Source organism: Mytilus galloprovincialis, chromosome 11 (assembly GCF_965363235.1).
Source record: "Mytilus galloprovincialis chromosome 11, xbMytGall1.hap1.1, whole genome shotgun sequence".
Lineage (NCBI taxonomy): Eukaryota > Metazoa > Mollusca > Bivalvia > Mytilida > Mytilidae > Mytilus > Mytilus galloprovincialis.
This window is the reverse complement of record NC_134848.1, coordinates 50,769,161-50,913,339: the sequence shown is the minus strand read 5'-3', so window position 1 is coordinate 50,913,339 and position 144,179 is coordinate 50,769,161.

Sequence of the window (144,179 nt, the reverse complement as noted above, 5' to 3'; positions counted from 1 at the left end):
ATTTCTATTCTCTGTGGTAGGACATTCTGGTACTCGGGCAAATAACAGCAAGTAGGTTTCTTCCTATTTTATAGAATTTGACATAACATAATCAGATGATTAATTGTTGAACATGTTACATGTAGCATCTGTATGTCCTCGGGTAAATTTTAGTTATTAATAATCTATTCTGACTACCTGCTACAACGTACGAATTTGCTTATAGCATAAACACGCAAGTGTCATATATATCAATAAAAGAATGATTTTAGCATCTTATCTTATTTCGTGTGTGACCTTGAAGGAATCGATATATATGACGAATGAAGTCATCAATTTAAAGAAACTATTTGCACTGGTGTATACGAAATCAAGTGTAAAAAATAACAACTCGGTATCTAAGAACTACTTCTTATTGTATATGTATAACAAACCACGCTCACTGACCGTGTAATAAATATACCCGGTTTCCACGTGGTACAAAACCAAATGAAAACATGAATAACAATAAATAACTACTACTCACTGGTCATAATTTAAAATAAATCACGCACACTATCCGTATATTAAATATATATAGTATCCACGTGTGTGTTTTAACACATGATATTAATAGGATTAGAAGGAGGTTAGATATTGCAGAATACTGATATTCATTTTAATTAACATCAGTCTAAAGATTTTGCACATCTCGTAAAACAAATTTGTGTATCTTCTTGCATTTCTATGATTTTTATTTTAAATGATTGGAATATTCTGAAGGGACAAGGAAGTTGCATTTAGATCAGGAGTCTATCTATCCAAATTTAAGTGAAAATGTCCAGAGTACGAATTGAATTGTATGTCTTCTTATCATTAATTGGACTAAAATATGATAACTATTTGTCATCGTGCGGCCTTCACAATGAACAAAGCCCATACCGCATAGTCAGCTATTAAAGGCCCCGAAATGAAAAACGAGAAAATTAAAGGCCTAATTTATGTACAAACAAATGAACGAAAAAAAATATGTAACACATCAACAAACGTCAACCACTGAACTACAGGCTCCTGACTTGGGACAGGCACATACATCCAGAATATGGCGGGGTCAAACATGTTGACGGGATCCCAACCATTTCCTAACCTGGGACAGTGGTGTAACAGTACTACATAAGAACGAACTATAAAAATCAATTGAAAAAGGCTTAACACCAGATGGATACAAATAGAAATACATCTAACAAAAACACAAAGTGGACGTGGCCGGGTACTTGTATATCCAAACAACAACAAAACACTAGTTACAGATCTGAGAGTACTCGCAGTTACTGACAGCTAGTTCAAAGCCACTAACAATTCATAAAAATGATCATTCATCTAAGACTAAACCTGGGTTTATAGGAACTTTGGGATAATAGGAATTTTGAGGTGACATAATTTTGAGATATCTGGAGTATATTTAATAATCCGAAGCTATCAATTTCGACAGGCGTACTGGTAGAGAAAAAACATCAATTTTGAGATAACTAGATTTAATGTAAGCCTTTTTAAATCACAAAGAAGAGACGCGAACACATATCATTCACCTTATTATTATATATCGTTTTCCTCCAATAATTCCGATAAATTTACTTGCTTTATTTTTATAATTATAGCTTGTTATTATTATAGTTGTAGATTTTCCTTATTTTATGCATTTTATGTTTGTTTATTAAAGATCAGAGTATTTTTTTAAATAGCTTTTGTTATATTGTTTTACAAAGTGGAGTCCGATGTTACAAGTTGCAGGCACATCCATACTGTATATTTACCAACCTTCGCCTTACAAAGTAACAAACAGTTGTACATCTTAAGTCTGTAGGTAATCGTATGAAATGTCTATTCAAGACGTTCACATGGTTACATGTAGAAATTAAACAATGTTAAATTTGTTTGGTAAAATATAAAACAATGTGATATATATATATTGTGAGCTCAATTGATAAAAACTCATTAAATATATCAGTCTTAAACTTGTATACGCATGACGCGCTTTTTGTCTGCACAAGAATCATCAGTTAAGTTCGAAAAAAAAAACTGTTTTAAGGGTTAAGCAAGTTTACAGTGGAATGAAATAAAAACCAAAATTCCAAAAAGATTTGCCAAATTCTGCTTAAAGAGAGGAGAAAATACCAAATGCAAAATAGCAAAACTTATTTGTCCAAAACGAACTAACAACGAATGGCATTGGAAGAAATGAATGCAACCAAAAGACAAACAACAGTCAACAAAACATAACACAGAAAAGTATGAGCAAAATGAACCCAGGTAGTCTATGTCGGAGCCCAGTAGTCAACATGAATATCAATAATGTGGTCATTTTTATAAATTTCCTGTTACAAAACTTTGAATTATTCGAAAAACTAAGGATTTTCTTATCCCAGGCATAGATAACCTTAGCCGTATTTGGCACAACTTTTTGGAATTTTGGATCCTCATTGCTCTTCAACTTTGTATTTGTTTGGCTTTATGAATATTTTGATATGAGCGTCACTGATGAGTCTTATGTAGACGAAACGCGCGTCTGGCGTACTAAATTATAATCCTGGTACCTTTGATAACTATTTGAGCCTCCTCATGGGGTTTTTGATTGTGTGATTACTTGGCCGTTTTTATAGTGATTATTTGATTACCAGACCAAACATTTCATGCTTGTTTGATTATTTGATAATCTAAGACTGTATTTTTGATTATTTTATTATCTTGTTTAAAAAAATTAATAAGTGATTATGTGATTATATTGGCCAAAAAATATCTATATATGATTACTTGGACACCCCAATGAGAAAATTTGTTTGTATCTTCAATGCATCTTTCTACTATATACAAATATAGGTGTTTAGATAACTCGAAGCGATACACGTACAGTATACGTTCATAATCTCCATATATCTTACTTCTTATGCGAGCGAATGTTTATGTGAAAATAAACTGTTCAATTTGTGACTTCATCCGCCTTTAGCTATATTATCTATATGTAAGTCATGTTGATTTAAGTCAAACAAATTTAACGGTCGGGAAGTAAATTAATTATACGTTTTACCTGAATGTGAAATTTCAGGATAAGAAGAATATTCGCACAGCGTTCATGGTGTAGGAAACTAGTAAATGTGTTTGTTCTGGCTATGAGTTTTTATTTCTTCAGTATTTCTCAACCTGGTGCAAATAAATTGACGGAATTTCAGGTAACTAGCACTGATTCTTCAATTATAGGTATAGTTATTAATCTGGAATAAAAATAAACAAAAACAAATGGTGGTTGAGGAGGGGTTGCTATCGAAAAGCTGTTCCTTGAAAACTCATACATTTTTCTAAACATATTTTCTTTCTGCTATAATAAATCTGAATAATAACTAAAAATGTACAAACAAGACCTGGAGGATTAAGTAGGATCATGGAAGCTCTGTCGAACAAGACCTAGTTAGCTAGGATCAGGGAAACGGCTGTCAAATTTGTCTTTAAGGATGTTCGCTTCTCTTGTTTTTGCATTTTTATCAGATATTTAGAATCCTCGGATTTTATCTGTGTAGTGCCATTGAAAAAAATTGCCCGCTAACCTCTACTTTTCTTTTCATAATTTTATTCCACAAAGTTTTAAATGCCTTATTTGAAAACCTTATAAAACCCTCGTTATTTTTTCATAGTTTTTGACGGAAAAAGTGTTAAGGATAAATGTATGATAATTTTAGAGAGAATCATTTCCCGCCAAATATTCATTGGCTTATATCTCGTCAACAAGAACACGGACCCTTAATTTGTTTCTGCTATTTAAGTTCCACTTTTAAAATACTATCAATTTAAACAGTCTTCTAATAATCTTGTTATTTTGAAACAGAGAAGGGAACTTTCTTCAGTTGATTTTTACAAAATTTTTTTTTAAATCGGGCTCTTGAGAAAGTTTGGATGACAACTTTGGTTCTTTGGATACCCCAACTTTTAAGGAGCAGATTGTCTTTGCCTGATTAAATTGATGTTGGATGAAAATTGAGTATCTAATTATGGATTGTAACACATTTATATAGATAAAAAATTACTAATTATAAGATTAGTCTATGACTACTAAAATTGAGATCCATGCTAACGACAAAATGCAATTTAACTCAACGAACATTTCTTGTCCATTTTTGAGTCATTATACATGTGCTTTACCTCTTGTTAATGCCAATTATAAAAATGACTCCATATATATAAATGATACAATTGCATTGGGAATGAAATGTGACACTTTATTCTGAATCTTTTCTCACTTCCCTGTACAATTACTATATTAATGAGACACGTAATTAACACAAATAAATAAATGTGTGACGTTGTTTAGCAGTTTGGATTAACAATAATCCTAATCACAGACCATATAAATATGTATACCAATTAACCGGCAGAAAATATCCATGAACCAATTTCTGTCAATATGGTAATAGCTCTCCCTTGGTTTGTAAACAAACTGTACAAACTTTGTTCAGAGAAATGTTAAATATATTAACATTTGATACGAAATACAGTGATACAATGATAACGAACGACACATAACGGGTCTGTCTTTACGTTTTACCATCCTCTAGAGGTAGAAATAGTGGTGATCGTGAATGTTCGTTAAGTCCGATTACAACTGTATTACTTGCACTTACTCAATTGGTATACAAATCAATGTTTTAATGATGATAGTTTTCTTATTTACCGCAAAAATCTGATGAAATCAACGATAAGAAATTGCACTAGAATTCAAACTAGTAAAAATGGCATTCGCCTTTATATTACAGTTTGTATTGTTAGTATTTTGTGAAACTTGCTGAATGTACCATTGACAGTTGTAATATTCTATCTTTTTTTCCCTCTCGTCACTCACATCACTAATTTAACCTATCCTTTATTCTTATAGAACACAAAAGGCCATTCTTCAGGAAAGTAAACAGTTACTTAACCGTTATTTTGAATACAGTACAGTTTAATGCATTATATATATAAAATTATGATTGTCATTGAGACAAATCTTCACAAGAGACAAAATGACAAAGAAATCAACAACTATAGGTCACCGTCTGTACAGCCATACAGTTAAATAAATTAGACTATCTGAGTTTTCTCTCATAAATGCAACGATTAGAAGATCTACTACACATAATAAAAGTGTGCATATCTATAAGATTAGATTTAACAAATATTCTCAAAATACCAGACATTTGGATTAAGTACTTTATTTTGTACTCAGAATAAAAAGAAAAGATAGATAATCATATACATTGTGTTAAATTCCTTTACGTGTCTTACAGACAACGCCACATTAAGATTTGTACTTCAAATTCAGTATTTGTCATATCTAAAGTACGTGGAACTATACTCATGCAAATGCCATAACAACATGGGCATCATTAATAACAAGTTCGTGTTATTGTTGTTTTTTTGTTGTTATTGCATATAAACACATGTATGATAAAATTACTGATGAATTTGTACTTAAAAAATGTGCAGAATTTATCTTTGTTTAAAATAAAAAAATATTTGGCATGAGTAAAGTGTTATCCTTTGCAGTACTACATACAAAAACTCACATAATATTTCATTTCATATAAGATAATAACCAACACTGGAAGTCAACCAATCAAATTGTCGACCCTTTTATCCTGTTTATAATATTTAGTAATCATGTGACATCAAGTTTCCAAAATACTTCATAGAAACACCAAATAAAACAAGATGTAGACTTATGACTCAGAATGTTTTTACTGCAATGAAATGTAGGACAAATTTCCTACAACTGTCAAATTTTAGGGAATTTTTTTTCGAATCTTTCTCCTCCTATCCAACCGGATGTGACGTAATATTATTTGGTGGTATGAAACCTACATCATGTACATATAAATGATGCAATTGCATTGAGAAAATAATGTGGCACATTTTTGTGAATCTTTTGTCACTCCCCTGTACAATTTCTATAATGAGAAACGTGTTTAACACAAATGAATTAATCGTGATGTTGTAGGCAGTTTGGATTAACAATTATTCTAATCACAGACCATATAAATATGTTATCTCACATCAACAGACAGTATTCAATGACAATGTTGAACATCACACAAAACGGGTCTGTCTTTACGTTTTCCGCAGAGAATAATAATTATGTAATTCTGACTGGATTATCATATGTCCTTGGTGCAGTGTTTATTCTCACAAACGTTCCATCTGTAATAATTTTCTTATTTTCATTTTGCAGAAGGAATGATTTGAAAAATATGCATGTACTTTTTAGTTTAAGCATAACTGATATGATGTTCGAATTTCTCTGGTTTGTAGTAATTGATACAAACGTATTAAAACCTTTTTTAGTGGGGTTTGAGTTGGTCATTCCAAAACTCCCTTTGTAATGTTATGTCCAAGTCAATAATTGACAAAGAAAAGCCAAATAATGAAAAACACAATAAACATGTGAACAAAATCTTTCAGTTTTCTATTTTTTGAAGTTGCGTCATATATTCTCTGTATATTTTTTCATAATGAAGTTATAAGAACAGATTTCACTCTAACATTGATTCTTTTTTGGTGGTATGTGTATCATTCATTAAAATCTCCTCTGATTCTTTCACCTGTTCACCTGAAGCAAATGAACAATTTTGCTTCGTTAGTGGAAATAAACTTAATAGACTGTATACATATATTGTTTGCATACATTTAAACTACACATTCTTATGTTAACATTTCATGTTCTTTTAATTATATACATCATATACATGTTATATGAGGAATTCTCTCAGCAACAGTAAGGCAATAGTTTTAGAGAAACAAAATATTATCACGATGGAACAATATCCGATAATTTCATTGTTTTTTGAAGTTCGGATTTAATTTTTTATCATGAATTTTCTTTAAACATTTGAATAGAACAAACGATTTTCCGCTGCTTTTGTGTATCACTTGAATATCTAATTTAATTTTGTTTGATGTAATGGATAAATTTAATGGACCTACATGTATTGATTTAGTTGGCAGTTTTGACACAATATTATCAAACAAAATGTTTCCTATGTAATAAGATGGTCGCTTTATTAATTCGGTTTCAATTTTTGTTTTCTGCATGTATCTCTTATTAAGAATTGTTTTCAAATGAGACAGGTATATATTCTAGATATACTTAATCAGATATGAAGAGAAGATTAAAACACTCAATTCTCTCCATGTACTTTCTGACAATGATGTTTATCGACAGACTGTAAGTATTCCAATGGACGCTGATTGTGCCCCCTTAAGAGCAGACTTGTTCATTAAAGAAGTAGGACGTCCGGTACGGGCCGATTTTGGTCTTAAATTTCAGGTTCATGTGCCGAAAGTTTTGGACGCCTTTTAAACACTTAAATGTCTATTTCAATTGATTCAATTACTTTAAGTGACAGATTTTATCTGATTTAGTCATTAAAAATGCCCCGATTCCGGCTTAAATATGAAAAATCTATCAAATATGCCAAAAAATAAACTTTTCAGATGTTTTTTGTCAAAAATTAAAGTGGCCGCATCCGTGTTTATCCTCAACCTTTATATATGTTATGTATTATCAGAAAATACAACTAGCATTTCAATATTAAGAAAGAATACAAATGCGGCCATTTTCATTTAAGACGGAAACCGTCTAAAATTTAACTTGAATGCTAAAATGGTGAAGATTTCATTAATTTAGCATGACTTAATAGTGGTAGTACCCGATATATGTGCATTGTATTGTCAAAAACAGCTCATATTTATGTAGCAGAAGCATTGTACTTTCCAATAAATAACCAAATGCATTGGAACCAAAATTTTGTATGCTTAAAAGAAAACTACACGATAGATTTCAAAGAAACAATAGGGGAAAATGGCTTTAAAAATATCATAATGAAGCCGTTTTATTACTATTTTGACATAAAACAACATTTGGTAGGTTTTACGCTAATTTTTAATTTGAAGTAAAAAACTATGTAGTTTTTCAGATATATTTGTAAAAGAGGGACGGAAGATACCAGAGGGGCAGTCAAACTCATCAATCGAAAATAAACTGAAATCGCCATGGCAAAAAGTAAGTGTATAGATAATTATTGTATGCATTGAACCATATTTCATTTGAACTTAGTATCATCCGCGTTGGTTCTTTGAAAGAATGCCATGTCGTTCTGAAAGAAAATAACTTCATATAGATATATCAAAGTGCTTTATTTTCTACAGCAGTACAATAACTGTGTACTTTCCTGAAGTAATGCTTTAAATTTTCGTGTTCTATAAGTATATAGGATTGGATTAATAATTGCGGTTAGTGTTGGAAAAAAAATAGAATTTCGAATAAATCTAGACGGCCATTCCACCATTGTTCCGTAGAATATAACAAGTGTCCATGGTACATTAAGCATAGTACACACAATACTAACAATACAAACTGTTATACAAAGGCGAATGTCACTTTTGCTTGTTCCACTTCTCACCATTGACTTCATCCGATACTGATGGCGTACAAGGAAAACTGTCATAATCGAAATATTTGTCAATATGCCAATTTGAATAAGTGCAAGTAATGTACCTGCATACGGAAATCCCGAATTAAGGACTCGACTTAACGAACATTCGTGTTCGTCACTGTCCCGTCCATTTATAACCTGAATCAAACCCAAGGAGCCGGCGGCAAATACCCAGGAACCAATTACTGTCAGTATGGTAACCGTAGGTCGGTGGTTCATAAACAATTTAGAATTCAAACAAACTGTGCACACTCTGTCAAGAGATATGTTAAAAATATGTACATTTGACACGAAGTAAGATATTGAGGTAATGTAAAAACGAACGACACATTCCATGTACGGAATATAAGCTGTTGTTACGTTCGTATTAATTATAAGAAACCAGAGAAATCCGAACATCATATCAGTAATGCTTAAACTTAGAAGTACATGAACATTTTTTATTTCACTTTTTTTACAAAATGAAACAAAGACAATTATCACAGATGGAACGTTGATCATAATGATCACTGTACCAAGAACATATAAAAATCCAATGAGAACTACAGAATAGTTATTGTCATTAGGAAAAGTCACCGAAGACCCGTTTGTTGTGATGTTCAACATGTTGTCCTTGAATACCTATTCTGATGTGATATGTATACTTATATGATATATTGTCGGCTTGTGTGTCAGGAATATTGGTAATTTGTAGCGTTCAAAATGTTTTCTTTCCATACCGATTGTTGATTTGATATTTTAGAGTTATATGGTCTTTTGTCAGCTGCTTGTATGAGGATTAATGGCAAAAAAATTAATCATGTCTCATTAGTGATTGTCCAGGAAAGTGATAAAAGATGAATAAAAAGGGTGCAAACTACCTCAATGATTTATTGTAACATATAACACGACATCTTGGCAAAATTGGATGTTCTGTTGTGTTTATTTTCTCAAATTAGCCTTGATAAGTGGTAAAGTACATGTACAACAATTATTAAATAAAAGAGAACACTAATTTTGTTCGTCAAGTTGATTACATGTTTTCAGTTCGTAGAGACTCAATTGCATTAGTCAAGAGCAATTTTGTTGTCAACGTGTTCAACGACATAGTTAAAAAATTAGTTTTGTACGTGCCGACGGTCGTACACATGGACGGGATACTTGATGGTACAATGTATACTGAGTTAGAGTACGAAATATGACATAATACTGAAACTGGCACAAAGTTTCTACTATACATGGTGTTCAAGCCTACTTTGACCTATTTTGGTTTCCTTTTACAATTTTTGGCCTGGATGGATAGTTGTCTTATTGGCACCCATGCCACATCTCTTAATATCTATATACAACAGGATTGTGCAGTATATCTTGCAATTTAAATACTTGCATGACTGGCAGATTATATTTGGTAGGACACAAACTTTCTACTTAACCAATAAATTGGGGAAACCATTTGATAAAGTAACGGTATTGGTTGCTTGATTGTTAGTCTACCTCAGAAAAACATACCTTAGCTGTATTAAGAAAAACACTTTTATGATTTATTTTGTCCTCCATACACTTCAACTTCGTACTTCATTTGACATGTTTCACATATTTTTATTTGAGCGTCACTGATGAGTCTTTTGTACATCGAAATTTTGCATTAGAAATAATAGTTAGGACCTGAGAATATTTCTTCAAGGACCACCAGAAAAAATGGTTTTGAGAACTTTTTGAAAGCTTTGCTTTATACAAAAATAATCCAGTTCGGTTACTTTAAAAAATAAATAGATAAAATAAGATGTCCTTTTTGTAAATTGATCCGAGTCATATTCCAGACAAATATTAACGAATTCTTGTGCAGGATGAGATTATTCTTAAAAATCAAATAGTGGGGGATAAAGCCTGATTTGTTTAGCAAAATTGAATTGAAGAAAAGCATAATATTGTAACGAACAGAGCACAACTTTACAGTCATCTCTACTGGACGTATCTTAATTTTCTAAAAAAAAATCGTAAACTTAATTTAATTCATCCAACATCACAAGAACCTGCTGTATTCGACGGCAATTTAATTTTTTTTATTTTATTGATCTTCCGTAAAATATCTCCAGAAGAGGTCCAGATTCATTTTTTTTTAACTCTTCACCAGAAGACATTCTGGTGATTTACAGAAGAGACCAATAAAACACGCCCCTGGTTTAAAGCGCTAACCCTCTCACTTTGATGACAGTCTCGTCAAATTCCATGATATTTACATTGATGCGTGAACTAAACAGACACAATAAATAAAATAGTCAAAATATGGGTACATCAGTCATCATCGTATAACAATTTTAAAAGGAACAATTTAACAGAACACAAAAACATCTACCTACAAACACATTCATTGATTTGTGTGTCTGAGGTCAGAAAAATTTACACGTCACATAGATTTGTCGTTCAATGTGCATACTAACAATTTTCAAATTTACATAGGCAATGTTAGCATACAGGGTTGAAGAATCAAAAATATGTAAGAATAAATTTCAGAAATAGACCGAGATTTAAACTAGTCCAAACGTTGATGTATAGAATTTGTAAGAATAAAAAAAAATAGTGAATTCCACTACGCGATTGAATGATTTTGATGTTTGTGGTTGTATTTTGTAATTAATAATAGAAATATACCATAATGACATAAAATAGAACAATATCATACTGACGGGATCTTTTAAAGAACAGAGTCACGACATAAGAACCAGAGAAATACAGAAAGTCGCATGTACAGAACACACCACCAAAAAAATGAAAGATATTACAAACACATTGACGAGATGTATAAGTACCGAGCCACGTCAAACGGATATCACATAAATAAACTCATCATAGAAACCAGGACTAAATTTAGTATATACGCCAGACGCGCGTTTTGCTACTAAAGATTCATCAGTGACGCTCGAATCCAAAAAAGTTTAAAATGCCAAAAAAGGTACGAAGTTGAAGAGCATCGAGAACCATAATTCCAAAATGTTTTGCCAAATACAGCTAAGTTAATCTATGTCTGAGGTAGAAAAGCCTTAGTATTTTCAAAAATTTAAAACTTTTAAACAATAAATTTATAAATGTAACAATATCAATGACAATTCATGTCAGCACAAAAAGTGCTGACTACTGGGCTTGTGATACCCTCGGGGAAATAAATCTCAACCAGCAGTGGCATCGACCCAGTGGTTGTAAATAAACTCATCATAGATACCAGGACTAAATTAAGTATGTACGCCAGACGCGCGTTTCGTCTACTAAAGAATCATCAGTGACGCTCGAATCCAAAAAAGTTTAAAATGCCCAAAAAAGTACGAAGTTGAAGAGCATTGAGAACCAAAATTCCTTAAAGTTTTGCCAAATACAGTTAAGTTAGTCTATGCCTGAGGTAGAACCATTCAACAGTAAAAGTAATATTAATATAATTTCGTCAAATCTATAAACATGAGCAACCATAAAGAATATTGTAAGATATACATTTCGAAAGTGTTACAAGTTGCAGAAAAATTACCTGATCTTAGCCCTTTCATCGCTCAAACCAAATAGTTTACTGTAAGAAAACCACCAACATCAAGAAAGGTTGCTTTTGAAAGCTCTACAATTTTATTGAACTTTATCCCTAACGCATTCGTAATATAAAGATACAATGTGTTCATAGTGACATTTAATCCAAAATTAATTTATTATACTCTGACAGTTTTTATATAATGAATATCAAAGTTTGAGAATGTATGACATATTAATTATTAGGACCATTTTAAATGAAATGATTTTTTCCCTTCTCAGACAAACCTTTCTTAGTTTCAGGGGACACGAGTGTACTTTGCTTTTTCTCATTGTTGAAGGCAGTACAGGTGTCTTAATTGCTAACATGTATTTACTAAATTAGAACTCTAGTGGATAATTGTCTTATAGGCATGTTTTTTTTTGTAATTATAATTATCGCTATTTTGTGCATTTTTCCTTTGATCTTTTTTTGTGATAATTTTCATATCACGCTACTCGCTTGAGATGGAAAAATTATCGCTAGAAACTAAGCATGCACGTGGCGTTGCTAACGCAATTGACATGAAATTGACCACGTCGTCATATGTAAAATAGCGATAAAAAGATTATCATTGTTCATCTCAACTCGATTGCCTTTCTCGCTTTCGCCGTCCCGGCTAAAGCGAGAAAATCAATCTCGTTGAGATGATCACCGATAATCTATAAATACATGACATATAGACTATCATTATCAGGCAAAAACAAAAAAATAATACATGTGCTTCTACTAACTTCTTAAAATAAATAAGTAAGCATGGAATGTTAGTCTATAGATATTAAATATACTAGTGAAACAGTCTGATTTTACCAGTGTTTGTTTGGAAAGGGTATAGAAGTTTAAGGGTAGGACGGGGGGAGCAGATGCATTGCTTGTCAAAAAAGGGGGGTTCCAACCCCAAGGACCCCCCCCTTTGGATCTGCGTTGAGATATACATCTTTATAGATAATTTGTTGTCTGTTTGCAACCCCTATGTCTCAGACAAAATTATATATGTATTAAATGTACATACCTAAAACCTGTGTACCCTAAAAAAAGAACTTCTTTTGCTAAAGTTTCGTTAACAGTCTTTTCCTTTAAGATTTTTAATGATTCTCCTTCGTCACCAGTGTCCACCCAACCAACAAGTTGATTTTCACATCCTTTGGTGTTGTTGACCATGAACTAGACCACCACGGTAACCGGACATGGGTAATTTAATTTTTTTCGACTTGTTCAACATCCACCTGAATAATTCAATATTAACTCCAGAATTCTGAGGAACAAAATTTTTATACCTTTGAAGTAATCCTCCAGAAGGACGTATGAACATATTACTATCCTTGATGTCACAAAAGGTCTTTGTGCTTCTTGACCATAAACTTAGGCACACTTTTATAACTTTTTGGTCCCATCTTCTCCGTCTTGCAGCTGCAGCCTGTAATGCTTCTCTTTGACTTGTCAAAAACATTTTCATCTCTGGAGAAGCACCAGGAAATATATTATCAAATACTGTAGACAGATTTGTATCAATGTTTTCACCTAAGATAATAAGCTTGATCTGGTCTGTGTTTTTAAATGGATTCAATAGTTTTCTACAGTGAATGCAGGCAATCCCTGTGCATAACCATGATTTAACCCCGAAGCATGTACTGCAACGCATGAACCTGTTACTATTTTCTTCATTATTGTCTTGTATAACCGCCGATGTAATATGAAGAGGAATGTTTTTTTTTGTCATTAACGATAAGACCTTTACAAAGTCTTATAAGTTTTACGACATACAGGATATTTTTCCATGATTGGACGGTTAAATCAAAATTTCTGGAAAGTCCTAAAGTGTCCAAGTTTACAGTTATTCCTCGTACTTTTAAAGTCCATATTTTGGTGATGAAATTTAGTGTTATTTCCTTTATCACACGGTTCCCATTTGCAGTAAGGTTGGACAGCACATAAACTTTTGCATAAGCGTCTGAATTTGATAGCAATACAGATTCTGTGCGGATTTCAGAGAGTTACAAATGAGATGAAGGTATTGATGGAGTTGTTTTGTCTATAACGATATATACATGTTTCCTCTAACTGCCATTTCTAATCTGTGACTGCTTTGAATAAGGAAAATTTGAAGAACCACTCTAATGAACAAATTTTTGGCCAGAAACTGTATGTTTGCACATGCACAAGCTTGCTTGTAGTCTTCAAATAGTGCGTCTGCTTCAATCCTACCATTTAAAGTAGATGAAATGTTCGTTACCAACCTGTAAAACATTTGTTTTTCAGTGAGAACTATTATCTTATTTTGTGGCTTTTCCTTTGCTGTCTGAAACACTTCTTTTGTTTGATAAGTATTCCTCTCCAATTCTTTTGCTTTACTCATGAGTTGACATTTTTCTATCTCAAATATTTCAATTATATCAAGTATATCAAGACATTGAAACAGCAATACACAGGCTGGCCCAACTGTGCGCCACCATAGAAAAGAGTGTCAGAACGGACAATGAACCCCAGTTCTATAAAACCAAATGTAACGCAACAAAACTACAGCAAGGCAACACACTTCTTGATCTTGGAAACAATATAAGGAAGATATCGTATGGTGACTGAAGTTTGTCCCAATATATAATGGGATCTCTATTATGTCGTTGGAAGAGTGGTGTAAACCGGATGAAATTGTCTCCGCTGATTCATGTATTACTGTTTGTGGTGGATGGTTCAGCGCTCGACTTTTTCACAGAATCTTCCCAAAGTTTATTCTAGAATATAAGCTTCACATTAATTGCCTAGAGTTATTAGCAATTGTAACTTGTTTAAAACTCTGGGGTCAATTTTTCAAGGGCCGAAAAATATGAATATTGTGTAATAATCAAGTGTCAGTTACAGTGATAAACACAGGAAGATCCCGAAATGAGTACTTACAAATGTGTCCGAGAGAAATATGTTACTAATGTGCACTATCAGAATTCGAGGTACGAGCATGTCATGTGCCCGGAAGTGATAATAGAATCAGTAAGTATTTGTCTCGTTGGCATTCGTCTGATTTGCATTTCACTTTTAGCTAAGAAAAGAAAAATATGTATATCATAAGGGTATTTCGTGTATTTTCAGGTGCCACCGTTCTATTTGATGTTACTTTCATTATTAATAAAGTATGCTTTATCTTTCACTTAACAATATTTCTAGGAACATCTGAATAACATTTAAATGATAATTTGCAAATATTGGTTATGAGGATTTACACTAGGGAACCATACATTATTTTGGACATAATTGATGTAGATGACAGGGGAAATGGCAGTCCAGAATTACGTTCTCAGAGAGCGGTGCCTTCATGGTGCAGATGTACTTTTAGCAGAAAAATGACTCATGACATAGAACAAGTGTGCTGCAAGCAGACATCAGCCAACTGCAACTCCCAATTAAGGGTTAGTGTTTTCACCATTTCTAAATAAAATTTTTCATAATATTCTTATCCCCCCCCCATTTTACTTAAAGCTTGATATTGCTATTTTGTTTATGACTATATTTTGCTATTTTATTTTTAGAGCAAATACTTATCACGTTTCAGACATGTTGGTAGAGTCTTTGCTGAAAGATCTAGATGATGAGGACCAACAATTACATCAGATTTAAGAGACATCAACCTCTCCCGTCGATGTGGATAATGATGTAATGCTTCCACAATTTTATTCCACGTCTGTCCACTCAAATATATGAGCAATCAGAAATTCTTTAACCACTTTCAAGATATTTGTTTGAAGGCAGTGGACATCAGGCCTGCTAAAAATGTAACTGTTTGGCTGTTTCTTTTGAGAATTTGCAAAAAGGTTTTTGAAAACAACATCTACCAGCTACACTCACGGCTTCACCGGGTATGCATGCATTTAAATTACATTAAGAATGGTAGATAACAATTGTGCAATATTATTGTATATTTTTCTATGTCACAATGAGTTTAAATATATTTTTCTATGTCACAATGAGTTTAAATTGCATTTTGTTATTTTTCTCTTCGATTGGGGAGATGTTAACTCAACCCGAGAGAGAAAGAGAATATTTTTGTTTTGGAATCTGTTTTTTTTTCATAACAAGGGATACATGTTATATACATCTGTGTGAAAAAGTGGATAGGATTTGATTAAATGATTAAAAGTTTAGGCCAATTTAAAATATATTTTACAGATTGAAAAATATCAAAGAAGGACGAAAGATACCAGATTGACAGTCATACTCATAGATTGAAAAAAAAAACTGATAACGCCATAGCTAAAAATAAAAAAGACAAATACTAGTACAGAAGACATTACATAAAAAAACTGAAGACCAATGGCGACTTCACTTGAAACTCTCCGGTTATCTTGGTTGACGGGAAAAACTAACTATAAACTTTTTGTTAAATAACTGCGCACACAGATGTGAAAGTGAACGGAAAACCCTTGTATCGAGTCAAAACAAACCTGGTGGACAAGTTAGTGTTGGGTTACGAATTATTTGTTGATAAATACGAAGATAATACACATAAAACCCGGTTTGTAAAAAACAATAGCACGATTGAAATTCTGTTCCTGGAGATGCTGCGAAGAATAGGTCCAAACTACCCAGTATCCAAGGGTATACAGAGAAAGTCTTCCCAACATTTTTATCTGAAAACTACATAACTTATTTTCGAGTAAGCAAAGAATTGTTCGAACATGTATTAGAAAAAAATGAACCTATGTTATGTTTGTGCATCGAGGTGGACATGAACAGATATCACCTTATAAACAATTGTTGTTGTTGTGTTGCATGGCTAACATGGAAACGTTAATGGAGCTAGAGCATGACATGAACGGCATATATTTTGATAATGTTGTCTATATCTGGCCATTAATAATATAAATGTTGTTCGATGATTGATTGATTGTTTGTTGCTTAACGTCCAGTGGCAAATATTTCATGCATATTCAGGACGAGAACAAGTTCACAATAAATACAATAGGTAGGTTTGGTCATAATAGAGGTCATTCGGGATGATGGTCGGTGAATTTTGGACTGCCAGAAGAGATGAGGTTATGTTGGATAGGGACAGACAGAAATTTTGCCTTGCAACAGTCCACATACGGGCTCTCAAAGAGTTGTTGCAAAGGTTCTTAACGTGCAAAGAGCGTGGCACTCTCTTTACACGAGACATCGGATTTAATGTCCCCATTCTGACCGGACGTGACTGCGAATATAATACATCCTGCACAGCCAAACGGACGCCCCACTTCAGCAAGCGTTTTACTGTCGGTCGGGAGAAGACCAAGTGACCATATTTCTATTCCCCAGTCACCCTTGGGGAAAAATGTTGTTCGAAAACAACTATTAGAAACATAATAAAGTTATAGATTTTACTGTTACAAAGACAGAGGGATAATTTAGATTTATATTAATCAATATACCAACTATAATATATGTAGTAATTTCTAATAAAGGATGATCAAATACAAGCGATTCAATTTTTTATCAATCATTTTGTTGTACATACAAACTGCATTTCGGTGTGAAAATATTTTTGGAAAATTGAAATGTCTGTTTTGTACTGGAAAAAATAACTGCAAGCGCTTGGAATTTGTAGATAACTCCTTTAATAATATTCATATAGCGATTTGCCCGAAATGTTGGTCCAAATTGTATTAAATATAATACACCAGATCTTAACAACATACTAGATATACCTTTATAGTATATAAACATTCAATTGATTTAGTAAAAAGATGTCATAAAAAGTATAAGAGGAAAAACCTGTCCTTCTGCAATTGCAAGATACAGATATCGACAGATTGTAGAGGATGACATGAATGTGCACATTTATATAACAATGCCGTTAAGTTTGCTTTTTAATAACTGAGAACAAAATCAAAATTAACACGAATAAATACAATATTCAAAGATCTAATTAGTGTTCAATTTGTAATCTTTTATAATTTTATTTTAAGGATAGATAAGTTAAACCTGATTGTTTATAAATTTCAATGCTAGGTAAACAACATCTTGGTATTTTCGGTTATAAGAAGCTTTGTTCAAACACATTATGTAAAGCTCAAATACCATATGATGATAGGGACAACAGCATCCTGAATATTGGCAGCTTCATGTTTAAATGTTTCAGTTTTTGTATCCAAGGTATGATAGGAGTTATATAGTTGACACTAATAAGTGATGGTTTCGTAGCTTATGAAATATGACAATACAAACCATGATGATTAGACTGCCTGGTTACGCGTAAATCGTTTACAAGGATCAACGTCCATATTACACTACAACCAGATGCTCCACAGGGCGCAGCTGTTTACGACCGCAGAGGTTGAACCCTGAACGGTTGGTGCAAGTATGGACACAACATTCAAGCTGGATTCAGCTCTAAATTTGGATTGTGATTAAGATTAAGAAAAATGCCTATTTGGGCCCCTTTTTGGCCCTTATTCCTAAACTGTTCGGACCTTAACTCCCAAAATCAATCCCAACCTTTCTTATGTGGTCACAAACCTTATGTCAAAATTTCATAGATTTCTATTTACTTAAACTAAAGTTATATTGTGAAAACCAAGAATATGCTTATTTGGGCTCTTTTTAGCCCCTTTTTCCTAAAATGTTGGGACCAAAACTCCCAAAGCCAATCCCAACCTTCCTTTTGTGGCCATAAACCTTGTATTAAAGTTTCATAGATTTCTATTCAATTTTACTAAAGTTAGAGTGCGAAAACTATAAGTATTCGGACGCCACAGACGACGACGCAAGCGTGATAGCAATATACGACGAAAAATTTTCAATTTTTGTGGTCGTATAAAAACAGCCACTGATCAAATGCAAAGGCGAAGTCTAAAACCGAGGAAAAGAATGTCGGGCCCAAATGCAGATTCGAACTTAGAAATGGCTAAAGCATTTAAAGATACACCTAGTTCATATCCTCCAAATATAACTGTAATAACTATAAACTTCGACATGGATAGCTGGGACAACGACGAAAATATGATTGATTGATTGATTGGTTGGTGGCTGCGTAATGTCTAGTTGCAAATAATCCATGCATGTTCAGGACGAGAACAAGTTAACAATAAATACAATAGGTAGTTCTTGTAATAAGAGATGCCATCCGCGATGATGGTCGAGTAAATTCGGACTGCCACTGGAAAATGAGTGTATGTTAGAAACTGGTAGAAATGTTGCTTTGCAACAGGCCACCCACGGACCACTCACAAAAGTTGGTTCTCTCTTTACACGAGGCATCTAACTAAACGTCCCATCGCGGCCGGACGTGACTGCGAACTTGATACATCGCGCTGAGCCAAACAGACACCCCACTTCGGCAAGCGTTTTACTGCCGGAAGGGAGAAGATCTAATTAGTGTTCAATTTGTAATCTTTTATAATAATTTTATTTTGAGGAAAGATAAGTTAAACCTGATTGTTAAAAAATTTCAATGCTAGGTAAACAACATCTTGGTATTTTCGGTTATAACAAGCTTTGTTCCAGCACCTTATGTAAAGCTCAAATACCATATGATGATTGGGACAACTGCATCCTGAATATTGGCAGCTACTTGGTCCATTACGAAGTTTTTAGGGTCTTCATGTTTCAGTTTTTGTATCCAAGGTATGATAGTTGACATTAATAAGTGATGGTTTCGTATCTTATGAAATATGACAATACAAACCATGATGATTAGACCGCCTGGTTACGCGTAAATCGTTTACAAGGATCAACGTCCATATTACACTACAAAAACAGTCACTGAACAAATGCAAAGACGAAGTCTTAAACTAAGGAAAACAATATCGGGCCCAAATGCAGATTCGTACTTAGAAATCGCTAAAGCATTAAAAGATACATCTAGTACATATTTTCCAAATATAACTGTAATACCTATAAACTTCGGCATGGATAGCTGGGACAACGATAGATTGATTGATTGGTTGCTGTGTAATGTCTAGTTGCAAATATTCCATGCATGTTCAGGACGAGAACTATTAACAATAAATACAATAGGTAGTTCTTGTAATAAAAGATGCCATCCGGGATGATGGTCGAGGAAATTCGGACTGCTACTGGAAAATTAGTGTATGTTAGAAACGGGTAGAAATGTTGCTTTGAAACAGGCCACTCACGGACCACTCTTTACACGAGGCATAGGATTTAACGTCCCCGTCCTTACCGGACGTGACTGCGAACTTGATACATCGCACTGAGCCAAACTAACGCCCAACTTCGGCAAGCGTTTTACTGCCGGAAGGAGAAAGGGCAAGTGACCATATTGTGTGTCCCCAGTCACCCATGGGAGCAGACGATATGGGTTCAAAAAAGTCAAAGAGGCCAATTAAAGTACGAAGTTGAAGAGCATTAAAGACCAAAATTCCCAAAAAGTTTTGTACAGCTATGGTAATCTATGCTGAGGTAGAAAAGCCTTAGTATTTGAAAATTTCAAAATTTTGTAAACAGTTAATTAATAAATATATTATATTATATTTATAAATATTTTATACCGTTTCCTGAATTCAATATGAAATTATTACACTTGTTTAAACCAATCTTAGGAGTAGACAATTTGTAATGAGGGCATATTTTTTACACTCATAGTTTGTTCCCATGTGTATAATCATTTAAGGCATCAACCATTTGATTTTTCCTACCCCCCCCCCCCCCCCCGAATATCAAATGGTTGCTGCCTAAGCATTATTTCTATTGTGTTGGATTGACCGTTTATTGTTTTTATTCCGCATGGTGTTTCGGATATCAATTTAGGTCACACTCGGATCAAGGCCATTTATCCTCATCTCTGGCCAATATTAAAATTATTTATTTGCTCTATTTATATGCTGGTTTACTTCGGGTGCGATCATCTTAAAGAGCACGACACCTGGCGGATCTCTTAATCTTTATTTCATCTTGGCTTGTGTTTAGATTTATATTATTATACAAGTTTTATAATATATTTCAAACTTTCAAAATGTTAAAACCATAAATGATACCAGTTATCCATTCATTTAATTAGTTTGAGCTATACATTTGCCATTGGAATACAGACTTTCATAGGAATAGTATTTTTGTTATACTTGTATTTTTAAAAGTAAATGAAGAATAATTTTGTTATGAGTGGTGCGGAATATTTCATATCGTATGACAAACTTGAGGAAGATTAATGACCAAAGACTTATATTCGTGTACGGCTAGATTGAGTTATAAGTATTTAATTGAATCAAACAATGGATATTATATATATTAAGTGTAAATCTTCCTGTCATGATATTCTCACTTTATCCTTAAGAAATAATTCATGGAAGCCATAGATTTGTTGAAAATTTACACATGGCCTGGGCCGTGAAATTCGAATTTTATTCTGAGCGTTAAAAAATAATTCATGGAGTTAGCGAGGTATAAAATTAACGAATATCACGGCCCAGGCCATGTGTAAATTTACAACAAAGCTATGGCTTCCATGAATTATTTCGATTCTGATAGGACAAATAAGTTCATTCAAATACTGAAGCGAGGATGGGTATGCCGTGTGTGTAGCTGATCTTTTTTACTCCTTGTTAGATAGAGCTCAAATAATCACATAAATCTTTAGCTTGCATTGAATATTTCGTAAATTACCGCTAGCAAAAAATATGTTTAATTCTCGCACCCAATATTTGCGACTTTTAATTTACATGTGTTCTCGTAAGCTACCATCAAAACCAAAATTGACATGTCGTGGAGTCGCTGAAATCAGTTAATATGCGAATAATGCAATAGAATAGAAAATAAAACAACACCTACCCCAGAATTCCATTTTAATACAATAGTATACGAACTTCAATGGTTACAAAAAAAAATTGTATTGTTTTTATACTGCAACTCAAATAAGTATATTGATAGCTTTTGAAATCGTAACATAAATATCAAGATAATTTTCATCACTTAATGAACCCCTGATTTTATAAAGAAAGCGTTCCATGATGAAATTGACATTGCACAAAAGAAAGCTGTGTTACTATGTTTAGGAAATAAACACAACTAGTTGTAGTATATTATTTCTTTTTATTATGCATCCGAATAAGAATAAAAATTCTTTTGTCTTTTGTTTTATTTCAATTTTTATTACAATAAAATCGGCCATGCGTTTGCAAATAAGTTCAAATACATGTGGATTTACGTAGGAGGTATATTGTAAAATCCATTATTTTGAATATTTCTGAGTCTGCGCTAAGTACAGATATATCGAGAATTTTCACACGGTGTTGTTTACAAAGCGAAAGAAGCACGTCATATTAGAATTAGTCTTTAATATTAATTTCACTAGTTGTAGTTTAGTTCAAACATATTTATTTATAGTGGATTGGAAAACAAGTTTTGCAACTTATATTAATCCCTTTCCACTTTGCGGGTGCGAGTGCTGCCCTGTAGCGGCATTAGTCTACTCTTTTTCGAAATCTACAAGGGTGTCTTTAACGTGCAAGAGATATGGCTCTCTCTTAACACGGGTCAGACATTTATCGTCCACTTCCGACGGACTGTCATCGTTTCCTCAAGACCATACTCGCAAATGGTGTCAAGGGAGAGCCGTAAATTGAGTTCCTGAAATTTCCATCCCGAACGGAAATCGAACCAGGAACCTATGTGTTAGTAGTCCGATGCACTAACCACGACTCTCAGTTGTAGTTTAATTGAATACAGACTTCCAAAATCAATTTTGAAAGTTCTCAGCTGTCTGCTACGTATCTGTCTAATGTTGTCTGCCTGCAAATTTTATTTTGTTTCTGCAGATTGCCCTTCAGCAGAGAAGTACTACCGTTCTATATCGACGCATCAATACTTTTGTCGTTGCGAGTACGACGGAAAGCATATCAACTCAGTCATGAGAATATCATGAACTTGACATGCACCTCATTGATTTGTCGTTAAAGTTATAAAACAAACGGTTTTGTCAAATAATCCATGTTATAAACCATGACTATAAATTTTCAATAATGCTCTCGTACCATGAACGACAAAATTATTTCCTTTGTAAAAGATATTTCCGTTCTCATAATTTACTATTTTGTCGGTCTTACATTAATTATGATATAAAGTATTCGAATTAAGAATAGAAACACAGTTTACATACACTTTAAAAAGAATATATATATATAGAAAAAATGTGTCTACTTTTACAAAGCAGAAATAATAAAATTTATCTTTAAAAAGAATATTGAAACCCATTAACCGTAAACGGACTGAAAGTCACAGGACATAAAGTCACAAATAATTTGTTGACAATTATTTTAAAATATAAGAAAATATCTTGAAATATTTACTTTTTAATACGTTTATTCATATGAAAGTTTAGGAAATGTGTCATTATACTTGTAAAATGAAGATTTATTTAATTTTAACCGTTCAAAGGATATATTTCTTGGCACCATGAAGCCATTTAAGTGTCAAGTCACTTTGTTATTTTGTTTTTTTACAATTATTTGATCATCCTTGATATATTTTGTTAAAAAAGTTGGTTTATATACAATTATGTTCTTCTCATATATGTTATGATGGTATGATACTAAACCCCTAACGGGAAGGATTTTGCCTGATGTTCATATGATGAAATCATAATCTTTCAGTCAGTTTAATTGAAGTCTGGAGCTGGCATGTCAGTTAACTGCTAGTAGTCTGTTGTTATTTATGTATTATTGTCATTTTGTTTATTTTCTTTGGTTACATCTTCTGACATCAGACTCGGATTTCTCTTGAACTGAATTTTAATGTGCGTATTGTTATGCGTTTACTTTACTACATTGGTTAGAGGTATAGGGGGAGGGTTGAGATCTCACAAACATGTTCAACCCCGCCGCATTTTTGCGCCTGTCCCAAGTCAGGAGCCTCTGGCCTTTGTTAGTCTTGTATTATTTTAATTTTAGTTTCTTGTGTACAATTTGGAAATTAGTATGGCGTTCATTTTCGCTGGACTGGTGTATATTTGTTTGGGGCCAGCTGAGGGACGCCTCCGGGTGCGGGAATTTCTCGCTACATTGAAGACCTGTTGGTGACCCTCTGCTGTTGTTTTTTATTTGGTCGGGTTGTTGTCTCTTGGACACATTCCCCATTTCCATTCTCAATTTTATTTTTATGATAGTTCAAGAAAAATACAAAAATATGTTTTTAGAAATGAGCGTTTTTTATTCTAAGAAAATAATAAAAAAAAAATGAATTGTGACTTTCTGTCCTACATTCGAAGCAAACATGCTAATCTAAGGATAAACACAATCGACATTCTATCAATTAAAGAGTATGATAACAAGATCGTAGTCGTTTTTTAATAAAAAAAAAAGTAACTTTCAATAACCTCTAAATGCTTTATTTGTTATACTAAACCAGTGTATTGCTTTTGGTGCATTCTATAGTCCTGCACACAAGAAAATGATGCCATTGAAGACATAAATTGCACTGCACACTTGTTTCTTTGGTGTCTGCATCAAAATTGTGAAGAATGTACAAATTTCCGATGATTCGTGTTAATAGAGTGTCACGCTCTTTGCAAGTTAAGAACCCTTGCAACAACTCTTTGAGGGGTCCGTAGGCGGCATGTTGCAAGGCAAAATGTGTGTCCTTCAAATACCCTCTTTTTCCAGTGGCAGTCCAAATTTCCCCGACCATCATCCCAGATGGCCTTTATTGTAACAACCTACCTATTGTATTTATTGTGAACTTGTTCTCGTCCTGAATATGCATGAAATATTTGCCACTGGACGTTAAGCAACCAACAATCAATCAATCAATCCTGAATATGCATGAAATATTTGTCACTGGACGTTAAACAACCAACAATCAATCAATATATAACAAATTGATTGTATTAAGTTGATCAGATGTTGTGAGAAAATGTTAACGTGCATTACACTCTTCAAAATCAAAATTGGAGTTAAATGAACAATTTCAGTGATGAATGCTGTGCTACAACCATTGTCGTCTAATTAAATCTTGACTTTGGATTCAGATATACAACAACTACTGTGTTGGATTTGTTAAAGGAGAGACATAAATAGCTACTTTTCTTAACGATTTATTTACAGAATTCAATTCAAATGATAGCTTCAAGAAGATTTTTGAATATTATATATCATCTTCTCTGTTAACTAATTTTCAGCCTGTATTTGTTTTCTCTTCCTTCTTTTATTTATCACACCCCAAGGGTGACTGGGGTATAGAAATATGGTCACTTGGTCTTCTCCCGACCGGCAGTAAAACGCTTGCCGAAGTGGGGCGTCCGTTTGGCTGTGCGGGATGTATTAAGTTCGCAGTCACGTCCGTCAGAAGGGGACGTTAAATCCGATGCCTCGTGTAAAGAGAGTGCCACACTCTTTGCACGTTAAGAACCCTTGCAACAACTCTTTGGGGGGTCCGTAGGTGGCCTGTTGCAAGGCAAAATTTCTGTCCCTATCCAATATACCCTCATTTTCCAGTGGCAGTCCAAATTTCCCCGACCATCATCCTAGATGGCCTCTATTACAACAACCTACCTATTGTATTTATTGTGAACTTGTTCTCGTCCTGAATATGCATGAAATATTTGCCACTGGACGTTAAGCAACCAACAATCAATCAATTTATTTATCAATTGTGTTATTGGAGGGACAATGTCGTTACAGGAAAGAGACGAGGTTAATATTTTAACAATATTGTTGTTATTTAACTTTTTTTCAGTTTCAAAATATTTCAGGAATTAGTTTTAAAAATAAATTGTAGCTGTAACTTTACTTTTCAGTTGTTCCTAATTTGTTACAGAAAAAAAATATTTAAAAATAATATCCTACTCGTATTTATTGAGTTTTCCAAAACTTTATTTAAAGTTCTCTTATAAAAGTTCTGTAATTGTTTTCAATCATGAACAAATGAACTTTGAAAGTTTAATTGTGTTGGAATAACTGCCAAGATGGCATCATAATCGTACCAAAATTTATCTCTTATTAAATAACCTATTGTCGGTTAGGCCAATAAAACAATAGTATGGTTTCTTGCCTATCATATCCATACATTCAACATACAGATTATTTTCTGCACAGTTTTCTACATATCATTGGTATGCTATACCCTCGAATTTCACAACATGTTTTCCTACACGATCTACAGGATCTGGAATAATCTGCCATTCATTTTCATTTGCTAATATAATTCTTTATTCATTCATCTGTTCATTTTCCATGCAAACCATCACTTGCTCATCCCAAGATCCTCCATCCTTTCTGACCTGTGCCTCCATAGCAACTCCAGCCTCACTAGATACTCTTTCTATTCTACTATGTTCTTCCGGGGTTCTTTCACAACCTACACATTCCACGCTAGAATACCGTTGAATACTGCCCACAATACACAAAAACATTGAGAAAATGTTCCAAGAATGGTATGAATTTGTTGTGAGAACGTTGCATTTTAACATCCTGTGGATGCAAAAGTGTAGACTCCCTATGCAGTTCCAGCAATGTTGTGAGGGACATTCCTGGAACATTGAAATAATGTTCCCAGTATGTTGTCAAAATGTTTCAGCTTAACATTGTTTGAACGTTTAAAGATGGATATGGCTGGTATGTAATTAAAATGTTGTTGGGATGTTGTAAATAAGCAACAAAAACTCACTTTCACAAATATAAACATGTGCTTGATTATGGCATTTGGGCACCTTCTTCCGTGTGATGAAAAAGCACATATGGTTGTACATTCTCTAATCTATGAGGGAGACACATTAAAAAATGTATTTATTGTAAATGTGCATGCATATACACATGTTAAATGCATGTGACAACTTCACTCACTTGTGAACGTGCAAACCTTCACACATGTACAATGCATGTGGCAGCTTCACTCATTTGTGAATGTGCACGCCTGCACACATGTAAAATGCATGTGACAACTTCACTCACTTGTGAACATACACACCTTCACACCTGTAAAATGCATGTGGCAGCTTCACTCAATTGTGAATGTGCACACCTTTACATATGTAAAATACATGTGGCAGCTTCATTACTTGTTTAATATTTTAAAAAATGAATTGAGTAAAAAAGATGATAATAAATTACATGAAATTAAACCGAATATAGGTAAACCTTTTAATAATTTTATGTGCAGAAAAGATCAGTGTATAATTACTAGATGTCGTATTGGTCATACTAGAATAACACACGAGTATCTTTTAAAAAATGAAGATGAACCACAATATGTACCTTGCAACTGCAAGTATACTATTAAACATGTTTTAATTAATTGTATTGACTTTGCTGATATTCGTAAGAAGCATTTCAATGTCAATAATATGTATGATTTATTTAATAATGTTCCATTTACAAATATTGTTGCATTTTTAAAAGAAATTGGAATTTATTATAGAATATAAAAATGTTATTATATTTAAGTCGTTTTTAATTTTTATCACGTTATTTTACTCATATTCATTTTTATTTGTAAATAATCAATTTGCTTTAGTCTATAATTTTAGTATATTGAAGGACTTTTTGTCTTATTTTAAAAATATGCTTTAAATTGTAAAAATATTCGAATTAGCTCTAGCCGCGATATAGCCTTTTTGTGCTAATGTGGCGTAAAGCAACCAACAATCAATCAATCAAATCATTACTTGTTTAAATAGGCACACCACCATGCAACTAATAATATTAGGCCCTAAAATACTTTACAACTTTAGAAAATTAAAAGATTGGATAAAATGTTTTTCTTATGTTACAATAACAATCGGTTATAAATACAATAACAATCGGTTATAAATATAACAGTGAAGCTGCATTGTATGGTCTCGGTCAAATACATTATATAATTGATTATTGATCAAAGTTTCATTCGTCACTGACTTTACAAAGACAAAAAAAAGTTTAAAAATAAATCTTTACAACCAACTTTAATTAATTTTGAAGCATTCTGAGGGGAAACCATCATTACATTTTAAAATGTGCAGTCATAAGTTCGTCACAAGTGTAATTGTCCTATACTAAAATATTACTGATTGTCCGTGTAAATGTGACTAAAACTATCGTTTGGACTATACAGTTTTCACTTAATTACATAAACTTGTGTATAAATTTGGAAATTTTAAACTATTAAATTGAATAAAGATAGCGAAAAAAGGTGTTTGTAGTTTGGTATGTGAATTTTTAATACGATTTTATCAATTATTATGAACCTTGGATTTATTATCTTTGGACGACAGAAATTCAAGGTCAAAGTGATTGTTTGTGTATTGAATAATATAAATAGACCTTTATCAGAAAAGGTTCATTCTGGTATATATTTACACTTAATAACTGTTATATAAACACGTACCACTTTAAGAAAATCTTAAGATGTCGATTCTCAAAATAATATCACTCCATAAACGTAGATTAAAGTTGATCGAAAGATGATAAAAGAAATCAGTTTGTAAGAGAAAACAACATTTATTACTTGCTTTAAGTGACAGGTTTTTGAGTGAATATGAAAGCAATAAATAAATGATATACAATGATATACGCTAAATGTACCGATCGGAAATAGGTCTGAAATCAAAGTGTTAAATAATATAAATAAATAAAGCCCCATAAATCCAAAACTTAAAATTTGAAATTAAAAAAAACGAAAGGGAGCTTACGTCAATAGATATAAACAATTCACTTAAGTTTCATGGAAATTGGTGAAAGCGTTTTTGAGTTATTGTCCGAAGTGTGGACGACGGACGGACAGACGGACGGACAACGGTATACCATAATACGTCCCGTCTAAAGACGGCGGGCGTATAAAAAGTGTGTTTGACCACTGAATATTTCGGTTTCTGTAATCAACATAATAAGAAATCTACATAATATAATAATATGTTGACAGAAGATATTTTCAAAAGTACTGAATATAAAGACAAAAGTATATTGATTAAAGTGCTGAATATAATACCAGATCTGCACAATATAATGATTATTCTACTGATCATTATGATGTTATTGCTCAACATAATTGTTATACTACTGAACCATGTGAACATAATAAAAAGGGCACTCATAATCGAGAAAAAACGCTGAAAATAATTAAACTTTCACAGCATATACTAAATATGAACAACGAAAGACAGCTATCACAAATAGATTCTGGGTGTATCTGTGACTGGGAAATGTGTTGGTCTGGAACCACACACACACAATAAACAGTACGGACTCTGACTCTGGGACTAGCTCTTGTAACAAAAGACGACTCTGGTTAGCGCGATGTATAATTTAATAAGTTCAGCATGGAAGTAGAGTTGGGACTGCTCAGTGTAATACTAAATCCATTTTGCCACATCAAAATAACAACATAGTTTATATAACAAACCAAAACTACTTGTACTTGACAAATATTTCTCTAAATGAGTGAGAAAATTAAAATAAGGGATAACAGAAAAATTAACACATACATGTAGATAATAATTAACAATTATAGAACATACAGACTTATTTATGGGATTAAAGCCTTGGCTTGTCAAATACGAATAATCTGAGACTACTATAACACGTGTTATAGTAGTCTCAGGAATAATAGATCATTTTGAAGTAAAATGTCGCCATTTAAAAAAAACCAAATTAAAACATGAAATTATATTAGCTTAATCTTCTAAACTTGACCTAAATCTTGCACAATAAAAATATCAAAATCCCTAGTGAAATATTGCAAATATAACAAAATCACTGGTTTTACAAAATCTTTAACAAAATGTCCAAAAAGTATCAAAATAAATTGTTGTCCATTTTTCCACTGTGACACAGCTATGGCGTTCCATATTCCTTGTCTGTCCTATTATATTCATATATGGTATTTGAAATGAAAATAAGCACAAAACCAGTCATTTTAACAATTAAGATCCTATCAAGGAACCCTTTTAAGGTGACTATATCAGAGACAAAAACAAAATGTATACAATAGATATAAAAAAAGAAGATGTGGTATGATTGCCAAATAGACAACTCTCCACAAGAGACCAAAATGACAGAAATTACCAACAATAGGTCATCGCACGGCCGTCAACTATGAGCAAAGTCCATACCGCATAGTCAGCTATAAAACTTTAAAGGCCCCGAAATAACAATGTAAAACGAGAAAACTAACGGCTAACTCATGTACAAAAAATGAACGAAAAACAAATTGAACACATAAACAAACAACCACTGAATAAGTATACAAGACGAAAAGAAAAGGACAGTACAAAATATGTTAAGAATCTAATCTAAAATAAAAAATGAAATTATCCTCGTACAAAATAAATATTTATATATAAAAAAGGTGACTAGATGCTCTGCAAGGGTAATTAGCATATTTCGAATTTTACTTAATATGTTTTTGACCAGCAATTTAAAAATAAATAAATACATATTTGAACAATAAAATAATTTTTCATCATAGGATCGGGATATTGTAACTTGATAAAGGAATTCGAATGTGAAACGATGGTAGCTAACCACGGATCCAAGAAAAGACACGTATTATATGTCAATAAACACGATATTGAAATAAGAAGATGTGGTATAATTTCCAATGAGATTTCTGTTTACTACAAGCTATAACTACTGGAAGAAAAAGCTCAAGTAAAATTAAATGTTATCAAGGATTGGAGAGGCCTTGTTATCTGAAAGACAGAGAAAACAACATGATTTTTTTTATATCGGGAACTTTTCAATATTCCCAACTATAGAATCCGACAAATTAACGAAAAAGTTTTTTTTAGTGAGAACAACATTTTATCAAACCATAATTATTTATTTCTTCAATATAAAAAGAAGGAGATGTGATAGGATTTTCAAAGTTAAAAAAATAAATGGATTTAAGCAATTATAGTCGGCAATAACAGGTTCCGACATGAAAAATAAGAATTAATACACAAACTGACGGCCTAATTCATAATAAAACAATTTACGAAAAACATATATGACATACACGAAAAAACGACAAACACTGAACTACGGGCTTTTGACTTAAAACAGGTACATACAGAATTTGGCGGGGTTAAAAATGTCTGTGTGCGCTCAATTTCTAAAAAAAACAAACCCTATCACAACACAAGACCAAACTATAAAAAAAATCAGTTGAATGATCGGATCATCATTCAATACTATCAATGACGATATCAGATCAGGTGCGGGATCCAAACCACGGAACACCCTGAAATTCCACAAAATAAAAATAAAATCGAAAAACTTGAATGGGGTTTCAATCACCAACACTCCCTCTCCCCTCATGCCGGATCCGCTCAGTCAGACTCAACTTTTGAGTGTGTAATTTAGGTATAAAAAATTGATAACAATACAAAATAAATAACTGATATTAAATTGTAACAGAAAAAGGAGAGAAAATCATTCCAGACATGTGTTGCAGCATTGGATTACAGTAGTTTTAATAAATATTTATATGACAGAAGTATCATGGAAAACATGAACTAATCATGAGTGTGGCAGAAGAGATAGTACACGGTTTATGTTCTTCTCATTGATATTGTTCAGGAAGGCTCAGAGTGATTGTACAGTAAACTTGCAAGCGATTGTACAGTCAATAAAAATATCCGACATGGAGAAAATGAATATATTTGGATTTCTACTGAAACAATGACTTCAAAACTTTCAGACAGGTACGACTATATATCAGAAAAGGTACATGTGGAAATTCAGGTAGCAAACATTGATTTTTCGATGTTTTTTTAGACATTTTTCGTCGTTTTTTTTATACATTTTTGATCCCTGTTGTGTGGCAAATTTGATCGTTTCACACATCATGGAGCTCCATCATTCTAAGGAAAACGTTTGGATGCACATAGCTTTCTTATTATTTTATTGGTTCTTTATGAGAATATTTAAGCTACCAAGACCTGAAGCAGAAACGTTACATAGCTATATATAGTAACATAAGAGTTCATCCAATTTTCCTCAAGCAACTTGTTATTTTGCAAATGTCGGGGCCCCTTTTGACAGTCACAGAATCACGCTTTCACTACGATCTCGCTATAATGATACAGCGACCTTTGCGATCTTACCACGACCTTAGTGCGAACTCACTAATACCTGATTCCACCACGATTGCTTTGAACATGTTCAAAGTTGTATACGCTCATCACGAACTTGAAGACCTCGCCACGACCCTGATACGATCTCACTGTGATCTTCAAGATCGCGCTACGATCGTCAACATTTGCATTTTTTCACAGATCGTAGTGCGATCGTTGCCTAGTGTGACCGCAGTATTAAACTTTATTAGTTGAATAGAGCCACAAGAGCTTAACAAAAAAATATTACTTCCCTTAGCCCCATATGTTTACCATTTCCTGGTAACAGGACTCAATTTGGCAAACAAGAGGGAAAGTGCAGAGTTTATAAATTAGCCAAATTATGTTTAATAAAAAGAAATAATATAGATATTCAGACATTTAAAACTTTTTTCAGTTTAAAAAAACAAATAAAAATAGTGTTCAAAAGTAAACTTTCGTTAAAAAAATATGGATTATTTGAAGAAAAAAAAACAACAAATTGCACACATTTAAAGAACATTTTATTTATAAAACAGAATTTACAAATTATTTAACATAAAACAGATAATGTTTATCTGTTTATCTTTTAATACAAAAAAGTTATGTATTCCTGTCGACAGGAAAAATATGTCTACAAATCCGAATTTTGAGCGTCCGTCGTCGTTAACTTATAAACAATTTTTCTCCTCTGAAACTACTGGGCCAAATTTTACCAAACTTAGCCACAACCATCATTGGGGTATCTAGTTTAAAAATTGTGTCCGGTGACCCGCCAAACTAACCAAACTAACCAAGATGGCCTCCATGGCTAAAAATAGAACATAGGGGTTAAATGTATATTTTTGCTTATCACTCTGAAACCAAAGCATTGAACAAATCTGACAAGGGGTAAAATTGTTAACTAGGTCAAGATCTATCTGCCCTGAAATTTTCAGATGAATCGGACAATGGGTTGTTGGGTTACTGTCCCTGAATTGGTAATTTTAAGGAAATTTTGTCCGTTTTCTGTTATTATCTTGAAAATTATTATAGATAGAGATCAACTGTAAACAGCCATTATGTTCACCAAAGTAAGATCTACAAAAATATCAACATGATTGAAATGGAGTGTTGATCCCTTAAGGAGTTATTGCACTTAATAGTGATTTTTTTACCAATTTTTCGTAAATTTTTTACAAAAATCTTCTCCTCTGAAACTACTGGACCAAATTCAACCAAACTGAGCCAAACTCATTATAAAAGTATATTTTTATATATCTGCTCTAAAAAATTTCATATGAATTGTACAACTGGTTGGTTGGTTGCTGTCCCCCAATTGGTAATTTTTAAAGAAATTTAGCCGTTTTTGGTTATTTCCTTGAATGCTATTATATATAGAGATAAACTGCAAATAGCATTAATGTTCAGCAAATTAAGATCTACATATAATTCAACATGACCGAAATGGTCAATTGACCCCTTTAGGAGTTATTGCCCTTTATAGTCAATTTTTAACAATTTTCATTAATTTTGTAAATTTGGGTAAGTTTTTACAAAATGTGTTCCTCTGTAACTAAAGGGCCAAGTTCCTTACAGATAGAGAAAATTGTAAGTAGCAAGAATAATGAGTAAAGTATGATCCACGAACAGATCACAATCACCAAAAAACAATTTTGTCATGAATCCATCGTTTTCCTTTGTTTAATACATTCATAAACCAAGGTGCGCAACACAGGCTCTTAAGAGCCTCTAGTTATACTTCATTGAACTTTTGATGTCGTCCCTTAGGCCGTTAGTTTATTTCGTCTTAATTGTTTCACATTTTTTTTGTCGTGGCCTTTTATAACTGATATACAGTATGGGTATTTGTCATTTTTTGTCAAAGGCCGCACGGTTGGTTATAATTGATAATACTTCTTCATTGATCTCCAGTTGATAGTTACCAAATTGGCAGTCATACCACATCTCCTTACTTGTTATGATATTGTATACATTTTTCGTACATGACTTTAAATTTCGCGTCCTGTCTTAACTATATATGAAATATTAGTCGATTGACATTAAAAGCAAACGACTAACAATCAATCAATTTAAACTCGTGTTTAATAAGTAGAAAATCAATTATTTTTTGGAGTTAAAAGGGGGAGGTGCCAGGAGGTCTTTGAATGTAAATATGGTGGCCTGGTAAGAGCTGGAATCAATAGGCATGCTTAGCGACAAGTTAAGACTTTAAAAATAATTTAAAAAATCCGCAAAAAATCGTGCTGCCCCATTCCCATCCTTAGAATAACAAAAGGTCGTACCCTTACTGTTATTGTCCGTGTGTTTTATTATTTATCCAGCTAGTTGTCCATATAGTGTTCTTCTAAGGAGGCAACTGTTTAATATTCGGGGGGGGGGGGGGGTTGATAATCACAAAAATAAATGGTTTGTTCTGTGGTAGTTTCAAAATACATAACCTGACTTACAATGCATTGAAAATAAACTCTGCAGGTCTATTCGAAAGTATTAGATGGCAACAGATTCTTCATAAAATTCATTTTTTCTCCAAAAAAAGTCGTGAAACACTTCCGAAAAGTTCATATAATAAAATTATTAATATTATTTAAAATATACTTGAAATGTCTGAAAAAAAGGTTTCATTTAACTTGAGCTATATTGTGTCAGATACACATACCTCACTTTTATTACAGGGCAGTAACTACATTGAGGCAAATTTTATGCTTACGTTATAATTTTATATATACTCAAAATTGGAATAAAAAAGAAGTATCAATTTAGATATTTCTCATCAGACTCGTTATTTTTCCTTAAATCTTTTATTTTATTTATTTATTTATTTCAAAGTCTAATTTTCTGTCAACCAGTGTATTCGCTGATACTGTTTTTCTCTTTAGCCCTTTCTATCCTATTTTGCTGCAATATACTTGATACATAATTTTTTAAAGTTGTTACTTTACAATTTTTTATGCCTCAATTATGGGCATTATGTTTTCTGGTCTGTGCGTGCACTCCTCCATCTGTCTGTCCCACTTCAGGTAAACGTTTGTGGTCGAGGTAGTTTTTAATGAAGTTGAAGTCCAATCAACTTGAAACTTAGTAAACATGTTTTTTTGTCTTTGTCTGAGTTGTCATTATAGATGGTCCTAGCTGTCTTTTTTAGACGGTCCGAGTTGTCCCAGGACGGACATGTTCTGCAACTAACTAAAATGCCCCAAGTTTGATTTCGTGATCACCAAACTAACCAAATGAAATGTGAACTACATTGATATATTTCGTAACTTTTTACCTTAAAAAATCCTGGTCCTATGTAGATTTGGAAGTTGTCGTCAGCAAAAGATTAAAACACCGTTCATTGTGGGCTTCCGTTGTCGTTGATTTCTAAATTTTATGCAATGTCAATTTCATCATGCAATACTTTCTCCGCAATCAGGGGTTCATTAAGGGATACACACAGTTTGATATTCATGCTAATAATATATAACAGTTACGATTTAAAAATCAAATTGAATTTAGGTTGCAGTAAGAAAAAAACAATATTAGGTCAATGTCATAAAGATATAAACTTTTTAGTATTCTGAATAAAACTGGGGAAAGGAAGGGCGCATTTAAATCTTGCCCTATCCCAGTTTCGCATATTTTTTGTATGAGGCTAAGAATCTGGGGAAGGACGAGGTTATACCGAGCCCTTCCCCAGTTTTGCGCCAAGCACAAAAAAAGTTTATATTTTTCTGTCATTGACCTAATATTGCTTTTATACTGCAACATAAATTAATAAATTGATAGCTATTCAAATCGTAACACAAACGAAAGACTTATTTTCATCCCTTCATGGACCCCTGATTGTGGAGAAAGTGTGCCATGATTAAATTGACATCGTACACAATAGAGCTTTGTTACAGTATTTTATATAAAATAAACACAACTAGTTGCAGTATAAAAACATTTTATATTTTTCTGACATTGACCTTATATTGTATGTGTAGAAGTACTTAAAGATGACAAAAAAATTTAGTACTGAAAAATGACTGAAATTTTCAGTGCTGAAAAATGACTGAAATTTTCAGTACTAAAAAATGACTGAAATTTTTAGTACTGAAAAATGGCTGAAATTTTCAGTACTGAAAAATGGCTGAAATTTTCAGTACTGAAAAATGGCTGAAATTTTCAGTACTGATAAATGACTGAAATTTTCAGTACTGTAAACAACTTTTTCTCAACATTACTGAAAATGATATAAAAATTTATGTACTGAATAGTGATGTTTCCTAAAAGTACTGTTTATATAGCGGCATTTGATGTACTGTTTAGTAATGTTTCCTAAAAGTACTGTTTATATAGCGGCATTTAATGTACTCTTTAGTGATGTTTCCTAATAGTACTGTTTATATAGCGGCATTTAATGTACTGTTTAGTAATGTTTCCTAAAAGTACTGTTTATATAGCGGCATTTAATGTACTGATTAGTAATGTTTCCTAAAAGTACTGTTTTTATAGCGGCATTTAATGTACATGTAAACGCTAGTCAAATTGTTGGTAGTGTAGTAGAGATAATATTTATCAATGTTATATTGTTGAATTCATGGTATACTGGCGTGTTTGTTTTATCATCTATATGCTAATATACAAAAGTCTCCATGTTTAGCATTCGAAGAAGTTTTCGTTGGTACCCTGCCTTGTAGAAACATGGATGTATAAGAAACCGTCAGTTATCTCAGATACGTGATCTATTTAAATAAATCGGTAATTAAGAAAAAAATCAGATTTCTTTTTATTTTCTTTCATTACAATCGTTTTCTGCCATAGAAAATACAAAAATAAAGAAAGGCCCATTGAGTAGTTTTCAATTAATCACTAAGACGTAATCTCTAGCATATAATTATAATTAAAATAAAATTTTCATAAACTATAATAACGCATCACTAATTTTTCATCATGGTGATCATATACAATCTTTGCTAAACACACTAGGGGAACATTTTTTATATACAGTGGTCATTGACCATACATTTAATTGTATTGTCAAATGAGCTCTTCGATACAGTTTTATCACCGATATCATGCTTGATTGATGTTGTTACGTCTTAGACCAATAATTTGCATTTGTATTGTAATCAAAATATAACAAGTCGTAGAATAATGCTCAAATCAAAATATCAGCTGCAATTTATTAAAAAAAATGTTAACTGATACAACTCAAAATCTCCGATTGCGCATGTATCGTGGTAATTTATAGTTTCCCAGCAGTACAATGTAACCCATAAGAGTATGGAATACTTGTCTCCTAGTGATCATGTCGATATCTGCACATCTTGTCACCCTATATTGGGTGTTTCTTATTCTTAAGGTACAGACATTAACATATACATTATGTTAGAAATTGTTTTGATCCAGTGCGTAGTTTTACAATTCGTTTTGCATTTAACCTCTTTTTAAGTCCAAGATTATTTAAATAATTACTGATTATTTGTGAGATTATAGTACAGAGTCCTATCTTCTATCTCATAATTGTAAACGCCTACCTTTTTATCGCGATTTTCATATTCACGTACTCTTTTATATGGTGTTACTGTTATTCCAGAGAAAGACAAAAACTCTTTCAACATTGTTCAAAGCAACGGTAAGTTTGAAGACTTTTTGCATAATTACAAAGATAACTCCTTTCATTTATTTAAATCGTAGATGATTTAAAGGATATTATTGAAGTATGGTAACTGATTTTTGTAAGGATATGATGAATAAAAGCAGCAGCAGTTTGATATTGCTACAACTGTTGTCTCAGTTCTTCCTCGAAGTCCACAGGCCATAACAGTATTGGTATACTGAACTGAATACAAAGATTTAATTTTCCTTGAAAACACATAAACATTTGAGAGAAATGTCCGTCTCTACTGTAACTAGAAAAAAATCAAGACTTCTGATCTTACTTATGAATATAATCCTAGTCTTCAATACTTTATATCGAATATGCACATATATGTAGATAAGTGACATAAAATCTATGTTGCATGTACTGTACGCTTGTATTCGTATTATACACATAGTTTGTTCTTTAATAGCAATTACTGTTGAAAGAGCTTATCACGAGACAAACAGTTGTAGATATATAATAACAACTAAGGGAAAACAGGATAACAATTCTGAGACAATTTTAGAGTATCTCAGCTCTCTAAGTAAAGCTTGATTGTAATCTCTTATGTACTATCTTTAAAAGAACATAGTTCGTCAATACATGACATGTGACCTACAGGAAGTCACTTACTGTTAAGGTAAACATCTTTTCAGTTACAATCAAGCTCTACGAAGACCGCTGTGATAATTTTGATCCTGTTTTTCCTTAGTTGTTATTATATTTCTACAACTGTCTCTTGTTAAGCTCTCTCAGCAGTGATTTATTTGCTATTTGATAACCGACTATACAAACTAAAAATGCTTTACTTCTAATCTAAAGCATTTAGACCTAAATATACACAGAAAAAAGTCCCATAAAATCTAACGTGAGGTAAACTCAAATTTTGCATTTTTAACTTTTGATTGAAGTTGACATTGGAAAGGGAGATAACTCTGCAAAAATGAGTCATTATTAAGTCAGTTTTTAGTTATTTTAATTACAGTCATGATACTTTGATTGGGCTATTAGTTCGTATTTGACTTATTATAAAATCTTTTGTTCATGAAGTGTTATGGGAATTTTTATTCTGAACAATTTTCATTAAGGAATTGCACAATTTATGGCTTTGTGACTATATTGAAAAATAAATATGAATATGTGGTATTGTTTATATCTTCGAATTATATTTGTTCAGCATCTATGTTGTTTAAGGAAATAGAAGAATTTATGCTTAATTAGTTTTATTAAATATAAGATTCTTTACTTAAAGCTTAATTAGTTTTATTAAATATAAGATTATGATGAAAAATTTAATAAATGGTCAACTAATGAATTAGAAAATCTCCGCTGTCGCTTGATAAAAACACCTTTAAGAGTTGTAGTTTATACTATAAAGACAGAATAAATATCAAAAATCAATACAGTCTGTTGAAAAGAAACGTTCAAGTTATAATTTTGTATCAATTTTTATTGCAATTTCTGCCTTTGTTGCAGACTTATCTCCCATATCAATGCACATATCCAGAAAAAAATTAAAGATCATGATTTTTAAGTGTTTCCTCAAGTTGAATTTCACAGGACTTTATAATGTTTCTTATTATATTTGGGGTTTAATGCTAACATTAAAAATCTTTAAGGTTAGAGTCATAGTTATGCTAGTTTGACTGGACTACAAAGCAACATACAAATATTATGTTTTTTTCAAAGTAATAAACTATATATCTCTGTTTTTCTAACACAAGCGGAATTATTCCAGAAGATATGATCTGAAAATACATGCCAAAACTAACCTAGACTAATGCTAACATATAACCTGCAGTAGCACAAACATAGTGACATATTGTCAAAACAATCAATTAAGCGTCTGATCGTCCACCTACAGTGGCATTTTGTAGCATTCTGGGTGGAAACTATCATTATATCTTAAAACATGCAGTCATAAGTTCGTCACAAGTGCAATTGTCCCATATTCTTATATGACGTGCTTCTTAAGCTTTGTAAAGAAACCGTACTTTAGTATCCAATAAAATTAGTTTACACATGCGTATATTGACTACGGCAGAACATTGAATTTTATCAAATTGGTATACGCATTTAATGTATTTCATTGACTTTGGACACTTTCAAACACTAAAATATGATACACATTTTGTTACTAATACTTTTACAATGACAACAATGTGTTACAATTCGAAATTGACATATTTGATCTAGATACCGAAACGTTCATGTTGGCTGTTCTAACTTCAAAAACCCTCCCTCTGAAAAACATGTTACATTTATCCTGTTAAAAAGGCATGTATATAATAATTTCATTGAAACATCTGATCTGACGATAAAGTATAAAATAACCTATAGGTAAATTATAACTGTTGTACTGAAATGACAAAATTGTTTCATATTTGTGATAAAATGGATTGACCCAGCAGGGAATCGAACCCCATTCTCCATAAAAAAAAATATAGGCGTAATTACTAATATACCACCAAGGTTTCCAATCCATTTTACAAATGCAACAAGATTGTCACTCAGTATTAATTCTAATCATCATGTAGTGCAGCATTTGAAATCGTCAGATGCACAAAGGCGTGCCCTTTCATCAACTTTACTAGCTGCGGAACCGTAGCTCTTAGGACATAAGAGCTACGGTCCGCAAATAGTCAAAAAATAACATAAGGACCTAAGAGCTACGGTTCCGCAGCTACAACTTTACAGGGTGTAGCTACCCCAAGTATAATCAAAATAATTATGACGTCTGGCAATGCTATTTTTTTTTCTTTCTGGGACGCCGTTGTAGGAAGGCGTCCCAGAAAATAAATTAAAATAGCCTTGCCAGACGTCGTAATTATGTGGACTACCGCAAGTATAAATGAATCTCTGTCAAAGGGCCCCTCATGCCAAGTCTCGAAAGTCAGCACAACTTTATCAAGGAATCTTCTATCAGATATGAACATATTTAGCAATGCTACAATAACCGGCGGAACATTTACAATTAATTTAGTAAATAAAGATCGACCTACCCGATTCTCCTTGTGCGTCCACCGCCATTGACAACTGACTTGAAAATGTGCCTGTCAGAAATTGACCTAAAAGAAAAAGACGTTGAATTATAACGTTTCTGTTATTTTGTGACACAAATATTGTTTAAGTTTATAAATTTGTTAATTTCGGTTTCAATTTTAAATTTTAGAAATACAACTTTGCGAAATTAAACTGGTTTAAAAAACTAGTTGGATAAAAATCGGTTGATTGAAGAGCCTACACAAATACTGTACACTTATACACAACGAACATAGAAATTACCGTAATTGTCCTAATCAGAATCGAAATAATTGATGCCAGCTATACTTTATTTTAGTTTTAACATGGGTAGGCATTATATTCGTGTTATTTTAGCCCTCCCTATCGCTCTGGCAACAATAATCACGAATATAATGCGTACACATTTTAAAACTACAATAAAGTATAGCTGGCCTCAATTATTTCTTAACTAACATATTTTTGATTTTGAATGTAAATGTGACTAAAACCTGAACTAAATAACTTTTGATCTTTCAATTCTCATTAAAATTATTTGTGTCCGATGTAAGTTAGATTTCCGGTATCGATATGCTATGATATAGTGTTCATTTTATATCCTCATATTTCTCGTACGCATGGGCAATAATAGTTTCATGTTGGGCTTGGTTTTGATAAGAATTACAATTCATGACAAGTTTATAGCTTTGTTATGTAACTGTTTTCTTTAGGTGACATGTTTATGACCGAATTAACACCTTTGATGATCTTTAATATGTTGAATACTCTATCTCAGGTTAATTTGTGTGATCGCTTCGATTTACACGGGTCAAAGTTTACTTTGCAGTTTTCCTCAATCCAGACAACTTGTAACCTTCGTTTTTAATGTCTTCCATTTTTCATTTATTTTTTTAAGAAAAGAAAAATCCATGAATTTAAAAATCCACGAACATGTAAATGTTGCTCAAACCACGAAAATTGATACACACGAATTAAAATTCTTTCACAGTTGATAGATTTGTGTAAAAATTTGGAAATTTTAAACTATCAAATTTAATAAAGATAGCACAAAAAGGTATTTGTAGTTTGGTATGTGAATTTTTTCTTAAGATATCGATTATCAAAATAAAATCACACCAGATAGCAGGATTTTCTCATAAACGTAGATTCAAGTTGATCGAAAGATGGGAAAACATCAGTTTGTAAGAGAAAAAAAAACACTTATTGCTTACTTTAAGTCAGAGGTTTTTGATAGAATATGAAAGCAATAAATAAATGATATACGCTACATTTTAAATGCACCGAGCGGAAATAGGTATGAAATACAAGGCATCTAACGTAAAAAAGCATATTTTTAGAAAAAATATTTGTAACACCATGTTAATGTCATTTGTCCATTCAAACTCAGTTTGAATCTCAAACTTATTGCAACAGAAAATGGTTCAGTTCTAATCTATAGCATTAAGCCCCAAATATACACACAAAAAAGTCTCATAAAATCTAACTTGAGGAAAACTCAAATTTTGCATTTTTCTTTTCTTTTAGAAATTAGCATTGGAAAGGGAGATAGCCCTGCAATACTGAGTCTTTTATAGTCCATTTTTTGGTTTATTTTCTTAAAAGTCATTTAATATATGAAACTTTTATGGGGTTATTAGTTAGTACTTGACTATATTATATAATCTTCGGATCATGAAATGTACAAAACCGGAGTCTTACGGGTATTTATTATTTTTCTGCACATTTTACATTAAGGAAATTGCAAATTTATGGCTTTGTGACCATATGAAAAAAAATGTGAGAATTTGGTATTGTTTATATCTGTAAATAATATTTGTTCAGCATCTACCTTGTTTAAAGAAACTTTAAACCACAAATAGAAGAATTTACGCTTAATCAGTTTTATTGAATTTAAGATTTATTGAATTTAAAATTCTATACCTCGACATGCTGAAAAATGTAATAAATGGTCAACTAATGAATTATGAAATCTAGGTTGTAGCTTGTTTAAAGAAATAAAACACCTTAAGAGTTGTTTTTTATACTTTAAAGACGGAATAAATATAAAGAATCAATACATTCTGTTGCATAGAACCGTTCAAATAATTTTGCATCAATTTTTTTAAATAATTGTGCCTTTTAAGCTCAGATGGATGTGAGCTTTTCCCATCACTTTGCGTCCGTCGTCCGTCGTCGTCGTCCGGCGTCGTCTGTTAACTTTTACAAAAATCTTCTCCTCTGAAACTACTGGGCCAAATTAAAGCAAACTTGGCCACAATCATTATTCGGGTTTCAATTTAAAAAAATGTGTCCGGTGACCCGAATCTGACATGAGTAAAATTGTTTATCAGGTCAAGATCTATCTGCCCTGAAATTTTCAGATGAATCGGACAACACGTTGTTGGGTTGCTGCCCCTGAATTGGTAATTTTAAGGAAATTTTGATGTTTTTGTTTATTATCTTGAATATTATTATAGATAGAGATAAACTTTAAACTGCAATATTGTTCAGCAAAGTAAGATTTACAAACAAGTGTCAACATGACCGAAATGGTCAGTTGACCCCCTTAGGAGTTATTGCCCTTTAGAGTAAATTTTTAACCATTTTTCGCAAATCTTAGTAATCATTTACAAAAATCTTCTCCTCTAAAACTACAGGGCCAAATTAAACCAAACATGGCCACAATCATCTTTGGGTTATCATGTTAACAAAATGTGTCCTCCGACCCGGCCAACCAACCAAGATGGCCGTCATGGCTAAAAATAGAACATAGAGGTAAAATGCAGTTTTTGGCTCATAACTGAAAAACCAAAGCATTTAGAACAAATCTGACAAGAGGTAAAATTGTTTATTAGGTCCAGATCTATCTGCCCTGAAATTTTCAGATGAATCGGACAACACGTTGTTGGGTTGCTGCCCCTGAATTGGTAATTTTAAGGATATATTGCTGTTTTTGTTATTATCTTTGTTATTATCTTGAATATTTTTATAGATAGAGATAAACTGTAAACAGCAATAATGTACAGCAAAGTAAGACCTAACATTAAGTCAACATGACCAAAATGGTCAATTGACCCCTAAGGAGTTATTGTCCTTTATAGTAAATTTTAAACAATTTTAATAAAATTTGTAAATTTTTACTAACATTTTCCACTGAAACTACTGAGCCAAGTTTATTATAGATAGAGATAATTTGCCAGAGGGAGTTGAAACCTTAGTTTCATAAAAAAATTCAAAATTTATAAATAGACAGTTTTAGTAAAGTTTGTTAAATCATGTCAGTACCGAAGCACTGACTGCTCAGTTGATGATACCCTCGGGGACTGATAGTCCAACAGCAGAGGTATTCAACGTAGGATATTTTCCCAGATTTTTTGGAGATAACCATAAGTTGAATTGGTGGTGTAACCACTACACAGTAAGCTTTTACTTTATTCTTGTAGTATATTGATCATTTAGGAAGTCTAATGATATCTATAAATGTTTGTGAACGCGTAAAATTTTAATTTTTAGGATTAGAAAAAATGAAAGTTAACAGTAAATGCAAAATGAAAGCAACAGGGTCCAAAAACTTAAAGCTGCAATATGAAATGCTTCGTGAAAACAAATATGTACTGAGGAGATTTTGAAATGACTCTTGATATAATTTAGATCAAGACTTGAAGGTTTTCGGGGAGAATTGATAAGAAACAAATGGATTGAATGATGAAGTAATAAGCTTTTGGTATTAAGGTATTTGCTGATCTGCTTTACTTAACTATATGTCTGTGGTTTTCTTACACAAACGGACATCTTCTTGAAGAGATGATCTGAGTATACATGCTAAAACCAACCTAGGCTAATGCTAACATATAACCTGCAGAAGCACAATCATAGTGACATATTGTCAACACGTTTTATAAAAAGTCTGATCGGACGCCTACATGTACAGTGTCAATTTATAACACTCTGGAGGGAAACCATCATAATTACATTTTTAAATGTGCAGTCGTAAGTTCGTCACAAATGTAAATGTCCCATACAAACATATTACTGATTTTGTGTGTAAATGTGACTAAAACTATTGTTTGGACTATACAGTTTTGACTTAATTACATAAATTTGTGTAAACATTTGGAAGTTTTATACTATAACATTCAATAAAGATAGCGAAAAAAAGTACATGCAGGTTGATATATGAATTTTTATTAAGATTTTATCAATTATTATGAACCTTGGATTTATTATCTTTGGACGACACATATTCAAGGTCAAAGTGATTGTTTGTGTATTGAATAATATATGTAGACCTTTATCAGAAAAAGTTCATTCTGGTATATCTTTACACTTAATCACTGTTATATAAACACTTACCGCTTTAAGAAAATCTTCAGATATCGATTCTCAAAATAATATCACTTCAGATAGCAGAATTTCCTCCTTAAACGTAGATTAAAGTTGATCGAAAGATGGAAAACAACACTAATTGCTTACTTTAAGTCAGAGGTTTTCAAATGAATATGAAAGCAATAAATAAATGATAGACACTCAATATACCAACCGGTCTATATCAAAGTTTTATTATAAGGGTTAGATAATCGCTTGCAAGAACTCAAATTCACCTTGTTCATCTATAACAACAAGAAGATATAGAACAATTGTCAATCAAAAAACACTCCATCTGAGCTAAATGACATAGTAATTTATCTTTTTTACTGTTAGTTTGTTTTAATAAATATTTCTCATTTAAGGTGACATTGCAGGATCAATTAGACCAAAGTTTTAAAAGAAAATGACTTCTTTTTGGCCGTTAAAAAAAGTAGGCCTGAAAAAAATTGCAATAGTAACATGTTTCTGTCAGCACGTTCGCAACAGTGTTGTGAAAAAATGCAGAAAGTATCAGGACATGAACTTGGCAACTACCCCTAACACCTATCATATTCATATACAGAAAAACGAAGTCAAACGATCAGATATATATTTCGAGATACCCATAGTCCATCTTAAACGAACACAGAAGAATTTTTTCAGACCAACGGACACAATTATTGCTTAGCTTTGAAAGACTAATTTAAATAAAGATAAGTATTGGTAGGGGATTGATATTCTGGTTTGAGATCCATGTATCGATGGTCCTAGATTATAAGTAGTAACATTCCAGCAGCACCTGCATACGGGGTATATATCTCCCAATTGATACGATATTCCCGTGCTTGCATTTCCTATCATGATTTTCTTGATAGAGGTTTGCTGCTAACAAGGAAGCTATTAAACCAAGAGTTCCAAATGGTGAAGTTGAAATCATCCCTTTGTAAATTTTACGGACGCCATCACGAGTTGGTTGACCGTTATGGAATAACCGTTTCACAAATGATATCGGATATGTTCCTTACGTCGTAACTACAATCCCCTTCCCTTTCATGAATATGACCTACCGAATTAGACAATTTACCGGATTTGTAATCACATAAGCAACACGACGGGTGCCACATGTGGAGCAGGATCTGCTTACCCTTCCGGAGCACCTGAGATCACCCCTAGTTTTTGGTGGGGTTCGTGTTGTTTATTCTTTAGTTTTCTATGTTGTGTCGTGTGTACTATTGTTTTTCTGTTTGTCTTTTTCATTTTTAGCCATGGCGTTGTCAGTTTGTTTTGGATTTATGAGTTTGACTGTCCCTTTGGTATCTTTCGTCCCTCTTTTATAAGTATTGAATTATATGTTTTTTTCGTCTATCACTGATTTATCTGAATAGCCTGCGGTTTTTAGCCGGAAGCGTAATTGCAAATCAATCATAGCCACATTTAAAAATGACATAAAATGTTAATTTTCGTAGACAAGTTTATCAAACAAAAAAACAGATTTTTTTTAATTTTCTTTCATTACAAACGTGTTCTGCCATTGAAAATACAAAAATAAAGAAACGCCCCTTGAGTAGTTTTAAATTGATCACTTGGTCGTAATCTCTAGCATATAATTATAACTAAAATAAAATGTTCATACACTATAATAACGTATCACTAATAATGTATCATATATATAAAGTCTTTGGTAAACACCCTGGTGACAAAAATTTCATTTACAATAGTCATTGACAATATATTTAATTGTAATAGTAAATGAGCTCTTCGATACAGGTTTATCACCAATATCATGATTGATTAATGTTGTTACCTTTTATACCAATAATTTGTATTTGTATTGTACTAAAAACATAATAAGTCGTAAAATAATGCTCGCATTAAAATATCAGATGCGATTTATTAAAAAAAATGTTAATTAATAGAACTCAAAATCTCCGATTGCGCATGTATCTTTGTAATTCATAATTCCCTAGCAGTAACCCGTAAGAGTATGGAATACTTGGTTCCTAGTGTTCATATCTATATCTGCACCTCTTGTCACCTTATATTGGGTGTTTCTTATTCTTTAGGTACAGACATTGACATATACATTATGTTAGAAATTGTTTTGATCCAGTGCGGAGTTTTACAATTTTATTTGCATTTAACCTCTTTTTAAGTCCAAGATTATTTAAGTAATAACTGATTGTTTGTGAGATTATAGTACAGAGTCCATGTGCTATCTCATAAATGTAAACGCCTACGTTTTTATCCCAATTTTCATATTCACATACTCTTTTATATGGTGTTACTGTTATTGCAGAGAAAGGCAAAAACTCTTTCAGCATTGTTCCCAGTTTTTGGAAGAAACGTTAACCGCAACAAAGCAACGGTAAGTTTGAAGACTTTTTGCATAATTACAAAGATAACTCCTTTGCATTTATTTAGATCGTAGATGATTTAAAGGATATTATTGAAGTATGGTAACTAATTTGCGTAAGAATATGATGAATAAAAACAACAGCATTTTGATATTGCTACAACTGTTGTCTCAGTTCTTCCTCGAAGTCCATAGGTCATAACAGTATTGGGATACTGAGCTGAATACAAAGATTTAATTTTCCTTGAAAACACATAAACATTTGCGAGAAATGTTCTTTTCTACTGTAACTAGAAAAAAATCAAGACTTCTTATCTTACTAATGAATAGAATCCTAGTCTTCAATACTTTATGTCGAACATGCACATATAAGTAGTGTTATATGCGTTGTATGACCCCTAAACCACGGACGCGGACGCAAGCGCTATATTTGGACCTGCGTGCGGACGCGAACAGTATATATGGGCCTCAGCGCGGACGTCATAGTTGACTCTGAAATCTAAGGTATGACTCGTAGGTCGACGCCATATTTGGGCCTTCGCGTGGACTTTAGACGCTAACGCCATATTTGGGGCTACGCTCGGACGCTAGATGCTAACGCTATAGTTGGACCTATGCGCGGATGCGAAAACAAAATATTGGGCCTCATGCAGCGCGGACGTCAGAGTTGGACTTCACATGAGGATGCATACCTGAGGATATGACTAACACGAACACCGTATTTGGGTGCATAGGCTATAGTTGGGCTTAGGCGCGGACGATATACATTAATGTTGAATCAAGTTACCTTCCAAGGTGGACGTTACGTCACACCCTTAAAAGTGGACGGTATACCCTCGAAAACGGACGCGAATTTTTCTTTGCTAAACGCTTACCCAACCCCTAGATAATAAGCCTGCGATAATTCTGAGAAAAAAAATTCTACGTCTTAAATAAGTAACTGCTTATACATGCTTATAACAACTGTAAGAATTCCCCAAGATATACTATTTATATAAATCAGATAAACTGTCAATAAATCCAGTAGGCGGTACTATAAATATATGCACGTGTAAAGATAATTGGATCAACAATGTTTGATATCAATATATGAAATATTTATCTTTTTCTTTTTAGTTTTTGGATTTCTTATCTTATTAACATGACAATCGTGAAACATTCAGTAGTATTGCTTTCCGATTTCTTTCAACCACTTAATTAATATCATATAGTGCTGATTAAAATGACACCTCACATAATCAGATTTACAGATAAAGCACATCTGGTGATTAAAAATAAGTATCTTTATACACTTTCTTTCAATAACATCTTTACAGGTGTACACAGGTTTTTATCTGGTCCTAATTAAAGGACAGCAACTATAGAAATATCGTCTATGACATAAATTAATTTCACAAATTTTCTAATTTACTTAATACATCGTGTTGTTTGTTATCTGTAGGTGCTTCGTGTCTATCTGACCAGTAAAACATTTCCGACTGAATTCTACGGTTTTATTTTGTGTTATGCTGTTACACAGCTTTGCAAAGTATGTCCAAAGTAAGACACGATCTACAGTTGATTAAACTTTCTTCATATCGACTCCGTTGAATAGTTGTCTACATCGTGTTGTTTGTTATCTGTAGGTGCTTCGTGTCTATCTGACCAGTAAAACATTTCCGACTGAATTCTACGGTTTTATTTTGTGTTATGCTGTTACACAGCTTTGCAAAGTATGTCCAAAGTAAGACACGATCTACAGTTGATTAAACTTTCTTCATATCGACTACGTTGAATAGTTGTCTACTTGACAATCATACAAAATCTTCGTATTTCATATTGGCAACACGACGTCTTTTTTCGAATTTGACATCACAAAATTAGATTTACCACCGACGTTATTATTACTTCATTTGTTTAGGTCCTCAGAACGCATTAGATCACTCTTGTTTTTTCAATGAGATTCGTGATTTTCAGTTTTGAATGTTATTTTGGAAAATCCCCTTTGTTTGTTCCGTTTCTATTTTACAAAGCATTTATGTGTTCCAACAAATGTATCTATGACTCCGTCTTAGTCTAAATTAATAGATCATTCAAAATGTTATTAACATCACAATTGGAGTGTAAAATTTTCACTGATTTGGCTTTTAAAAGTGTTACGAAATCGAAACAGACAATTGGTTTCGACACATATTTACCAGGGAAATCGCAACAAGAAAGCATTAACAAAAAAGATATTACTCAAAAGTGATAACTGCAAACAAAATACTTCCTTGTTTTTTCTAGCATACACTTCAGTTTTGAACAGCCACATATTTTGTATCAATTACAAGAGGGACGAAAGATAACAAAGGGACAGCCAAACTCATAAATCTAAAACAAACTGACAACGCCATTTCAAATTAGTATGTTTGTCTCAATTCAAATCTTATTTAATGGGTTAAAAATATTTAAGGTCTTTAAAATCAATGATTGCAATTTATGAATCTTGTAATTGTATTAAACCTGAGATATAATACCTATAAGAAAAGATATAATTTGGACTGTTCGATGACGCCTGTTTAAAACTTTGAATGTTTTGAAAAACTAAGGATATTATTATCCCAGTCATAGATTACCTTAGCTGTATTTGGCACAACTTTTTGTAATGTTGGATCCTCAATGCTCTTCAACTTTGTACTAGTTTGGCTTTATAAATATTTTGATATGAGCGTCACTGATGAGTCTTATGTAGACGAAACGTGCGTCTGGCGTACTAAATTATAATCCTGGTACCTTTGACTATTAGCTAGGTAAACGAAAATCCCTTTTATTTTTTTTAATTGATATATACATAAAGAGAGAGAGAGAGAGAGAGAGATAAATCTCATTCAAATAAAATAGCAAAAACGTATGTATTATTTATTGAAAGGTACTGTATGACCGCATTCACAATGGCTTACAACAAATAAACATATGTATAAATCAACATCTTTTTTCAGGTCATACATAATCAAATATATTTTCAATGCCATGATGCCTCAATCTTCGAGGTTATTTCAGGAAAGTGTGATCAACCTGATTTTGAAGGATTGATATATGTATTACTCTTCAACATTGGTAAGAGGTATAGGGGGAGGGTTGAGATCTCACAAACATGTTTAACCCCGCCGCATTTTTGCGCTTGTCCCAAGTCAGGAGCCTCTGGCCTTTGTTAGTCTTGTATTATTTTAATTTTAGTTTCTTGTGTACAATTTGGAAATTAGTATGGCGTTCATTATCCCTGGACTAGTATATATTTGTTTAGGGGCCAGCTGAAGGACGCCTCCGGGTGCGGGAATTTCCCTCACATTGAAGACCTGTTGGTGACCCTCTGCTGTTGTTTTTTATTTGGTCGGGTTGTTGTCTCTTTGACACATTCCCCATTTCCATTCTCAATTTTATTTCCTGAATATTATCTGACAATATTTCATTAAAAAGTCATCATTTTTTTACTACTTACTGTAAATTCAGAAATTATTGCGAATAACACGACTGAGTGAGAATCGCAATAATAATAACTTGCATTTTAATATCTGGTACATCTTCTTGAAATCGCAATAGGTAGTCTTTCGTTTTAGTTCATTTTTCAAAACTCACAATAAAAAATGCACGCAATAATTTCTAATTTTACAGCGAAAATATCTATAATGTTTACTTAACTAAAAGATGGGCGAAAGATACCAACGGTCAGTCAATCTCATAAATCGAAAATAAACTGACAACTCCATGGCTAAAAATGAAAAAGACAAAACATACATATAATTGACATAACAAAACATTTAAAAGTAAAGAATAAGTAACACGAACCCCACCAAAAATGTGGTGATCTCAGAGCCTCTTGAAGGGTAAGCAGATCCTGCTCCACATGTGGCACTCGTCATGTTGCTCATGCTAGTACAAACTCAGTAAGTCTAATTAGGTAGGTCACATTCGTGAAAGGGAAACGGATATTGTAGTACGTAAGAACAGATCATATATCATCTGTGAAACGGTTATTCCATCACGGTCAACAAACTCGTGATGGTGTCCGTAACATTTACGAAGGGATGATTTCAACTGCACCATTTGAAACTCTTGGTTTAATAGCTTTCTTATAAGCAGCAAAATCTTGATAGGAAATACAAGCACTGGAATATCGTATCAATTGGGAGATGTATACCACGTATGAAGGTGTTGCTGGAATGTAGCTACTTAGAAATGGAAAGCTCACAAATGGAAAGCTGAAATCATCTCTTTTGTCGTAATTTTTATTTTCAACAGACCCGCACAGACAGTTTCTAAATGTAAGTCAAGATAGGAGGCCTACTCAAGTATATATGTTGTATGTATCCTTATCTCTAGTTCGATGGGATAGATACGTTCAACTTAGTCACCAAATTTTGGAATATTTACTGTGAGAGCATCATATATAAAAGCGGAAATTAAAGTTAAGAGATATTGCTAACTTTGTATCTTTCGACATAAGAAGTTCCTGTATGAAGCCAGCCTCATAATAATAAAGAAACAAGTCGGCAAGTAGAGGAGCCGGATTGGTCCCCATTGGAAAGTAAGCTTTAATACTCCATACAACAATTATTACACACTACTAACCTCAAATAAATATTTCACGATATAAATCATTCTTTTATGATGGGTGCAGTATAAACAACTTAATTCACACATTTTAATTTGTAGTTCTTGAGCATGTTCAATCACAAACATAATTGCTACGGATTGCTTTCAGAATCAATGCCACTGCTAATATGATTTGTAAGACAGTTGATAACTTTTTATTATATTAATGTAGGCGAATATTTGGTTCAGTTTGATATTTGTTTAACATACTTTTTCATAAGAACAGATGCATGATTTATATGGTTTTTTTTATAAATAAATTGAAAAATAAGTGTTACAAGAGAAAGGTATCCCTTTTTTCGTTAATATGATAACTACATCTAATATTGAATATCAAATATAAAAAAGACATTTTAATGGTCCTAATATAAAATCTGTGTACTATACAATTTTGTATAGGATATCATAGTAGTTTTTAAGTTGCAATTGATTGTTAAGTTACAATTGTTTGTGATATATATGTGCAAGTAACTTATAAGCTAAGCATTTTCCCATAACTTCCATTATCCTTCAGTGCTTTGTATAATGTTCATACACGACTATAGCATCAGTTTTCATTTCTAGCAGTTTATTCGATAAAAAAGCTTGGACATAAACTGACGTGGCCTTTGCTGCTATTACCGATCCAATGACAGGAATCATACAGTCTGCTTGACTTAACAGAAGGCTAGCTGTAGTCGCCAATCCTGAAGTGACGATGGCTTCTAATCGTATTTCCGATGAGTTTCTTTTCTTGATATCTGGTACTTCTTCAACGTATTCTTTGTCAAGCAGAAATATTTCAATGTAATACTTTATTTCTTTCTTTACCATACCTATATTGATAGCGGTATCAAGGAAAGGAACTGGAATTGCAGACACAACAGCCGCACGAAATGCTATCAATTCAATTCTTCCTCGCAGCATTTGATACTTTTGTTCTATCATTTCGGGTGATAAAATGGGTAGAAAAAACAAAAGTGCATTACTTTTTTCTTTTGGAAGTATATCTGCAATAAACGAAAACAAACGTCCGATATCTCCGATATAGAAAAACTTTTTTTTGTTTGAAATAAGAAATAAGGGGGAACCCTTAAGCAAATAGTTTTTCGAAATTTTGGTTTGAAGTTTTTTCCGAACTTCGCCTACTACCTCAGATTCAGTTTTTCCCATATCAATTGCATTTGAAATATCATTATCAATTTTTGATCTAATAAAACAATACGGAGTACCGAGAGCTCTTAGTTGTTTAACAACCCATATATCATCTTCACTTATTACAGAATCAACGAAAATAAAAAAAAAATCATATACACTCAAATCAATAATTTTTGAAAACTTTTCCTTTGTTACTGTATCTGTACCAAATCCAGGTAAATCGGTGAATGTGATATGCCTATTTCTAGGATGTTCATATTCTGTTGGTATCATAGTGCAGTCTCCAAAGCCAGTTTCTGCAAATGTCTTATCGCCTGGGTAAACATCTCGAACAAGGTTAATGAATGTGGACTTTCCTGTACAACTACGTCCTGTAACAGCAAATTTAATAATTTGGTGTCTCCATTTCATCATCATTGTGTCTGGGTTATCGTTGTCTTGTAAGCTGGGGTTTAAAGCTTCTGCGGCATTATTACAGTTTGTAGCTTCATCACTGTCTGACATCAAATCGTAGTCTCCAATGTTAGCATTATCATCTGAAAATAAATAATTCAATAAATTTAAAAAAAAAATGTTACACACTTTTCATGAAAGTGTGACCAATTTATTTTGATAATTACTAATGTAAGAATTATATTTGTTTATATTCTTATTTTTAATATTTGGTAGAAGATACATTTATATATAAGCACTAACAGTGTATAGATCGTCACTTGGCTGTCACTTTTTAATCTATAGGTAAGCTTTTTGTAAAAGCTATTTTTTCTTTGTAATAATTGACGTTTACAGCGCTAAATATATTTTCTGTATTTGCCGTCCGTCTTTATGACGTTATGTTTTCCTATGAATGTTATTTCAATTTGTTTACGGCAGTTTATTATTTGGATTTTATTTGGACACACAAGATGTTTTTTATAAGAGAGCATAATCGGTAAGAATATATTTAATCCGACTTTATCATTCATTTCTTTAGCAAGAATTGTAACAATGTTCCGTAAATGAAATATATTGATTTAATCATTTGTGCAAACTTAGTACTTTTATCAGGAAACATGTTTCTTTATATTTTTATGATTCAGAAGTAATTAATGCGCTGTATATTATTTTTATGGATAACGGAATTTAGTTTCACTGTTATTTATGATTTATAATTTATGTATTTGCAGAGAATCGTATCGTATACAACGAAATTAAAGAACTGATTTGATACGCATACTTGACTTTGTTTTTTGATTTACTGTGTGGTCCAAACAATTCTCGATTTACTATAAAGAAAAGATGGATAGAGAGGCGCATTCGGACGGCGATGGTCATATTTATGAATATGAAACAGTTAGAAGACAACGTACAACTAATTTGTCACAGTTGACGAAACTGTATAATGAACTTGAGAAGAAAATGATTTCCCGAGATAACAAGGAAACTGTGAAAAATTTGTATGTCAAACTTTGTGACCGTTTTGAAGAATTTAAAACAGCTCATATGAACTGTTTAGATTTATGCCCCGATGTTCATGTAGTGGGGACTTTGGAGATGAACTTTGATAGCTGTCAGAAAAACCTGAAGGAGTTCCGGGAAAGATTTTCAGAATGGATCAACGGATCAATGGAAAATATTGCCGATGACGAGGTTAGCAGACGAATAAGTTCGTCGAGTTCCTCTTCATCAAAGGCCAAATTGAGGACGGCAAGGGCTAATCGATTGAAATCCGAACACAAACTAAAGAAAACTGAAGAAAAACTCAAGTTAGAGCGTGAAAAAGGGAGTTAGAAATAAAAGAACAATTATTAGAAAAACGTAGTGAACTTGAAGAAGCAAAATTGGAGGAACAAATGTGACAAGAAGCGTACGACGAAGACAATGACATTATAAACACAAATCAAAATAAAGGCATCATTGCAGAAAGAGCCGTTTCTTCACGTAGAAATAACATTTTGATAAATGATGACATTGATATTCAAGAGGTTTCAGAGACGAAAGCAACGAAGACCGATTCAGACGAAAAGTGCGAGTTCACAGCCGGAAGTTCAAAGTCCAACATCAGCAGTATCGACTCAGCGTTCCAGCGACTGGCGTCTACTCTTCAAGAAGGATCTAATTTACCAAAACCTGAACTGTTGACATTTGATGGTAAACCAATTAATTATACAAAATTCATTAAGAATTTTGAAACTAATGTAGAAAATAGAGTAGGTGACGATCAAATGAGGTTAAGCTATTTAATTCAATATTGCAAAGGTGAAGCAAAGTCTTCTATTGAAGACTGCGTATTGTTAGAACCAACTGATGGTTATAAGCGAGCTAGGTCAATATTATATTCCCGTTATGGTAGATCACATATAATTGCTAGGTCATACATTGAAAAATTGGTATATGGAACTCAGATAAATGCACAAGATCTAGATTCTTTGTCACAACTATCCCTTGATATGCAAAAGTGTGAAATTACATTATCACAGTTAGGTTTTATTTCTGACATCGATAATTCAGACAACTTGAGAAAAATTGTAAAGAGGTTACCAATGCACTTACGAGTAAAATGGGTAGATATTGCACACTCTATAACAGAGTCAGGTAGAGAACCACGTTTTACTGATCTTACAAAATTTATTGATCAGAAATCTCGCATAGCTGCGTCTATGTATGGGCTTGATCTTACTAAAGAAAAGGCTGATATTAAAGGTTCAAGTGGCATTAGAAATAAGCCGCATGATTATGTCAGAGAAAAAGTCTCGACATATGCCACAAATAATTTACATACAAGTGAAAATGTCAAACATGAGCAAAAGTGTATTTGTTGTAATGGTACATGTAGGTACATAGAATTTTGTAGTAAGTTCAAGTCAATGAACTTAGCAGATAGATTGAAATTTGTCAGTAGAAATAGATTGTGTTATAATTGTTTAAAGGGTAAACATTTTGCAAATAGTTGTAGGAAACCAAAATCATGTACTGTTAGTGATTGTAATGTAAAACACAAATTATTATTACACAGTTGGGTAAAACCAGAGTCTGATAATACAGCTTCCCCTTCTGTTAACTGTGCTGCCACTGATAGTTCTCTTATCAGAAATTGTCTGGGGATTATTCCTGTCCTTGTAAGGGGTGGGGACGGTAACTCTTGTCAAACGTATGCCTTATTAGACGATGGTGCGGATAAAACTTTGTGTGATGAGCGGCTATTGAAAAAACTAAATCTCGCCACCAGACCAGTCACATTTCATATGTCTACAGTAAGCTCGTCCGGTAGTACGATTCACGGCCAAGAAGTCGATTTACAGGTAAGACCCATCGATGGCGATGAAGACGTATCGTTACAAAAAGTTTGGTAGGTGAATAAGCTTCCGATATCCACCCGCTCAGCAGCTGAAAACGCAGACATTAGAAAACTAGCATATTTAGCTGATATTGATATTCCGAAAATTGACACCAATGATGTAATGTTGCTGATTGGCACTGACTCACCTGAAGCTCATATACCGTTGGAAGTAAGATCCGGTACAGGTAAACAACCCTATGCAATTCGATCACGCCTCAGGTGGGCAATTCGCGGACCTATTAGAAATACCTCTTCATCAAATGTTATAAACGTACATTTTGGAAAGTCAAGAGATGTTCTGTTACAGAGACAACTGGAGCGTATGTGGACAACTGATTTTAACGATAACAAGAGCGATGACAAGAATTTGATGTCTGTAGAAGACAAACAAGCTTTGGACATTATGGAATCGTCCATTACTTACGAGGATGGACATTACAAACTAGGACTGCCTTGGCGGGATAAAAATACTTCGTTAACAAATAATATAGCTATGGCACAAGCCCGTTTACAGCAGCTGAAACGTAAGTTGGAACGTGACGACACATTACATAAGATGTACACGACCACTGTAAATGAATATATAGAAAAGGGTTATGCAAAAGAAGTGTCAAACATCGACTCCGAATCAAAACGAATGTGGTACTTACCTCATCATCCTGTCACGAATGTAAACAAACCAGGAAAAGTACGGGTAGTTTTTGACAGCGCAGCTAAATATCAAGGAATATCACTCAACAGTAAACTTTTACAAGGATCTGATCTCATGAACAGTTTGGTTGGTGTTTTAAATAGGTTCAGACAGGGACAGATAGCCTTAGCAGCCGACATCGAAGCTATGTTCCATCAAGTTCGTGTGCAAGAGGAGGACTGTGACTTAAACCAGAAACCCAGAAGTTATTGCATGCAAGTACATTTGTTTGGTGCTACATCGTCACCCAGTTGTGCAGGATATGCATTAAAACGGACAGCAAGAGATAATTCCCATCTTTTTGATCTGGAAGTATCTACTACAGTAGAGAAAAAATTTTATGTTGACGATTGTCTGAAGTCTGTGTCATCCGAGCAGGAACCTATTAAACTGGCTATTGACTTACAGTCACTTATGAAAATGGGTGGCTTCCGACTAACAAAATGGCTCAGTAATAGTAGAGATGTATTAAAAGCTATACCGGAGTCTGAACTTGCTCCTACTGTAGTAAATCTTAGCCCTGGAGATGTGCTGCCGAACGATAAGGCCATGGGTGTAATCTGGGATGTTAATGAAGATAAAATCAGATTTGAAGTAAAGTTAACAGATAAACCGTTAACTAGACGTGGTATATTGTCCATTGTAAGTTCAATATTTGATCCTCTCGGACTTGTGTCACCAGTTACACTGCGAGCAAAAGCAATTGTACAGAACTTATGCCGATTGAAGCTTGGATGGGATGAACAGATTCCACAACATTACTGTGACGAATGGAAAAATTGGTTAACGAGTCTACCCTGTATTGAAAGTTTGTCTGTGAATCGCTGTTTTCGACCAAAAGAATTTCAACACATTAAGAACGCTCAATTGCACCTTTTCAGTGATGGATCAGAACTTGGTTATGGAGCGTGTGCCTATCTGAGACTAGTTGATGGAAATGACAAAATTACTTGCTCTTTAACCATAGGAAAGGCACGACTAGCACCAATTAAACAGATGTCAATACCAAGACTTGAATTATCAGGAGCTGTCACTGCATGCCGCTTATACCAAATCCTGAATGATGAACTTGAAATAAAGGTTGATAACGTTACCTTCTGGACAGACTCGACTATAGTGTTGGGCTACATTAGAAATACATCACGGCGATTCAAAACCTTTGTAGCTAATAGATTAAGCATAATTCACAATACAACTAGTCTAGACCAATGGCGTCACGTAGATTCACCTTCGAATCCCGCGGACATAGCATCAAGAGGAATAGACGCTTGTGATAGTAAGAAACTAAATATATGGTTAAATGGTCCGAACTTTCTCTTGGAAGATTCAAAATACTGGCCACAAGACTTACGCAATGAGCTACAAGAGGTAACAGAAAATGACACCGAACTTAAGAAGGAGGTGGCGATCCATGCTATGACAAACAACACCACTGATTATCTAATGAACTATTTCTCCGACTGGACAAAACTACTACGAGCAACAGCGTGGTTGATTAGGTTCAAGTTTTATTGCAGACAACGATACCTTAATCATCAAGTTCAGTGCAGAACTGGTGATCTCACTTTGTCAGAACTGAAAATTGCTAGCAATGTAATATTAGTTAATGTACAATCAACTTACTTCAAAGACGAAATAATCAAATTGAAGAAGGATACGCCCGTGAAAAAAGACAGCCGTATCGCTTCTCTTAATCCTGTACTCGATAATGAGCTTATCCGAGCAAAAGGACGCTTAAGTACCTCAAACAATGATGAATACCCCATAATCCTACAAGATAATCATCATGTTACTTCGTTAATTGTTCGTTCCTATCACGAAAATCAGGGTCACGTAGGAAGACAACAGGTGCTTGCAGCCACACGTATGAAATACTGGATTTTAAAAGGACCTAGTCTTGTTAAGAAAGTAATCGGATGCTGTATTCCATGTAAACGTCAACACCGTCCACTTTGCGTACAACAGATGGCACCTCTTCTTGATGAACAGATAATTGCTGACAAACCCCCGTTTACATTTGTCGGAATCGACTATTTTGGACCCCTTTTGGTAAAGTTAGGTCGTTCACATGTAAAAAGATATGGTTGCCTATTTACATGTCTCACAACAAGAGCAGTTCATCTAGAAGTGGCCCACACCTTAACCATGGAGTCGTTTTTATCCGACGAGGTGTACCAACAAAGATGTACAGCGACAATGGAACTAACCTTGTAAGCGGAGACAGTGAACTACGTAAATCAATTAAAGAATGGAACCAATCAAAAATTGGAAGACACATGTTACAACAGGAGATTGAATGGCATTTTAATCCACCTTTAGCAAGTCACATGGGTGGTTCATGGGAGCGTTTAATTCGGTCCACTCGTACAATTTTGAAAGCGTTAGTAAAGGAACAGCTTTTAAATGATGAACAGCTTTTAACGTTGATGGCTGAGGTTGAAAAAATTTTGAATGACAGACCTATTACGCCAGTGAGCGATGATCCCAACGACCCATCTGTCCTTACACCAAATATGTTACTATTAATGAAGTCAAATTCCTGTATTCCTAGTGGTATCTTCAAAAAGACAGATATTTATGCTAGACGATGGTGGAAACAGGTCCAATATCTCGCAAACGTGTTCTGGAGAAGATGGATTCGCGAGTATCTTCCAACATTGCAGATGCGCCCAAAATGGCAAAGACCGAACACTGATATACGAAAAGGCGATATCGTACTTGTAGCTGAGGTTAATGTGCAAAGAGGACAATGGCCGTTGTGCAGAGTTACCGAGGTTAAAGTGGGTCGGGATGGGTATGTACGTAGCTGTGTTGTCAAAACTCACAAATCAGAATTCGTAAGACCAATAACAAAACTATGTTTACTAGAAGGTTCAGATTTATAGATTGTATACATATTTTTGTTTGTGTGTGTTAATATTTTTTTAATGAAATTATAGAATTTCATGGTGAGGAGTGTAAGAATTATATTTGTTTATATTCTTATTTTTAATATTTGGTAGAAGATACATTTATATATAAGCACTAACAGTGTATAGATCGTCACTTGGCTGTCACTTTTTAATCTATACACTGTAAGAATTATATTTGTTTATATTCTTATTTTTAATATTTGGTAGAAGATACATTTATATATAAGCACTAACAGTGTATAGATCGTCACTTGGCTGTCACTTTTTCATCTATAGGTAAGCTTTTTGTAAAAGCTATTTTTTCTTTGTAATAATTGACGTTTACGGCGCTAAATATATTTGCTGTATTTGCCGTCCGTCTTTATGACGTTATGTTTTCCTATGAATGTTATTTCAATTTGTTTACGGCAGTTTATTATTTGGATTTTATTTGGACACACAAGATGTTTTTTATAAGAGAGCATAATCGGTAAGAATATATTTAATCCGACTTTATCATTCATTTCTTTAGCAAGAATTGTAACAATGTTCCGTAAATGAAATATATTGATTTAATCATTTGTGCAAACTTAGTACTTTTATCAGGAAACATGTTTCTTTATATTTTTATGATTGAGAAGTAATTAATGCGCTGTATATTATTTTTATGGATAACGGAATTTAGTTTCACTGTTATTTATGATTTATAATTTATGTATTTGCAGAGAATCGTATCGTATACAACGAAATTAAAGAACTGATTTAATACGCATACTTGACTTTGTTTTGTGATTTACTGTGTGGTCCAAACAACTAATATACGAGAACCTGTGTCATTTTACTTCCATGTACAAGAAGTTTGATAAAACAATAGGCTCTAAAGAGCCTGTGTCGCTCACCTTCGTCTTGTGCATATTAAACAATGAACACAGATAAATTCATGACATAATTGTGTTTTGGTGGTGATGATGTGTTTGTAGATCTTACTTTACTAAACATTCTTGTTGCTACAATTATCTCTATCTATAATGAACCTGGCCCAGTAATTACAGTGGAAAATATTTTCTACAAATTTACAAAAAATTATGAAAAATGTTAAAAATTAACTATAAAGGGCAATAACTCCTTAAGGGGTCAATTGACTATTTTGGTCATGTAAACTTATTTGTAGATCTTATTTTGCTGAACGTTATTGCTGTATACAGTTTATCTCTATCTATAATAATATTTAAGATAATAACAAAAAACGGCAAAATTTCCTTAAAATTACCAATTCAGAACAGTAACCTAACAACGGATTGTCCGACCCATGTGAAAACATCAGGGCAGATAGATCGTGACCTGATAAACAATTCAACCCTGTCAGATTTTCTCTTAATGCTTCGGTTTTTGAGTTATAAGCCAAAAACTGCATTTTATCCCTATGTTCTATTATTAGCCGTGGCAGCCGTTTTGGTTGATTGGCCAGGTCACGCCACACATTTTTTAAACAAGGTACCCAAATGATGATTGTGGCCAAGTTTGGTTTAATTTGGCCCAGTAGTTTCAGAGGAGAAGATTTTTGTAAAAGATTACTACGAAAAAATGGTTAAAAATTGACTATAAAGGGCAATTACTCCTTCAGGGGTCAACTGACCATTTTGGTCATGCTGACTTATTTGTAAATCTTACTTTGCTGAACATTATTGTTGTTTACAGTTTATCTCTATCTATAATAATATTCAAGATAATAACCAAAAACAGCAAAATTTCCTTAAAATTACCAATTCAGGGGCAGCAACCAACAACAACAGGTAATAAACCTTGACAGACTAGTTAAACTGATAAATGGTAGGACTTTTTCAGGTTATTTGTAATGTGCTTAAAGTTGTAGCATTCACAAAGACTTACTACTATTTATATTTGTTAGGCAAATACATAAATTTAAGATATAAAAGTACCGTGACACGTCTTAAGGTAAAACACTCAAATATAGGAGAAAACGAACGACACAACGGAAACACAACGTAAAAATGTTACACACACAGAAACGAAATATGATATAACAATGGCCAAAACGGATCTGAAGAATTTATAGGATCGAATTTTATCTATTCAACACAAGCCTGTTGTGTCACGATTTATTATCTGGTGGAACGTTTCAACATACAAAGTGAGCACACGCTATCGTTATACAAAACTTTCAGTTTATCTATTTCAGATATCATTTTACGAACTTAAATAAAAGTTAAAGTGGAATACAATATTTTTATATAATAGCACTGACATTTCTGTTATAAAGTGTTTTTATTACTCAATGTAATAATCTCAACCACACAAGGCAGGAAATAATTGTTGAAAAAGGTAAATGGGACATAAATAAGCCGGCATAGCACTGCATATAACTGAATTGTTCATCAAACACAAATCTACCCGCTGTCCCAACCTCCATTAAAAAAAACAAGTATTCGGTCCATGAAATTAGAGGGTTGGAATCCCGAGCTATATGTTTCACTTGGAATAACATAGAGTTTCAGAAAGGTTTGTCGTACAACTCAGCTTATGATACCCTCGATGTCCAATACACATTTTCAAAACGTAATTAACATAAACTTTTATACCGTTACAGCGCTACCTACCCTGACTGGACACAAAGATGGATGGTTTTAAAATGTCAAAATTATATTGAATAAATAACCTCGTAAAACTTGCATATTAGGTAAAAAAAAGAAAAACATTATTTTTTAGTAAGTTTTATGAAGGACGTATAATATTTTATTTTGAATTTGAGATAAAAACACCAAGTGATCTCGTTAGTTTTGGAAAGGTTCATTTTATTGTTTTTATGACCCAACTGTTTTCGTTTAAATGCGAATAATACTGGAAGATCTTTTAAAAGCTGTAATTTGCATTTCATGTGTTTTTTTTAGAAAAACAAAACAAACAAAAATGTACAATAATCAATTCAAAAGAGAAAATCGGTAAAGAAAAATTACGTTCAAACGCTTTAGATTTGACTGCTTTGTTCTGAATATGTAATAAGCTTATACATGTTGCATATCATCTCGCTTCATATACATTGTTTTCCCAATTGTTGTAACTGCGGCTGTTTTTTTTTTGGAGGGGGGGACATAGCTTCGAATCTCCGTTTGCCATCTACCGCATTCATTTATACTGCTTAAATCATTTAAACACATAAAATGTTGGCATATAATTATGCGACTTCATAAAGTCTTCTTTACAGCTTCTTTATAGGCCAAACCGTTTACCACCGAGCCGGGCTGCTTGGGATGTATCAAAACAGTACATTTGTTTAGACAGATACGAGTCAAAGAGTGTCCAAGATATACATACTATTCATAATATTCTTTTTTTTAGAATGATACTTCATTAAACGTACCGTCTGCATTATTTCTTCTATGTATACAATTTGATATCCTTTTTATTCCATCCACTGCTTTGTCTTTACAAAGAAAAAAAAGAGCAACACAATAATTAATTCTAAATTAATTCCAATGATTAGTTCACAGTTAAGTATCTTCAAGTGAAAAAGAATGATATGGTATAGCTTAAACTTTTTTTCCTTTGAATATTTGGGGTGCATATGATGATAAGGACTTATGCAAATATTTGGATATTTTAGAATTACCGAATTAGACTATTTACCGGATTTGTTATCACTTAGCAACACGACTGGTGCCGCACGTGGAGCAGGATCTGCTTACCTTTCCGGAGCACCTGAGATCACCCCTAGTTTTTTTGGTGGGGTTCGTGTTGGTTATTCTTTTGTTTTCTATGTTGTGTCGTGTGTGCTGTTGTTTGTTTGTCTTTTTCAGTTTTAGCCATGGCGTTGTCAGTTTGTTTTATATTTATGAGTTTGACTGTTCCTTTGGTATCTTTCGTCCCTCTTTTAGACTGTTAATTTTTGCATTTTAGCGCTGTTGTACTAAAGGTGGTATAGGAGCCTAAATTTGAATGCCAGAATTTGTTCATACTTTGTCAACATGTAGTATATATTAGTATATGTTCAAAATATATTTGAAATTATAGGTCAATTTGCAATTTCTCAAACTATAGGTAGTGACTAAATGACACATTTTAAATGAATTATACTGGGGAAAACAGTTTTATGTGATTAGAAACTAAATTGATAAAATTGTAAAATAAAATACAAAAAGAAAGCTTTTAGAAAATGACTTGGCAATACCAAACGAAAAGATAGGAGAACGTCTTTTCCGACTTAAATATAAATTATCCTAACTCCGTGTAGATTCCTTTAGAAATGCATCATATCAGAGTTACGTTCCCTTAAAATGTCAACTATATAACATTCAAAATCAAGCAATAAATAATCTACAGTTGTAAAAATTTTTATATGTTTAACTTTTAATCTTATTAATGTGTTCTTTTAAATGCAAATTCACAGAGTTATAACCATTTCAGCATCAAATTTAGCTACCTTGTTTGACAATCTGGACCTTAGATTCCGGTTGTTTACAAACCGAGATGGCGAAAGACACACATAGCACCTTTAATGATCAATACTAAAGATATACTACTACATGAGGAATCGCCTGTACCAAGTCATATATATGACAGTTAGTTGTTTTGTCACTCATTTGATGTATGTTCATTTCATTTTGCCCTTTGATAAGAAATTTTACGTTTAGAATTTAACTTTGAGTTCGGGATTTTTGCTATTTATTATTTTCTATGGATGATTTTAAAAAACAAATTCTTGTCAGCTAAATCTTACCTTTTAAAAGCCACACTACTAGCATCAGCAAAAACAAATAAAAAAGTACACTGTCAAGTAAGAAACTGATCACGTCTAGGATGAACGCCTTCCAGACCATTGTGTTACCTATTATTGACATTTATACGTGAATATGTTGCAGTGAATTTGTAAAATCATACATAATGCATAATTATTTTTTTCTGGGATGAGACATAAAAGTATAACACATAACATTAAATATCCTGAAAATGACCAGTGATGTTACTAGTTATCAAAGGAACCAGGATTATAATTTAGTACGCCAGACGCGCGTTTCGTCTACATAAGACTCATCAGTGATGCTCATATCAAAATATTTCTAAAGCCAAACAAGTACAAAGTTTAAGAGCATTGAGGATCCAAAATTTCAAAAAGTTGTGTCAAATACGGCTAAGGTAATCTATGCCTGGGATAAGACAATCCTTAGCTTTTTGAAAAAATTACATTATCATTGAAAGTTTTAATAGCAGTGCACATATTTCATGTATTACCTGGTGTGATTTAAGGGATAATCAATATTACAATGATTGTAAATTAATTCAACATACAATCCAGATCAAATATAAACAAATAAATCATCTGCACATCATGGGCTGACCCATCGGTTTTAAAAATATTAGTCGCAGAAAAGACGTATGAGCCCTTAAATAAAATGGTCATTCTTCATGAAAGATTGAAAAAAATGATATCTCCTGTTTACGAAATATTGTTTTCAAGGATCTTACTTAAAAAATAGTTTGTTATCATGGTTATAGCCAATAAACTTGATACCTTGATATGGTAGATGTTTCATTGAATACCTTTTTTTTCTACGATGTGCAACGAAATCAGAGTCACTATTTTAAAAAACAATATTATTTTTTTATGTGAATGTTAAAAACTAATGTCAACGAATAATTATGCATTTCAAAAACTAAGATAAATTTGCAGTAGTAGATATCATTCAAATTAAACATAATAAAAGTGTAAGAAAAATATGCTAAGCACTTCAATACATGTATTTTTTTATAAATCATTTATCTTGTGTCCATTTGTTTTTTTATGAACATATCAGCCTCTTTTTCCATTAATCATGTATAGTCTTTGAAAATGAGTAGGTTTCATTTCTAAACACAACAGTGATTATACATCATTATCATGATTTATAAATATTTAAGGGATTATACATACAAATATAAAGCAATTGTTTTGAAAACAATTGTTAGGCAGTCTTTCCCCTCTGATGAATGGATAATTGGATTTTTTTATTGATTGATTTGGAAAAAAAGGGGGGGGGTATTTGTTTGTTTGTTTGTTTTTGTAAAGGGTCTATATTATTATGTTACCGGAGAAGTTTCATGTTTAGTTTGTAAAGTTTTTCTTTTATTGTAGATACAGCGCGCGCGCAAGATTGAGGAGACATCACGTGACGCGGGTTTATATTAAGAAAAACTTAGTCTTTTAATTTCTTTTTAGGTCGGGACCTTGAACAGACAACATGTCTAGAGATGGAATGTACACAATGTAATTTCTTTTGTCATTGTAGGAAATTGACATTTTGATCACAGTTCATTAGCAGTGCATGTTTTGGATTTAATCGATCCGGTGTAACTTTAAAACACATTTAATGATTATTTTTTGATAATGTCCATTTTTCAGCACCTGTTTGTAACACAGATTAGTATTTCAATCTCGGAGCGGACATTTTATTGTAGGTTTTTACTGAGATTGACGGACCTAGCAAGCGATTTTTACGGCATTGCCATTTCTTTTTTCTAGGAAAAGTCTTGAGAGATATCTGCAAAAAAGTTTTTTTATGAACCTTCAGTACATGTATGCCCTGCTGACTGCAAATTTTCAGGTCGATTGGACTTGTAGTTTCAGAGAATATGTGGATTTTTTTTCAGAAGAGACGTAAGAACAATTTAAAACCAATTGTTCAGAGAACAATTGAAAGTCTTTCCACACCAAAGAAATTTGGATAAGAAGGTAGTTTCTTCATACTGATGCGATAAATGATGGTTTAATTATCTTTTTGAGTGATATAAGGGAAATTATATGCTACTTCCGGTGAAAAGAATGTCACATCCGATATCATATGATAGCTTCTTTCACACTGATTCCAAAAATATATAATTTCTATATACTTTTGTATGTGGAATGGGAGATAATTGGCCACTTCCGGTTTGTTGGAAGTCATTTTTAGTCTTCAGTAATCTGTTCATGTATCTATATGACAAAATATATTGAATCTGAGTACTTGGATGTGAAAAAACTGCAAAAAAAGCTACTTCCGGTTTTCTCAAGGTCACTTCCGGTAGCCATTTTTCAAGGTCAGTTGTCACTTATCCTTTTGTATGAGGTCAAATGTCTTTATAATGAACTAACTTGAAGTTATAATCAAATAACCTCATATCAAGACATTTCAGGGGCACCAACTCCTATAAGATGCCATTTAATTGTATAAGACTAAATGTAGCATATCTTCATTACAATTAAGCAGACATTTAGCACTTGTTCTTTCATATGTATCTCTCAAAGTGAGGGAGAAAATGCAAAAACAAGCAAAAGTCACAATTGAGAACTTGACCTTGACCTTTGACCTTGACCTCATTTTCTAAGTTGGGACCTAGGGGACTCAAAGAAAAACATTCCAGGGTTATACGGTTAACTGTTTATGAGTTATATAAACATAACGACAAATTTATTTTGTAAAGGTAGATAACTCCTATAAAATTTCATCGAATCGCTTCGATCCAAATTAGCCAAATATTCCTGAGGATGTAACGAACAAGTTAGAAAAAGAAATTTGTCGATATCTTTTTTTGTTACGAAGGAGATGCACACAGATGATAAACAGTAAATAGGGAGATAACTCTTACAAAGATAAAGGTTCCGCTTAGCAGGGTGAAATTTAAAAGCGCATAAACTATACGATACAATATGAGAAATATCTAAGCTACATATTGCGAAACAAACATTTATCGCAAGAACAAAATTTGGCGGAAAAAAATAATAATAATAATAATAATTAAAAACCAATTGTTCAGAGAACAATTGAAAGTCTTTCCACACTAAAGTAATTTGGACAAGAAGGTAGTTTCTTTATACTGATGCGATAAATGATGGTTTAATTATCTTTTTGAGTGATATAAGGGAGATAATATGCTACTTCCGGTGAAATGAATGTCACATCCGGTCTCATATCATAGCTTCTTTCACACTGATTCCAAAAATATATAGTTTATATATACTTTTGTATGTAGAATGGGAGATAATTGGCCACTTCCGGTTTGTTGAAAGTCATTTTTAGTCTTCAGTAATCTGTTCATGTATCTATATGACAAATATTATGGATTCTGAGTACTTTTATGTGAAAAAGTTGCAAAAAAAGCTACTTCCGGTTTTCTAAAGGTCACTTCCGGTAGCCATTTTTCAAGGTCATTTGTCACTTAACCTTTTGCATAAGGTCAAATGTCTTTATAATGAACTTAATTGAAGTTATAATCAAATAACTTCATATCAAGACATTTCAGGGGCACCAACTCCTATAAGATGCCATTTAATTGTATAAGACTAAATGTAGCATATCTTCATTCCAATAAAGCTGACATTTTGCACTTGTTCTTTTACATGTATCTCTCAAAGTGTCGGAGAAAATGCAAAAACAAGCAAAAGTCACAATTGAGAACTTGACCTTGACCTTTGACCTTGACCTCATTTTCTAAGTTGGGACCTAGGGGACTCAAATAAAAACATTCCAGGGTTATAGGGTTAACTGTTGATGAGTTATATAAACATACCGACAAATTTATTCTGTAAAGGTAGATAACTCCTATAAAATTTCATCGAATCGCTTCGATCCAAATGCGCTAAAAATTACTGAGGATGTAACAAACAATTTGTAAAAAGAATTTTGTCGCTATCTTTTTTTGTTACGAAGGAGATGCACACAGATGATAAACAGTGAATGGGGAGATAACTCTTACAAAGAAAATGGTTCGGCTTAGCAGGGTAAAATTTAAAAGCGCATAAACTATACGATACCGTATGAGAAATATCTAAGCGACATATTGCGAAACAAACATTTATCGCAAGAACAAAAGTTGGCGGAAAAAAAAAAAAATAATAATAATAATAATAATAATAATAATAATTAAAAACCAATTGTTCAGAGAACAATTGAAAGTCTTTCCACACCAAAGAAATTTTGATAAGAAGATAGTTTCTGCATACTGATGAGATAAATAATGGTTTAATTATATTTTGAGTGATAAATTGGAGATAATATGCTACTTCCGGTGAAATAAATGTCACTTCCGGTCACATATGATAGATTATTTCACACTGATTCCAAAAATATATAGTTTCTATATACTATTGTATGTAGAAGGGGAAATAATTGGCCACTTCCGGTTTGTTGGAAGTCATGTTTCGTCTCCAGTAATCAGTGTATGTATCTATATGACAAAATATATTGATTCTGGGTACTTTGAGATGAAAAAATTGCAAAAAAGGCTACTTCCGGTTTTCTCAAGGTCACTTCCGGTAGTCATTTTTCAAGGTCATTTGTCACCTAATCTTTTGTACAAGGTCAAATGCCTTTATAATGAACTTAGTTGAAGTCATAATCAAATAACCTCATATCAAGACATTTGAGGGGCAACAACTCCTATAAGATGCCATTAAATTGTATAAGACTAAATGTAGCATACCTTCATTACAATGAAGCTGACATTTTGCACTTGTTCTTTAGTATGTATCTTTCAAAGTGTCGGAGAAAATGCAAAAACAAGCAAAAGTCACAATTGAGAACTTGACCTTGACCTTTGACCTTGACCTCATTTTCTAAGTTAGGACCTAGGGGACTCAAATAAAAACATTCCAGGGTTATACGGTTAACTGTTTATGAGTTAAATGAACATACCGACAAATTTATTTTGTAAAGGTAGATAACTCCTATAAAATTTCATCAAATCGCTTCGATCCAAATTAGCCAAAAATTTCTGAGGATGTAATGAACAATTTGTAAAAAGAATTTTGTCGCTATCTTTTTTTGTTACGAAGGAGATGCACACAGAGGATAAACAGTGAAAAGGGAGATAACTCTTACATAGAAAATGGATCGGCTTAGCAGGGTGAAATTTAAAAGCGCATAAACTATACGATACCATATTGGAAATATCTAAGCGACATATTGCGAAACAAACATTTTGCGCAAGAACAAAATTTGGCGGAAGAAAAAAAAAAAAAAATAATAATAAATATAAATCAATTGCTTTAAAAAAGCAATTGTAGGTGGTCTTTCCCCCTTTAGAATTAATTGAATTGGGGGGGGGGGGGGGGTTGTTTGTTTGTTTGATTGTTTGCTTGTTTGTTCGTTCCTGTATGGGGTCTATATTATTGTTACCGGAGAAGTTTCATGTTTAGTTTGGAAAGTTTTTCTTTTATTTAAGGTACAGCGCGCGCGCCACATCACGTGACACGGGTTTATAATAACGAAAAGATAGTCTTTTTATTTCTTTTTAGGTGGGGACTTTGAACAGACAACATGTATAGAGACGGAATAAACACAATGTAATTTCTTTTGTCATTGTAGGAAATTGACATTTTGATGACAGTTCACAAGCAGTGCATGTTTTGGATTTAATTGATCCGGTGTAACTTTAAAACACATTTATTGATCATTTTCTGATATTGTACATTTTTCAGCACCTGTTTGTAACACAGATTAGTATTTCAATCTCGGAGCGGACATTTTATTGTAGGTTTTTACTGAGATTTACGGACCTAGCAAGCGATTTTTACGCATTGCCATTTCTTTTCTCTAGGAAAAGCTTTGAGAGATATCTGCACCAAGTTTTTTTATAAACTTTCAGTACATGTATGCCCTGCTGACTGCAAATTTTGAGGTCGATTGTACTTGTAGTTTCAGAGTACATGTGGATTTTTTTTCAGAAGTGACGCAAGAACAATATTGAATTTCGATTTTTCATGAAACATGATTTATTGATCATGATCATGATTGATTGATTGATTGATTGATTGATTGATTGATTGGTTGGTTGATTAATTGGTTGGTTGGTTGGTTGGTTAAACACGTTGCTTAAACATGTTGCTTAAACACGTTGGTTAAACGCATTGGATAGGCTCAAAATTGGATCCCGTATTTAACGCATGAAACGGAAACATGCATTGCTTGATTGATTGATTGGTTGGTTGGTTGGTTAAACACGTTGGTTAAACATGTTGGTTAAACACGTTGGTTAAACATATTGGTTAAACACGTTGGCTGGTTAAACACGTTGGATAGGCTCAATTTAAACAAGCGAAAAAAAAAACCATCTTGGATCCCGTATTTAACACATGAAACGGAAACATGCATTGATTGGTTGGTTGGTTAAACACGTTGGTTAAACATGTTGGTTAAACACGTTGGTTAAACACGTTGGTTAAACATATTGGTGAAACACGTTGGCTGGTTAAACACGTTGGATAGGCTCAATTTAAACAAGCGAAAAAAAACATCTTGGATCCCGTATTTCACACATGAAACGGAAACATTAATTGATTGATTGATTGGTTGGTTGGTTGGTTGGTTGGTTGGTTAAACACGTTGGTTAAACACATTGGTTAAACATATTGGTTAAACATGTTGGTTAAACACGTTTGATAGGCTCAATTAAAACAAGCGAAAAAAAAGAGACCTTGAATCCCGTATCAAACACATGAAACGGAAACATTGATTGATTGATTGATTGATTGATTGATTGGTTGGTTGGTTGGTTGGTTGGTTGGTTGGTTGGTTGGTTGGTTGGTTGAAATTCAAACACACATAAAACTGTTTAAATAGTGCCAAAACCACATAATTTGATGACCTTGACCTTTGACCTTGTAACCTTCGTCAAGGTCATTGCTCCACAAGGTCATTGCAAAAGACCCTATGGGTCAAGGACCTTTTGTTTAAGAGTTTTGACTAAAAATGGCTTTTTAAAAACCATCGATGGGAGTTATGTCCCTTACATGATAGTAAAATCAATATAGTCATAATGTAAAAAAGTTGCCCCTTGAAGTACCAAGCATTTTTCACTGCTTAATTTTTTTGTATCTATAACCGTTCAAGAGTTATAGGGAAATCAAAGACATGTGAAAATCTAAAATATGACCTTGACCTTTGACCTTGACCTAATTTTCTAAGTTAGGAATCAGGGGACTCAAATAAAAACATTCCAGGGTTATACGGTTAAAGGTTTATGAGTTAAAAAAACATACCGACAAATTTATTCCGTAAAGGTACATAACTCCTATAAAATTTCATCGAATCGCTTCGATCCAAATTAGCCAAAAATTCCTGAGGATGTAATGAACAATTTGTAAAAAGAATTTTGTCGCTTTCTTATTTTGTTACGAAGGAGATGCACACACATGACAAACAGTGAATAGGGAGATAACTCTTACAAAGAAAATGGTTCGGCTTAGCAGGGTGAAATTTAAAAGCGCATAAACTATACGATACAATATGAAAAAAATCTAAGCGACATATTGCGAAACAAACATTTATCGCAAGAACAAAATTTGGCGGAAGAAAAAAAAAAAAAAAATAATAATAATAATAATCAGAACAAATACAATAGGCTTTCCACAGAAAAGTGGAAAGACCTAATAATAATAATAATAATAATCAGAACAAATACAATAAGTCTTTTCACAAAAAAGTGAAAAGACTTAATAATAATAATCAGAAGAAAAACAATAAGTCTTTCCACAGAAAAGTGGAAAGACTTAAATATAAAGCAATTGTTTCAAAAACAATTGTTAGGCAGTCTTTCCCCTATGATGAATGGATAATTGATTTTTTTTATTGATTGATTTGGAAAAAGGGGGGGGGGGGGTATTTGTTTATTTGTTTGTTTGTTTGCTTTGGTATGGGGTCTATATTATTATGTTACCGGAGAAGTTTCATGTTTAGTTTGGAAAGTTTTTCTTTTATTTTAGATACAGCGCGCGCGCAAGATTGAGGAGACATCACGTGACGCGGGTTTATATTAAGAAAAACTTAGTCTTTTAATTTCTTTTTAGGTCGGGACCTTGAACAGACAACATGTCTAGAGATGGAATGTACACAATGTAATTTCTTTTGTCATTGTAGGAAATTGACATTTTGATCACAGTTCATTAGCAGTGCATGTTTTGGATTTAATCGATCCGGTGTAACTTTAAAACACATTTAATGATTATTTTTTGATAATGTCCATTTTTCAGCACCTGTTTGTAACACAGATTAGTATTTCAATCTCGGAGCGGACATTTTATTGTAGGTTTTTACTGAGATTGACGGACCTAGCAAGCGATTTTTACGGCATTGCCATTTCTTTTTTCTAGGAAAAGTCTTGAGAGATATCTGCAAAAAAGTTTTTTTATGAACCTTCAGTACATGTATGCCCTGCTGACTGCAAATTTTCAGGTCGATTGGACTTGTAGTTTCAGAGAATATGTGGATTTTTTTTCAGAAGAGACGTAAGAACAATTTAAAACCAATTGTTCAGAGAACAATTGAAAGTCTTTCCACACCAAAGAAATTTGGATAAGTAGGTAGTTTCTTCATACTGATGCGATAAATAATGGTTTAATTATATTTTTGAGTGATATAAGGGAGATAATATGATACTTCCGGTGAAAATAATGTCACTTCCGGTCTCATATGATAGCTTCTTTCACACTGATTCCAAAAATATATAGTTTCTATATACTTTTGTATGTAGAATGGGAGATAATTGGCCACTTCCGGTTTGTTGGAAGTCATTTTTAGTCTTCAGTAACCAGTTTATGTATCGATATGACAAAATATATGGATTCTGAGTACTTATATGAGAAAAAATTGCAAAAAAAACTACTTCCGGTTTCCTCAAGGTCACTTCCGGTAGCCATTTTTCAAGGTCATTTGTCACTTAACCTTTTGTATAAGGTCAAATGTCTTTATAATGAACTTAATTGAAGTTATAATCAAATAACCTCATATCAAGACATTTCAGGGGCACCAACTCCTATAAGATGCCATTTAATTGTGTAAGACTAAATGTAGCATATCTTCATTACAATAAAGCAAACATTTTGCACTTGTTCTTTTATATGTATCTCTCACAGTGTCGGAGAAAATGCAAAAACAAGCAAAAGTCACAATTGAGAACTTGACCTTGACCTTTGACCTTGACCTCATTTTCTAAGTTAGGACCTAGGGGCCTCAAATAAAAACATTCCAGGGTTATACGGTTCACTGTTTATGAGTTAAAAAACATACCGACAAATTTTTTTTGTAAAGGTAGATAACTCCTATAAAAATTCATCAAATTGCTTCGATCCAAATTAGCCAAAATTTACTGAGGATGTAACGAACAATTTGTAAAAAGAATTCTCTCGATATCTTTTTTTGTTACGAAGGAGATGCACACAGATGATAAACAGTGAATAGGGAGATAACTCTTACAAAGAAAATTGTTCGTCTTAGCAGGGTGAGATTTAAAACCGTATAAACTATACGATACAATATACAAAATATCTAAGCCACATATTGCGAAACAAAAATTTCAGAATGTGGCGGAAGAAAAAAAAAATAATAATTAAAAACCAATTGTTCAGAGAACAATTGAAAGTCTTTCCAAACTAAAGTAATTTGGATAAGAAGGTAGTTTCTTTATACTGATGCGATAAATGATGGTTTAATTATATTTTTGAGTGATATAAGGGAGATAATATGCTACTTCCGGTGAAATTAATGTCACATCCGGTCTCATATGATAGCTTCTTTCACACTGATTCCAAAAATATATAGTTTCTATATACTTTTGTATGTAGAATGGGATAATTGGCCACTTCCGGTTTGTTGGAAGTCATTTTTAGTCTTCAGTAATCTGTTAATGTATCTATATGACAAAATATATGGATTCTGGGTACTTTTAGGTGAAAGAAATTGCAAAAATAGCTACTTCCGGTTTTCTAAAGGTCACTTCCGGTAGCCATTTTTCAAGGTCATTAGTCACTTAACCTTTTGTATGAGGTCAAATGTCTTTATAATGAACTTAATTGAAGTTATAATCAAATAACTTCATATCAAGACATTTCAGGGGCACCAACTCCTATAAGATGCCATTTAATTGTATAAGACTAAATGTAACATATCTTCATTACAATAAAGCTGACATTTTGCACTTGTTCTTTTATGTGTATCTCTCAAAGTGTCGGAGAAAATGCAAAAACAAGCAAAAGTCACAATTTAGAACTTGACCTTGACTTTTGACCTTGACCTCATTTTCTAAGTTGGGACCCATTGGACTCAAATAAAAACATTCCAGGGTTATACGGTTAACGGTTTATGAGTTAACTAAACATACCGACAAATTTATTTTGTAAAGGTAGATAACTCCTATAAAATTTCATCGAATCGCTTCGATCCAAATGCGCCAAAAATTACTGAGGATGTAACGAACAATTTGTAAAAAGAATTTTGTCGCTATCTTTTTTTGTTACGAAGGAGATGCACACAGATGATAAACAGTGAATAGGGAGATAACTCTTACAAAGAAAATGGTTCGCCTTAGCAGGGTGAAATTTAAAAGCGCATAAACTATACGATACCATATGAGAAATATCTAAGCGACATATTGCGAAACAAACATTTATCGCAAGAACAAAATTTGGCGGAAAAAAAAAATAATAATAATAATAATAATAATAATAATAATCAGAACAAAAACAATAAGTCTTTCCACAGAAAAGTGGAAAGACTTAATAATCAGAACAAATACAATAAGTCTTTTCACAAAAAAGTGAAAAGACTTAATAAATATAAAGCAATTGTTTCAAAAACAATTGTTAGGCAGTCTTTCCCCTATGATGAATGGATAATTGATTTTTTTTATTGATTGATTTGGAAAAAGGGGGGGGGGGGGTATTTGTTTATTTGTTTGTTTGTTTGCTTTGGTATGGGGTCTATATTATTATGTTACCGGAGAAGTTTCATGTTTAGTGTGGAAAGTTTTTCTTTTATTTTAGATACAGCGCGCGCGCAAGATTGAGGAGACATCACGTGACGCGGGTTTATATTAAGAAAAACTTAGTCTTTTTATTTCTTTTTAGGTCGGGACTTTGAACAGACAACATCTATAGAGATGGAATGTACACAATGTAATTTCTTTTGTCATTGTAGGAAATTGACATTTTGATCACAGTTCACCAGCAGTGCATGTTTTGGATTTAATCGATCCGGTGTAACTTTAAAACACATTTAATGATTATTTTTTGATAATGTCCATTTTTCAGCACCTGTTTGTAACACAGATTAGTATTTCAATCTCGGAGCGGACATTTTATTGTAGGTTTTTACTGAGATTGACGGACCTAGCAAGCGATTTTTACTGCATTGCCATTTCTTTTTTCTAGGAAAAGTCTTGAGAGATATCTGCAAAAAGTTTTTTTATGAACCTTCAGTACATGTATGCCCTGCTGACTGCAAATTTTCAGGTCGATTGGACTTGTAGTTTCAGAGAATATGTGGATTTTTTTTCAGAAGAGACGTAAGAACAATAATAAAATAAAAATTTTCTTGAATAATTGAGAGTTTGTTCCTTCAATAAACTGTCATAAATAAACAGTCATACATATTGATTGATTGATTAGTTGGTTGATTGATTGATTGGTTGGTTGGTTGGTTCGTTGGTTGGTTGATTAAACACGTTTGATAGGGTCACTTAGAACAAGGGGAAAAAGACCTCAAGAGACCTTGCATCCCGTATTAAAAGCATGACACGGAAACATACATTAAGTGATTGATTGGTTGGTTGGTTGGTTGGTTAAACACGTTGGTTAAACATGTTGGTTTAACATGTTGGTTAAACATGTTGGTTAAACACGTAGTTTAAACACGTTGGCTGGTTGAACACGTTTGATAGGCTCAATTTAAACAAGCGAAAAAAAACCATCTCGGATCCCGTATTTAACACATGAAACGGAAACATGCATTGATTTATTTATTGGTTGGTTGGTTAAACACGTTGGTTAAGCATGTTGGTTAAACATGTTGGTTAAACACGTAGTTTAAACACGTTGGCTGGTTAAACACGTTTGATAGGCTCAATTTAAACAAGCGAAAAAAAACCATCTCGGATCCCGTATTTAACACATGAAACGGAAACATGCATTGATTGATTGATTGATTGGTTGGTTGGTTGGTTGGTTGGTTGGTTGGTTGGTTAAACACTTTGGTTAAACACGTTGGTTAAACACATTGGATAGGCTCAAAATTGGATCCCGTATCTAACACATGAAACGGAAACATGCATTGATTGATTGATTGGTTGGTTGGTTGGTTGGTTAAACACGTTGGTTAAACATGTTGGTTAAACATATTGGTTAAACACGTTGGTAAAACACGTTGGCTGGTTAAACACGTTGGATAGGCTCAATTTAAACAAGCGAAAAAAAAACCCATCTTGGATCCCGTATTTAACACATGAAACGGAAACATGCATTGATTGATTGATTGATTGATTGGTTGGGTGGTTGGTTGGTTAAACATGTTGGTTAAACACGTTGGCTAAACACGTTGGCTGGTTAAACACGTTAGATAGGCTCAATGTAAACAAGCGAAAAAAAACATCTTGGATCCCGTATTTAACACATGAAACGCAAACATGCATTGATTGATTGATTGGTTGGTTGGTTGGTAAGTTGGTTAAACACGTTGGTTAAACATGTTGGTTAAACACGTTGGTTAAACACGTTGGCTGGTTAAACACGGTAGATAGGCTCAATTTTAACGAGCGAAAAAAACCATCTTGGATCCCGTATTTAACACATGAAACTGAAACATGCATTGATTGATTGATTGATTGATTGGTTGGGTGGTTGGTTGGTTAAACATGTTGGTTAAACATGTTGGTTAAACACGTTAGATAGGCTCAATTTAAACGAGCGAAAAAAAACATCTTGGATCCCGTATTTAAAACATGAAACGCAAACATGCATTGATTGATTGATTGGTTGGTTGGTTGGTTGGTAAGTTGGTAAGTTGGTTAAACACGTTGGTTAAACATGTTGGTTACACACGTTGGTTAAACACGTTGGCTGGTTAAACACGGTAGATAGGCTCAATGTAAACGAGCGAAAAAAAACATCTTGGATCCCGTATTTAACACATGAAACGGAAACATGCATTGATTGATTGATTGATTGGTTGGGTGGTTGGTTGGTTACACATGTTGGTTCAACACGTTGGTTAAACACGTTGGCTGGTTAAACACGTTAGATAGGCTCAATTTAAACGAGCGAAAAAAAACATCTTGGATCCCGTATTTAACACATGAAACGGAAACATGCATTGATTGATTGATTGGTTGGTTGGTTGGTTGGTTGGTTAAACACGTTGGTTAAACATGTTGGTTAAACACGTTAGTTAAACATATTTGTTAAACATGTTGGTTAAACACGTTTGATAGGCTCAATTAAAACAAGCGAAAAAAAAGAGACCTTGAATCCCGTATCAAACACATGAAACGGAAACATTGATTGATTGATTGATTGATTGATTGATTGATTGATTGATTGGTTGGTTGGTTGGTTGGTTGGTTGGTTGGTTGGTTGGTTGAAATTCAAACACACATAAAACTGTTTAAATAGTGCCAAAACCACATAATTTGATGACCTTGACCTTTGACCTTGTGACCTTCGTCAAGGTCATTGCTCCACAAGGTCATTGCAAAAGACCCTATGGGTCAAGGACCTTTGTTTAAGAGTTTTGCCTAAATATGGCTTTTTAAAAACCATCGATGGGAGTTATGTCCCTTACATGATGGTAAAATCAATATAGTCATAATGTAAAAAAAAGTTGCCCCTTGAAGTACTTAACATTTTTCACTGCTTAAATTTTCTGTATCTATAACCATTCAAGAATTATAGGGAAATCAAAGACATATGAAAATCTAAAATATGACCTTGACCTTTGACCTTGACCTAATTTTCTAAGTTAGGAATCAGGGGACTCAAATAAAAACATTCCAGGGTTATACGGTTAACGGTTTATGAGTTAAAAAAACATACCGACAAATTTATTCCGTAAAGATAGATAACTCCTATAAAATTTCATCAAATCGCTTCGATCCAAATAAGCCAAAATTTTCTGAGGATGTAACGAACAATTTGTAAAAAGAATTTTGTCGCTATCTTTTTTTGTTACGAAGGAGATGCACACAGATGATAAACAGTGAATAGGGAGATAACTCTTACAAAGAAAATGGTTCGCCTTAGCAGGGTGAAATTTAAAAGCGCATAAACTATACGATACCATATGAGAAATATCTAAGCGACATATTGCGAAACAAACATTTATCGCAAGAACAAAATTTGGCGGAAAAAAAAAATAATAATAATAATAATAATAATAATAATAATCAGAACAAAAACAATAAGTCTTTCCACAGAAAAGTGGAAAGACTTAATAATCAGAACAAATACAATAAGTCTTTTCACAAAAAAGTGAAAAGACTTAATAAATATAAAGCAATTGTTTCAAAAACAATTGTTAGGCAGTCTTTCCCCTATGATGAATGGATAATTGATTTTTTTTATTGATTGATTTGGAAAAAGGGGGGGGGGGGTATTTGTTTATTTGTTTGTTTGTTTGCTTTGGTATGGGGTCTATATTATTATGTTACCGGAGAAGTTTCATGTTTAGTGTGGAAAGTTTTTCTTTTATTTTAGATACAGCGCGCGCGCAAGATTGAGGAGACATCACGTGACGCGGGTTTATATTAAGAAAAACTTAGTCTTTTTATTTCTTTTTAGGTCGGGACTTTGAACAGACAACATCTATAGAGATGGAATGTACACAATGTAATTTCTTTTGTCATTGTAGGAAATTGACATTTTGATCACAGTTCACCAGCAGTGCATGTTTTGGATTTAATCGATCCGGTGTAACTTTAAAACACATTTAATGATTATTTTTTGATAATGTCCATTTTTCAGCACCTGTTTGTAACACAGATTAGTATTTCAATCTCGGAGCGGACATTTTATTGTAGGTTTTTACTGAGATTGACGGACCTAGCAAGCGATTTTTACTGCATTGCCATTTCTTTTTTCTAGGAAAAGTCTTGAGAGATATCTGCAAAAAGTTTTTTTATGAACCTTCAGTACATGTATGCCCTGCTGACTGCAAATTTTCAGGTCGATTGGACTTGTAGTTTCAGAGAATATGTGGATTTTTTTTCAGAAGAGACGTAAGAACAATAATAAAATAAAAATTTTCTTGAATAATTGAGAGTTTGTTCCTTCAATAAACTGTCATAAATAAACAGTCATACATATTGATTGATTGATTAGTTGGTTGATTGATTGATTGGTTGGTTGGTTGGTTCGTTGGTTGGTTGATTAAACACGTTTGATAGGGTCACTTAGAACAAGGGGAAAAAGACCTCAAGAGACCTTGCATCCCGTATTAAAAGCATGACACGGAAACATACATTAAGTGATTGATTGGTTGGTTGGTTGGTTGGTTAAACACGTTGGTTAAACATGTTGGTTTAACATGTTGGTTAAACATGTTGGTTAAACACGTAGTTTAAACACGTTGGCTGGTTGAACACGTTTGATAGGCTCAATTTAAACAAGCGAAAAAAAACCATCTCGGATCCCGTATTTAACACATGAAACGGAAACATGCATTGATTTATTTATTGGTTGGTTGGTTAAACACGTTGGTTAAGCATGTTGGTTAAACATGTTGGTTAAACACGTAGTTTAAACACGTTGGCTGGTTAAACACGTTTGATAGGCTCAATTTAAACAAGCGAAAAAAAACCATCTCGGATCCCGTATTTAACACATGAAACGGAAACATGCATTGATTGATTGATTGATTGGTTGGTTGGTTGGTTGGTTGGTTGGTTGGTTGGTTAAACACTTTGGTTAAACACGTTGGTTAAACACATTGGATAGGCTCAAAATTGGATCCCGTATCTAACACATGAAACGGAAACATGCATTGATTGATTGATTGGTTGGTTGGTTGGTTGGTTAAACACGTTGGTTAAACATGTTGGTTAAACATATTGGTTAAACACGTTGGTAAAACACGTTGGCTGGTTAAACACGTTGGATAGGCTCAATTTAAACAAGCGAAAAAAAAACCCATCTTGGATCCCGTATTTAACACATGAAACGGAAACATGCATTGATTGATTGATTGATTGATTGGTTGGGTGGTTGGTTGGTTAAACATGTTGGTTAAACACGTTGGCTAAACACGTTGGCTGGTTAAACACGTTAGATAGGCTCAATGTAAACAAGCGAAAAAAAACATCTTGGATCCCGTATTTAACACATGAAACGCAAACATGCATTGATTGATTGATTGGTTGGTTGGTTGGTAAGTTGGTTAAACACGTTGGTTAAACATGTTGGTTAAACACGTTGGTTAAACACGTTGGCTGGTTAAACACGGTAGATAGGCTCAATTTTAACGAGCGAAAAAAACCATCTTGGATCCCGTATTTAACACATGAAACTGAAACATGCATTGATTGATTGATTGATTGATTGGTTGGGTGGTTGGTTGGTTAAACATGTTGGTTAAACATGTTGGTTAAACACGTTAGATAGGCTCAATTTAAACGAGCGAAAAAAAACATCTTGGATCCCGTATTTAAAACATGAAACGCAAACATGCATTGATTGATTGATTGGTTGGTTGGTTGGTTGGTAAGTTGGTAAGTTGGTTAAACACGTTGGTTAAACATGTTGGTTACACACGTTGGTTAAACACGTTGGCTGGTTAAACACGGTAGATAGGCTCAATGTAAACGAGCGAAAAAAAACATCTTGGATCCCGTATTTAACACATGAAACGGAAACATGCATTGATTGATTGATTGATTGGTTGGGTGGTTGGTTGGTTACACATGTTGGTTCAACACGTTGGTTAAACACGTTGGCTGGTTAAACACGTTAGATAGGCTCAATTTAAACGAGCGAAAAAAAACATCTTGGATCCCGTATTTAACACATGAAACGGAAACATGCATTGATTGATTGATTGGTTGGTTGGTTGGTTGGTTGGTTAAACACGTTGGTTAAACATGTTGGTTAAACACGTTAGTTAAACATATTTGTTAAACATGTTGGTTAAACACGTTTGATAGGCTCAATTAAAACAAGCGAAAAAAAAGAGACCTTGAATCCCGTATCAAACACATGAAACGGAAACATTGATTGATTGATTGATTGATTGATTGATTGATTGATTGATTGGTTGGTTGGTTGGTTGGTTGGTTGGTTGGTTGGTTGGTTGAAATTCAAACACACATAAAACTGTTTAAATAGTGCCAAAACCACATAATTTGATGACCTTGACCTTTGACCTTGTGACCTTCGTCAAGGTCATTGCTCCACAAGGTCATTGCAAAAGACCCTATGGGTCAAGGACCTTTGTTTAAGAGTTTTGCCTAAATATGGCTTTTTAAAAACCATCGATGGGAGTTATGTCCCTTACATGATGGTAAAATCAATATAGTCATAATGTAAAAAAAAGTTGCCCCTTGAAGTACTTAACATTTTTCACTGCTTAAATTTTCTGTATCTATAACCATTCAAGAATTATAGGGAAATCAAAGACATATGAAAATCTAAAATATGACCTTGACCTTTGACCTTGACCTAATTTTCTAAGTTAGGAATCAGGGGACTCAAATAAAAACATTCCAGGGTTATACGGTTAACGGTTTATGAGTTAAAAAAACATACCGACAAATTTATTCCGTAAAGATAGATAACTCCTATAAAATTTCATCAAATCGCTTCGATCCAAATAAGCCAAAATTTTCTGAGGATGTAACGAACAATTTGTAAAAAGAATTTTGTCGCTATCTTTTTTTGTTACGAAGGAGATGCACACAGATGATAAACAGTGAATAGGGAGATAACTCTTACAAAGAAAATGGTTCGCCTTAGCAGGGTGAAATTTAAAAGCGCATAAACTATACGATACCATATGAGAAATATCTAAGCGACATATTGCGAAACAAACATTTATCGCAAGAACAAAATTTGGCGGAAAAAAAAAATAATAATAATAATAATAATAATAATAATAATCAGAACAAAAACAATAAGTCTTTCCACAGAAAAGTGGAAAGACTTAATAATCAGAACAAATACAATAAGTCTTTTCACAAAAAAGTGAAAAGACTTAATAAATATAAAGCAATTGTTTCAAAAACAATTGTTAGGCAGTCTTTCCCCTATGATGAATGGATAATTGATTTTTTTTATTGATTGATTTGGAAAAAGGGGGGGGGGGGTATTTGTTTATTTGTTTGTTTGTTTGCTTTGGTATGGGGTCTATATTATTATGTTACCGGAGAAGTTTCATGTTTAGTGTGGAAAGTTTTTCTTTTATTTTAGATACAGCGCGCGCGCAAGATTGAGGAGACATCACGTGACGCGGGTTTATATTAAGAAAAACTTAGTCTTTTTATTTCTTTTTAGGTCGGGACTTTGAACAGACAACATCTATAGAGATGGAATGTACACAATGTAATTTCTTTTGTCATTGTAGGAAATTGACATTTTGATCACAGTTCACCAGCAGTGCATGTTTTGGATTTAATCGATCCGGTGTAACTTTAAAACACATTTAATGATTATTTTTTGATAATGTCCATTTTTCAGCACCTGTTTGTAACACAGATTAGTATTTCAATCTCGGAGCGGACATTTTATTGTAGGTTTTTACTGAGATTGACGGACCTAGCAAGCGATTTTTACTGCATTGCCATTTCTTTTTTCTAGGAAAAGTCTTGAGAGATATCTGCAAAAAGTTTTTTTATGAACCTTCAGTACATGTATGCCCTGCTGACTGCAAATTTTCAGGTCGATTGGACTTGTAGTTTCAGAGAATATGTGGATTTTTTTTCAGAAGAGACGTAAGAACAATAATAAAATAAAAATTTTCTTGAATAATTGAGAGTTTGTTCCTTCAATAAACTGTCATAAATAAACAGTCATACATATTGATTGATTGATTAGTTGGTTGATTGATTGATTGGTTGGTTGGTTGGTTCGTTGGTTGGTTGATTAAACACGTTTGATAGGGTCACTTAGAACAAGGGGAAAAAGACCTCAAGAGACCTTGCATCCCGTATTAAAAGCATGACACGGAAACATACATTAAGTGATTGATTGGTTGGTTGGTTGGTTGGTTAAACACGTTGGTTAAACATGTTGGTTTAACATGTTGGTTAAACATGTTGGTTAAACACGTAGTTTAAACACGTTGGCTGGTTGAACACGTTTGATAGGCTCAATTTAAACAAGCGAAAAAAAACCATCTCGGATCCCGTATTTAACACATGAAACGGAAACATGCATTGATTTATTTATTGGTTGGTTGGTTAAACACGTTGGTTAAGCATGTTGGTTAAACATGTTGGTTAAACACGTAGTTTAAACACGTTGGCTGGTTAAACACGTTTGATAGGCTCAATTTAAACAAGCGAAAAAAAACCATCTCGGATCCCGTATTTAACACATGAAACGGAAACATGCATTGATTGATTGATTGATTGGTTGGTTGGTTGGTTGGTTGGTTGGTTGGTTGGTTAAACACTTTGGTTAAACACGTTGGTTAAACACATTGGATAGGCTCAAAATTGGATCCCGTATCTAACACATGAAACGGAAACATGCATTGATTGATTGATTGGTTGGTTGGTTGGTTGGTTAAACACGTTGGTTAAACATGTTGGTTAAACATATTGGTTAAACACGTTGGTAAAACACGTTGGCTGGTTAAACACGTTGGATAGGCTCAATTTAAACAAGCGAAAAAAAAACCCATCTTGGATCCCGTATTTAACACATGAAACGGAAACATGCATTGATTGATTGATTGATTGATTGGTTGGGTGGTTGGTTGGTTAAACATGTTGGTTAAACACGTTGGCTAAACACGTTGGCTGGTTAAACACGTTAGATAGGCTCAATGTAAACAAGCGAAAAAAAACATCTTGGATCCCGTATTTAACACATGAAACGCAAACATGCATTGATTGATTGATTGGTTGGTTGGTTGGTAAGTTGGTTAAACACGTTGGTTAAACATGTTGGTTAAACACGTTGGTTAAACACGTTGGCTGGTTAAACACGGTAGATAGGCTCAATTTTAACGAGCGAAAAAAACCATCTTGGATCCCGTATTTAACACATGAAACTGAAACATGCATTGATTGATTGATTGATTGATTGGTTGGGTGGTTGGTTGGTTAAACATGTTGGTTAAACATGTTGGTTAAACACGTTAGATAGGCTCAATTTAAACGAGCGAAAAAAAACATCTTGGATCCCGTATTTAAAACATGAAACGCAAACATGCATTGATTGATTGATTGGTTGGTTGGTTGGTTGGTAAGTTGGTAAGTTGGTTAAACACGTTGGTTAAACATGTTGGTTACACACGTTGGTTAAACACGTTGGCTGGTTAAACACGGTAGATAGGCTCAATGTAAACGAGCGAAAAAAAACATCTTGGATCCCGTATTTAACACATGAAACGGAAACATGCATTGATTGATTGATTGATTGGTTGGGTGGTTGGTTGGTTACACATGTTGGTTCAACACGTTGGTTAAACACGTTGGCTGGTTAAACACGTTAGATAGGCTCAATTTAAACGAGCGAAAAAAAACATCTTGGATCCCGTATTTAACACATGAAACGGAAACATGCATTGATTGATTGATTGGTTGGTTGGTTGGTTGGTTGGTTAAACACGTTGGTTAAACATGTTGGTTAAACACGTTAGTTAAACATATTTGTTAAACATGTTGGTTAAACACGTTTGATAGGCTCAATTAAAACAAGCGAAAAAAAAGAGACCTTGAATCCCGTATCAAACACATGAAACGGAAACATTGATTGATTGATTGATTGATTGATTGATTGATTGATTGATTGGTTGGTTGGTTGGTTGGTTGGTTGGTTGGTTGGTTGGTTGAAATTCAAACACACATAAAACTGTTTAAATAGTGCCAAAACCACATAATTTGATGACCTTGACCTTTGACCTTGTGACCTTCGTCAAGGTCATTGCTCCACAAGGTCATTGCAAAAGACCCTATGGGTCAAGGACCTTTGTTTAAGAGTTTTGCCTAAATATGGCTTTTTAAAAACCATCGATGGGAGTTATGTCCCTTACATGATGGTAAAATCAATATAGTCATAATGTAAAAAAAAGTTGCCCCTTGAAGTACTTAACATTTTTCACTGCTTAAATTTTCTGTATCTATAACCATTCAAGAATTATAGGGAAATCAAAGACATATGAAAATCTAAAATATGACCTTGACCTTTGACCTTGACCTAATTTTCTAAGTTAGGAATCAGGGGACTCAAATAAAAACATTCCAGGGTTATACGGTTAACGGTTTATGAGTTAAAAAAACATACCGACAAATTTATTCCGTAAAGATAGATAACTCCTATAAAATTTCATCAAATCGCTTCGATCCAAATAAGCCAAAATTTTCTGAGGATGTAACGAACAATTTGTAAAAAGAATTTTGTCGCTATCTTTTTTTGTTACGAAGGAGATGCACACACATGATAAACAGTGAATAGGGAAATAACTCTTACAGAGAAAATTGTTCGTCTTAGCAGGGTAAAATTTAAAAGCGCATAAACTATACGATACAATATGAGAAATATCTAAGCGACATATTGCGAAACAAACATTTATCGCAAGTACAAAATTTGGCGGAAAAAAATAATAATAATAATAATTAAAAACCAATTGTTCAGAGAACAATTGAAGGTCTTTCCATATCAAAGAAATTTTGATAAGAAGATAGTTGTTCATACTGATACGATAAATAATGGTTTAATCATATTTTTAAGTGATATAAAGGAGATAATATGCTACTTCCGGTGAAATGAATGTCACTTCCGGTCTAATATGACAGCTTCTTTCACACTGATTCCAAAAATATATAGTTTCTATATACTTTTGTATTTAGAATGGGAGATACATGGTCACTTCCGGTTTGTTGGAAGTCATTTTTAGTCTTCAGTAATCAGTTTATGTATCTATATGACAAAATATATGGATTTTGAGTACTTTTATACGAAAAAATTGCAAAGAAGGTTACTTCCGGTTTTCTCAAGGTCACTTCCGGTAGTCATTTTTCAAGGTCATTTGTCATCCAAACTTTTGCACAAGGTCAAATGCCATTAAAATGGACTTAGTTGAAGTTATAATCAAATAACCTCATATCAAGACATTTCAGGGGCACTAACTCCTATTAGATGCTATTTAATTGTATCAGACCAAATGTAAAATATCTTCATAACTATATAGCAATCATTTTGCACTTGTTCTTTAATATATACCTTTTCAAGGGTTGGAGAAAATGCAAAAACATGGAAAATTCCGAATTTAGAACTTGACCTTGACCTTTGACCTTGACCCCATTTTCTAATAAAGGGCCTAGGGATCTCAAATAAATACATTCCAGGGTTATATGGTTGACGGTTTATTAGTTAATAACACATATTGAGAAAATAATTTTGTAAAGGTAGATAACTCCTATAAAATTTCATCGAATCGCTTCGATCCAAATAAGCCAAATTTTCCTTAGGATGTAACGAACAATTTGTAAAAAGAATTTTGTCGCTATCTTTTTTTGTTACGAAGGAGATGCACTCTGATGATAAACAGTGAATAGGGAGATAACTCTTACAAAGAAAAGTGTTCGGCTTAGCAGGGTGAAATGTAAAAGCGCATAAACTGTACGATACAATATGAGAAATATCTAAGCGACATATTGCGAAACAAACATTTGTTGCAATATCAAAATTAAGCGGAAGAAAAAAAAGAAAAAAAAAATAATAATAATAATCAGAAGAAATACAATAGGTCTTTCCACAGAAAGGTGGAAAGACCTAATAATAATAATAATCAGAACAAAAACAATAAGTCTTTCCACAGAAAAGTGGAAAGACTTAATTAAAAACCAATTGTTCAGAGAACAATTGAAAGTCTTTCCACACCAAAGAAATTTTGATAACAAGATAGTTTCTTCATACTGATGAGATAAATAATGGTTTAATTATATTTTTGAGTGATAAAAGGGAGATAATATGCTACTTCCGGTGAAATAAATGTCACTTCCGGTCTCATATGATAGCTTATTTCACACTGATTCCAAAAATATATAGTTTCTATATACTATTGTATGTAGAAGGGGAAATAATTGGCCACTTCCGGTTTGTTGGAAGTCATGTTTCGTCTTCAGTAATCAGTTTTAGTATCTATATGATAAAATATATGGATTCTGAGTAATTTTATAAGAAAAAATTGCAAAAAAGGCTACTTCCGGTTTTCTCAAGGTCACTTCCGGTAGTCATTTTTCAAGGTCATTTGTCACCTAACCTTTTGCATAAGGTCAAATGTCTTTATAATGAACTTAATTGAAGTTATAATCAAATGACCTCATATCAAGATATTTGAGGGGCACCAACTCCTATAAAATGCCATTAAATTGTATAAGACTAAATGTAGCATATCTTCATTACAATAAAGCTGATATTTTGCACTTGTTCTTTTATATGTATCTCTCAAAGTGTCGGAGAAAATGCAAAAACAAGCAAAAGTCACAATTGAGAACTTGACCTTGACCTTTGACCTTGACCTCATTTTCTAAGTTAGGACCTAGGGGACTCAAATAAAAACATTCCAGGGTTATACGGTTAACTGTTTATGAGTTAAATAAACTTACCGACAAATTTATTTTGTAAAGGTAGATAACTCCTATCAAATTTCATCGAATCGCTTCGATCCAAATTAGCCAAAAATTCCTGAGGATGTAACGAACAATTTGTAAAAAGAATTTTGTCGCTATCTTTTTTTGTTACGGAGGAGATGCACACAGAGGATAAACAGTGAAATGGGAGATAACTCTTACATAGAAAATGGTTCGCCTTAGCAGGGTGAAATTTAAAAGCGCATAAACTATAGGATACCATATGAGAAATATCTAAGCGACATATTGCGAAACAAACATTTTGCGCAAGAACAAAATTTGGCGGAAGAAAAAAATAAAAAAAAAAATAATAATCAGAACAAAAACAATAAGTCTTTCCACAGAAAAGTGGAAAGACTTAATAATAATCAGAACAAAAACAATAAGTCTTTCCACAGAAAAGTGGAAAGACTTAATTAAAAACCAATTGTTCAGAGAACAATTGAAAGTCTTTCCACACCAAAGAAATTTGGATAAGAAGGTAGTTTCTTCATACTGATGCGATAAATAATGGTTTAATTATCTTTTTGAGTGATATAAGGGGGATAATATGCTACTTCCGGTGAAATGAATGTCACATCCGGTCTCATATGATAGCTTCTTTCACACTGATTCCACAAATATATAGTTTCTACATACTTTTGTATGTAGAATGGGAGATAATTGGCCACTTCCGGTTTGTTGGAAGTTATTTTTAGTCCAGTAATCTGTTCATGTATCTATATGACAAAATATATGGATTCTGAGTACTTTTATGTGAAAAAATTGCAAACAAAGCTACTTCCGGTTTTCTCAAGGTCACTTCCGGTAGTCATTTTTCAAGGTCATTTGTCACCTAACCTTTTGCATAAGGTCAAATGTCTTTATAATGAACTTAATTGAAGTTATAATCAAATGACCTCATATCAAGATATTTGAGGGGCACCAACTCCTATAAAATGCCATTAAATTGTATAAGACTAAATGTAGCATATCTTCATTACAATAAAGCTGATATTTTGCACTTGTTCTTTTATATGTATCTCTCAAAGTGTCGGAGAAAATGCAAAAACAAGCAAAAGTCACAATTGAGAACTTGACCTTGACCTTTGACCTTGACCTCATTTTCTAAGTTAGGACCTAGGGGACTCAAATAAAAACATTCCAGGGTTATACGGTTAACTGTTTATGAGTTAAATAAACTTACCGACAAATTTATTTTGTAAAGGTAGATAACTCCTATCAAATTTCATCGAATCGCTTCGATCCAAATTAGCCAAAAATTCCTGAGGATGTAACGAACAATTTGTAAAAAGAATTTTGTCGCTATCTTTTTTTGTTACGGAGGAGATGCACACAGAGGATAAACAGTGAAATGGGAGATAACTCTTACATAGAAAATGGTTCGCCTTAGCAGGGTGAAATTTAAAAGCGCATAAACTATAGGATACCATATGAGAAATATCTAAGCGACATATTGCGAAACAAACATTTTGCGCAAGAACAAAATTTGGCGGAAGAAAAAAAAAAAAAAAAAAATAATAATCAGAACAAAAACAATAAGTCTTTCCACAGAAAAGTGGAAAGACTTAATAATAATCAGAACAAAAACAATAAGTCTTTCCACAGAAAAGTGGAAAGACTTAATTAAAAACCAATTGTTCAGAGAACAATTGAAAGTCTTTCCACACCAAAGAAATTTGGATAAGAAGGTAGTTTCTTCATACTGATGCGATAAATAATGGTTTAATTATCTTTTTGAGTGATATAAGGGGGATAATATGCTACTTCCGGTGAAATGAATGTCACATCCGGTCTCATATGATGGCTTCTTTCACACTGATTCCACAAATATATAGTTTCTACATACTTTTGTATGTAGAATGGGAGATAATTGGCCACTTCCGGTTTGTTGGAAGTTATTTTTAGTCCAGTAATCTGTTCATGTATCTATATGACAAAATATATGGATTCTGAGTATTTTTATGTGAAAAAATTGCAAACAAAGCTACTTCCGGTTTTCTCAAGGTCACTTCCGGTAGCCATTTTTTAAGGTCATTTGTCTCTTAACCTTTTGTATAAGGTCAAATGATTTTATAATGAACTTAATTGAAGTTATAATCAAATAACCTCATATCAAGACATTTCAGGGGCAACAACTCCTCTAAGATGCCATGTAATAGTATAAGACTAAAAGTAGCATATCTTCATTACAGTTAAGCTGACATTTTGCACTTGTTATTTAACATGTATCTTTCAAAGTGTCGGAGAAAATGCAAAAACAAGCAAAAGTCACAATTGAGAACTTGACCTTGACCTTTGACCTTGACCTCATTTTTTAAGTTGAGACCTAGGGGCCTCAAATAAAAACATTCCAGGGTTATACGGTTAACTGTTTATGAGTTAAATAAACATACCGACAAATTTATTTTGTAAATGTAGACAACTCCTATAAAATTTCATCGAATCGCTTCGATCAAAATACGCCAAAAATTCCTGAGGATGTAACGAGCAATGTGTAAAAGAAATTTTGTCGATATCTTTTTTTGTTACGGAGGAGATACACTCTGATTATAAACAGTGAATAGGGAGATAACTCTTACAAAGAAAAAGGTTCGGCTTAGCAGGGTGAAATTTAAAAGCGCATAAACTATACGATACAATAGGCAAAATATCTAAGCGACATATTGCGAAAAAAATGTTTATCGCAAGAACAAAATTTGGCGGAAGAAAAAAAAAAATAATAATAAATATAAATCAATTGCTTTAAAAAAGCAATTGTAGGGGGTCTTTCCCCCTTTAAAATTAATTGAATTTGGGGTGGGGGGGAGTGTTTGTTTGTTTGTTTGTTTGTTTGTTTGTTTGTTTCTGTATGGGGTCTATATTATCGTTACCGGAGAAGTTTCATGTTTAGTTTGGAAAGTTTTTCTTTTATTTTAGGTACAGCGCGCGCGCCACATCACGTGACACGGGTTTATAATAACGAAAAGATAGTCTTTTTATTCCTTTTTAGGTGGGGACTTTGAACAGACAACATGTATAGAGACGGAATGCACACAATGTAATTTCTTTTGTCATTGTAGGAAATTGACATTTTGATGACAGTTCACAAGCAGTGCATGATTTGGATTTATTTGATCCGGTGTAACTTTAAAACACATTTATTGATTATTTTCTGATAATGTACATTTTTCAGCACCTGTTTGTAACACAGATTAGTATTTCAATCTCGGAGCGGACATTTTATTGTAGGCTTTTACTGAAATTTACGGACCTAGCAAGCAATTTTTACGGCATTGCAATTTCTTTTCTCTAGGAAAAGCTTTGAGAGATATCTGCACCAAGTTTTTTTATAAACTTTTAGTACATGTATGCCCTGCTGACTGCAAATTTTGAGGTCGATTGTATCTGTAGTTTCAGAGTACATGTGGATTTTTTTTTCAGAAGTGACGCAAGAACAATATTAAATTTCAATTTTTCATGAAACATGATTGATTGATCATGATCATGATTGATTGATCATGATTGATTGATTGATTGATTGATTGATTGATTGATTAGTTGGTTGGTTGGTTGGTAAAACACGTTGGATAGGGCCAATTGAAACAGCGAAAAAGAAACAAAAAAGATCTTGGACCCTATATTAAACACACGAGACGGAAACATGATTGATTGATTGATTGATTGATTGATTGATTGGTTGGTTGGTTGGTTGGTTGGTTGGTTAAACACGTTGGATAGGGCCAATTGAAACAGCGAAAAAGAAACAAAGAAGATCTTGGACCCTATATTAAACACACGAGACGAGACGGAAACATGATTGATTGATCATGATTGATTGATTGATTGATTGATTAATTAATTGATTGATTGATTGATTGATTGATTGATTGATTGGTTGGTTGGTTGGTTGGTTAAACACGTTGGAAAGGGTCAATTGAAACAGCGAAAAAGAAACAAAGGAGATCTTGAACCCTATATTAAACACATGAGACGGAAACATGATTGATTGATTGATTAATCATGATCATGATTGGTTGATTGATCATGATCATGATTTGTTGATTGATCATGATTGGTTGGTTGGTTGGTTGGCAAACACACATAAAATTCTTCAAGTCGTGCCCCAAATCACATATGTACATGACCTTGACCTTTGACCTTGTGACCTTTGTCAAGGTCATTGCTTCACAATGTCATTGCAAAAGACCCTATGGGTCAAGGACCTTTTGTTTAAGAGTTTTGCCTAATAATGGCTTTTTATAAACCATCAATGGGGGTTATGTCCCTTACATAATGGTAAAACCAATACAGTCATAATGTAACTAAGTTGCCCCTTGAAGTACTGAACATTTTTCACTGCTTAAATTTTCTGTATCTATAACCATTCAAGAATTATAGGGAAATCAAAGACATATGAAAATCTAAAATATGACCTTGACCTTTGACCTTGACCTAATTTTCTAAGTTAGGACCCAGGGGACTCAAATAAAAACATTCCAGGGTTATACGGTTAACGGTTTATGAGTTAAAAAAACATACCGACAAATTTATTCCGTAAAGGTACATAACTCCTATAAAATTTCATCAAATCGCTTCGATCCAAATTAGCCAAAAATTCCTGAGGATGTAACGAACAATTTGTAAAAAGAATTTTGTCGCTTTCTTATTTTGTTACGAAGGAGATGCACACACATGACAAACAGTGAATAGGGAGATAACTCTTACAAAGAAAATGGTTCGGCTTAGCAGGGTGAAATTTAAAAGCGCATAAACTATACGATACAAAATGAAAAAAATCTAAGCGACATATTGCGAAACAAACATTTATCGCAAGAACAAAATTTGGCGGAAAAAAAAAAAAATAATAATTAAAAACCAATTGTTCAGAGAACAATTGAAGGTCTTTCAACCAATAAGGATCTATTTAGATATAAAAATATTAAAATTCAGTTGAAAATGTCAGTTCCTATGGCTTAATGATGTATAAAAATGAATTTTAAGCAAAGGTCAAAATCTAGAACGTCCAATTAACCTATGACCTTGACCTCAATTTCAAGGTCATAGACTAAACATCTCAAATAAAAAGACACTAGTTCCTTAATATTTATGATTCATGAGTAAAATCACTTTACTCACAATTCTTAATATAAGAGGGGCGAAAACTCCCTTTTATTGTTTACGCACCCTCGCAACCAAAATTTATAAGTTAAGACTTGTCGCAACAACAATTTAGTAAAAAAAAAATTGTCGATATCTTATAAGGTTAATGAAAAAAGGTGAAAAAAAGCCAAAATCAAAATTAAGAATTTGACCTTGACCTTTGACCTTGACCTAATTTTCATTTTTTTGGACCAAGGATCTTAAATCAAAAGACCCTAGGTCTCTATCACTTATAGTTTACCAGTTAGAAATGCATATCACTGATATCATATATAAAAGGGGGGATAACTCTCATATGGAGTCTCCGGATAGCTTCCGTTGAAATGAAACAGAACATCCTAAGGATATAACGAGCAATTTGGAAAAATAAATTTGTCGGTTTCTTATACGGTTGCGAAGTAGTAGTGGCCACAAGAAAAACAGTGTTTGGGGAGATAACTCTTACAAGGTAAGGGTTTTTGTTACGCGGTGTCAGTTTCAGAAGCGCATTAACTGTTCGATATCATATACCAAATATCTAAGCGACATCTTGTGAAACAAAAAAACAGCGAAGGAAAAAAAAGTTGGCGGAAGAAAAAAAAAAAAAAAAAAAATAATAATAATAATTAAAAACCAATTGTTCAAAGAACAATTGAAGGTCTTTCAACTAATAAAGATCTATTTTGATATGAAAATATTAAAATTCAGTTGAAAATGTCAGTTCCTATGGCTTAATGATGTATAAATATGAATTTCAAGCAAAGGTCAAAATCTAGAACGTCCAATTAACCTATGACCTTGACCTCAATTTCAAGGTCATAAACCAAGGATCCCAAATCAAAAGACCCTTGGTCTGTATTATGTATGGTTCATGAGTAATATCACTTTACGCATAATTCTAAATATAAGAGGGGCGAAAACTCCCATTTATTGTCTACGCACCCTTGCAACCAAAATTTATAAGTTACGACATGTCGCAACTAACAATTTAGTAAAAATAAATTGTCGATATCTTATAAGGTTAATGAAAATAAGTGAAAATAAGCCAAAATCAAAATTTAGAATTTGACCTTGACCTTTGACCTTGACCTCATTTTCATTTTTTTGGACCAAGGATCTTTAATCAAAAGACCCTGGGTCTCTATCACTTATGGTTTACCAGTTAGAAATGCATATCACCTATATCATATACAAAAGGGGGGATAACTCTCATATGGAGTCTCCAGATAGCTTCGGTCAAAATAAAACAGATCATCCTGAGGATATAGCGAGCAATTTGGAAAAATAAATTTGTCGCTTTCTATAACGGTTGCGAAGCCTTAGTGGCCACAAGAAAAACAGTGTTCGGGGAGATAACTCTTACAAGGTAAAGGATTTTGTTACGCGGTGTCAGTTTCAGAAGCGCATTAACTGTTCGATATCATATACCATATATCTAAGCGACATCTTGTGAAACAAAAAAACAGCGAAGGAAAAAAAAGTTGGCGGAAGAAAAAAAAAAAAAATAATAATAATAATAATTAAAAACCAATTGTTCAAAGAACAATTGAAGGTCTTTCAACCAATAAGGATGTATTTTGATATGAAAATATAAAGATTCAGTTGAAAATGTCAGTTCCTATGGCTTTATGATGTATAAAAATGAATTTCCATCAAAGGTCAAAATCTAGAACGTCCAATTTACCTATGACCTTGACCTCAATTTCAAGGTCATAAACATAGGATCCCAAATCAAAAGACCCTAGGTCTGTATTATGTATGGTTCATGAGTAATATCACTTTACGCATAATTCTAAATATAAGAGGGGCGAAAACTCCCATTTATTGTCTACGCACCCTTGTAACCAAAATTTATAAGTAACGACATGTCGCAACTAACAATTTAGTAAAAATAATTTGTCGAAATTTTATTAAGTAATTGAAAATAAGTGAAAATAAGCAAAAATCAAAATTTAAAATTTGACCTTGACCTTTGACCTTGACCTTATTTTTATTTTTTTGGACCAAGGATCTAAAATCAAAAGACCCTAGGTCTCTATCACTTATGGTTTACCAGTTAGAAATGCATATCACTTATATCATATATAAAAGGGGGGATAACTCTCATATGGAGTCTCCGGATAGCTTCGGTCAAAATAAAACAGAACATCCTGAGGATATAACGAGCAATTTGGAAAAATAAATTTGTCGGTTTCTTATACGGTTGCAAAGCCTTAGTGGCCACAAGAAAAACAGTGTTCGGGGAGATAACTCTTACAAGGTAAAGGTTTTTGTTACGCGGTGTCAGTTTCAGAAGCGCATTAACTGTTCGATATAATATACCAAATATCTAAGCGACATCTTGTGAAACAAAAAAACAGCGAAGGAAAAAAAAGTTGGCGGAAGAAAAAAAATAAAAATAATAATAATAATTAAAAACCAATTGTTCAAAGAACAATTGAAGGTCTTTCAACCAATAAGGATCTATCTTGGTATGAAAATATTAAGATTCAGTTGAAAATGTCAGTTGCTATGTCTTTATGATATGAAAAAATGAATTTCGAGCAAAGGTCAAAATCTAGAACGTCCAATTAACCTATGACCTTGACCTCAATTTCAAGGTCATAAACTAAGGATCTCAAAGCAACAGACCCTAGGTTTGTATTATGTATGGTTCATGAGTAATATCACTTTACGCATAATTCTAAATATAAGAGAGGCGAAAACTCCCATTTATTGTCTACGCACCCTTGTAACCAAAATTTATAAGTAACGACATGTCGCAACTAACAATTTAGTAAAAATAATTTGTCGAAATCTTATTAAGTAATTGAAAATAAGTGAAAATAAGCAAAAATCAAAATTTAAAATTTGACCTTGACCTTTGACCTTGACATAATTTTAATTTTTTTGGACCAAGGATCTAAATTCAAAAGACCCTAGGTCTCTATCACTTATGGTTTACCAGTTAGAAATGCATATCACTTATATCATATATAAAAGGGGGGATAACTCTCATATGGAGTCTCCGGATAGCTTCGGTCAAAATAAAACAGAACATCCTGAGGATATAACGAGCAATTTGGAAAAATAAATTTGTCGGTTTCTTATACGGTTGCGAAGCCTTAGTGGCCACAAGAAAAACAGTGTTCGGGGAGATAACTCTTACAAGGTAAAGGTTTTTGTTACGCGGTGTCAGTTTCAGAAGCGCATTAACTGTTCGATATAATATACCAAATATCTAAGCGACATCTTGTGAAACAAAAAAACAGCGAAGGAAAAAAAAGTTGGCGGAAGAAAAAAAATAAAAATAATAATAATAATAATAATAATAATAATAATAATCAGAACAAATACAATAGGTCTTTCAACAGAAAGGTTGAAAGACCTAATAATAATTAAAAACCAATTGTTCAGAGAACAATTGAAGGTCTTTCAACCAAAATGGATCTATTTTGATATGAAAACATTAAAATTCAGTAGAAAATGTCAGTTCCTATGGCTTAATGGTGTAAAAATATGAATTTCAAGCAAAGGTCAAAATCTAGAACGTAAAATTAACCTATGACCTTGAACTCAATTTCAAGGTCATAAACCAAGGAACCTAAATCAAAAGACCCTAGGTTTGTATTATGTTTGGTTAATGAGCAATATCACTTTACGCTAAACTCTAAATATAAGAGGGGCATAAACTCCAATTTATTGTCTGCGCACCCTTCCAATCTAAATTTATAAGTAACGACATGTCCCAACTAACAATTTAGTATAGATAATTTGTCGAAAACTTAAAAAGTTAATGAAAATAAGTGAAAATAAGCCGAAATCAAAATTTAGAATTTGACCTTGACCTTTGACCTTGACCTAATTTTCATTTTTTTGGACCAAGAATCTTAAATCCAAAGACCCTAGGTCTCTATCACTTATAGTTTACCAGTTAGAAATGCATATCACTTATATCATATATAAAAGGGGGGATAACTCTCATATGGAGTCTCCGGATAGATTCGGTCAAAATGAAACAGATCATCCTTAGGATGTAACGAGCAATTTGGTAAAATAAATTTGTCGTAATCTTTTACGGTTGCGAAGGAGTAGTGGCCACAAGAAAAACAGTGTTCGGGGAGATAACTCTTACAAGGTAAAGTTTTTTGTTACGCGGTGTCAGTTTCAGAAGCATATTAACTGTTCGATATCATATACCATATATCTTAGCGACATCTTACGAAACAAAAAAACAGCGAAGGAAAAAAAAGTTGGCGGAAGAAAAAAAAAAAAAATAATAATAATAATCAGAACAAACCCTATAGGTCTTTCAACTGAAAGGTTGAAAGACCTAATAATAATCAGAACGAATACAATAGGTCTTTCAACAGAAAGGTTGAAAGACCTAATAATAATAATAATAATCAGAACAAATACAATAGGTCTTTCAACAGAAAGGTTGAAAGACCTAATAATCAGAACAAATACAATAGGCTTTCCACAGAAAAGTGGAAAGACCTAATAATAATCAGAACAAAAACAATAAGTCTTTCCACAGAAAAGTGGAAAGACTTAATAATGATAATCAGAAGAAATACAATAAGTCTTTCCACAGAAAAGTGGAAAGACTTAATAATCAGAAGAAAAACAATAAGTCTTTCCACAGAAAAGTGGAAAGACTTAATAATAATTAAAAACCAATTGTTCAGAGAACAATTGAAGGCCTTTCCACATCAAAGAAATTTTGAAAAGAAGCTAGTTTCCTCAGACTGATGCGATAAATAATGGTTCTGATATGCTTGAAAGTGAACTAAAGGCGATCATATGCTACTTCCGGTTAAGAAAATGTTACTTTCGGTCACATAAGATAGCTTCTTTCACACTGATTTAAAAAATATATAGTTTCTATATACTTTTGCCTGTAAACCGGGATATAATTGACCACTTCCGGTTTACAGAAAGTCATTGCTTAGTCTTTAGTGATAAGTTAATGTATTTAAGTTACAAAATATATGGATTCTGAGTACTTTGATATGAAAAAAGTGCAAAAATAGCTACTTCCGGTTTTCTCAAGGTCACTTCCGGTTGTCATTTTTTAAGGTCATGTGTCACCTAACCTTTTGTACAAGGTCATATGGCTTTATAATGACCTAAGTTGAAGTTATAATCAAATAACCTTATATTAAGACATTTCAGGGGCACTTACTCCTATAAGATGCCATTTAATTGTATCAGAACAAATGTAACATATCTTCATTAAAATAAAGCAAACATTTTGCACTTGTTCTTTAATGTATATCTTTAAAAGTGTCGGAGAAAATCTCAAAACAAGGAAAAGTCAAAATTTAGAACTTGACCTTGACCTTTGACCTTGACCTAATTTTCTAAGTTAGGACCTAGGGGCCTCAAATAAAAACATTCCAGGGTTATATGGTCAATAGTTGATGAGTTGAAAAACACATACCGACAAATTTATTTTGTAATGGTAGATAACTCCTATAAAATTTCATCCAATCGCTTCGATCCAAATTAGCCAAAAATTCATGAGGATGTAACGAACAATTTGTAAAAAGAATTTTGTCGATATCTTTTTTTGTTACGAAGGAGATGCACTCTGATGATAAACAGTGAATAGGGAGATAACTCTTACAATGAAAATGGTTCGGCTTAGCAGGGTGAAATTTAAAAGCGCATAAACTATACGATACAATATGAGAAATATTTAAGCGACATACTGCGAAACAAACATTTATCGCAAGAACAAAATTTAATAATCAGAAGAAATACAATAGGTCTTTCCACAGAAAAGTGGAAAGACCTAATAATCAGAACAAATACAATAGGCTTTCCACAGAAAAGTGGAAAGACCTAATAATAATAATCAGAAGAAAAACAATAAGTCTTTCCACAGAAAAGTGGAAAGACTTAATTATACAATTTTTACCATTTTAAAACATTTTTAGATAATGACGTTCCCTTGTCACCTTATTGTGGTGTTTCTACATCTCAAGTTGTTCGAATCCTACTGAATGTAACAAGGTAATATATTATAACGATAAAAAGTATCTGTATTACTTACCAAATACTACACAAGGGTTTTCGATATCACAAACTAGTCAAAACATTTATAAAATTTTATCATCGGAACAGTGACATTATTCGCAAATGTCAAGACAGTTTATACGTTTGATACGATGCTTTTTGTCCGCAATTTGCTTTTTGTCCGCTTTTGCTTTTTGTCCGATAATTTTGCTTTTTGTCCGACACTTTTGCTTTTTGTCCGTTGCTTTTTGTCCGTTTTGCTTTTTGTCCGATAATTTTGCTTTTTGTCCGACACTTTTGCTTTTTGTCCGTTGCTTTTTGTCCGTTTTGCTTTTTGTCCGATAATTTTGCTTTTTGTCCGACACTTTTGCTTTTTGTCCGTTGCTTTTGGTCCGTTTTGCTTTTTGTCCGCTGATTTTGCTTTATGTCCGATATAAAAACGTGTATAGTTTTGCAGGTTTTATTTTCAACTTCGAACAATCATCATTAGGGTATCTTATTTAAAAAGAAATATGTCTGATTACCTCACCTACCAACCAAGATGGCCAACATGACTGAAATAGAACATACGGGGTAAAATTAAAGTTTTGTCTATTATTTCGAAAACCATTAAAAAGAGAGAAAATCTGACAACAGCAGAATGTTGAGCTCTACCAAATGTCAAAACTGTCAGATGACGTCCGAAATTGGTTTCCATTCTTTAACTATAGTTCGCCCCAAACCAATGTTATGGAACTTAAACGCAATGCTTATTACCACACATTCCAGATCAAGTTTGAATTTTGATGGCGTCACTTTTACTGCTCTAGAGTTTGGAAATGGAAAAACTGCTGAACTTTTTATATTCGTTCTTTAACTGCAGTTTGCCTTAAAAAAAATGGCATGCAGCTTATACGCAATGAGTATACCACAAAACACAGGTCAAGTATGAATTTGTATGCCCTCACTTTTCCTCTTCTGCCCTATATAAATGGGGAAAATACTGACTTTATCGTTTGTGTTTCTTAACTTAATATAAAAAAGAAGATGTGGTATGATTGCCAATGAGACAAATATCCACATGAGACTGAATGACACAGGAATTAACAACAATAGGTCACCGTACGGCCTTCAACAATGAGCAAAGCCCATACCGCATAGTCAGCTATAAAAGGCCTCGAAATGACAATGTAAAACAATTCAAACGAGAAAACTAACGGCCTTAAGCAAATTTTTTGAAACTTATACACAATACTTATTACAACATAAGTTAGATCAAGTACAAATGTGGGTAGTGTCACTTTTGTCGTTATCAAATTATGTCCCTTTCTAAAGTAATATGCGAGCGGGGGCATTATCTGTGTTCCATGGACTCATTTCCCATTTTGATAAAGGATGATTAATTGCCCTAAAATGACAAATTGTTTTGCCTACTATCTTGCAAATTATAATAGATACAGAAAAACTTAATGGTGATCAGCAAGATCAGTTCTACAAATGAGACAACATAATCGAAGTCGTTAATCGACTCCTTAATACAGATAATGTCCACTGATGATGATTTTGACCATTTTTTTTTTGGCGGGGGTGGGGGGGGGACTTTTTTTACCTTATATCTTGGATTGTGAATAACAAGAAAACCTAAGGTCTAATTTTTAATCATTGTAACAAAATTCAACTGATAAATATTAATATTTTTACAAACGTAGATTTTATTTGTTTCATTTTTAATGTTTTTAAATTGGCATTTTTATGGGACATAGTGCATTTTTGAAAGAATCTACATGAACTTTTTTCATCTTAAAATTTAGCAGGAAAAACGCACGGTGACCCTATTGTATCTATTGATATTCTCAAAGCATTTTCTTAAAGCTATCTTCTCGCATTTTGTTTTCAATTCTATAACTTAGCTTCTGATCACATAATGCTGTTTTTCTCCGTATAATCCAATCATACAAATACCGCGCTGAACTTAAGTACGTTCATTATTCATTTTCCATTATTCAAAATTCAATAATGAATACTGAAATAGTTCATTATTCACTATTCAACGTTAAATGTTGAATAATGAAAAATAAAATATTTTAGATTTCAGTATTCATATTGAAATGTGAATAATGAAATAGAATTAGATTATTTGACTGTGACACTATATCCCGTATTTCATAATTCGTCATTTTCGTATGATCTAACTAATTTTCAAATTAAATAATATACAATTTTGTAAGAAATAAATCAAAAAACTATGTGAAATAATGCCGGATCTTTTTAATTTATTTATTTTGTTTCGGGGGATAAACTAGTGGGTTTTCCTAACTTTTTTTTAACAGAAATTCCTTGGTTTGATGTATGGACGACCTGAATACTAAAACATATATAAAAATTAAAATACTAAACATTGTCTTTTTTATTTTAGCTATAACATGTCGATTGTGCCGCCATGACCATTAGAGGGGTTACGGAGATTTGAATGCCAAAATACGCGTGAAATTAAGAAATAGCCAATTTTGAATACTGAAATGGATATTTTGAATAATGGAATGGACTGCTGCGACTCTTCAGCCCCTAATAACAGATTATACCTTATGACCCATTCGAAAGCTAACGTATTGGTACCTTATACGTCATTCAAAAGCGAACCAACAGAGAAACAAGAGATAAACATGTATACAGCCTATAGCTATACACAGTGGAATAAAATGGTTACAGACAGTATGTTCCGCATTAACCATTAGAGGGGTTACGGAGGACGTAAATTCCAAAATGCGCGTATTTTTTTTTGGTAAAATACTTCGTGTTGAAAAAAAGACTTTTTTAAACATTTATTTACATTAATTTCCGGACCTATATGGCCAGTCTAGCTATGAAAATACGGAGAGTCAAACTGTAAATAGGCCATAAAACATGTAAAAAATAATCTCCATGTTCTTATTTACCGTATTTGAAGGCTAAATTAGTACTCAGCTGTCTAAAATGAATTTTATTGCACTATAACTTTCATATCCACCGGGTCCAAAATACGAAACCAAACTCCTTACTGTGTATTGCTACCTTATACGTCAATCAAAAGCGTTCCAACAGAGAAACAAGAGGTATATATACAAAGAGGAATACAATTGTTATAAACAGTATGTCCCGCAATGACCATTAGAGGTGCCAAAATACACGTTGTTAAAACAGTTTTGTTACTCTATCAAGGTTTCAAATGATGTATTAAGGTTTCTTGAATTAGAGGCTGAAAGGTCGCAGCAGTCCATTCCATTATTCAAAATAAGCTATGTCTTTTAATAGTCACATGCATTTCGATATTTAGGTCATTCGTTTCTCCTCTAAAAGGCGACGAGGAACACACTGACTACATACCTTTTGCTCCTCTATTAATAAGCTTTCGAATGAGGTATAAGGTATAAGTGTAAATAGGGGTTGAAGGGCCGCAGCAGCCATTCTATTATTCAAGTTAAAAAATTGGCTATTTCTTAATTTTCACGCGTATTTTGACATTTTGGTCCTCCGTAACCCCTCTAATGGTCATTGCTGTACAATTAGTATGTCATATCTATAATCAAGGGATGAGGAATAGCAAAGGTCCAGTGAAAATAATAAAAGACAACGTGAAGTTTTTGATTTTTTTTTATATTTATGGTATTCAGGTCGTCCATACATTAAACCAAGAAACTTCTGTTAAAAATAGTTAGGGAATCCCTCTAGTTATTCCTCCGAAACTAGATAAATAAACAAAGTTAAAAATTTCAAAGAGTGTTTTGATTTTTTGTCTGATATTAATTTGAATATTTGTAAGATCAAAATTACGAATTCTGTAATACGGGATATAGTGTCACAGTCAAAAAATATTATTCTATTTCATTATTCACTTTTCAACTTGAATACTGAAATGAAAACTAGTTCATTATTCATTATTCATCACTTAACGTATAGTGCTTAATAAACTATTTCATTATTCTTTATTGAATTTTGAATAATGGAAAATGAATAATGGACGTACTTCAGCGTTGTCATACAAATTGTGTCATTTTGTCACAACCTGTAACTTGCGAAAAATGCTCGGTGACCTATCATATTTATTAAATTTTTGAACATTACACAGTTCATATATACATTTTTGTACTACGTTTTGGCAAATTCTATCATTTTTAATCTAAACTTCCATACCACCTTAAAGAAGATTTTCATCTATCTTGTTTTAAGTTTTGTCATATATTATAGAAAATTATAATAGATTAAGATACACTTTAAATCACAAAAATGATCAGCAAGTCAAGATCTACTAACAAATCAAATGGTGTCGACAAAGTTAAGTAGACTGTGAATCTTTATAGAAGTAATTGCAATTAAATGAGGATTTTTTTTATCCTCTTTTGTGTTTTGAGCAAAACTAAACAAGATAGAAGGAATCTAAACAGCACATGATCAGCAATACAAAATCAACAAAACAGATTTTGTCATGAATTATATTCTTGTGTACAATGTTGGAGAGTGTCCTTTGTTGAATATGCACATAGACCCAGGAGATCACAAAGGCTATTTAGAGCCTCTAGTTTATTATTATTAGAACTATGCATAGTTGGTCAAAAATGACTGTTAAGACTAATGTCGAATACTTTACGCTTGATAGATTTTTGGAACATATGTGAGGGACAAGGGTTATTTGAACGGACGCTTGTAGACTGTATAATTATTTACCCTCTACAGTATACCAAATAGTCCACAAATCCTCAAAAGGGACCTTTTAATGATAGGCCATGTCAAGGGAGATATAAAGCAACAAACGCCCAGCAGGATCGATGCATTTGTCTTAAACATCTCCGACATTGATTCCGCGTGGCTTTCAAATCGACACGAGTATACATTGGTGTTCATGTAAAACCTTTGGGGCTATATCAGTTTCATGGAAATTAACAAAGAGCATGGCAACCTTTCCTTGGTGATGTTTTAATGGCTGTCCGGCGTATTAAAAAAATATCTGTTAACCAATAAAATAAAATATCTTATGTGCACCAAAAGCCGTCAGCGATGGTCACACAGACAATTTGCTACCTTCGTGGACCAAAGTCAGACTTTTCGCGGGATCCTATTAAACATCTAGTGGTGTCACTACATGTAACATGTGCTGTAGAGATTTCGTTGCACAACATGACAGAAACATTCTTTGTTAGGACTTTTATAGATTATCATTTTGAATATAGATTTTGTTTTTGAAAAAGCAAGTGTTGGACTCACTCTTTTATTGGCACTTATTTCATGTTAGCTGTCATTTTTTAAATGTACTTATCTGAGACCAGGAGTGCATTCCAGCGGCTTTCTTTCGTTTACTTTTGCGTACATTTTATACAGACCAGTATTTTTTTGTAACTGTTTCACCAGTCTTAGCTGCATGTAACATCTAGAACACGCAGAACAGCGAAACAAAATTTAGATTTCAGAAATAAATAGCATTCAGCCATCAACGAATAGCTTTTCGAGAGATGTTTTCGTTAAAGTATAAATCCATTATTTTTGTGCAATTTTAAGTCTTGGCAATCATACCACATCTTCTTTCTTTATATCAACGACCAAAAAAAGTAAAGTATTAAGTATTACCTATAGTATTTTATAACCTTCATTGGTGGTAGTTCATATATATTTCTGCTGTTATTTTTGGATATAAGTTATTGTCCTGAATAAACATCTTTATGCGTTTGTGTGTTTTTCCGCATGCGTTTCAGTTTTTATCATGAAAATTTCTTCTATTAACCAAGACAAGACTTTAAACTCGGCCGTTATAAATGTTTTCGCCAGAAATCCATGCTAAACTAAAAACTAGCCAAGGAATTTGTTTTTGTCCCGGCTGATATAGACGCTAATAATATCATTATTGTTTGATGTAAATTTTACAATGATGTTCTGCAATAGAAAATCACGAATTCACCAACATTCCAACATACTTCATTTTTAGAAAACGACATCTGTAACAATCACAAACTTTTAGCTACATGACAACCAAATACAATGAAAGTCCTAACTATGTACTGGCTTCCAAAGCTACACAAAACACATTACAAGTATAGATTTATTTCATCTTCAAGCCATTGTTGCATTTCTAAATTGTCTATTCTACTTACAGATACACTTGGTACAATCAAAAACCTGATAATAAATTGTTCAAATAAGGCCTTTGAAAATAGTGGAATTAATTACTTTTGGAGTGTCAAAAACTCGTTGGAAGTACTTGATAAATTGCATGCATATATTGGTGATTTTGAATCTGTTCAAAGTTATGATTTTTCTACCCTATATACCACTTTGCCTCATATTCATATTAAGAAAAAAAATCACATCCCTAAATAATTGGGCATTTAAAAAGTCAGAATGCCAATACATATGTTCAAACTCTTTTCGGTCATTTTTTATTAGCAACAAACAAATGAACTATGTCAATTGGACATGCTTTGATACTATATTTGCGCTTGAATTTTTACTTGATAACATTTTTGTTCGCTTTGGATATTCCCTATATCGTCAAGTTATTGGAATTCCAATGGAGACTAACTGTGCACCACTTATTGCGGACCTGTTTTTGTATTGTTACGAGTTACTAGCTATGACTAAAATCAGCAAATACCCATCGAAACAACATTTGATACAAAAATTTTACAATACTTTTAGATTTTTGGATGATATATTGGCTCTCAATAATGACGACTTCAGTATGTATAATAAAGAAATTTATCCTATTGAACTTACTTTAAATATAGCTTATACTAACAATGACCAATGTCCTTTTCTCGATCGTGATATCTATATCATTAAAGGGAAGCTTAATACAAAAATTTATGATAAAAGAGATGAATTTTCACTTCCTATCGTTAATAATTCATTTTTAGATGGCTACGTTTCCTTGTCACCATCTTATGGTGTTTATATATCTCAACTTGCACGATTCGCTCGTGTATGTAACGACGTATTAGATTTTAGCGAGAGAAATTTATGTATTACTGAAAAATTATTACACCAGGGTTTTCGATATCACAAACTAGTCAAAACATTTACTAAATTTATTATCGGTACAAGGAAATAATTCGTAAATATAACTCAACATGCAGATATCTTATACGTTCAGGTATTTCACATCCAATGTTTTATGGTAATATTCTTTACAAAGCACAAAAATGTCAGTATTCACCTCAAAAGCTAACAAAACCTTTAAACAGACTTATTAAGAAGGGATAATAGTTACGATACTGTTTAATATTGATTCACTTATAGGGTCTTTGCATCGGATTTAAACACATTTATTCTAAAACCAGTTGTTGGCATGTTCTTCTCATAAGTTTCATGATGGTATAATACTAAACCCCTTACAGCAGGGATTGTACCTGATATTCATATGATGAAGACATAATCTTTCAATCAGTTTAATTGAGGTCTGGAGCTGGCATGTCACTAACTGCTAGTAGTCTGTTGTTATTTATGTATAATTGTCATTTTGTTTATATTCTGTTCTTTCATATTCTGACATCGGACTCGGACATCTTAAACTGAGTTTTACTGTGCGTATTGTTGTGGTTAGAGGTATAGGGGTAGTGTTTAGATCTAAAAAAAAATGTTTAACCCCGCCGCAATTTTGCGCCTGTCCCAAGTCAGGAGCCCCTGGCCTTTGTTAGTCTGGTATGCTTTTTAATTTTAGTTTCTTTTGTATAATTCAGAGTTTAGTATGACTTTCATTATCACTGAACTAGTATGCATATTTGTTTAGGGGCCAGCTGAAGGACGCCTCCGGGTGCCGGAGTTTCTCGCTACATTGAGGACCCATTGGTGGGCTTCGGCTGTTGTCTGCTCTATGGTCGAGGTTATTGTCGCTTTGACTCATTCCCCATTTCCATTCTCAATTTTGTTTATTATCTAATAGCAACACATTTAATCATTATATTATTATCAAACATCACATAAAAATTGTGTAGTAGTTTTTAAGTAAACAAGTTAGTCAAGTGGTTTAAACGAGTTAGTTAAGTCGTTAAAACAAGTTAGCTGTGTTGTTAGTTAAGTCGTTATAACAAGTAAGCTTACTCGCTATAATGACTTTAAAATAAAACTTCAATCAAATTAAAACTATAAAATGCTAATTTACCTTAAAATTGAAATATCAGGTGCAGCAACCCCAAAACGCGTTGTCTAATGTAACTGAAAAATCTCGGGCATATAGATTATGACTTGATGAATATTTTTATCCCAGAACTAAATGCTTTAGTTGTAAAGATATAAGCTAAAATCTACATTTTACCACAATGTTCTATTTTTAGACATGACGGCCATCTTGATTTTTTGGCCGTGGTCATTGGATACCTTTTTTAAACTACATACCCTAAGGATGATTGTGGCCATATTTGCTTTAATTTTGCCATTAGTTTCAGATTTTCTGAAAGTTATCGACGACGACGGATGCCAAGTGATGAAAAAAGCTCACTTAACCCTCTGGTCCAGGTGAGCTAAAAAGGCAAAACGGACAAAAAGCAACGGACAAAAAGCAAAAGTGTCGGACAAAAAGCAAAATTATCGGACAAAAAGCAAAACGGACAAAAAGCAACGGACAAAAAGCAAAAGTGTCGGACAAAAAGCGAAAATATCGGACAAAAAGCGAAACGGACAAAAAGCAACGGACAAAAAGCAAAAGTGTCGGACAAAAAGCAAAATTATCGGACAAAAAGCAAAAGACAAAAAGCAAATTGCGGACAAAAAGCACCGTATCATACGTTCATGTATTTCACATCCAATCATTTTATGAGAACATTCCTTACGAAGCACACCAATACCGGACATTCACCGCTAAAGCGACCCAAACCTTTAAACAGAATTTTTCAGAATGGATATAGTTTCGATACTGTTTTTTCAGATAATTAAGGATTGCATATCGGGTATTACTATTGATTAAACCATAGGGCCTCTCCATCAAAAATAAACCCACAAAATCAGTTTTTGGCATTATACGGGTTTATATTGTATGATGGTATAATAGTACAACCCTAACGGGACATATTGTGCTTGATTTTCATTTGATGAAGATATATACTTTTTATCAGTTTAGTTGTTAGTTGAAGCTAATGGCATAAACTGCTAGTAGTCATAAGTTTATGTTTCACTGTCATTTTGCTTAGTTTCTTTTGATATATATTCTGACATCGGACTCAGACGTCTTTTAAACTGACTCTTATAATGGGTATTGATGTGTTTTTTTGTTTTAATTTTTACATGGCTAGAGGTAAAGGGGAGGTTTGGGGATCTCAAAAAACATGTTTAACCCCGCAGCATTTTTGCTCAGTATATCCTTTATTGAATAAAGGGGGGGTTGTTTTAAACATATACCACCTACTAAGTGATGAAAAATTACGACGATACACCCGTGTACCAAACCAGATAGATATAACACACCAAATTCCTCCTCGGATTCTTAAGTTATTGTGCCACAACAATATGTCAATAGTGTGTGTAAATCGGACAACGCGTTTCAGCCAATTATAAGGTGATGGAGAAAAATGTTGAAATGATGTATTGTCAATTTCTGATTTATGACTTTTTATAGCAGTTTTTTTTAACAAAACTGCAGAAAAATTGATAAATTTACGAATGAAAAGTTGTAAAAATAATAGATATAAAAAGATGTCGTTTGAGTGTCTTTGAGTCAAACATCCAATCAAGTCTAACTATGTAAAAGTTACCTATCAAAAGTCAAAGTTCGGGCTTCAACACGGATCCGCTGAACTCATCAATAAGCAATTTACAAAAGGTACAAAAAAAATCAGTGCAAACCCATTTAAACGGGAAAACCAACGGTTCAATCTTCAAAAAAAAACCAGAGAAACGAGAAAAATATATGAACCCAATCAACAACCGACAACCACCGATAAAAAATATAAATCAGATAACCGAGTCATAGACAGGCACAAACAAATAAGTATGTAACGAATTCCAGTTTGGGGTCGAGCTTCGGTTATGTCCTTAATCTCAAATTCACTGGGACCAGTGTTTCCCTGACTGAAATTAGAGTTATGAGTAACATGACATTTTCAGTATATCTAAAATGTGAATAGTGGAACCGTGCAATCTTTTTTTTTTCTCATTTTTTATAAGACGAGGTTTTGTATGAAAGCTGCATTATATGAATGCAGAAAAGCAGCCAGTTGTTAGTGGTACACATAAGACATGTTTGTTTAGACCTAATTTCTTTAGTTACCAATGTAGTCATCTGATCTGTAACTTAACCCATTTAATTTAGCTTGGACTGAGTGTGATATCGCATGTTTAAAAATGTTTGCATAGATTGCGACGATTGCTCCAAGCTTTCGCATGTTAAAAAGAATTTCAACCCTTTTATCGATTAACGAATTTGGAATATTGCTTAACCTTTTATTTTTGCATTCGTCAGTAATGTTAAGTTATTCGTAGTCATATTTTTTAAGTTGCATAGTAAACGTGTATGCAAACTATGGCAACCTATATAAAGACCCGGTTGGCAAACGTGAAAGAGAGCATGGATTCTCCGTTCGTTTTTTGATTTCTGTAATATTCGATATTCTGTAAAAAAAAAATGTATATTTCATTGGTACGTTTTGTTTTAATCTTGTGTTCAAAAACGTTCACCAGAACGCAATAGGTGTTTGCACATAACGTAATAGGCGTTTTTCATCAACGTAATTGGTGTTTGTACATAATGTAACAGTTGTGTTCACACAATCTAATAGTCTGAAATTCTAAAACGACTTCAAGTCGAAAAAGATTAAAAACCGAATATCCCGACATATTGGACCAAAAAAGGACTAATACTATTTTCATGAGAGGGCACATAAGTGTTTCGGATACATAAAATCTTTATGAACAATTCATGAATAGAAAATTTAATATATGAATGAGAATTCATGTCAACATAAAGTGATTTAAATAAAATAGAAAAAATGGTACAAATATTAACGTTCGAGGTAAGAATTTGAATGATTATATTACATATATAATGGCATTACCAAATTACTGGCTAGTAGGATAAACGTATCCCTGCTATCGACCAAGTGAAATATATTGTAAAATTCACTTGATTTCCTTTCATAGGAAATGATCAAACCCACATATATGACGACCACAGCAGCTAAGCACATATTCGGAATTTTTTGAACATCACAAATGTTGGGTTCTCTCGAAAAGGTCCCACCTTATCAAATTGTGTGACGACCAAGCTACACTGCACAAAAGTCATGTACTTTTCTAATTTCAATATGCTCAGTACAGATAACCAAATATGTCTGGCTCTTTTGTTAGAAAGTTATACGAATAAGGTTTATTCATGTTATTTATTTATTTGATTTTTAAAACATGAAGTTTATCAAATAAAATCGGCTTTCGACAAATTCCTGCGTAACATGATAAAAGGACAAGTACATGACATTATCTGTTCTGAGATAACAGTTTTCTACCTTCACGGTAAACACGCGTCTTACTCGTTTCTAACAGCAGTGTGTACCTGTAAACTATGCAATATGATGTCAAGTACTGCCGATAACCTAAACTTAAAGTAAACATTAACATGATGTAAGAAAATTTGTTGATAAAAACGGAGAAATTTTAAAGAAAGAAATTCAATATTACTTGTCATTGAATAAAATTAGGTACAGAAAAACGAAAGTACTTCGTATTTTGTCTTAGATTTTCTTCAAACGATGAAGTTGTTGTTGATATCTTTAATGTCTTTTGCTTTTGTATCTATAACACCAAAATTTCATCAATTTGCATTATGTTTTAGGATGCGCTTTGTAAATACAGCTGTTTTATAACCACGTCTCCTTTGGAGTGAAATATAATATTCATAGACATGTTAATTTGTTAACGTACTGGTTCCTAGATATGATCGATGTGGTTCATCTCAAAGAGACATAACTTGAGAATGTAACTAGTATAGAGAACAATAGTAACGCCTTAATTGAATTCTCAGGAAGTCCAAAAGTGAAGATAGGGCTAGTATAGAATTTTAGTATAAGTTTTAACTCTATGAATTTCAGGGCATGTAAATGTTGAAGATATGCCGTATAGCCCAATTTATTTTACCTTTGAATAAAAAAGGGGTTACCTATGGGAAATTGCATTGAGTATATTTACTGAATTGCAACTTTAGACAGGAGGTGGTTTTTAATTAATGGTTTTCTCAATTATTATGAACTCTACACAATAGATTATCTAAACATTATTGCATTACTGCTTACTTTTCTAGTATCTAGCCATTATATGTGCTGCGCAATATTGTGTTGCAGAATAAGATCAATTTATAATAAACTTATTCTTTTCGTTAATTGTAATATACTGTTGTCTTTTTGTATGGTGCGCTTGTGACGTTTTTCGTCTCTTGTGGACAACACAATATTCAATAGTGTCATATTCCATATATATATATATATATATATACAACTCGTCTAAACATCAACCCAACAATGTTAGATCTGTAAATTTGCTTTCGCAAATTTTTGGTTCTTCCCTCGCCGGGATTCGAACCCATGCTACTGTGATATCGTGACACCAAATCGCCTGCACTGCAGCCGTCCCGCTAGACCACACGACCACCTGGGCTCTCAAAAAAAGAGCTTTCGGTGGGCATGTGTTACCTTTCCACGTCAGTTTTAATCTAGCGGCGTACTACAGTACATGATATATAAGGCATGAAGATGTTATTGTTACAGATCAGCTAAATATATATATATATATAAGTCTGAAAATTACACCAAACAGTGTTAGAGTTATATATATATCAAAACATATTTTTAACGATATTTAATATTTTAAGACATATGGTACCTTACCTTGATACGCACGGGGCTATGGTGAAGTTAAAACTGATAATGTGTGTTTTATATCTATTGATTTGTTTACATCTCAACCAACTTATAAAAATGTTATCTTAAACTCACAAATTATTTGATATAATGACAAGGTTAATATTTTAATGTTATCGTAGTTAAGGAACAAACTCAAATACCAAAAAAATGACGAAAACCGCGATAAATATATGTGTACATCAGGTTCATGTAATAGGTTTTTCATATTCAAAATTTATATTATTCTACTATGTCGGATTGGGTGCATTTCAATGTCTGAATAGAAAGTTGAGGAACTAGGGTTATGTCAAAGACCGTCTCATCCTTTTTATCCAAACAAAAACAAATGAATCGATTAATATTACGTTTCAACTTAACAAATAGTACATCATGGTCTGATTATTATCTTAATTACGCGTTTAAGTGTTTTTTTCTTCATTTTTCTTTGTTGATTATTACCCTTGACGGTTAAGTTCATTGTTTAAAGGTTTCAACAGCCGGAGATAATGATGATGATTAATTAAAATGAATAAATTTCTCGCTATTTTGTTCATTTTTCCTTTGATTTTTTTGTGATAATTTATCATTCATGCTTCTCGCTTGAGGTGGAAAATTATCGCTAGAAACTAAGGAGCCACATCCATTGAAAAAAGAATAATACAATGTATTTGAATAATTTGAGTAGTATGTGTTCAGGTCTATTTTCTGGGATTATATTTTAAATTCAACTACTCAGTAGTATAAATGTATTCTTATTTCTTAATAATATTCTGTTTGTGAATTTTTACATCAATTTCATGTTATAATTTAGAGTCAGATTTATGTAATTTCTTGTTGTTTGGTGTGTTGCTGATTTTTTTGTGGCACTCTTTCTTTTCAAGTATTTTGCGTTTTGGTCATGTTGCCTTGGTTGGTATTTTTTTAAATTCTATTTTCGGTAATGAATATTAAGTTCTAATTGTAAGGTTGGATATATATATTTTTTTTAAAAAGGTTGAAATGTCCGCATGATGAAATAATATAAGAAGATGAGGTATGAGTGCCAATAAAAATAAAAACATTATAGGTCAAAGTACAGTCTTCAATACATAGCTTTTGCTCACACCTAATGGCAAGCTCAAAAGGGCCACAACACATTAGTAGTGTGAAACAACTCACAAATAAATTTGATCTATAATACAATGAAAAAGAACATTGGAACAACAGAGTCAGTGTGTGGCCACTAAGATTAACTGCCCGCTTTGCACCAGCTGATATAAATGAATGCTTAGGGTGGGAATCGAACCCACATACACCAACTCTGTTGTCTATATTTTTAAATGAATTAAAATTTGCTCAACGGATAAACAATATATATGGTTAATGCATAGTCTTTCATTGTATTATTATAAATTTTGGTTTGGTAGATCCAACTTTAAAAATCCTAGATCCACACACCAGCCCACGGACTTAATGAAATAAGTAATTAAATAATCATTTATTTAAGTAGCAATTTATAATTTCATCACAAATTGTGATTTTGAAGTTTAATATTTATATATTTTGTAAAATTGGAAAAAATGAACCCTTTTATTGAAGGTTAATTTTTACCTTTGATGCAAACATTTAGGTCTAAAATCAATATTTGCTGAAAAAATGCTATAATAAAGGCTTTATAGTATAAACTGATGTTTCTTAACAGATTTTTCCCAGTAGTCGGAGTAAGTTTGCTGTAAAATTCAAGGTTTCATAGACATGATATAAAGGTAGTAAAAGTTTATTGTTTTTGATCACAAATTCACTGTTCTAGGTTTTTAAAAATAAATGGTGGTAATTTAAATAGTAATACTCAAAGATTTTTTTTGGAAGGAAATAGAGGTGTACTTAAACTAGTGATGATGGACTCCCCACAGACTACATAATAATTATAATAATAATAACAATAATAATAATTATGAAAATTTATAAAGCGCCCTATATATATAAAAAATAAAAATTACTCTAAGGCGCTGAACATATACAAAGTAATTAAAACAAAACAATGACAATAAAATAAAACATAAAAAATACATCGTGTCAGATTTAAATACTGAAATAAAAAATGCCTACCATAAAATAAAAAGTGGATACGAAAGACATGTTAAAATAATCATTGTAATTACAAAACGAAGTATACAATACAACATTTCATAATACAAAATAATATGAACTTAATAAAATGTTTTAAATCAATTGCACAATTTAACAAAGAATGAAGTATTGGTATGCTTTTAGCCTATATTGTTAATTTTTAACTCTTTGTTTTAACATGTATTTCGTATTGATCTTTTATTTTATGATAGCCATTTTTTATTTCAGTATTTGAATCTGACACGATGAATGTTTTATGTTAAACAATTTTTATTAATATTTATATTGAAATTATTCAGTTCTTGTTTTGTTTTTTAAAACTAGTTATGTATCAGCTGCTGATTGATCTACATGCCTTAATGGTATCATGTTCATCAATAACCAGATGAATATGTTATCATTAATAATTGGTGGTCAGATAAACATAAAATATTTAGTTCACTGCATGTGCATTTAACTCATTTGTGTCAAATTATGAAGACTGCTATCACACTATACATTTGTACATATACATGATATATAGAGTGGATCATATCAAATGAAACTCAGGTGTTTGTTTTGCATTCTTCTGCATATTAGGGGGAGGGGGTGGTTGGGGGATACAAATCTCTTGAGATATCAAATGCCACTCTATTTTTTTTTACATTATTACCCTGATGGATAAACATTTTTAGTTTAACTTAGTCATGCACCAGTTTGTCTACACCCATAGTAAATTTTCAGGCATAACAGTGACCGTAATATATGTGTAAGTTCACTTCAATCTAATAAACAGATGGTTTTATGTTTTTCATTTGTACAAGTTAAATATAGACATTTCTCCACATACATGTCATATCTGGTCATACATGTATGATATAAACTTCAACACAAGTTACTGCTTACATTACAGCCCGCAGTCATACATTTATTGTTAAACTAGGGGGAGGGGCAATACCTTTTTATGTTAACCTGTTTTGGCCCTTTTCAAGGTATTGTTAACTGTTATCTGAGATAAATTAAAGCTGTTAACTGTTTTTTACCCACTTTGCTAACTGTTATCAGCATTTTTGCATTTTTTGTTAACCGGTTTTGCCAAAATTGAGCTGTTGTTAACATGTTAACGGACCTCTATTGCCCATCCTCTTAGACTAGTGCGGTGTTTCAGCAAAAAAAAATGTTTTTTTTTCTTTATTCTTTCTTGTCCAATACTTACCTTCTGTTATTAAGTCTTACAGGGTGTAATTTATAGGTTGACATTGGTCTGACCAACATACAAGTCCTTGTCGTTGGATGTGCTTGGAAGAAATCGTTTGCACATGTTTTGTCTGTGTCCAAATTTAAATCATTCATGTCTTAAATCAAAGAAAATACTTTTTTGCAGAAATGTACAAAGTCATTTTGTTATTTTCAGTCTCCTAAGACCAAAATTTAGAGCTTTTGTTGACTTGAGGCGGACTACCAGATGCCGACTTCCGGTCTATTTTCAAATTTAAATAATAACCCCGTACCGGGACCTCGTAAGAGAGTATGGCTATTAGCTCATACCTGGAATGTGGTACCGGGAACCAGGATATATCAGGTATAAAGATGGATATTCAACGCTGTTAGATGCTAAATGGCCCTGGCTGATATATAGAACACCACAAGATAATGAAAGATCACAAGGTAGGCATGATTTTCTATGCACGAAAACACTATTAAGTCATTTTTTCCGGGATGCCTTTTCAGTAGATTGAGAGATTTTTTTGGTGGATGTTTGAATTTTAAACTTTGCCAATATTTTCGTAAATGGCAATAGCATATTTTTATTCGGGTAGACATTTACACCAAAAAAGAAATGGTACCAAGCGAATAAAATGGAGACACATTTCATATATCGTTGTAGATAAAATATATGTTTTTAGAACAACTGTATGGACCTTTCTGACATAAAATAACAATATCGATTATTTTATATCAATATTTGATGTGATTAATATGATACAAGGTTGTGTTAGATTATGGCAGTTATGGTTATTACATGTATTATAACAAACAACACGTGTTACGTATTGAAACAAGTGGTTTTAAAAGTTATCGCCTTTGTTAGTAGATAATTGTCCCATAGGTTTTTAGAGTATATTTCATAATTTTCTTTTTAACTTATATTTAATTTGACCTGAAGATCAATGTCTTTGATCCTTGCTCCCACGACATTTTTTTCATTCTGATCTTTCCACCACTGATTTCAATCACTTTGGTCACTCTGATTTATAACAATCAAATGTAAAATATCATCAATCATGTTCGAACGAGCTCAGTTAATATTGTCAACCTTGTTATACATCATTGGTATTTTTTTTTCTTTCAGTGAATATTCAAATTCAGGTTTCTCAGTTGAACCTGACCTGTGTTGACGTTAAATGGAACAGAACAGACAATCAAGCTACTAATAGTTATGAGATCGACATTAGCAAGACTTTTCACAACAAAGATGCAAGAAGTTATGAAAATGGAAACATTAAAAGGACAAATTATATCGTATGTGGTCTTGATCAGAATTTTCTCTTACCATTTAACATTGGTACCGTATGATTTTAGTCTAATGTAATGATATTTTAGGCAATAAATTATTGATTTAGAATGTATGGGGATAATTCTTATTTGTAAAGAATCACCCTGATTCAACCAAAACAATTTCTGAAACTGACATTATCAAGATATTTGATTTCTTGATTGGCATATAAAGATGATGTTCTCTCACTAAATACCACAAAATTTGGTGACTATTGTGATCGAATCTATCCCATCGACTTAGAGATAAAGGATACTACAGAAACAGTTAAAACTGCCTCATATCTAGACTTATTTCTATAAATTGACAATGAGGGTTTGGTGAAAACAAAACCAAAAAAAAGAGATGATTTCCGCTTCCCAATTGTAAACTTTCCATTTCTATGTGGCAACATTCCAGCAGCGCCTGCATACGGAGTTTATATCTCCCAATTGACACAATATTTCCGGGCTTATATTTCCTATCATGGTTTCCTTGATCGAAGATTGTTGCTAACAAGGACGCTATTAAACCAAGAGTTCCAAATGGTGAAGTTCAGATCATATTTTCATAAATTTTACGGACGACATCACGATTTGGTTGACCGTATGGAATAACCGTTTCACAGATGATATCGGATATGTTCATTATGTCATAATTATAATCCCCTTCCCTTTTCATGAATGTGACCTAGACTATTCAACGGATGTGTAATACCATAAGCAACACGACGGGTGTTACATATGAAGCACGATCAGCTCCCAGTTTTGGGTGGGGTTTTCGTTGCTTAGTCTTTAGTTTTCTATGTTGTGTCTTCTGTACTGTTAGAGTTTGTTTATCTTTTTTTTATTTTAGCTATGGAGTTTGACTGTCCCCTTGGTATCTTTCGCTCCTCTTTTAAATTCAAGGAAAAATGAAATATAATATTTTTTTTTATTATTCAAAGACAGATTTCATATATAAATTTTATATACAGATATAAAACATATAAACATATGTTAGCACGATAATAATCTTGGGGTATGCACATTTATCGATTATGTGACACGACATATTGTGCATAAACATGGCATTTTATGATACGTCCGATTGTCAATATTATCTAACAAGTCCATATATATAACGTATGGACTGAGTAAAAGTCCACAATTTCGATATTACCTACGGAATAATGTATTAGGAAAGTGGTGTTCAATGTTCTTTCTGTATATTTTTAAATTCATTTTGCAAGATTTTTACATGTTATTAATAACATCAATATTGTTCAAAGCTTGTTATTTATGCATGAACTTACTTGTATTTATAGCGTCTGCATTTCACATAAAATTTTTATAATCTCCTGATAAACATGCAATTTTTTTTTATCTGGTGTGGCGCTTCATGATTAAGAATGACCTCATTACCTTATATTGACTGACAATAAACATATAAATAGAAACGCAGCTTCATTATTCCTTCGAATTCGAAAGAAAAAACATTGAAACAAATGATCGTCATGATCCTATAAAAAAGTTTAATACTACTATGTGTTTGTTTGTATAGTGGTTCGGATAGATTAAAACACGATGATGACTTCGGTACATATAAAAAAGATGTGTTATGATTGCCAATGAGAAAACTATCCACAAGAGACCAAAATGACACAGACATTGACAAATAAAGGTCACCGTACGGCCTTCAACAATGAGCAAAGCCCATATTGCATAATCAGCTATACAAGGCCCCGATATGACAATGTAGAACAATTCAAACGAGAAAACTAACGGCCTTATTATATACAAAAATGAATCTCTACTTTTCTATGTATCTCTATTTTTCTGTGTATCTCTATTTGTTCTACATTTTTACTATAATGTCTGTTTGTTTTCTTCGCACATAGTTGTCAATTATACATTTTTCAACCAAATGCAAGGTTATAGTTACCTATGAAGGCAAATTGAATCCGTCCTCTTCAACTCCAGAAAAGTCGTGTACCAAGTCAGGAAAATTACTGTTGATCTTTATTCGAATTTGTTTGAAGTGTTTGATATTTGATTCCGTCATTTGATATGTGACTTACTGTTTTAAATTTCCTTATCGCTAGGATTATTTTTGCTAGTTTACCTTTTTCAACACAAAAAGTCTTTCATATTAAAAGTATTTGATTTGAAAAACAATTATGGGTTGACAAATAGTATGAAATACATAGTTGTAGACTATATAGAATTATTTCGTAACAGGTTCATATCTGGTAAATGCAAATAACAGACAACATAGACAAATGTCATGTAATGGTAGAACCTTTACAATAAATATTCCTATCAAATTTGGTAGACGGCCAAATATTTAGACAGAAAATCGCATTTCCGATGATCTTGGCGAAGAGTTTCCGTATGTTTTCTTATGTTTTAGAATGTTCGGCAAACCCATCTGAATTAAACAAATTGTGTATTTGTTTACCAATAATTTGCAGTTGCTTGGTATCCCAGGAGTAACTACTTTAATGTACTGATATTGAATATTATATGTTATTATTTTAGTATATGTCTCCGTGTCATTTTACCTTGGGTTTCGAGAACAAATATATATATGAATTGACACAAAAGACGCTTCTCTGTCTAAGTAGTTGTAGTAATGATGTTTCTGAATGATTATATAAAATAAAATATGATATTCAATATACAATATATTTGTTTATTTAGTTAATGATGAAATAAGGTTAAACAAAGCGAACTAGACAGCTATAAAATAACATCATGTATTGAGTGTTTTTATTCATAAACTACAGAATGTGCAATTAGCTGTCCCAACTACATATTAGCCTTAGTGCGTTGAATGAATCTCTTGATTGTCTTCTCCATAATTGTTTAAAAAATCACTATATATATAATGTAACATTAATAACATAAAACAATTCAGAAATTCTAAACAGTATCTAATTCAATTTCATTTAAACATTGTTCGAATAAACACTAAAAATATTCAAATCAATTTCGTTGATTGGAGTATTCACAGCAGTAGTCAATGACATTTGCCTTTATTATTTCACATAAATAATAAATTAGATATCTATTTAATATGGTAAATGCAGATTTGGTATGATCGTTAATGAAACGATTCGTAAAAAGATACAACATGTGTGACAATGGAACAGGCACACAGTATTAAATAAAGGCAACAGTAGTATACCGCTGTTCAAACTCATAAATCCATGGACAAAAAACAAAATCGGGGTAACAAACTAAAACTGAGGGAAACGCATAAATATAAGAGAACAACGACACAACACTACAATGTAACTAACACACACAGAAACGGACCAAGCATCAGACAAAATCTCACGAGAATAACAAATATAACATATTAGATATAACATTAAATATAATATATAATATAACTATTAAAATGGGAAACGTCTGAGAATGATAAAATGTAATTTATGCATAACAGAAGAATTGCAGTCATCTTAGCTTTGATTGATTTTCGGAGAAAAATTTAGAGGAAATGTACATTATCTCCTAGCAAAATAAAAAAAAAGAGCATGCACAGAAAATTACAAGCAGCTGTAGAATAAGGAAAAATTATTTGTTGTTGAAAAAAGTATTTTCTACTTTATATCGCAGTGTTTAAAAAGTCTTTAAAATTACTTTCTTAATCACAGGTACGAAAGTTAATTTAGTTTCCATGTTTGGTTATTTCCATATACATTGTGTAAGCATCTGCTTTTAGTTCGCTTAACAGCTTCTTAAGGTACTGCTGGCAAACTTTATATTTTTTAATCACAGAATAGATTGGTATTAACCGTATACCAAAACCTGGCATTTGATTTGTAAAAATCTTTAAAAGATTGAAGATATGTTCATCGGAGAAGTAATGTTTTAAATTTGGGACATCTTTCGCGCAGACACTGTCTAGTTCAAATACTTTAAAATACGTAGTGATTTCATTTTTGATATTATCATCATATTGATGTTGGTTCTCCTTTAGGGAGGAATAAACATAGCTATAATTCATTGCGTGTAAATAAGCAACATTTGTAATTCTGCCTAACAAATCCTTATATTTTTTCTCGATGATGTCCTTTGTAAAGGCAGGGAGAGAAAACAAAATTGCTTCAAACTTCACCGTCGTAACTTTTGTTTGCATGAATTTAATTAGATTAGACATTTCGCCCATGAATGGCTTTGGATTTGAAATAATAAATATGTCCGCCCCTTTTAAGACTGGCATGCTTTCTGTTGCTCTTGCAATTGCATCTTTTATATTGCCAAGGACTGTTATTTCATTTTCCCCCATTCGTTTACCATTTTCTATGTCTTGATCAAGTTTTGTTCTTGCAAAACAAAATGGTTTTCTTGCATTTTGTAACTGTTTAACCAACCAATCATCATCAGTTGTAGGTACACTGGTAAAAAATATGATAAAGATGTCGAAACTACTAATGTTGACTATATCTAGAAATTTATCTCTTGTAATTGTTGTTGTGCCGTATCCTGGTAGGTCGCAGTACACAATGTGTTTATTTTTGGGATGTTTATAGGTTTCAACCTTCAAGGTGGTGTCTCCATAACCTTCTTGTGCATAACCTTTATCTTTATAACATACACCCCTTATAGCATTAATAAAGGAAGATTTTCCCGTAGAACTTTGCCCAGCAACAGCAATCTTTACCTTTTCTTTTTCCCATTTCATTGCCTGCAACATAAGAAATTTTGCCGTGGCAATCCCACCATAAGTTTTCAGTCGATGTAGTATATTTTTCTCAACACTCTTTCTAACACCCTTTTCGATGACAGTTTCGTCATCTTCATCTTCGATTTCTAATATAAAAAAAAAGTTTTATCAAATTAGTGTTAATAGAATGTAATGAAGATAGAGATAGCGTATTAACTGTAAAACAAATAATAAATTATATGCATGAAAGGAGTAATGAATTTATTTCTAAATCGCAAAATCACAGGACCCCATCAAACAATAATTAAAGGTAGTTTTCAAAAGTCATAGTGCAAACTGTAGGACTAGATGATTATCTATATCATATCTTAAGCATGTCAAAGTCTACGTCGTTCCGGGAAAATATTATGTACAGATTTATGATAACAACAAATAGAATGAAAGATGAAAATAAAAATAAAATACATTTCTTTTAACGCAATTTATCTCAACTTATCGGACGGAGCTCACGTTGCAATTTAAATAAGGACAGTCTGTTGGAAAAGAGGGACGAAAGATACCAATGGGATAGTCAAACTCATAAATCTATAACAAAATGACAACGCCATGGCTAAAAATGAAAAAGACAAACAAACAACAGCACACATGACACAACATAGAGAACCAAAGAATAAACAACACGAACCCAAACAAAAACTAGAGGTGATCTCAGGTGCTCCGGAAGGGTAAGCAGATCCTGCTCCACATGTGGCACCTGTCGTGTTGCTTCTGTGATAAAAAATAATCTGGTAAATAGTCTAATTCGATAGGTCACATTCATGAAAGGGATGTAGTTACGATGTAAGGAACATATCCGATATCATTTGTGAAACGGTTATTCCATAACGGTCAACCAACTCGTGATGGCGTCCGTAAAATTTACGAAGGGATGATTTCAACATCATCATTTGGAACTCTTGGTTTAATATATTCCTTGTGAGCAGCAACCCTCTATCAAGAAAAGCATGATAGGAAATGCAAGCACGGGAATATCGTATCAATTGGGAGATATATACCCCGTATGCCGGTGCTGCTGGAATGTTGCTACTTAGAAATGGAAAGTTCACAATTGGAAAGCTGAACTCATCTCTTTTGTCGTAAAGTTTTGTTTTCAACCGACCCTCATTGTCAATTTCTAGATGTAAGTCAAGATATGAGGCCGACTTAACTGTATCTGTAGTATCCTTTGTCTCTAGCTCGATGGGATAGTCACCAAATTTTAAATAATTTAGTGAAAGAACATCATCTTTATAGCGGAAAGTAGAGTTAAATGATATTGCTAACTTCTTATCTTTCTTCCTAAGAAGTTCCTGCATGAAGCCAGACTCATAATAATAAAGAAACAAGTTGGCAAGTAGAGGGGCACAGTTTGTTCCCATTGGAATGCCGACAGTCTGTTTAAAAACACGTCCTCCGAACGTAACAAATATGTTGTCAAACAAGAAATCAAGCATCTTGATAAGAGAATTTTTTGTTTGATCAGAGTGATCCTTTACAAAGTAGGATGTTACCCTCCTTAAGACAAGATACTACGTTGGCCATTCTTTTTTATGAAGCAAAGCAATACCAACTCTTTCAATTTGTCTTTTAGTTTGGAATGTGGAATGCTTGCGTAAAGAGTAGAAAACTCAAATGTTTTAATACTGTTACAAGATGAAAGAGGGTTATATTGTATGTACTCTAAACGATCTTTGGAATTTTTAATATAAGTATCCATATCTGATTCACGCCACCTCTAGAATAGGCAGTTTCACAATAACTTCAAATCCCGTCTTTGATTGCTGATAAAATAGATATTAATAATTTAGAAAGAGGATTCCTGGAGGATGTGTGTGACAAGGATGATTGCATTTATATTATTTTTACTGATTTCTAATCACCAATCAGTGTCACAAAACAGATGTACAGAAAAGAAATAAGTGTAAGATAAGGCATGGAATAGTTTATATTTATAGCATTTACATGTGCTAAAGCTATTGTTTTATTTTGTTTGAAATATATTTTGCGATTGTGAGAATTTCTTTTAACTTTAAAAAAAAATAAGAAAGAAAATATTTGGACCACCCTTATTATTATCAATTCTATTTGCAACTCATCCCCGTGCACCCCCAAAAATCATTCGGAATATGATGGAGAGAAGAAAGTATTTCAAAGCATTAAGAAATAACGACATATGCGTATTTTGAAATTAATATCGTCATGATTTTACTTCCGATTTCACAAATTCACAAATGTGACAAATTTTGATTGTTTTTAAACTTTGCTTTAAAAGAAAATCAACTACTGTTTCTCATCACTTATTTTCCGATTACATATAAACTAAGTGTTAACATATTTTAACCGAATCAATGACCATAACTGGACACTTGAGTTTATCATAAAACTCCTGTCTATGGATGGACTGGTCTATCATGAGCAAACTAGTTAAACTCCGCCCAGTCAAGTGGGGTAATATTTATTGTTCAGAGAACAATTGAAGGTCTTTCCACCAGTAAATATCTATTTTGATATTAAAATATTAAAAATCAGTCTAAAATGTCAGTTCATATGGCTTTATGATGTATAGATATGAATTCTATGCAAGGGTCATCATCTAGAACGTCAAATTAGCCTATGACCTTGACCTCAATTTCAAGGTCACAAACTGAGGATATCAAATCAAAAGACCCTAGGTCTCTAAAATTTATGGTTAACAAGTTATATCACTTTACGCATAATTTTAGATATGATAGGGCTAAAACTCCATATTTGTCTACGCACCCTTTCAATCAAAATTAATAAGTTACGACACGTCGCAACAAACAATTTAGTAAAAATAATTTGTCGATATCTTATAAGGTTAATGAAATGAGCCAAAAATCAAAATTAAGAATGACCTTGACCTTTGACCATGACCTAATTTTCATTTTTTTGGACCAAGGATCTTAAATAAAAATAAAAACCTAGGTCTCTATCACTTATGGTTTACCAGTTAGAAATGCATATCACTTATATCATATACAAAAGGGGGGAAAACTCTCATATGAAGTCTTTGGATAGCGTCGATTTATATTATTCAATTCATCCCGAGGATATAACGAGCAATTTGGAAAAATAAATTTGTCGGTTTCTTATACGGTTGCGACGTATCATAAATAACAAGAAAAATATTGTTCATGCCAAGAGACCCTAGGTCCATAATATGTAAGGATAATGAGTTATATCACTTAACGCATTATTCTAAATATTATAGGGGAGAAAACTCCCATTTACAGTCAATGTACCCTCGCAAATTCAAATTTAAGTGTTATGACATGTCACTACAAACAATTTAGTAAAGATGATTTGTCGATATCTTTTACGGTTACTGAAAATAATTGAAAATAAGCCAACATCAAAATTTAGAAAATGCCCTTGACCTTTGACCTTGATCTTAGTTTTATTTTTTTGGACTAAGGACCTCAAATCTAAAGACCCTAGGTCTCTATCATTTATGGTTTACCAGTTAGAAATGCATGTTACTTATATCAAACATAAAAGGGGGAAAACTCTCATATGGAATCTATATAGGGCTTCGGTAAAAAAAAACCAGAACATCCTGAGGATATAACGAGCAATTTGATAAAATAAATTTTTCGGTTTCTTTTACAGTTGCGAAGCCTTAGAGATCACAAGAAAGACAGTGTTCGGGGAGATAACTCTTATATGGGAAAGTATTTGGTTAAGCGGTGTCAGTTTCAAAAGCGTATACACTGTACGCGGAAAAGTGGAAAGACCTTAAAATAATAATAATCAAAACAAAACCAATAGGTCTTTCCACGGAAAAGTGGAAAGACCTAATAATAATAATCAGAACAAAACCTATAGACTTTCCAGGGAAAGGTGGAAAGACCTAATAATATACTTATGTTGGCTTTGTACATGCCTATAATTAATGTTATTTCATTATGCACTCAACTTTCGCTTATATGGATGCCTTTAAAGGTATTTGAACGAGAATAGAATGAATCGATTGCTATTTTGATCGTTTCCAAAGGTCTAGTGGTATATAGGACATGCTTTTTGTAAGTATCAAAACCTTAATAGAACTACACTTTACAAATGAAAGCCATGATATCTGTATAGTGGTTTTACTCAAATAAATGGAATGAATTCATGATGTGTTGCATAGACATAATAATACATTTGAACAGTCAAAAGGAGATATGAATTATACAACTCTGTGTCAGCAGAGGTATTACCACGCAATAAATATCCTGGGTCAATATCATCATATTTCCTTTTCAGTATGTTCTCTTAAAATTACGACAATCATGAGAGAAAATGCGAAAATTATGATAAATACATGTCATGACTGCAGCAGTTAAACTGCACGAAATACCAATGTCAGCCCTTTACCTTTTTTTCATATTTATTCTAAAACTTATTCTCAATAACTGCCCAAGATGTCTTCATCGAATTGTGTCTTCCTATTTATGTCTCGCTTGACAAATTTGCCCTTTGTTCTAGTGAAATATGAATCATGAATTGTTTTTATATTTGTCTTTCTATTCATATCATTATATAATCAAATTGCTATATCACCTGGCAATAAATGTGTCATTGGCGCAGAAAAATGATCAGTTTCTGCTTCGTCTAAATCCTGTATTTTGTCGTCTAAAAATCCTAAAAAATCTGAATCTTTTGTTTCTTCTGAAATTAGAATATATTAATACATAAGCAATACAATTGTGTAATTTTGACATACTTGACAAAACAAATCAAGGATGAAACGAAAAAAATATTCCGATAACTGTTCCCGATTGACATGTCTCTCTTCCAATTTTAAATCGTAGTGGGAAATTGCCTACTAATAATATATCTTCTGGCGAAACAAACTATACAATTTTGGTTTGCGGTGTTATGTGTGTATTGATATCATACTATAATCACTTAGTTTTTCGTTGTGTGGTTATAAATGATCCAAATATACATCAACATTTAACTGACTCTTATGTGAAAAAAGTGTGATAATCTACGACTGTAAAACTACTTTTTATGCCCCATTTATGGGCATTATGTTTTCTGGTCTGTGCGTCCGTCCGTCTGTTCGTTCGTTCGTCCGTTCGTCCGTCTGTCCCGCTTCAGGTTAAAGTTTTTGGTCGAGGTAGTTTTTGATGAAGTTGAAGTCTAATCAACTTGAAACTTAGTATATATGTTCTGTATGATATGATCTTTCTAATTTTAATCTCAAATTAGAGATTTAACCCCATTTTCATGGTCCACTGAACATAGAAAATGATAGTGCGGATGGGGCATCCGTGTACTGGGGACACATTCTTGTTTGACGGTAAAACCAGAGGCAAATCGTCAACTTTATAGTAAAAATTAAATATAGATACATCTAAGATTAAAAAACAATAATTAGGTAGTGAAAAACATTACAAAAAAATCATTCCGGTTACTAGGCTTGAACTTGGCACTGTTAATATCAGTTATTTCTTTCGGTACCAACGACCAGACGATCACAGCTATTACAGCTTACATGATACATGCAAAACTGACATAATTGTATATTGTACATTAGTAGCAAAAGCAATTATGCATGGGTTTCAGAATGCGTACCTCCCCCAAGGGTGACTGGGGAATAGAAATATGGTCACGTGGTCTTCTTCCGACCGGCAGTAAAACGCTTGCCGAAGTGGGGCGTCCGTTTGGCTGTGCGGGATGTATCAAGTTCGCAGTCACGTCCGGTCAGATGGGGACGTTAAATCCGATGCCTCGTGTAAAGAGAATGCCACGCTCTTTGCACGTTAAGAACCCTTGCAACAACTCTATGAGGGGTCCGTAGGTGGCCTGTTGCAAGGCCAAATTTCTGTCCCTATCCAATTTACCCTCATTTTCCAGTGGCAGTCTAAATTTCCCCCGACTATCATCCCGAATGGCCTCTATTATGACAAGACCTACAATGTACCTATTGTATTTATTGTAAACTTGTTCTCGTCCTGAATATGCATGAAATATTTGCCACTGGACGTTAAGCAACCAACAATCAATCAATCAATCAATCAATCAGAATGCGTACCACAAATAATACTAGTCCATGAACTGATTGACGATGGATGCCAAACGTAATAACGTTAAAATAATCAAAAAATAATGAAAGGAAAACAGTTTACACAAACTTTCTATATAATTTTTCAATTAAGACCAATCATTGTATCTTTTGTCATCAACTGGTGTCTAGTGAAGTGGTGTTAGTGTGAAATTTACACTTCATTTACATACAAAATGTTTTTAGTTATTAAGTATGTGTGTTGTCAAGCAAATAGGAGATATAAACTACATTGACTTGCATATACAACAAATGGTTGTTTTTAGCGACCTTGACTGGCTCTACAGCCCTAGCATATTAGGGTGCTAAATACTATATATGTATATATTGAAGGTTTATAAATGTTGGTAATTACATTTATTTAACTTTCCAAAAAAGATTTAAAAAAAATCCATATATTAATTATATGTCTTTTTGAAAGAATTATAAATACTAAAATCTAATCAATATGAATTATTTGTAATGATCTAAAATTGAATGAAATAATTATTTACAAATATAAAATCTGGTAATAAAAAGGGGAGATAACAACACATTTAAGTTAAATTGAACTTATATCAAGTTAAATAAAAATGTGAACCGTGTGGATCTAGTCATTTCCAGTTATTAGAGGATAAAATACGAAATTATTTTCATGAAATTCCGTTGATTCATTGTCAGATCATGAAACAGATAGTGTTTTTACAAGAAATATGTTAAGCTAGAGAATTGATAAGAAGTAGTGGATTCGAAAACGATAATTAACTCGCGACTAAAGTCGCTCGTTGATTATCGTTTACGAATCCACTACTGCTTAACAATTATCTACTACTTAATCTAGAACTACATTTTGAACGACTTTGAGTTTTAGCAGCTTTGCATGTTGAAGACTGTACTTTGCCCTAAAATGATTTAATTTTACAAATTGTGACTTGGATTGAGAGTTGTCTCATTTGCACTCATACCGCAATTTCTATAAATGTTTATTTACGTACCTACACTTTAGATTAATTACAATGTTACGATTCTAAACTTTATGAATGTAAAGCAAGGTAATGAATAAATACATGCATTTCATTATGACAATAAAAGTTAAAAAAAACCAATATAATGCTTTGAATTCAATGATGTCTTATTAGGTAAACCGATCATATATAAAATTTAAATCAATTAGCAGTTTTATAACAAATAATTAATGATATTATCTAACACAAAGATAGAATAAGTAAAATCTGTATAATTTGTTTGACATTTCCATTTTTATTTTCTATTTATCATATTAAAATAGCTAAACCCATATATTATTCTACCATTTTATTATTTTGAGGTTCTTTAAAATAGACCTGTCAATTTTGATTTACAATAAACCACAGAACTCATACCAGAATGTATACAAATATTTTTTCTTAAACACACAAATTTCATAACCTTTTATGTTGAATACTTTCAGAATTTCTACATGTTCTAGTATGGGTCAAACAATTGTCATAAAGTAATGCAATGATAATAGAATTGTCAATTGTTACATACACAATCTGAGAAATCGATTATTTAACTATAAACCCCAAACAAATCAAATAAGTTATCGATTGATGATTTATTATTTGTGTCAATAATCATGACTATTTCTTTTAAAACACATTTTTCATCATCACCGTGTTTCCATATCACGTATGCAAGTCATTAACATTAGTTAAAGTTTACTACTTCAACAGATGATCCTTTTTTTAATAATATTATATACAATGGTATTGCGTTCTATAGACAAGCAGTATATTTCATACATGTTAAGTTTATTTTGAAAAATACTATTTATCTGAAGATCTTTGACGACATTGAGCTACTATCAAATAAACTATAAAAAATAAACAGTAACTTTTAACATTTAACATTTTACCTTCAGAAAATTGTTTTTTCTTTTCAAACGTCTCATCACTATACAAAGGCTGACTAACAAGCCTTATCACTGCATCCTGCTCATTTCCATTCTTATTATTGTGTAAAAACAAAAGGAACAAGTTATAAATTTAAAATATATATATAAAAGGAACAAGTTATAAATTTAAAATATATATATATATTATATATAACAAGTCAAAAAGGGTACAACATCACCATTAAATAACTATAAAATGAACAAGTATTAGATATTTCGGATAACAGATATCCTTCTTGAATAATAGCACGATGTCAAATGAATCATGACAAAATATTCAAACTGAGAAACTTTTTTCTAAATCTCGAAATTTATACAATTTAAGCGAACACCACAGACGCTGATACAATTTTAAATTTTCCAAACACGGCGCAATGATTACAAAGATATGCCAAATGAAAATAGTTATTTTCGATGTGAACTGGTACAACTCTAAATTTCCAAAGGTTGTGACAGTTTAGATGTTATAACTGCATTGAGGGTAGTCCTCAAAAAAAAAATCAAAAATGTCCTAACCGATCCAAGTTTGTATAATATTTCAAATTTGACAACGGTAGGGCAATTGCAACAGAAACTACATATTTAAGCCCCCCAAACGAATAGCAGTCTAATAATGTTTAGTAAAATAAGTTTGATCTAATGAGGTAAAATAATTGAACGTGGCTACGTACTTATACACCCATCCCGAATGAATGAAGCCCTGTAATTTAAACTGGTATTTTAAAATGAATTTAAAGCTGGAGTTACTGGAAATAAGTGATGACAGGAAAATGAGGGACTTCAGTAAAATTATCATGCATAATTCGGGGGTATCATATACCCTTAGCGGTATTGGTTTTTCTTTCTATGCCATTTGGTTTTATAAAATGAATCAGTTGTATTCTGACAAATTCTTTTTAGTCATTTGGTGTAATACATATTGTTTTTGTATAACTATACAAAGTAATAAATGAAAACAACACTAAACAAGAGTCATGCGTTCGTGCGCTTTATTAGATGTCCACTCAGCACAAACGCTGAAAGCCGAATATTTGAAAGCCAAGGATATATAAGAATCGAAACATTTGAAGAGCTCTGTGATAAAAAAAAGGACATAAAACCGTCTTAGATCAATGTTGCCTGCTTTATTTCAAACATTAGTTCTTTCAATCAATTCAGAATCTATCAAATGACATTTTAGAAACGTTTGTTACAAATCATGTCAGTACCGAAGTACTGACTACTGAGCTGATGATACCCTCGGGGACTGAGGACAGAGATTACCACGTAAAACATTGTTCTTCTATGCTACTTCTCTTATCAATCAATAAGAATTTGATTCGACAAACAGCAAGGTAAACCAGTAACGATAATTGGGAAGGGTATATAATGTGATCTTAAAAACTCATACTGATTGTGTTTCCCGTAATTAACATATTCTCTTATTTGGGACAAATTGGCAATTTTCTATTTCTTCCTAACCAATATAATCGTTACCAAATCTTCCGGTAACAAAAAAGAACCGATATTTGTTTACGAAAAAATTTCTATATATTTCGTTAATATCGTTTGAAAGTGATACCTTAGCACCATAGTGATAAATATATATTTCGTCAAACGTTTACAGAGGCTTTGTTTTATTTTTACTTTTATAAAATATTAGTGTCAAGTCAATGATCCTCAATTTCGTTTTGGATTTAGCTTTCCAACTTTTTTTTAGAGCACCAGTGATGACTTTTGTATAGGTCTTTGATAAGTTGTTGTATCAAGGGTAACAGCAGGTAACAGGGACGTGTCCAACGCAGCTTTCGAACGGAAGTACAATACCATGCAAAAACAAAGTATAAATAATTTGAATGTAGAAAAAAAAAAAAATAATCAACTGTACCTGGCTTCAAATTTAAAGTATCTTTATGATTGATATCCCTATAATTACTCCACAGTGTGACTCAACATTGTGTACAAAACCTGATAGCAATAAGCAGTCCAACTTACAGTTAATCTCAAAGCGTCTACAGCTTGTTCTTCAGTAAAGTCTAGTGACATTAAATTTATAACCGACTGAGTACTTGATCTCAAATTTGGCTGTTCCTTCCGTTTTGTTTGAAAATGCTCTGAAAATAAAAATAAACAAAAAAATGGATATATGTCATTCATACTGCGACGTAATGTTGTCATTTTAGCGGTATTTTTAACATTGCCATTAAAGCGGAAAGTTTGGCTAGCTTTGAAACCAGGTTGAACCCACCATTTGTTCATAAAATGTCCTGTACCAATCCGAAATATGACAGTTGTTATCAAATAGTCCATTCCAATGTACGTTTGCGATTGTTATTGTAGTAGTTCAGTGTTACTGTTGTTTTGTTGTTTTTCTCCAATAGTTGATGTGTCTCCCGCTGTTGGTTTGTGACCCTGATTTGTTTCAGTGAAATCCAGTTATGGATACTATACAGCAGTATACTACTATTGCCTTCAATTATCCACTTAACAAAATACACAAGAATAGCATTAAAACAGAACATTTCGGAAAGTTTTTAATACAGATAACACAGTCAATGTCTAGAACGAATTCTCGTTTAGCTCTTTTTTCTCTTTGTTATTATTTACCTTCGGATGACGTTGGTTTCTTTCTCATTTCGACATGATCATCACCGGGACGACTAAGAGGGGAATATGCAGCGCCGTCCACTTTACCTCCCTGCATATAAAATTTAAACAATCACATTGCATCTTTGCTGTTAACAAACAATTTATTCAATCTACAGCTTACAATTAAGTATCCGTGTAAATTAGCGATTGCATATCTAATGAAAATGTACTATAAGGTATATCGATAGAGTAAAGTACATTATTACATTAAAACAATTTTACTTAATAAAATGATTACGGAATTACGGAATAGTTATTGAATATCTATGGAAAGTAACAAATCAAGTATATCGATAGGGCTAAGTATATCAAAACATTAGAATACCGGTATGATGCTGTAGCCTTTTGTTACATAAAAAAAGGATTAACAGGGAATACCGTAAGTGTCTTCACCTTAAGTGCACAAATTTTTTAAAAGCTTCACTAAACCGCGAAAATGATGATGACTTTTGGTAGTATGACTCCTCTAATTAGATGATTTTTGCAGACCTATTTTTTTATTTTTTTTTGTTTACACGACTTAAAGTGTAAAAAAAAGTCTAAATTGATGGGATTGAATGTTTTTATGTTCACAAATTAATGTTTACTTCTTCATTTCTGAAATTAGTAGTTGTTAATTTCTATGAAAATAGGATCATGGATCGAACATAAACATGTTTTTTTTTATACATGTACAATGTATGTAGTAACGTTGCATCATGTTGTGTATTCTACTTGATCTCCTGGTTATGATAATTTAGTATTGAAAACAGTAATATTATAGTTAAGACAACACTTATTCAGTGTAGCTGCAAAAACATGTAAATAAGATCACAACAAAATTGCATATTTTAATTAATGCACAGAAGTCTGGACACATGTGCAGTCCTGTAAAAAAAATCATTATTGGTTTTAATCTTACAGAGAATCCTGAAGAGTGAACTGTTTTGTTCCCTTTATGTCCCATCGCCGTCGATTTCATAACCGACTCATAACTAGGCAAAGATGACCGTTTGTCTTTTATTTCTGATTGCAATTGTGCTGAAAAAAATATGTGATAAGATGACTCGTTTCGTATTCGTTTAACGTTATATAATTTAAATGTGTCTTTTAAATATTTTTGTGATTTTGATTTTGATAGAAGTCGTTAATTGTACATTTTGAAAAATAAATACTTTCTTTAACTTTTATTTATTGACGTATCACAAATAGGTAATACGTTCCATAGGCCCGTAAAGTAACTCACCATATTTCAATGACTTAAATTATAAAATTTAAAATTGAGACGTGCTTTAAAATTTTTATCGTCAGTGTTGTTACATAGATAATACTATAGTGAAAAAATACACCAATGACTTAATTGTTTTGATTCTTCTCTAAATATATGTCAAAGAGACATCAACCCAACAAAACAAACCAAAGGCAACCAAGTGAATGCAATGCAGTGAAAACAACATGCAACTGTAGGCGGGAAGAGCTGGCACCTTAATCATAACGTTTACTAGTTTAGCGAAAAGAAAGCCACAATAAACTCCGAAACATTTAAATGATTTTAAATCTAAAAACAATACACAAGACTAACAAATATTCGTGGTATCATGTGCTTTTTCTTGAGCTGTTTGTTTTCATTAGGTTTTATAACATGGATCCTATGTGTTCTTATAAGGTTTCTTATATTTTATTTTTATCTAGTTAATATTATAAAAATTATGAAAATGTGATGAGTGTGTCCAAAGCCCTTTTCAATTTTTATTTTTTTCGGGGAACAGTCAAACCATATATTTTAAAGTAGAATTAACAAGTACTAAATTACTTAAAAGAGTATGTGAATTACTGAACGAGTTGCAATTTACTTTCAATAACTCGTACTTTTTCAATGAATAGTTCTTCACTTCTATAATGCAAGATGATAGGTAATACTACAAGACTAAAATTCAATCAATAGCATAAAGATTAAAAATTGATATTGTCCAAACTGAATAACAGTGGTAAGGTAAAGTGTTTGGGAAAACAATGTTTCCCATTGTTATGAACGTGTCAGGAAAGTCAATCAAGAAGGTGTTTTCGATTAAGAACTGCTTTCTTAATTTGTTCACAGAGTTTATTATCTCTCTTTGTTTATAATTTACCTTCGGCTTCTGTTTCTTTCTTTCTCATCACGTCTTCATCAGGAAGAAGCCAATTTATAGCGTCTTGCACCTTACCTCCCTAAAAATATATTTAGAACAAAAACTATTAATTTTTTAATAAAATAAAAGATACAATTAACAATTTTAAACGTGTTCAAAATATTAAGCTTCGGTATTTATAACTTTAGGATGTTAATTTTACTGTTACAAAATAACTGAATATTTGGCGGAAAATGATTTTCAAAACAAACGCCAGGGGAAAAAACAATTTCACCAATGTTTACTGTTGTAAAAAACAATAGTATATGATACTGCATCATCACCATTTGTTCTAATAGGGAGATGTAATTGTCAATTAAATTACTATGAATCAAAGTTCAAATCAGGTTTATGTTTGCAATCGCACGGCCGTTATGCTCATGTAAGAAGTTTTGAAGTCCAGATAAAGACTGCTGTATTCTTAATTGATGTGCTTTAAGATATGCTTTTTACTTTAAAAAATAATCGTTAAATTATGTCGCCTTCCCCATTAAGGATTCCGTACTGCAACATCGTGTATTTTTTTAGTGCTCTAAAGTATTGTAAAAGTGAAGGGAAATATATAAACTCACAACAACAGGACTAATAAAGAAAAATATACAATAGAACACCACACACAACATAGAAAACTAAAGACTAAGCAACACAAACCCCACCAAAAACTGGGATGGTCTCAGGCTCCCGAAAGGTAAGCAGATCCTACTCTACATGTGGCATACGTGTTTTTGCTAATGTTATTAAAAACCCGGATTTTTTTCTTTTTCGGTAGGTCATATTCACGAAAAAGGAAGAAACTTGTAATAACGACATTAGGAACATATCCGATTAAAATCTGTGAAACGGTGTTTCCATAACGGTGAACCGATCAAAATGTATTATCAAAAGTACCGGACTTACAATTTGATACACGACGCGCGTTTTCTCTACATTACATTCGCCAGTGACGTTTAAATCAAATAGTCAGAAGGCAAAAAAGTATAAGTTGAAGAGCAATGAGGACCCAAATTTCAAAAAGTTGTGCACAATACGTCCAATGTATTATGCCTGGGATAAGAAAGTAGTCTAAAATGACGAAATTGCAATAATAAATGCACGCAACAATTTCTGAATTTACAGTTCATCCCGTTATTGTGCTATGGTACAGTTTTATATCTTTGTCCTTCATTTTGTGCTTTTGTGCTTATATGCTATGTCTATATGCTTTTTAGTGTTTCTTTGTCACATATTTGATTTGTTTTATAGTGATTAAGGTTCTTACACAATTTTTAATGTTTAATCCCTTGTTTTGATATGTTAACCTTTTTTATCTGTTTTACTGGTTGTGATCACCAATCGTTGGAAATATAATGGATTGTATTCAACTGACATACAAATGAGCGGTTTAGCTAGCTATAAAACTATGTTTAATTTACCATTTCCCACAGACGAAAATGTATATAACAAGTCAGAAATATAACAGTTGTTATTCATTCGTTTGCTGTGTTTGACTCTTATGTGTTTCCATTTATTGCAGACTTTGCGTTTTTGATTTTCCTCGGAGTTGGTTATATTTGTTAAATGCATAAAAAACAAATAATCAAGTGTATCGAACTTCAAATTTAAAACTAACGATTGAATTGATATCCATATTATTACTCGACACAGTGATTCAACATTTTGTAAAAGCCTGATGGCAATAAGTAGGGTTTTTTTAAAATTTACAGTGTATATTAGGGCGTCTAAAGCTTGCTCTTCAGTAAATCCTAGCTCCACTATATATTTAACCGACTGAGTTGGTGATCCCATAGATGGTTGTTCTTTCAATTGTGTTTGGAATTGCTCTGAAAAGAAAAATGAAGAATAAATTGGGTATATGTTATTCATTCTGCTACGTATATTTGTCATTTCAGCGTTATTTAAACATTGCCATAAAAGCGGGATGTTAAGATAGCTATGAAACTAGTTAAAGCCTCATCTTTTACATCTAATATCCTGTTCCAATCCGATATATAGCAGTTGTTATCAAATAGTCCGTGTCAATGTATGTTTGCGTGTTTGTTATTGTAGCAGAGCAATGTTTTTGTTGTTCCATTGTTTCCCTAGATGTTGGTTTGTAACCCTGATTTGTTTCAGCTTACTCGATTTACGAATACTGAACAACGAACTACTCTACTATTGCCTTCAATTATCCACTCAACCAAATACACAAAGAAGAGAATTTAAAGTAGAAAATTATCGAAACGTTTTTAATACAGATAAAACAATCAATGTCTAGGAAGAGCACTCGCTTAGCATATGAGAGGTACCTTGATCACTGCACGGATCCTTTGTTGATTTTTTAACGTAATTGATACTCAGTGTTTCTATGAAATACGCATTATTTCGAAAAACTTTCGAGCAACCTACCCGAAAAGAGCCGTATAATAATGAACAATACATCGTACCATTCTGTACAGTTTGACAAATGTCCCACAACCAATACCAAGAAAGCAGATATTCAGGCTTGGCTACGATTACACGAGATACCTTTTAACAATAAACTTCTCCGTCCACAGTTTCTTGCTTTAGCATAGGCCAGAAACGAAACGCCAAAATATGTCATATACAAGATCGCCAGGAAGAGAGGAGGCCAAAGTTTACCTCTCCAACCTAATCATCCAGACTTAAATCCACTAGAACTTATATGAAACCAAGTAACACAAAGTATCGTCTCTCGAAACGTTACCCACAGTATAGACTATGTTTTGAAACTTGCGCATGAAGCTGTGGAAGAAATGACAGTTTCTAAATGGGGGAAAACTTGTCTTCATGTCGCAAACATTGAAAATAATACAGAAAAAGAGACATTATAATCGACGAACAAATGGAGAGATTGACCATTGATCTAGTAGACAACAGTGACAGTGATAGTGACAATGATGACAATGTTTAACTTACTTTCAATTGATTTCGTAATTTCGTAGAATGTTCAAACGTCTGTAATACATTTAAATTCTGTGATAAAAATATGACTTTCAGTTTATATAATCGAAATTGAAAATATAGTTAAAGTATAGAACAAAATCATGAAGAAAGAGAAATAGTGTAACCATCCCACTTACCTCATATACTTTAAAAAAACTAACTACAGACTACAGAGATAGAAAACGAAGCACGTTCGACAATACATAAATACATGGTTCGGAATAAAAGATATTTTGTTATTTCTGGTGGTGATTTATTTGCATTTGTTACTTAAACCTTTTAATTTTCGTTTTTGTTACTTTTTAAAATATGCATGAAGTAAGATCTTTAAAGAAATTCTTCTTGCTGTACAATCAAGGAAATAAATAAGGTCGAAGTATCATATGCAAAGTTGTTTCTTTTGTACTATTATTAGTCTGTTTGTCTTTTATTGTTTAGCCATGGCGTTGTCAGTTTATTGTCGATCTATGAGTTTGACTATCCCTCTGGTAACTTGCGCTCCTCTTTTGCAAGTTATTCCACTACCCCACCCCAAACCACAACAACAAAATCTAAAGAATAAAAGGAAGAAAAATGTATACAAAAATGTTATAGAATTACGAAATATGCATATTTTGCAACTGCCGTCGTCATAGTTATACTTTCATATATTACACAATGTATTGAATGTCACACTTATAACTTGTTTATAAACTGCGTTTTACAACTAAAAGAACAGATGTGTTTCACTGTTTACATTGTGAATACACATATAGAGTGTTTACATTTCAACCTGGTCAGTGACCATAGTTGGACTTTTCATTGATGAGTTTTACCTAAAACACCCATCTATAGATGAACTGGTCTATGATGAGCGAACCGTTTAAACTCAGCCCAAACAAGTGAAGTTAATCAAGTAAAATGATAACATTGAAAATTTGTAAGCTCACAATTTTGAATATTTAAGTTAGATCTTAAACACTTGACCGTAAATGCTTCCTTTATAACGTTATAACTTTTCACTCATTATTGATATTCATATGAGAATTAAACAAACGCATTTGTAGAGAAAAACAAGTTTTAGTTCATCTTATCTTTGCGTGGCTTATGTTACAAACGATGGTTCACTTCTATAATGCAATATGACAGGTACAAATGTTTATTAGTATTTAAAGGCTAAAGTTTAATCAGAACAATACAGATTAAGGTTGATATTTTCAAAACTAAATACCAGGTAAGCAATGAAAAAGAAGGTTTCTTAATGGTATAATGGTATGGTCGTGTGAGTGTATACCTAAAATTAATCAATACTTTATTTTCGATAAAGTACTGCTTTCTCCATATTTTCATATAATTGTCTCTTTGTTATTACTTACCTTCGGATGACGTTGGTTTCTTTCTCATTTCAACATGTTCATAAAATGGACAACTAAGAGGCGAATCTGCAGCGCCTTCCACTATACCTCCCTGAATATAAAAGTGGAAACAACTATATTGCACCTTTGCTAATAGTTATCGAAGGTACCAGGATTATAATTTAATACACCAGAAGCGAGTTTCGTGTACACAAGACTCACCAGTGACGCTCAAATAACTTTTTCTACATTTGAAAATGCCTGTACCAAGTCGGGAATATGACAGTTGTTGTCCATTCTTTTTTGGTGTGTTTTGTCTTTTGAATTTGCCACGCGATTAGGGACTAACCGATTAAGTTTTCCTCGGAGTTCAGTATTTTTGTGATTTTACTTTTTATAATTTACTCAATCTGTAGACTAAAATTAAGAATACGGGTAAATTAGTCGTTGCATATTTAAGGAAAAAATTGAAAATGTTATACCGATAGAGTTAGGTATATTGACAAATTAGAAAAATTTTACTTAATCAAATGTTTACGGAATTAGCTATTATATATCTATGGAAAATGATCAACAAAATATATCCATAAGGATATCCGATAGGCATATCAAAACATAAGAATACCGGTATATACTTAATACAAAACATATTCAGTGTAGCTTCAAAATACTGTAAAAGATTGATTGATTGATTGTTGGTTGCTTTACGCCGCATTAGCACAAAAAGGCTATATCGCGGCGAGAGCTAATTCGAATATTTTACAATTTAAAGTATATTTTTAAAATAAGACAAAACGTCCTTCAATATACTAAAATTCTTGACTAAAGCAAATTGATTATATACAAATAAAAATTAACCGTAAAATAACGTGATAAAAATTAAAAACGATTTAAATATAATAACAGTTTTATATTCTATAATAAATTCCAATTTCTTTTAAAAATGCAATAATATTTGTAAATGGAACATTTTTGAATAAATCATACATATTATTGACATTTAAATGCTTCTTACGAATATCAGCAAAGTCAATACAATTAATTAAAACATGGTTCATCTTCATTTTTAAAAGATACTCGTGTTGTTATTCTAGTATGACCAATACGACATCTAGAAATAATACACTGATCTTTTCTGCACATAAAATTATTAAAAGGTTTACCTATATTAGGTTTAATTTCATGTAATTTATTATCATCTTTTTTACTCCATTCATTTTTTAAAATATTAAAAACATATTCTCTAATATTAGATTTAAAATCAGTATATGGTATATCACAGTTAGATAAAGGGTCACCCAGGGCATGCTTTGCCTCAAGGTCTACAGCTGTGTTTCCAAGGATTCCAACATGACTCGGATCCCATAGAAATATTATTTCTTTCAGAAGAATTTTTAAATTCCTCATTACATATAAAATTTGGAGAATTGTTGGGTTTTTAATTTTAGTATTTTGTATAGCTTGTAAGCATGAAAGTGAATCAGAACATATAATAAATTTGGATTTATCTGAAGAAGCAATAAATTTCAAAGCCAAAATTATTGCTTCTGCTTCAGCAGTAAAGATGGATGCATCAGATGGCAAACGGAGAGTTGCAGCTCTGTCCCTGAAGACAGCAGCAGATGCAACTCTGTCGCCATCTTTTGATCCATCAGTATAGACAGTTGAAAAATCTGGATAATTGGCTTTAATTTCAGCATAGTGTTGCTGAATTAAAAGAGGATTTGTTTTATTTTTATTGTGTTCACGGAGATCAAATATCATTTTTGGTTTGGGAAGTTCCCATGGAGGACATTTGCAAATTTTAACTTGAGCAACAGATTTTAAATCAAAAGAAGCTAAATGTGGTTTTAAACGTATACCTAACGGAGCAATTTTATTTTCATGTTTTGCAAAAATATCTTCATAAATCGGATTAAAAACACAGCTGTAGGCAGGATTATCTGAATAGGCTTTTAGTTTGACAGCATATTGAAGTCCAAGCTTCAAACGTCTGTTAGAGAGTGAGTGCTCATCAGCCTCTACATACAGACTCTCAACTGGTGAGGTTTTAAATGCGCCAAGACAGAGACGCAAACCCTTGTGATGCACAGCATCAATAATCTGTATGTAGGTACTTCCTTGCAGAGCCATACACTATAGAGCCATAATATAGTTTAGATCTAACTAGAGATCTATATAAATTAAGTAAAATGTTGCGATCAGCACCCCAGTCAGTAATGCCGACAACTTTTAAAATATCTAATGCTTTTAAACATCTTGATTTTAAAAGGTTAACTTTTTATCGAAAATTAACTCAAGAAATTTAGTTTCATCAACCATTTTAATTGGGTTGCCGTACAAAGTGAGTTATGGATCAAGATGCAATTTCCTTTTGTTACAAAAATGCATCCCGACAGTTTTTGAAGTGGAAAATTTAAAACCATTTTCCGAGGCCCATTTTTTAATTCTTCCAAGACATAATTGTAATTGTCTTTCTATGTTATTCATATTTTTGCCTCTGTAACATATTAAAAAATCATCAACGTACAATGAACCTTCAATATTACTTTTTAAAACTTCAACAAGGCTGTTGATTTTAAAACTAAATAGTGTAACAGATAAAATACTGCCCTGAGGGACACCCATCTCTTGATCATAGAGATCAGACATGGTCGAATTCACTCTAAGGGGTCATCCATTATTATCAACCATTTTCTAAAATGTACAAAACGTACACTTGGGGGGAGGAGGTTCAAAAATCAACGTTTTTACAGTACGCTTTTTTTTCATCAAATGAAATAAAACAGTCAGATATCTCTCATTTTTTTTTCAATGCAAATTTCTATATTAAACTAAACTTTAATAGACAGGATCTTCTTTTTATTAAGAATTATTGATTCTTGTCTTGAAATCTGAAAATGGTTGATGTACACTTTCTGAGGGAGGGTAGGGGGTTTGAAAAAGTGTATGTTTTGTACACTTTGGAAAATGGTTGACAATTATGGATGACACCTAACATTAAATTGTCTGTTAGAGAGAAAATTAGAAATAAAATTTGGCATATTGCCTTTCAACCCCATATCGAATAGATCTTTTAAAATACCATATTTCCATGCAGTATCATAGGCCTTCTCAAGGTCGAAAAAGACCGACACCACATGTTCATTTTTCGCAAAACCATCACGGACAAATAATCAAGATTACTGCGGCCCTGTCGGAATCCACACTGGATATTGGCTAATAGCCCATTTGATTCCCGGAACCAAACAAGGCGATCATTGACCATCCGTTCGAGTGTTTTACAGACACAACTGGTAAGAGCAATTGGTCGATAATTAATAGGATCCGTATGATCTTTACTTTTTGGAATAGGCACGACGGTTGCAAGCTTCCAGATTAATGGTAAATCACCAGATTCCCAGATGTTATTCATGAACTGCAAGAGAGCTTCTAGTGAGGAATCTGGGTAGTGTTTTAAGAGTTGGTAGTGAATATTATCAGGCCCAAAAGTTGTATCATGGGCTATTGACAGAGATGTTTTAAGTTCTTCAAGAGAAAATAGTTCATTATAATTTTCACCATTTTTTTATTTAAAGTTTATTTAATTTTTTCTTTTTGTTTTTTTAACTTTTTTAAAGTCTTTCCTGTAGTTGTTACAAGAAGAAGATTTCGCAAAAGTTTCACCAAGCTTGTTGGCAATATCCTTTTCAGATGTTAATAAATCATTGCCATCTTTCAAATGTTTTACAGTGGCTTTAGAATTTTTACCTTTTATTTTATTTACCATAGTCCAAACTTTTGTCATCGGAGTGCGAGATGTAATCCCCGAGAAAAAAAATTTCCAGGAGGTTCGTCGGGCTTGCCTACAAGTCCGCCGTGCCTTAGCGCGAAAAATACGGAAATTACTCAAGTTTTCCGTAGTTGGTTGTTGATTGAAACGTCTTTTAGATTTTTTAAGGTCACCTATGGCTTGATCACAAGCGTCATCAAACCATGGTTTGCTGGGATGTTTCGGATTTGCAGAGGTCTTAGGAATAGTTCTGTCAGCAATTGACGTTAAAACTGTCTTAAAAGTTAAAATTGGATCTTGCACAGTCTCAAACATCTTTGACTGAAGTTCCGCTTGACAGAGATTCTCAAACAAGGACCAGTCCGCCTTGTCAAGTTTCCAACGTGGTACTCTCTGTTGGGCAGAAGTAAAAAGATGTTCAAGTACTCTAGGAAAGTGATCACTTCCACATAAATCATCATGAACACGCCATGAATAATCCAGAAGCAGAGAGGGATCGCAAATAGTGATATTAATAGAAGAATAAGACCCGTTTCCAGAATGAAGATACGAAATAGATCCATCATTAAATGCATAATCCTTCTTGAGAGACAAAGTCCTCAATGATCTTACCTTTGGCATTATGAGTCCTGCTACCCCATAATGGATTGTGACCATTGAAGTCGCCCATAAGTATAAATGGTGAGGGTAATTGATCAGTAATGTTGAGTTTTGCTTTATCTATAATTGAATTGTGTGGAATATATATTGAACATAATGTAATTGTTTTGTCTAATGATAAACGAATTGCAATTGCTTGCAGATCCGTGGTGAGTTGGACTGTGCTATGAATGACGTTGTCCGTCACAAAAATGGATGATCCACCTGCAGCACGTTCATCTACCTTAGAAAATGTGCTATACATGTTGTAACCTTTTAAAGATACATTGTCACTTTCTTTAAGATGAGTTTCTTGAAGACAAAATGCAATAGGTAAAAAAGACTGAACTAGAAGTGTTAACTCGAGAAGATTTATTTTAAGACCTCGGCAATTCCATTGGATGATATTTGTCATTATTTAATAAAAGAAGGGCGAATGCTGTCGAGTTTTCCAGCATTCTTATTTCGCTCACCCTGAGATTGTGATCTTTCGGGTGGCGGAACACTTTCGGTTTCCATTTCAGTTTCGTCGACAAGTGTTGAAAATCTGTTGTGCAAGGAGAGTCGTCGATCTCCAGGACGACATGCAGCTGGTTTTACTCCGCCTCGACCCCTACCCCGCGATCTCGAATCAGAAGACTTCTGAGATGATGTATTTACTGGCTTTTTTAGGACATCCTTCTGTTCTGGAGAACGAAGAGGAGATGGGGCTGTAGTAGACTTTGTACTGGACGAAGAAGTTAACGTCTTAGATGAAGATGAAGGAAGACTTTTTGAGGTGGAAGAATCATCTATGTCACTGGGAAGATCCCAGACAGATTCACCGCCCCAATTGTGTATTTCTACTGTTTCTTTTTTATTTGATTTCTTTTTCTCATTTTTTGTTGGTGATGATATTGAGCTCTGTAGGGAAGATTGAGTTGACTGAGTACTGATGTTGGAAGACTTTGG